The 144179-nt window shown below is 43.3% G+C and overlaps 1 protein-coding gene across 1 annotated transcript; it reads left to right on the top strand.

Moving 5' to 3' along the window:
- The first annotated feature begins 20641 nt into the window (after positions 1–20641).
- On the top strand, positions 20642–107774 carry LOC126470264 (alpha-1B adrenergic receptor-like). Its single transcript, XM_050098041.1, has 2 exons — positions 20642–20924; positions 107533–107774. The coding sequence occupies exons 1-2, from the start codon at positions 20642–20644 to the stop codon at positions 107772–107774; spliced, it is 525 nt and encodes a 174-aa protein (XP_049953998.1).
- The last annotated feature ends 36405 nt before the right edge of the window (positions 107775–144179 follow it).

The raw sequence follows: 144179 nt of genomic DNA on the forward strand, positions 1-144179 counted from the left end.
TCCCTTAACGTCATTGACCTCATTCAGTGCTCATTAGACTGGTGATTCTGTTTAGTACGTTTGCAGTTCTTCTTCATTTCCATTGAGGATAGCGATCTAATCAGTGAATCTTATCATTGACAGTCTTTCATCTTTTATTAACACTTTTGAACCTTTCTTTTCTTTCAGTCATTCCTTCTTCGATGTAAATACTGAACAGTATAGGAGAAAGACTGTGTCCCTGTCTTACGCCTTTTTTAAAACGAGAACCTCGTTTTTGATCTTCTATTGTCATTGTTCCCTCTTAGTTCTTGCAGATATTGCATATTAACCGTCCTTCCCTAAAGTTCAGACTTATTTTTCTGAGAAGTCGATATTAGAAGTGGGAACAATTTTCGTGGCATGTAATGGTACCCAAGACGCAAGTCATGGTACTGAAGGCGGCAAGCATTTTCCGTGTGATTTCAATCGATAGTTGTTAATACTCCCAGATACAGAGCAGACATTTCTTCTGTAGATGAAACGATACACCATCAATGAAGTTCGAGAACTTTAGACACGAGAAGAGCAGTCCTACGACTCTTTCCAAGGACTGAAGTAAAGCGTTTTGTAAAGAGAGATGAGTATTGTTAATGAGTAAGGACAAGATTGCCAGCATGGGGGGCTTCAAACTCGTTATGTGACGGCTACTGTACAAAACACCAACAGCTTTCCAGCAGTCAATAAGCAGATTAGTTCTGAGCTTTTTGGCGATAGTCAAATCCTGGCAGCCTTAAGCGCAGCACACATCTATTATATTTATTGTCAGAGGTGTTTTTCCAAGTCGTCTTATTTGGAATCAGAGTTGCATCACTTCTTTGTAAAGCAAAGATCCACCGGGGTCATGTTTAAAATACACTCCTTGTACGCGTGTCCTTCATGTGTATATTAGATTGTTCCGTGTGCTGTGCATCGTCTGCTCTGTGTGCTTGTAATACATGACAAAGACTATTAGAGTGAACTACGAGTTGGCCGCGCACTTATACTGGAAAAAAAGAAAAAGTGTATGGTTGCAATGCGTTTGGTGCATCGACCTTTAACGTCGCAAATTTTTTATAGGGGGCGACATATGGCAATACTACATGGCACGATATGGTGTCTGTAGCTTTCTAACGGTCATCTACGTTGTAGTTATCAGGGAGTAGGGCGTCGCCTTAATAAAGCTTGAATTAAAATGGTATGGCAGTATGAAGGACGGAATGTTACAATTATACCTTCCCGTAACTTCAACTTGAGCACAGTTATAGGAATAGCTAGAACAGTGCGAGACTGGGAGACAGTCAACCGCAGCATCTGCATCTTTTTCAGGTTACCGAGGGGATGCTAATTCGTTAGGGTCAGATGTGAGTTTCAACCCTGCTCTTCCGGAATACGTCCGTCTCAGGCAGGGTGACAGAAAGACTGTCTCAACGCAGCGGTGTATTGTTTCGAAGCTCGGAGTAATAAGGATGACAGCAGATAATCGCACGAACACCACGTCTTCGGGCGATGTGGCTGTAGACAATAAGATGTTTTAATACAAATGCAGTTCATATTGCAATAACTTATTGATTTTTGATTCCGGTACTCAGTTTCGGTCTATATGACCATCGTCAGAGCAGAGGCTCTAGATGATGTGAAGAAGTGGCTCACGGAGCACTGAGCAGTTGCGACGGGTACTAGCAGGTACTACTCAACGACTCCGTGAATCGGCTCTTCATGTTATCTGGAGCCTCTGGTCTGACGATGGTCTTACCAGAATGAAAAACAAATAACTTAGGAGAAGAGTGGAGGTGCAGCTGTGAGGACGGGCGTTGAGCCGTGCTTGGGCGGCTCAGCTGGTAGAGAGCACTTGACCGCGAAAGGCAAAGGTCCCGAGTCTGACTCTCGGTCCGACACACACTTTTTATCCGCCAGGAAGTTTCAATAAGCAAGATGTTGCCATATTTGTCTTATCGAAATTACTTACATGTTCTTTTATTTAAAATTATTGTTAATATGAATTTTAATACGATGAGCAATAGATAAACTACATCAAACACTGAACTGACTTATTAATTTTCCTTCTTTGTAGTACATAATGTGTTGATTCATTGTAGACTGAACTATGCTTTTGTTCTTTCAAGTTTTCACGTAGACAACTCATGGTGTTCATTAACTGGAATGGAACTGGGCATGATAAACGTGTTGGCAATCGTCAGTATTGTCACTGGTAGGCAACTAATATCCATAGAATGTTGAAACGAGTAGGAGTTATTCAAAAGGGCAGGGGCTCTTTCTGTCTAATATGATGTTTCCTATAATCTCTGTATTCGGCAGTCAAGCTGTTGTAAATGATATTGATCGAATTAAGTGGTGTAAAACGCTATAGGGGAAAGGTGAAATATATTCGCGTATGTCATTTTCACTTCAATTGATTGTACAGAAGTGACAGAGTTAGCCCTGTATTGGTAACAAAAGTATGTTTTCAGCCGTCCATCGTAGCTAGAAATTACGCTGGAAATTTTTAACGAACTATTAAATCAGTAATTCAGTGAGTAAGTTCGGTCTGAGATTAAGTAAGATCATAGATAAGAATCAAAAACATATTTTGCTTTCCTCCTTATGTTTTCCCCTTCTGTAGATGAAGATGTGTGTCCATGTTTTGGGCGGGAGTCCTCAATTATTCAATTATTTGCTTGACGTATTCCAATCTCTGTCTTCCTCTACAGTTTTTGCCCTCTACAGCTCCCTCTAGTACCATGGAAGTCATTCCCTCATGTCTTAGCAGATGTCCTATCATCCTGTCCCTTCTCCTTATCAGTGTTTTCCACATATTCCTTTCCTCTCCGATTCTGCGTAGAACCTCCTCATTCCTTACCTTATCAGTCCACCTAATTTTCAACATTCGTCTATAGCACCACATCTCAAATGCTTCGATTCTCTTCTGTTCCGGTTTTCCCACAGTCCATGTTTCACTACCATACAATGCTGTACTCCAGACGTACATCCTCAGAAATTTCTTCCTCAAGTTAAGGCCGGTATTTGATATTAGTAGACTTCTCTTGGCCAGAAATGCCTTTTTTGCCATAGCGAGTCTGCTTTTGATGTCCTCCTTGCTCCGTCCGTCATTGGTTATTTTACTGCCTAGGTAGCAGAATTCCTTAACTTCATTGACTTCGTGACCATCAATCCTGATGTTAAGTTTCTCGCTGTTCTCATTTCTACTACTTCTCATTACCTTCGTCTTTCTCCGATTTACTCTCAAACCATGCTGTGTACTCATTAGACTGTTCATTCCGTTCAGCAGATCATTTAATTCTTCTTCACTTTCACTCAAGATAACAATGTCATCAGCGAATCGTATCATTCATATCCTTTCACCTTGTATTTTAATTCCACTCCTGAACTTTTCTTTTATTTCCATCATTGCTTCCTCGATGTACAGATTGAAGAGTAGGGGCGAAAGGCTACAGCCTTGTCTTACACCCTTCTTAATACGAGCACTTCGTTCTTGATCGTCCACTCTTATTATTCCCTCTTGGTTGGTGTACATATTGTATATGACCCGTCTCTCCCTATAGCTTACCCCTACTTTTTTCAGAATCTCGAATAGCTTGCACCATTTTATATTGTCGAACGCTTTTCCAGGTCGACAAATCCTATGGAAGTGTCTTGATTTTTCTTTAGCCTTGCTTCCATTATTAGCCGTAACGTCGGAATTGCCTCTCTCGTCCCTTTACTTTTCCTAAAGCCAAACTGATCGTCACCTAGCGCATTCTCAATTTTCTTTTCCATTCTTCTGTATGTTATTCTTGTAAGCAGCTTCGATGCTTGAGCTGTTAAGCTGATTGTGCGATAATTCTCGCACTTGTCAGCTCTTGCCGTCTTCGGAATTGTGTGGATGATGCTTTTCCGAAAGTCATATGGTATATCGCCAGACTCATATATTCTACACACCAACGTGAATAGTCGTTTTGTTGCCACTTCCCCCAATGGTTTTAGAAATTCTGATGGAATATTATCTATCCCTTCTGCCTTATTTGACCGTAAGGCCTCCAAAGCTCTTTTAAATTCCGATTCTAATACTGGATCCCTTATCTCTTCTAAATCGACTCCTATTTCTTCTTCTATCACATCAGACAAATCTTAACCCTCATAGAGGCTTTCAATGTATTCAATGTATTTTCCTGCAGCCATTTCGTCTTAGCTTCCCTGCACTTCCTATTTATTTCATTCCTCAGCGACTTGTATTTCTGTATTCCTGATTTTCCCGGAACATGTTTGTACTTCCTCCTTTCATCAATCAACTGAAGTATTTCTTCTGTTACCCATTTTTTCTTCGCAGCTACCTTCTTTGTACCTATGTTTTCCTTCCCAACTTCTGTGATGGCCCTTTTTAGAGATGTCCATTCCTCTTCAACTGTACTGCCTACTGCGCTATTCCTTATTGCTGTATCTATAGCGTTAGAGAACTTCAAACGTATCTCGTCATTCCTTAGTACTTCCGTATCCCACTTCTTTGCGTATTGATTCTTCCTGACTAATGTCTTCAACTTCAGCCTACTCTTCATCACTACTATATTGTGATCTGAGTCTATGTCTGCTCCTGGGTACGCCTTACAATCCAGTATCTGATTTCGGAATCTCTGTCTGACCATGATGTAATCTAATTGAAATCTTCCCGTATCTCCCGGCCTTTTCAAAGTATACCTCCTCCTCTTGTGATTCTTGAACAGGGTATTCGCTATTACTAGCTGAAACTTGTTACAGAACTCAATTAGTCTCTCCCCTCTTTCATTCCTTGTCCCAAGCCCATATGCTCCTGTAACCTTTTCTTCTACTCCTTCCCCTACAAGTGCATTCCAGTCGCCCATGACTATTAGATTTTCGTCCCCCTTTACATACTGCATTACCCTTTCAATATCCTCATACACTTTCTCTATCTGTTCATCTTCAGCTTGCGACGTCGGCATGTATACCTGAACTATCGTTGTCGGTGTTGGTCTGCTGTCGATTCTGATTAGAACAACCCGGTCACTGAACTGCTCACAGTAACACACCCTCTGCCCTACCTTCCTGTTCATAACGAATCCTACACCTGTTATACCATTTTCTGCTGCTGTTGATATTACCCGATACTCATCTGACCAGAAATCCTTGTCTTCCTTCCACTTCACTTCACTGACCCCTACTATATCTAGATTGAGCCTTTGCATTTCCCTTTTCAGATTTTCTAGTTTCCCTACCACATTCAAGCTTCTGACATTCCACGCTCCGACTCGTAGAACGTTATCCTTTCGTAGATTATTCAATCTTTTTCTCATGGTAACCTCCTCCTTGGCAGTCCCCTCCCGGAACTGACATAACTGATGTTAAGTAAGACTGATTAAATGTTTGATAAGAAGGAATGAAGTAATAACATATGAGACCTCAAATACACGAACATTGTTGCGTGAGTCTTGGAAAACAATAACAGTGGATTGTAAAACGTTTCTATTATTATTTTACAAATGATACTAATCCTCTTTAAAGTTTTGTTCACAGACCTCGTCTAAGCTTCGTGGTCTGAATTATCCATGCGACGTTTAACTACCTTTTTGAGCGCTCACAAATCGTAAATTATGTTTCATAAAAGCGAGGTGTATCTTACGCGTATTTTTACATTTTTGTTATACGCTGCGCTAGGTTTCGACACGATTGCTATTAAAATATGTCATTACTAATTAGCAAGTCACGTTAAACCAACACAAAGCATAACATTGCACTTGACAGGACTTTACCTTGTTATTTCATAATTAGCAGGAAAGCTAATCCCTCTTCCCCCCCCCCCCCACCCCCCACCCCCCAACCACATCCCCCCACCAAATGGTTCAAATGGCTCTGAGCACTATGCGACTTAACTTCTGAGGTCATCAGTCGCCTAGAACTTAGAACTAATTAAACCTAACTAACCTAAGGACATCACACACAACCGTGCCCGAGGCAGGATTCGAACCTGCGATCGTAGCTGTCCCGCGGTTCCGGACTGAGCGCCTAGAAACGCTAGACCACCGCGGTCGGCTCATCCCCCCACCCCTCCCTCACCCACCCCAGCCGTAGCAAGGTTCAGGCAGTACTACTGTAATGCAACGTAATAACTTTATATGATACTCCACGATACGTTTTACAAGAGGGTTCAGTTCTACGCACTATTAATAAAATTTCCCAAAGCTCATTAACGATCAACTCCATTACGGTTTCATTCACATTGCGCTACAAATAAATGGAAATTTGGCTGCTCGATGCTATTAAATATCACCAACTGGACATATTTCATTTCACTTAGTTCACAGATAACATGCCAAGAATGTACCAACAGAAGATGATACTGGCTAAGCTTTTAATATGCATGTCTTAGGTAAACCACCATCAGCCCCTACCTTGCAAAATTCAGTCTGGTAATGTGAGATTTGTGAAGGGTACGCACGAGAAAAATATAGTGTTAGAGATCTGACTTTGGAATTCACTACTGTTTATAATTTTGATTTTACGCATCAAACATGTTTCAACTTGTCTCCACAGTCTTCTGTTCTTTAAACTAGCAGTCACTGGCGTAGTATCTATGAGGTACCTGACAGCTGCTGTCCTCAAATTTAGGATTTGAGTGTACATCATTTGCAAAGATTCTTCAGTGACTGCTTGCATCGATAAGTAACAGGAGCCCTTACATAAAGCATGCTTAATATCATAAACACGTCTGTGGTCACTACTTAGTGCCTCGCCTACACACTGAAGTGACAAAAATCATGTGATAGCGATATGGACATGTACAGATGGCGGTAGGTACAGAAGGGCAGTGCATTGGCGGAGCTGTCATGTGGACCCTGGTGATTCATGTGAAAAGATTTCCGACATGATTATGGCCGAATTAACAGATTTTAAACGCGGAATGATATAGTAGCTAGACGCATGGGACATTCCATTTCGGGAATCATTACGCAGTTCAGTATTCCGAGATCCACAGCGTCAATATGTGCCGAGAAAATCTGATTTCATGCATTACGTCACACCACGGACAACACAGTGGCCGAAGGCCTTCACTTAACGACCGACTACAGCGGCGTTTGCGTAGAGTTGTCAACCCTAAGAGAAAAGCAACGCTGGGTGAAATAACCGAAGGAACCAACGTGGGACGTACGACGAACACGTTCATTAAGACAGTGCGGTGATATTTATCGTTAATGGGCTACGGCAGCAGACGACCGACGGAGTGCTTTTGCTAGCAGCACGACATCGCTTGCAGCGTCTCTCTTACGCTCGTGGCCATATTGGTGCGGCCCTAGACGACTGAAATAACGTGGCCTGGTCAGATGAGTTCAAATTTCAGTTGGTAAGAGCTGATGGTAGGGTTCGAGTGTGGCGCAGATACAAGACCCAGGTTGTCAACAAGGCACTGTGCGAGCTTGTGGTAGCTCCATAGTGGTCTGGGGTGGGTCTACATTGAATGGTCCAACTAAGCCGATCATTGACTGGAAATGGTTAAGTTTGGCTACTTGGATGCCATCTGCAGCCATTTATGGACCTCGTGTTCCCAAACAACAATGATATTGCTGTGGATGACAATGCGCCTTGTTCTTGACTGATTTGAAGAACATTGTGGACAATTCGAGCGAATGGTTAAGCGATCCAGATCGCCCGACATGAATCCCATCGAATATTTATGGGACACAATCGTGAAGTCTAGATCCTGCACCACAAAATTTTCGGTATTATGGACGGCTGTTGAGGCAGCATGGCTCAGTAATCCTGCAGGGGACTTCCAATGAGTTGTTGAGTCCATGCCACGTCAAGCTGCTGTACTACTCCAGACAAGAGGAGATCCGCCACCATATTAGTAGGTATCCAATGACTTTTTTCACCTCATTGTGTTATAGCTGCTAGTGAAATAAATAAATAAAAGACATCTACTGCTGGAAATCTCATTTCATTTAATCGTGGTTTTGGCGTAAACATAATTAGCGTGCAAAGCGGATCAATAATTGAATAATAAAGAATCACGGGACTAAGGCAAAGAGCTAATTTCCATCGTAGAAGCACATTTTTCCTCAGATTTCTAATCAAGGCAGATTATTAAATGAATTACATGAGGGTAAACCCAATTTCAATTACTGGGGCGTCACTATAAATCTTTCGCAATTGCAGTAGTTCTGAAATATTCCACGATTCTGCTCTACTAATTATGAAAGTATAAACAGCAAAGATGTAAAAAAATTGTGCACATAATTATTGTATTCACTGCTGCGAAACCTGAAGCGTCTCCTGCGCGGTGTCGTGGTTCGTTCTTCAACTGCTCCCAATTGTTACGGTGAAACGTTCTAAAGGTGATCTAGAAGAACCTTTAAATGTATTAGTCATTTGAAACTACAGGTTTATCTTTCTCTGAAGAATTGCAGCAAACAAACAGTTTTCATATGCACTTCCTGATGAAAAGTATCCAGACACGTGTTAGTGGACATTAATATGAAGTGTCTCATCCGTCGCCTTTAAGACGGCTTGAACATTTCTGGGGACTCTTTCAATGAAGTGTCTATCTATGTGGGGATGGCTGATACAGTCGTCATCTACGAAATGTTAGTCTACTTTCCTCAGAACAAAATGCTCTAAAATGTATCCATACACCTCTGCATTTAGCGTTTTCTTAAGCATAATAAGGGGATCACACCCTAACGACAAAAAGGAGGCCTATACTGTAATATGTCCTCCATCGTTCTTCACTTTTGGCACTACAGGTTTCTCAGGCATTCGCTAAACCCAGACACTGTCATTGGATTGCCACAAGGTACAAAGTGACTGATTAGTCCAAGTCACTCGTTTCCAGACGTCCACTGTCCAGTGGTGCCGTTGTTTACACCGCCGTAATCGTCGCTTAGCAAATTCAAATGGCTCTAAGCACTATGGCACTTAACACCTGAGGTCAACAGTCCCCTAGACCCAGAAACTATTTATACTTAACTAACCTAAAGACATCACACTCATCCATGCCCCAGGCAGAATTCGAACCTGCAACCGTAGCAGGCGCGCGGTTCCGGACTGAAGCGCCCAGCCCCTCTCGGCCACAGCGGCCGCCCGTCGCTTAGCGCTGACTGCGGGAAAATGTGGGTTATGAGGAGGTGTTCGCTCACTGTTTCCATACGCACAGCTACTGTGCTAGCTGTACTGGTGGTAGCACTTTGGAATTCACTAATGTTTCCCTCCGTTCGTTTCTTGCGATTTTTTACTACCGCCCTCCGCTATGCTCTATGGCCTCTTTTCCTCAGTATACAGTATGTGGTCTCCTCATGGTGGCTTGACTGCGGTTGTTCTTCGTGTTTCCATTTCACAGTTACACCATCATTAGTCGACTTCAGCAGCTTGGAAAGTGATGAAACATCCATGATGATACTACACTCCCGGAAATTGAAATAAGAACACCGTGAATTCATTGTCCCAGGAAGGGGAAACTTTATTGACACATTCCTGGGGTCAGATACATCACATGATCACACTGACAGAACCACAGGCACATAGACACAGGCAACAGAGCATGCATAATGTCGGCACTAGTACAGTGTATATCCACCTTTCGCAGCAACGCAGGCTGCTATTCTCCCATGGAGACGATCGTAGAGATGCTGGATGTAGTCCTGTGGAACGGCTTGCCATGCCATTTCCACCTGGCGCCTCAGTTGGACCAGCGTTCGTGCTGGACGTGCAGACCGCGTGAGACGACGCTTCATCCAGTCCCAAACATGCTCAATGGGGGACAGATCCGGAGATCTTGCTGGCCAGGGTAGTTGACTTACACCTTCTAGAGCACGTTGGGTGGCACGGGATACATGCGGACGTGCATTGTCCTGTTGGAACAGCAAGTTCCCTTGCCGGTCTAGGAATGGTAGAACGATGGGTTCGATGACGGTTTGGATGTACCGTGCACTATTCAGTGTCCCCTCGACGATCACCAGTGGTGTACGGCCAGTGTAGGAGATCGCTCCCCACACCATGATGGCGGGTGTTGGCCCTGTGTGCCTCGGTCGTATGCAGTCCTGATTGTGGCGCTCACCAGCACGGCGCCAAACACGCATACGACCATCATTGGCACCAAGGCAGAAGCGACTCTCATCGCTGAAGACGACACGTCTCCATTCGTCCCTCCATTCACGCCTGTCGCGACACCACTGGAGGCGGGCTGCACGATGTTGGGGCGTGAGCGGAAGACGGCCTAACGGTGTGCGGGACCGTAGCCCAGCTTCATGGAGACGGTTGCGAATGGTCCTCGCCGATACCCCAGGAGCAACAGTGTCCCTAATTTGCTGGGAAGGGGCGGTGCGGTCCCCTACGGCACTGCGTAGGATCCTACGGTCTTGGCGTGCATCCGTGCGTCGCTGCGGTCCGGTCCCAGGTCGACGGGCACGTGCACCTTCCGCCGACCACTGGCGACAACATCGATGTACTGTGGAGACCTCACGCCCCACGTGTTGAGCAATTCGGCGGTACGTCCACCCGGCCTCCCGCATGCCCACTATACGCCCTCGCTCAAAGTCCGTCAACTGCACATACGGTTCACGTCCACGCTGTCGCGGCATGTACCAGTGTTAAAGGCTGCGATGGAGCTCCGTATGCCACGGCAAACTGGCTGACACTGACGGCGGCGGTGCACAAATGCTGCGCAGCTAGCGCCATTCGACGGCCAACACCGCGGTTCCTGGTGTGTCCGCTGTGCCGTGCGTGTGATTATTGCTTGTACAGCCCTCTCGCAGTGTCCGGAGCAAGTATGGTGGGTCTGACACACCGGTGTCATTGTGTTCTTTTTTCCATTTCCAGGAGTGTGTTACTCAAGTGATTTCCAATGACTAGTCCACGTTAGAAGTCATTGAGTTCTACTGATCGATTCACTCTGCTCTTACTGCTTCTCTGCTAAAAACACCCTCCGCCTCCTTTTATACTGACGGGTCCACTTCTCGTGCCATCCATTCGTTAATTATGCACTACATAGTAATGTCCGGATACGTTTGATCAGATAGTGAAGCTTTATTCATGCCAAGACGTGTTTGAATTTTCACCTACTACAACTCGACATTTGGCGTAATACATGTCTTCATCAATACTCTGAGCTACGCAACTGCCTCTTCTTCTATAGCTCTTGTTTTTCACATAATGCATTCTAATCCACAACTTCGCTGCTCAGCCACAACTATCATGGATAAATTAATCAATACATTTACTTTAGTGAGTGCATAACATGTGTAAATGGACTATGTACTTCTCAGCAACTGGAATTCAGAAAGACTCATCATCAGAAATTTTTAAAATCTTTGGCAGACTTTAATCGTTTGTCCTGAATGAAATTCTGAATCTCACTGTACTGTCTAATGGAGTGAAAGTAATAAGCCTAATTAACGAAAGCGTTAAGCCTTTATTCGTTATCCAGTTTCTCGAGAGAAGTAACTTGCTACCGATTCCGTTTTCCACACTCCTTACCTTGCTCTCTCCAGCAACAGGATCACAACGTTATGTTTTACTAGAATTACTATACGGTCGTAACAGTGTATTTATACTGATGGGCCGAAATAGTATTATGAGCACTGCCCAACGTGGCGTTGGAATACACCTGGTGGTGTCGCAGTCCGTGACTACCACTAGGCACTAAATGGTTGGACGTCCAAGAGTCTTCACAAAACGTGTGGTTCAGAGGCTTGTCTGATCTGTAAAGTAGGACAGATGGTGATCTCTGATACCGCTGCCGAAAGAGCACAGCACTGGTGGAAGCACAAGTCTTCCGTAGCACACCGTTCACCGTACATTGTCGAACATTGAGCTCCGCCGCAGACCACCCCTACGTGTTCACATGTTGACCCAAAATATTATCAATTACGAGTGCAGTGAGCACGAAACTATCGGGATTCGACCGCCGATCAATGGAAACGTGTCAGCTTTTCGTGTGAATAACATTGTTGCTACACTAGGTCGCCGTTGGTCTCCAGAAAGGCCGTTGTCGAGGTGAACGGCGGCTCGAAATGTGCAGCGCGCCAGGACGCGGGCTGGTATTATGCTATCGGAGACATGCTCCCGCGCTTGCATGGGACTTGTGATGGTAAACGAAGACACGTTGAGAGCTGCGAACCGCCTGCATCCCTTCATGCTTGATGTCTTCCCCGACGGCGTCATCTTTCAGCAGTACAGTTATTAGTGCCTCGGAGCCAGAAGCGTGCTACAGTCGTTTGAGAACCTCACGTTGATGTCTCGGCGACCGAATTCACCTTATGTAAATCCTACAGAATCCATCGGGTTCGCTATAGCGCGCCATCACCACGTACAGAAATCAGCGGCCCGTTGTGTACGTGAATTATATGACCTGTGCGTAGCCATCTAATGCCACGTACCTCCACAAACCTACCAACAGACTTTCGGATCCCTGATACGGAGAATCAGCGATGTGTTTCGTTCCGAAGACGGACAAAGAAGCGGTTAAGCAGGTGGTCATAATGTTTTAGCTCATCGTATTTGTTTATTACTACTTAAATTTTCGGCAACTCCTACGTGGAATCCAATGCGGGTCGTATTTTCACATTGCTACAGAAAGTAGTATACAAGAAATATTAACATTTACTTCATGATTTATAGTTTAACTGTTTTAATAGTTAGTGAAATTAATCGTAAAGAAAGCAGAAAAATTAAAAAAATGTATACATTAAATCCAAAGGGAAAACGACGAAAACACTTAAACGACCATACTACATTCGTTTGTCGTCTGCACTACCATCGCTGAAGATGGCTTACTGGGCGTTTCTAATCCTAAACAAAGGCAAACATCAGGGTTAAGAAAAACAAATTCTTCAGGGACACCTTGCGGAATTCTATGCAAGTGAATCCACGATTGCCAGAGCAGCATGCCAAATTCCTAGAACCAGATTAGCAGGAATCCCTTATTATCCCCAAATAATTACTAATCTACAACGGGTCATCACTGACTAGCGGCCACTGTCATCCACAGTCTCTGTGGAGTCAACCAATGAAACGGATCCGCCACCCCATCTCCCATCCTCGGCTGCTTTTGCTTGGACATGCACATTCGTCATCTGTAGCTTACCATTCAGTCTACCGGTTCTGCCATAGCTGCCACGTTATTGGCCAAATCTGGTCATCATCTGTGTAGGAATTAGCAATCTACCTTCGCTCCTCTCTAATTTCGCAACAACGCAAGATCGCAATGTTGTTGCTGTTGTTGTGGTCTTCAGTCCTGAGACTGGTTTGATGCAGCTCTCCATGCTACTCTATCCTGTGCAAGCTTCTTCATCTCCCAGTACTTACTGCAACCTACATCATTCTCAATCTACTTAGTTTATTCATCTCTTGGTCTCCCTCTACGATTTTTTCCCTCTACGCTGCCCTCCAATGCTACATTTGTGATCCCTTGATGCCTCAGAACATGTTCTACTACCCGGTCCCTTCTTCTTGTCGAGTTCTGCCACAAATTCCTCTTCTCCCCAATTCTATTCAATACCTCCTGATTAGTTTTGTGATCTACCGATCTAATCTTCAGCATTCTTCTGTAGCACCACATTTCGAAAGCTTCTATTCTCTTCTTGTCCAAACTATTTATCGTCCATATTTCACTTCCATACATGGCTACACTCCATACAGATATTTTCAGAAACGACTTCCTGACACTTAAATCTATACTCAATGTTAACAAATTTCTCTTCTTCAGAAATGCTTTCCTTGCCATTGCGTCTACAATTGATATTCTCTCTACTTTTACCATGATCAGTTATTTTGCTTTCCAAATACCAAAACTCCTTTACTACTTTAAGTGTCTCATTTCCTAATCTAATCCCCTCAGCATCACCCGACTTAATTCGACTACATTCCATTATCCTCGTTTTGCTTTTGTTGATGTTCATCTTATACCCTCCTTTCAAGACACTGTCCATTCCGTTCAACTGCTCTTCCAAGTCCTTTGCTGTCTCTGACAGAATTACGATGTCATCGGCGACCCTCAAAGTTTTTATTTCTTCTCCATGGATTTTAATACCTACTCCGAACTCTTCTTTTGTTTCCTTTACTGCTTGCTCAATATACAGATTCCATAGCATCGGGGAGAGGCTACAACTCTGTCTCAGTCCCTTCCCAACCACTGCTTCCCTTTCATGTCCCTCGACTCTTACAACTGCCATCTGCTTTCTGTACAAATTGTAAATAGCCTTTCGCTCCCTATATTTTACCCCTGCCACCTTTAGAATTTGAAAGAGAGTATTCCAGTCAACATTGTCAAAAGCTTTCTCTAAGTCTACAAATGCTAGAAACGTAGGTTTGCCTTTCCTTAATCTTTCTTCTAAAATAAGTCGTAGAGTCAGTATTGCAATATTCAGGCAAAAAACTGTAAGGAATCCTTTTCAGTAAGAAAAACAGTCTATGTTGCACATTACAGCAGAAGCTTTAGTTACGTGTTTGGCCCTTTTGACCATCTGTAGTATTTCTGAATGGGAAAAAAATAAGTAGAAATAGGCTTATGGTCCTGTCTAGTTTGAGAAGGTTAAATAAATGCAAAAAAAAACACTATATAAAAAATCGGAATGAAGGGGGACTTAGGTTTGGGAACTCCGTGTTGTTCATTAATCACAAATAGCTAAGATTTTGGTATGTACCTAGAATGCAAAACTGAAAAACAAAATATTTGTTTTATGTTGCCAAAAACTAGCAACGAAAAGGCAAATTCGTAGTGGAACCACATAAAAGACGATGTTTCTTAACTTCGGCGAAGGCATGCAACAGTGCTAAGATAGGGCCACACATATAATGTTGAAACATATATTTTGCAACACTAATTGTAGTAGTCGTGAATACATAACAACATTTGCAGACGCTAAGTAAGAATGGCAAGTAGGAAGCTGCCGACGCAGCGGACTGGAGTTCCGGAAGGCGGCGATTACATGTTTGGAAATACAATAAATAATAATTATATTTTTAAATACAGAGGAGAGAGCTGTTACGTGGGAACAGCCCCTTGAAAGCCTCTATGAGGGGGAGACTTCTCTCATGACACGATAGAAGAAGAAACAGCGATCGGTATAGAAGAGATAGGGGACTCGGTATTACAATCAGAATTTAAAAGAACTTTGGAAGACTTAAAATCAAATAAGGCAGAACGGATAGAGATCATTCTATCAAAATTTCTGATAGCACTGGGGAAAGTGGCAACAGAACGGCTATTCCCGTTGATCTGTAGACTATGTGAGTCTGGCGATGCACCATCCGACTTTCGGAAAAACATCAGCCAGACAATCACGAAGATTGGAAAAACTGACAAGTGTGAGAATTATCGCGCTATCAGCTTAACAGCTCTTGCATCCATGTTGCTGACAAGAATAATATACAGAAGAACGAAAAAAATTGAGGATGTGTTAGATGACGATCTGTTTGGCTTCAGGAACGATAAAGGCACCAGAGAGGCAATTCTGCAATTGCGGCTGATGATGGAAAACGCATTCAATAATGTGAAATGGCGCAAGTGTTCGAAATTCTGATAAAAACAGACGGGTAACATACAATGTGCACAAGAGCCGAGATGGAACAATAAGAGTGCAAGACCAAAAACGATGTGCTCAGATTAAAAAGGGTTTAAGACAGGAATGTAGTCTTTCGCCCTTATTGTTCAATCTATACATCAAAGAAGCAAGACAGAAATAAAAGGAAGATTCAAGAATTGAATTAAAATTCAAGGTGAAAGGATGTCAAAGATAAGATTGCCTAATGACATTGCTATCCTCAGTGAAAGTGAAGAAGAATTACAGGATCTGCTGAATGGATTGAAGAGCCTAATGACAGTCGAAAATACACTGAGAGTAAAACGAAGAAAGACGATGTAATGACAAATAGCAGAAATGACAACAACGGGAAACTTAAAATCAGAATTTGTCATCACGAAATAGATGGTTAGGATTCTGCTAGCTAGGCAGCAAAATAACCCTTGACGGAAGAGCAAGGAAGACATCAAAAGCAGACTAGTATTGGCAAAAAGGGCGTTACTGGCCAAGAGAAGTCTACTATATTAAACATAGATCTTAATTTGAGGAAGAAACTTCTGAGAGTTTGGAGAACAACATTCTATAGTAGTAAAACGCGGACTGTGGGAAAACCGGAACAGAGGAAAATTGAAGCATGTGAGATGTGGAGCTACAGAAGAATGTTGAAAACTGAATGGGCTTTAGGTAAGGAGTGAGGACCTTCTCCACAGAATCGGCGAGGAAATAAATATGTGGACAACACTGACAAGAAGAAGGGACAGGATGGTAGAAGATCTGCTGAGGCACCGGAAATAACTTCCATGTTATTAGATGGAGCTGAGCGGCTAAAAACTGTAGAGGAAGACAGAGATTACAGCCACCAAATAATTGATATATATATATATATATATATATATATATTCCTAGAGCGTCTGATTCTTAGTAATTAGTTGATATTTGGCTGTATAAGACTGTTCCACAATCTCCAGTTCCTCAAACAAAGTCGATTTTTTTTGCACTGGGATACCCAGTGCACCCGCAATTTCTATTTATTTCTTCCCATGCAGAACTTCTGAACATGCCTCGAGAAGGCGAAAGGTATAAATAAAGCTCCTGCTGTCATTTGCAACATAGAGTTCTTTTTTTTTTTTTTTTTTTTTTTTTTTTTTTTTTTTTTTTTTTTTTTTTTTACTGAAAGTATATCATGAAGGTTGCTGTAACATAGCCGTGGTATGGGAGGATTTATATGTCTAGAATATATTTGGTTCTCTTAGCCATCTTTAAACTACGATATCGTTGTTACACAAGTGGTTATTAGTTATGAGGACTAATACACTGAGCCGGCCGCGGTGGCCGTGCGGTTCTCGGCGCTGCAGTCCGGAACCGCGGGACTGCTACGGTCGCAGGTTCGAATCCTGCCTCGGGCATGGATGTGTGTGACGTCCTTAGGTTAGTTAGGTTTAAGTAGTTCTAAGTTCTAGTGGACTGATGTCCTAAGATGTTAAGTCCCATAGTGCTCAGAGCCATTTTTGACAAATACACTGATATGTGCAACTGGACGGTATTACAGCAAATGGAATATCGGCCATCAGGCCGTCAGAATGCCACAGACATGCCTTATTTCTCCTCAGGTGACCAACACCGTCGAATTATTCTGTAGGTGTCGTTAGGAACAACCAGAGTGTCAGAATTATTAGCCGTTGAAGGCTTTGCATTCAGGATACGAAACGTGATCGCCTCATAAATTTCTGAGTATTGTTTACGTGCGTGTTCGACGCCATGTGATAATAGAGGCTCCCTACCACAGCTACATTTAGCAGAATGAGCAAGTCACGGCGCTTTCACCATTTAGCAACCAGGCCGCAGTGTGTTGGTGCCGACACTAACTGTGTCGTAGTCGAAAAGGGAAATGTCAAGGTCACTGCATACGGTAACAGGGAAAATACGTACAAGTCAATCTCCACTTTTTCACCCGTTTCTACGCAGGAAGTGTCTTCCTAGGCGACCTTCCTCAAGATTGTAATAACAGTGATAGTGTTGAACAGTTATAATATTACATGGCTTTGCATTGTCTTTCGAAATGGTTCTTGGCTCCTGAAGGCATCATCGGTGAAACAGAAAGACAGCAGCGAACCAAATATAAATCCCATGTAGCCGTGGTAACTGTGAGCGTAGTAAAAAAACAACGAGCTCTGCCGTATCATTGCAGGAGTTCCCACCAGAATCTTCTTCTTAAAATACGTGACTAGTTCAGTAAGCATAAACAGAATCTGATGGAGCACCCTATGCAAAAAAGTATTTTTTTCCCAAGGCAGACACGGTAGCAAAGCTGTCATACAGACATTTCGGATCCAATTCCAGGTACTGTCAAGAATTTTTCATTGATGTGGGGGGGTGGGGGGGGGGGGAGGTGAGGGACAAGATAGCCGAAATTTCCCAGCTCCAATCTCTGTAAAAGTGCTAATGTCTGGGAGAACTGTGAGGTGACTTCATGGATTCCATACTGTATCAAAATGACGCCACTGATAGAAAATGGCACGGCGGTCGGTCGGCATCACATCCCGAGGGATGGAGTGTTAAAATTCTACCTAGTCGCGTACTGTACGTGTCAAGCTCAAATCGCTTCAGGTGCTGCAGAGATATACCCTACCGACAACCCAGTCTGTTCGGGAAGGCCGCCAGCAAGATCATCAACACACAAAGAAATTGGACTGAACACTAATGTACACTGACGTAAAAAAAGATCGCGGCAGTAAGGAGTTGTGAGGTATGAAAAAAGGTCGGTAAGCGTGTCTCCACATCTGAAAGTTGACGTCTATTCGCGTTTGGCGCCCGTCGCATAACAGTGGCGCTGGTAGCATCACTACGAGAATGAAAATCAGGTTTGTTCTAAATACACGCTGTAAGGCTCGAGAGCGTTAGTTACTTTTGAGATTAGAGGTGGTAAGTTGATGTTAGTCAAGAATGCCTTTAATTCAACAAACACGCCATTATCAATATGTCACTGAGATTTAACGAGGTCGTGTAATAGGGCTATGAGAAGCTGGATGTTCCTTCTCAGATACTGCAGAAAGACGTGGTGGAATTATAGCCACTGTACATGATTTTAGCAATGGTGGTCACAAGAAGGTACCGTTGTAAGAAGACCGGGCCCCAGTCGGCCACGTGACATTACGGAGAGGGAAGACCATCGTATTGGCGTATGGACCTGGCGTATCGTGCTGCATCTGTAGCATCAACTTGAGCAGCAGTTGGCATCATAGTGACGCAATGAAGCGTTACAAATCGGTTACCTGAAACGCAGGTCCGAGCCTGACGCCCTGTAGCATGCATTCCACTGACCTCAAATTATTGTCCTTTGGGACTCCAGTTGAGCCAAGTGAGAGCTCATTGGAGGGCAGGGTTTTTTGATGGAAGCTGGTAGTACCTTGGTCCCAGTGATGACCGCATGTTACTTAGAAAGAGGCCATTGGAGGGCCTGCAACCAGCCACACTGGAGCTATAACTGGTGTTATAGTTTGGGATGCGATTTCGTATGACAGCAGAAGCTCTCTCGACTGCTAATTTGTATGTCAGTCCGGTGATTCGATGTTTTGTGTTGCCATTCATGAACAGCATTCCAGAGGGTGCTTTCCAACAGGGTAACGTCCCCCAACATGCTCTGCGGAGTGTCGACATGTTGGCTTGGCCAGCTCGATCACCAGAGCCTCCAGTTGAGTACATATGGGACGTTACCGGACGACAACTCCAGCTTCATCCACAATCAGCATTAACCGTCCCTGTAGTGACAGACCAAGTGCAACAGCATGGAACTCCACCACAAACTGACATCCGGCACCTGTACAATACAATGCATGCACGGCTGCATTTATAAACGAAAAAGAAAAGGAAAACACAAACAGTACATATGTACGAAGTCAAAACCACTACTTACCTTAATGGTGTACGCTCCACCTCATACCGGCCTATGTTCGATGGGCCATGTCCCGCCATAAACTGCAGCTGCAAACGGTCGCTCACTTACTAGCCTGACCCGGCGAGATAGCGGGTCAGGCTAGTAAGTTGGGGTTGGATTGTTTCGGGGAAGAGACCAAACAGCGAGGTCATCGGTCTCATCGGATTAGGGAAGGACGGGGGAAGAAGTCGGCCGTGCCCTTTCAAAGGAACCATCCCGGCATTTGCCTGGAGAGATTTAAGTCTAGTAAGTTAACGACCGTTTGTAGCTGCAGTTTATGGCGGGACATGGCCCATCGAACATAGGCCGGTATGAGGTGGAGCGTACACCATTGAGGTAAGTAGTGGTTTTGATTTTGTACATATGTACTGTTTGTGTTTCCCTTTTCTTTTTCGTTTATAAATGTATAGCTGTGATGTTCTTTTAATCATTGACAAAGGTCTTCTTAGGCACTTGTGAGTTTTATTGTTGTTCTGAAGAAGGTGTAGGTATCTACGCCGAAACCAAGGTTAACACTTAACACTAGGTGCTTTTTTCGCAATGGAGGCGGGATTTTAGTTTTATAATATAATCTACCTTGCTTGTGTCCACCCCCGGTAGCTGAATGGTCAGCGCGACCGAATGTATGCCGGCACGGTTGCTCAGCGTGTTCGGTGAGAGAGCCGGTTGGCCTCTGTAGTAAAAAACTGAGTGGAAGGATCAACCACCGAACTTGAACAGGATGTCTTGCGACGTCAGCAACGACCAAACACAACGATCAATATCGAACGAAATGGAAGGTCAATCCTAAGGTCCCGGGTTCGATTCCCGGCTGGGTTGGAGATTTTCTCTGCTCAGGGACTGGGTGCTGGGTTGTCCTAATCATCATCATTTCATCTCCATAGACGCGCTGATCGTCGAAGTGGCGTCACATCGAAAGACTTGCACCCAGCGAACGGTCTACCCGACAGGAGGCCCTAGTCATACGACATTTTTTACCTCGCTTGTGATCAAAACAGGGGCCAGCAACACTGTTATTAGTAGATATCTGCTGCGGTGACCACTTCAACCATCACCTGCTGACTAAGATGGCGTAGTAAAACGCTGAAACTGGTTACCCAATGAAATGTTGAAAATTGACGGCTGAAAAGGATTTAATTTGACATCCTCTATCGAACAGCTGAGTCCCGCAATCACCACTAAAAAGATGGACATGGAGAGAGTATCAGAGTCATTCCCTATCTCCTTAAAGGTAACAGTAGTGTGGGTAGTTGGCACCTTGTATGGGGTGCAGAGCAGTGCCTCGTCTACCGTCGATGACTCCGTGTTGCAGGAGGGCGGCGAGTCGTGGCAGGAGGCTGGCCGCCGCCTCACGCTGTACGGACGCGCCGCCAAGTTCCGGCGACAGAAGAAGGCCGCCAAGACGCTCGGCATCGTCGTGGGCGGCTTCCTGCTCTGCTGGTTCCCCTTCTTCCTCATCCTGCCCATCGGTGAGTATCTAGCGCTCGAGTACCGGACACGCACGCCGGCCGAAGTGGCCGAGCGGTTCTAGGCGCTACAGTCTGGAGCTGCGCGACCGCTACGGTCTCAGGTTCGAATCCTGCCTCGGGCATGGATGTGTGTGATGTCCTTAGGCTAGTTAGGTTTAAGTAGTTCCAAGTTCTGGGGGACTGATGACCACAGCAGTTAAGTCCCATAGTGTTCAGAGCCATTTGAACCATTTGAACCGGACACGTACGATTTCGCTAGGTACTGTAAAATCGTGTCACGATACACTGATGGAAATGGAATGTGTTACACCATCAATCTCCAGTCTTCAACACATAACGGGCGTTAAATGATTACGGGGAGACGTTCATCGACCTGACCGAAAATGTCAACTTTCTGTTTATTTAATTTATTTATTTATTTACTTTAGTAGTACACATGGACAACAAGTTTCCATTGTCAACGATGAAATCACATCCGAAGAGTCCGAGAGAATGTTTGACGCGACCTTCTCTACACGTCCAATTTTCGAAGCAACACTTCAAACGGTTCAAATGGCTCTGAGCACTATGGGACTTAACATCTGAGGTCATCAGTCCCCTAGAACTTAGAACTACATAAACCTAACTAACCTAAGGACGTCACACACATCCATGCCCTAGGCAGGATTCGAACCTGCGACCGTAGCGTTCACGCGGTTACAGACTGAAGCGCCTAGAACCACTCGGCCACACAGGCTGGCAAGCAACACTTCAATAATATCGCGATGAACAACAATTCCCTGACTAACTTTGAAGAAATAAATCTCGAAGGCCGCAGCATATTCTCTTTGGTTGTAAGATCATCTCTGACTCTGTTCTGTTTTTAGAAACAGTAACAAACGAAGTGCTTTGTTTATGCCCTGAAACCAAATTTTCGTTTCCATCTGCTACAGTTAGCAGAGTTGCAACTTATGATGCAGCTCTTGTGTTTAATGATAGGGACGTAGGGAGGATGAAGGTATTGTAGAGAATGGGCTTTAACGTTGGAAAATTCACTCAAGACATCTTGAGAAAAATACATTTACAGCACCACTCTCCAGATGAGAAATCGGTTGAAGAGGTGGTTATGGAAAGAAGGCAGGAAACAAGAAACCAGAAGAGAAGCCCTGAAAGGAAGCAGAATACTGGGGCCTTCGAAAGAGGTGACATGGGAAAATAGTTAGGTTGCATTTCCTGACAATTATGATTCTTCAAAATTTATGTACCTTTCTACATCTACATCTGCATGGATACTCTGCAAATCACATTTAAATGCCTGGCAGAGGATTCATCGAACCTGCTTCACAATTCTCTTTTATTCCAATCTCGTATACCACGCCGAAAGAATGAACACCTATATCTTCCCGTACGAGCTCTGATTTCCCTAATTTTATCATGGTGATTGCTCCTCCCTATGTAGGTCGGTGACAACAAAATATTTTCGCATTCGGAGGAGAAAGTTGGTGATTGGAATTTCGTGACAAGATTCCGTTGCAACGAAAAACGCCTTTCTTTTAATGATGTCCACCCCAAATCCTGTATCATTTTTGTGACACTCTCTCCTACATCTCGCAATAATACAAAACGTGCTGCCTTTCTTTGAACTTTTTCGATGTACTCCGTCAGTCCTATCTGGTAAGGATCCCACACCGCTCAGCAGTATTTTAAAAGAGGACGGACAAGCCTAGTGTAGGCTGTCGCCTTAGTAGGTCTGTTACATTTTCTAAGTGTCCTGCCAATAAAAGACAGTCTTAGGTACCCTTCACCACAACATTTTTTCTATGTAATTCTTCCAATTTAAGTTGTTCGTAATTGTAATTCTTAGGTATTTAGTTGAATTTACGGTCTTTAGATTTGACTGATTTATCGTGTAACCAAAATTTAACGAGTTCCTTTTAGCACCCATGTGGATGACGTCACACTTTTCGTTATTTAGGGTCAACTTCCAATTTTCACACCATTCAAATATCTTTTCTAACTCGTTCTGCAATTTGTTTTCATCTTCTGATGACTTTATAGTCGATAAACTACAGCGTCATCTGCATACAACCTAATCGTTTATGTAGATAAGGAACAACAAAGGGCCTATAACACTACCTTGTGGAACGCCAAAAATCACTTCTGTTTTACTCGGTGACTTTCCGTCAATTACTACGAAATGTGACCTCTCTGACAGGAAATCACAAATCCAGTCACATAACTGAGACGATATTCCATAAGCAAGCAATTTCACTACGATCCGCTTGTGTGGTACAGTGTCAATAGCCTTCCGGGAATCCAGAAATACGGAATTGATCTGTTAATCCCTTGTCAATAGCACTCAACACTTCATGTGAATAAAGAGCTAGTTGTGTTTCACAGGAACTATGTTTTCTAAAACCATGTTGACTGTATCTCAATATATCGTTTTCTTCGAGGTAATTCATAATGTTCGAACACAATATAGTTCCAAAATCCTGCTGCATATCGACGTTAACGATATGGGCCTGTAATTTACTGGATTAATCCTAGTACCTTTCTTGAATATTGATGTGACCTGAGAAACTTTCCAGCCTTTGAATACGGATCTTTCGTCGAGCGAGTGGTTGTATATGATTGCTAAGTATGGAGGTAATGCATCAGCATACTCCGAAAGGAACCTGACTGGTACAGAGTCTGGACCAGAAGACTTGCTTTTGTTAAGTGATTTAAGTTGCTTCACTACTCCGAGGATATTTACTTCTACGTTACTCATGTTAGCAGCTAGCCGGCCGAAGTGGCCGTGCGGTTAAAGGCGCTGCAGTCTGGAACCGCAAGACCGCTACGGTCGCAGATTCGAATCCTGCCTCGGGCATGGATGTTTGTGCTGTCCTTAGGTTAGTTAGGTTTAACTAGTTCTAAGTTCTAGGGGACTAATGAGCTCAGCAGTTGAGTCCCATAGTGCTCAGAGCCATTTGAACCATTTTTTTGTTAGCAGCTGTTCTCGATTCGAATTCTGCAATATTTACTTCGTCTTCTTTTGTGAAGGCATTTTGGAAGGCTGTGTTCAGTAACATTGCTTTGGCAGCACTGTCTTTGATAGTATCTCCATTGCTATCGCGCAGAGAAGGCATTGATTGTTTTTTGCCGCTAACATACTTCACATACGACCAGAATCTGTTTCGATTTTCTGCCAGGTTTCGAGACAAAGTTTCGTTGTGGAAACTGTAATAAGCATATTGCATTGAAGTCCTTACTAAATTTCGAGCTTCTGTAAAAGGTCGCCAATCTTGGGAATTTTGCGTCTGTTTAAATTTGGCATGTTTGTTTCGTTGTTTCTGCAGCAGTGTTCTAACCCGTTTTGTGTACCAAGGAGGATCAGCTCCGTCGTTTGTTAATTTATTCGGTACAGATCTCTCAATTGCTGCCGATACTATTTCTTTGAATTTAAGCCACATCTGGTCTACATTTAGATTATTAGATTATTAATTTGGAATGAGTGGAGATTGTCTCTCGGGAAGTTTTTATGGATACCGCTTAACTCTGGCTATAGACCATGCAAGTCCCATATTGCTCAGAGCCATTTGAACCATTTTTTTTTTTAATGAGAGTTCCTTACGCCGGAAGTCTTTGGCCGCCATTGCTGATGATTTATATTCAAAATTTCAGTGTTGGCGGATATCGAACCTGGATCTCAGAACATGTTGATTGCTAGTCAGTTACGTTCCCTTTCCCCTGGACTTGTGGGACTGCATGCTTGAGACGTATATTGGAAGGATCATCAGGGGTCAGGCAAATTCTGCTGAAGAAAACCTAACATCACTGATCTAGGTTCTGTTTCAAGTGCTCAACTGCCCCTCTTGTTGGCGCATAACGCTGCTGTGACATTTGTGGTGAGGTTGCTAGGGTATAGATCAAATTTATTACATGAAGGCAGTTGCGTACTGCACAGTTGTCTCCACAAATACAGCTCACAGTTCTTTTGTAATCTTGTAGGGCTACGTGAAAGCCATAATATATTGGTAGCGGTCATCAGTTGACTGTGTTGAACTAGGGAGAACACTACAAGGCGCGTCTTTGTGTCTCTCGACAGCAGTTGAACGGTGCGAAAATTTGGCGGGAAGCTTCCCGAGCTGGCGACCCTGAATTGCTGCAGACTGGACACAGTCTAAGCTTAAAATATGTTGTCAGACCAAATACTGCGCAAAAGCCACATTACCCGGTTCAGGAGCAGAGACAAAACACGCTCTACTGGAATCCACAGGGAAAGCAGGTTTAGTTTTTCCTCCGTTTAAAAGAAGAGAGTAGTAGCGATTTCCTATGTTCGTAACATGTTGGAAAACTACACAAGTCATGGATGTGGGACGAAACATTATTTCTTCAATTTATTTTTATTCATACGTCACTATTTCCATTATAATGAGGAATGACATATTCAGCACCTGCTTTTACTGGTGTGTTAATTTGAAGCTCTTGGTGTCTGTAGCGGTTGTGTGTAAGGTACGTAATGTACTTGTTCCATTCCCTGTGAGGTGGTTGCGGTTAGCATTGTTTTCGTTTGCTGGAATATTTGTGCGAGTGTTTTAGTGCCTTAATAATTTCTTGCTATTATACGGCAAGGGAAAGGGATACGCGAAACTTAATGACCATGCGGGTACGGTGAGAAATGTGTGTCTATGACTGCCTTCTTTTATTTGTGTGTGTGTGTGGGGGGGGGGGGGGGGCGGGCGTGTAGCTTGAACGTGAGAGAGGGAGAGAGAGAGGGAGAGATAGAGAGAGAGAGAAATTGCGTGTGTTCGGGCACAAAAGGGCAGTAAATTCCTCTCTGCCTCGCAACATTCCTGTGACTTTTTCCAGTCTTTGCCCTGCACCCACAGTGCTTTGCGTCTTCCTAGCTGGCAGCGCGTAGGCCTACTACTGAGGAAACATCCTTCACTCTTGTCATCCTCTGTTGCATGTTGTTGGTTGTTTGGTTGATGTGGGGAGAGAGGCCAAACAGCGAGGTCATCAATCCCATTGGATTAGGGAAGGTTGGGGAAGGAAGTCGGCCGTGCCCTTTGAAAGGAACCGCCCCGGAATTTGCCTCAAGCGATGTAGGGAAATCACGGAAAACCTAAATCAGGATGGCCGGACGCGGGTTTGAACCATCGGCCTCCCGAATTCGAGTCCAGTGTGCTAACCACTACACCACCTCGCTCGGCCAACCACATAAGAGCGAACAAGATGTTTTGCCCGTCACAAAGTTCTGTATATGATGTGATTTAGTGTAACTAGCTTCTGTTTATGGGGACGATGCTAAGTGGATCGTGTATTGTGTCTATGGATTCTGGTTTTCTGTTTGTTGAAAGAATGACATTTTCCTTTATTTTTATTATGTTAAGAAAATTTATTTGGTCTTCTTTGACACTTGGAAAAGAAATAGAATACCAAATAAATTTCTTTGAGATAACGTAAGAAACATTTATAATCGTTGATTATGTTTGTTAAGAATGCACCGCCATAGTTTGAAAGTTATGCTAATAGAAGCTCAAATTAACTGTAATCTACATCTTCATTTCGATGTTCGTTAACACAGCTATTTGATTGTTTTGCACAGTCGTTGAAAGTATTCAAGCTTAATTCTCATTTACCTAAAATAAGTAAGACTTTACACTCCCACTTAGGCAAGGATAGCATGCAACATTCAGCCGTTCCACGTAAATTATGCTCTTGAACAGATATTCTACCATTCAGGGTGGGGTTATTGCAGCGACCACTGCGTAGATACCACAAAAAGACCTAGCAGAGAAATGTTGGGAGGAGAGAAGGAAGTTAGAATAAATGGATTAACGTCAGATTGTAGGGAGCCGTTCACCGCTTCTGGGAATGAAACCTGAAACAGGTAACGACGTCTAATACTAGCGTTTCTCGACAGACTATTCTTTTTTTTTCAAATATTAAGTCTCCCACCGAAGAACAGAGACAATTCTTCTCTAGAACTACCTTTAAAATTTGTTATCAATCGTTTCAGGAAGTTTGGGTTGGGTTTGGGTTGTTTGGGGAAGACCAGACAGCGAGGTCATCGGTCTCGTCAGATTAGGGAAGGACGGGGAAGGAAGTCGGCCGTGCCCTTTCAAAGGAACCATCCCGGCATTTGCCTGGAGCGATTTAGGGAAATCACGGAAAACCTAAATCAGGATGGCTGGAGACGGGATTGAACCGTCGTCCTCCAGAATGCGAGTCCAGTGTGCTAGCCACTGCGCCACCTCACTCGGTGGGAAGTACTGAAGTGCGTTTTCTTTACGTAAAGCATCTTCACGAGGTACAGTTTTCCGTTACGTGGAAAAAAGAAACCTAAGCAAGGTAGATTGTTAATAAATTATGAAAGCAAATACGAGATGTGGAATGTAAATAAGATAGTGACACGTATAATGTAATTATTCTATGTCCTGGGACACGGATGGGATCGACAAACTAGATAAAAAAAAGAAATTACGCGTAATAGATACAAAAAAATCACAGGTGAAAGAAAACTGAACAGTTGATCAATCCTCACATCTCAAGCCTCTGTTGGAGGGTGCAGCTCCCATCGTCCGCAGGTTACACGCTAAGCAGTTGAAAGATCGTCAAGAAAAATCTTCCGTAGACCACCAACATCTCGAAAGTTTTCCTACGGATTAGGGTGCGTTCAGGGCTGTACATCTCTAAAATATAACAAAATAGTCTGTTGGCCGTATGCGAGAACTTTCGCTCGTGTTTTCTATAGATAATGTCTCATTCCCCGGTGTAGCAGAAAATTACGGGATCTTGGATCGCTACACTGAGAAGTGAATTGGTTCGGCAGTGCGTCATAAATAAAAAAAATTAAGTGCCTTTATTTAAGCAAAAAGGTACAGTTACATTTTGATATGGATACTATCAAACTTCGTGCTGTAGCTCTTGTCCTACACAAAATTGTTATATACAATTGTCAGTACGGAATCGCATGTTTAATTGGTAGATTCAGCTGTCACCTCAGATGTTCGTAAGCAACACCGCGCTGAACACATACTTTTACATATTACCGGTTACTTCGATAAACATTCATGTGGTGACGTAGCTGCTCTAAATGTTTCTGAAGCTGTTAACGACTGGAACATAGTTCTTCTCCGCAGCCTATTAAGTAACTGCACTTCATAAGTCCTAATTGTTTCAACGTTTGTCACTTCAGCTATAGAAATAACTAATAACCTATGAATCCATGAAACATGCTTCTGGCGTGACAGCATGTAGAGTGCGCGTTTCGTTCGCCACGGCGCTAGGAGGGGGAGGGTGGCGAGCCCATCGCCCCGGCCGCCTTTGATCCCCGTTTGATAGCAGGCTGAGTGGACCATTGGCCTCCTGGAAGGACCGGAACGGGGCAAAATGCCCCCTCCCACACAGGGTTTTCAGGTCCGTAATCCAGCACTCTACCCGCTAAACCACCAGACCACCTTTCGTAATCTGCGAAAAATATGAAATTAACTATACTCATTCGTTCGGTATCAAAATATTTGAGGAAGGACCAATTGCAATCGTATGACAAGAATTAAATTTCCGGATTCAGGACGGCTACTCTTTAACAGCTCAAGGCTGAGCTACCTACAAAATTTACCTCCAAAAATCTGTTCTCTACGTCACATAAAATTTCATTTGTCTGAATGTAATAAGTAACATTTTTTTAAAGATATGTATTTCGTAATTTTTTTTAGTACAGAACTAGAAAATTTGTGCTATTTTTAACTGAGTGTCTCATTCTGGTCTTATCAAGGTTTCCACGACATATTTCTCTCTCCAAGAGAATATCTTCCTCGGATATCTACAGTTCGCTCCCCCGAGGATCTAAACAAATAACGACGCGGTTACCAGCCTCATTATCAACACCCAGCTTTCAGAGTTAGCGTTACCAATGGCGGACTTCTCCTGCCCAGGAATGCGCCTTTTGCCAATCCTAGTCTGCTTTTCATCTTCTCCTTGCTCCGTCTTTCATGAGTTATTTTGTTACCTAACGCAATTAGTAGATTTCTTTAACCTTATCTACTTCGTGATCACCAATTCTGATGTTAATTTTCTCGCTGTTCTCATTTCTACCACTTCTCATTACTTTCACCTTTCTTCGTTTTACTCTCAATCCACATTCTACACACATTAGACTGGTCATTCCATTCAACAGATCCTATAATTCTTCTTCACTTTCACTGAGGGTAGCAATGTCATCAGCAAATATTATCACTGATATCCTTTCACGTCTGCAGCTCGTGGTCTAGTGGCTAGCGTTGCTACATCTGGATCACGGGGTCCTGGGTTCGATTCCTAGTCGGGTTGGGGATTTTCTCCGGCCGGGGACTGGGTGTTCGTGTTTTTCATCATCATCGTGAGTGCGGCTCCCGCAGCCGAGCGTAGCAGACGTGCTCTCCACCGTCAGCGCGGGCCCGCTCGCCTTGTTTACTTTCTTCGGCCGACACTAATGCGACGCCGTAGCGCTACAAGACCATGGCAAACCAATGCAGAAGATGAACCTTAAAATTCTCATTTCGGAACGACTTTACCCGACCAAAGGCGCTCGAAGTCGAACGCTTTTTAAAAGAGGAAGACAAGATCCCGGCTGCCGACATTGTCGGCATTCACTTTTCGATCGTCAGTAGCACGGTCTATGTAAAATTCATAAACGAAGCTACATGCGACAAGGTGCTTCGTGAGACGAAACAAGAATTCCGCTTCTGCCACGCAGACGGAAATGTTGGCAACGTCGAGGTCGGCCATGCCGCAATGGGACTGCGGACTATACGCATATTCGAACTTCCATTTGAACTCGCTGCAGCAGACGTTGTGGCGGCGCTCCTCCCCTACGGCACGGTACACGAACGCGTGGCTGAAAAATGGACCCAATTTTAGACGTATCCAGTGCTCAATGGAGTTCGCCAAGTGCCCATTGACCTCCAACGACACGTGCCATCCTATCTACAGATATGAGGGTGCCGGGCCATAGTTATTTATGACGGCCAGCCGAAGACGCGTTCCGGATGCGGCAAGGAAGGTCACCTTCGTTCCGAATGTCTCCAGCGTCGGATCACACAATTCCCACCGACGGACGTTGCACCACCAGCGACGAAGACTATTCTCCCCGTGACTTACGCGACGGCGCTCACGACGTTCTCAACAGACACAGTCGACCGATTTAGCGGTACAGAACCTTAACGGGCAGAAACCTGGATGATCCACCGGCCTGGCCAGTAGTGGAAAATAGTACTTCGACTCTGGAGCTACCGAACGCGACAGACATTGACGACAGCAAGATGGCAGCCGGCCGAAGTGGCCGTGAGATTCTAGGCGCTGCAATCTGGAACCGCGAGACCGCTACGGTCGCAGGTTCAAATCCTGCCTCGGGCATGGATGTGTGTGATGTCCTTAGGTTAGTTAGGTTTAACTAGTTCTAAGTTCTAGGGGACTAATGACCTCAGAAGTTGAGTCCCATAGTGCTCAGAGCCATTTGAACCATATTTTTAAAAAAAAGAGGGAAAAAAAATTAAGATGGCAGTTGATTCCCTTATTGTGCCGACCGAAGCATTTGTCCCGGCGGGACGTGAGTCATTGCCGTCTCCTGTCAATGAAGGCCACGTACGGAAACAGCGATCACCGAAACGCCGAAAGGAAAGCGCCTTCGTCGGACCGTGACGGAACACGGCAGTTCACATTCGGCCGGGGAAGAACAACTGACATCTCAAGAAGCCAACCACGAGGCTGAGGCCGTTTCCACTAACTCCAACTTTGCAGAACAGACAGAGAAACATGCAGCGTTCGAATATCAGCCCATTGACATAAATAATGAGCAGCGGGAAGGCACCAGTGCAGGGAGCGAAGTCGCCCGGTCCCTTACTATCAAACATTCCGATGCTATGGAAAATGATAAGACATCCGCGCCCGCTTCGTGGGCCGAGGACGTCGTGACACAAGATCCCGATCCGTGGCCAGCTGAGGCGCCGCCGGATCGTGCAGCATAAGCAGCACAAGGAGGACCGCGTTCGGCGGTGGGTGACATCACTTCCGATGTTCGCTTCTTTCTTTCGACATGGATCACCTCGCCCAGCCAACGCGTTGCCAGACTTACTGACTGGCGACAATGAATTTCAGCATGATAAATTCTCCTGTCAAGATCCAACTTTTGAAAGAAACAATACGAGCCATGGGGGTTGTTTTTACTTTCCTACAAGAAGTGAAAACGACCGCACTCCCGAACTTTTATGGTTACGCCACATATGTGACGCCCGGTGGCCCTGCAGACACCGGAGTGGCAATATTAGTGCGTGATGGTATTGAAGTTACTGACGTCATGTATCTACCCTCTGCGCGAGGAATAGCACTTACGGCGCTCAACACCCGATTCATTAATGTTTACGCGCCGTCGGGTACCACCAGACGTCACGACTGCGCCAGATTCTACTCCACGGATGTCGCCCCCCCTTTTCCTTGGACGGTACGACAACAGCGTCTTCGCCGGCAATTTTAATTGCGTACTTCACCCCAAGGACCAAATCCCACAGTACATGCTCTGTCCGGAACTGGGTGCGATGATCCAAGAACTTCACTCGTGCGACACGTGGGAAAAAGTCCACGGTAATCGCTCTGGCCACACTCATCTTACCAGTCATTCGGCCAGCCAATTTGATCGCATATATGTGTCACAAGACCTCAACAAGGAGTGGTGACCGCCGAACAATGGCCTCAGGCCTGTTCCGATCATAGTGTCTATATCTACACTAAACATCTACGCCCCCAGCAAGTCTGGCGCAGCAATGGGATTTTGGAAGATTAACATAACTCACCTCGAGGACCTGGATTGCCGTCGGCAAGCTGAAGCAACGTGGACTGGCTGTGAACGCCGCCACCCACGATACACCTCGACCCTGGAGTGGTGGCTCCTTTGTGCCAAACCAGTAATCCGCAGGACACTTATGCAGTTTGACAAGGACGTGATTGCGTGGCATCGACAGACCCTCGATATTTTTACTAGGCAGCACTCAGGGATCTCGACGCCTTACCCCCCCCCCTTTCCCTGGAGAGACAACATGACCAAAGCAGAATCAAGGCTCACATACTATCATTGACGAAGCGCCGACTAGAAGGTGCCGTAGTCCGCTCGCGGCGGCACGACCGAACGGCTGCAGAGGAACCCACTATGCACCACGTTGTGGCGGATAAGCGCCGACAACGCCAACACTTAATCACACAACTCAGGGCACAAGACGGTCGCTTCTGTACGACCCAAGCAACCATAATAAAGCCGATGGAGAATCATTTTCGTCATATTTACCAGGAAAGAACAGTAGATAACGGGGCCACTACTGAAGTGTTGCAGCAGGTAACACGTACTGTCGACGAGGCTACTGTGAATGCACTAACAGAGGAAGTCTCACTCGAAGAAGTGGAAGACGCCGTGGACAAAAGTGCGGCCAATAAGTCTCCTGGGCCTGATGGATTCCCCATCGAATTCTAAAGGACCTTCCGTGACATCATGATGCCTCGCTGGGTTATAATGTTCCGCGAGCTCATATCTCCAGACTGTGTTGTGCCGCCAGCTTTTGTAGAAGGACTTCTCATACCGTTATACAAGCCAGGTGGAGGGCGATCAATTAACGACTATCGGCTGCTTACAATGCGGAACGGCGATTACAAGATTTTCGCCAGGGTTATGGCGGGCCGCATTAATACGACTTTGCCGATGATTCTCACCCCAGAACAGACGTCGCATGGGGAGAACCCAACATACACGTGGCCTCAATAGTGATCGCCTCTGCGTGCCGTCTGAGGGCGGCGATCGTCTCCATCGATTTCAACCGCGCCTTCTATAGAATGCACCATAACTTCCTCCTACGAGTGATGGACCGGATGGGATTCCCCCCAGGCCTCATTGATACCCTCTGGCGTCTTCGACCGCAGCCAACTCACACGTCCAGGTCAATGGAAGTACGGTAGGACCAGCACCCATTAAGGAGTCTCTACTACAGGGTTGTCCCCTTTCTACCTACCTTCATGCAATCGCACTCGAGCCACTCCTAGAGGGCCTTAACCACCGCCTATCTGGCATCACCCTGCGGGAAGTCACCTTTCGCTATAGGGCATACGCTGATGACCTGCTAATGCTGGTTCGTTCCAATGACGAAGTTCAAAGCGCACTAACCTGGATAGAGCGATACGGACAGGCTGCAGGCAGTCTTCTGAACATCAACAAGTCGGCGGCGTTGACTATTGGGCGTGGTCTCGGACCGGAAGCCCTCGCTCCCCTCCCACCACATTCGGATTTGCGATATTTGGAAATCACGTTCACGAAGGATGTACGTAAAACAGCTGCAGCAAACTACCGACGGTTACTACAGATCATAGGCGCAATGGTGCGACAGAACCTGCTCCGAGACTTGGATCAGCTACAACGTGTTGAATGCTTGAACATCTACGTGGCATCAAAACTCAACCATGTGGCACAAGTCCTAACACTACCGCTGCAGACAGGTCACCGGCTTCAGGCGGCCTTCAGTTACTACGTTTCCGCGGGTCATATATTTAAAGTACGATACGACACTCTTACCCTCCCAGTGCCCAAAGAGGGGCTGGGATTGGTCAACGTCAGGGCGAGAGCAGCTGCCCTTTACATGGGCAAAATGAGGAAATGTTGAAAAAGTCAACATACCTCTCTCACGGGTCGTTTACTACAGGTTCTGATGCCAGTTTCTAACGTCCCGCCGGTGTCGGTTGCGCACGTCGCACCACAGCTCTCCCATTTGTCGACCTTCATACTTGATTACAGCTATGTCAGCACTAACCTCCCCGCCACACGTCCACCAAAGGCGAAAGATTTTTATACCAACCTTCTGCCGGCTGTTGCCCATAACGTGGTGGAAAACAAGTACCCTACGGTTCACTGGCCAAGAGTGTGGAAAATGATACACCACAACTTTCTTTCATCCACGGTGCGTTCGAAGTGGTATCAGTTCGCCAACAAAAAATTTGCCACACGACAGCGACTTCACGCTATTGGACTGGCAGACTCACCTTATTGCCCAGATTGTCACCTCCTGGATACCGATGAACATCGTTTTACATGTGAATTGTCGTCCTGAGTTTGGCGACTAACACAGAAGGTATTGGCTCGTTACCTCCGGTTCACGCCTGATATGATTGACCCCCCCCCCCCCCATGAACCATGGACCTTGCCGTTGGTGGGGAGGCTTGCGTGCCTCAGCGATGCAGATAGCCGTACCGTAGGTGCAACCACAACGGAGGGGTATCTGTTGAGAGGCCAGACAAACGTGTGGTTCCTGAAGAGGGGCAGCAGCCTTTTCAGTAGTTGCAAGGGCAACAGTCTGGATGATTGACTGATCTGGCCTTGTAACAATAACCAAAACGGCCTTGCTGTGCTGGTACTGCGAACGGCTGAAAGCAAGGGGAAACTACAGCCGTAATTTTTCCCGAGGGCATGCAGCTTTACTGTATGATTACATGATGATGGCGTCCTCTTGGGTAAAATATTCCGGAGGTAAAATAGTCCCCCATTCGGATCTCCGGGCGGGGACTACTCAAGAGGATGTCGTTATCAGGACAAAGAAAACTGGCGTTCTACGGATCGGAGCGTGGAATGTTAGATCCCTTAATCGGGCAGGTAGGTTAGAAAATTTAAAAAGGGAAATGGATAGGTTGAAGTTAGATATAGTGGGAATTAGTGAAGTTCGGTGGCAGGAGGAACAAGACTTCTGGTCAAGTGACTACAGGGTTATAAACACAAAATCAAATAGGGGTAATGCAGGAGTAGGTTTAATAATGAATAGGAAAATAGGAATGCGGGTAATCTACTACAAACAGCATAGTGAACGCATTATTGTGGCCAAGATAGATACGAAGCCCACACCTACTACAGTAGTACAAGTTTATATGCCAACTAGCTCTGCAGATGACGAAGAAATTGAAGAAATGTATGATGAAATAAAAGAAATTATTCAGATTGTGAAGGGAGACGAAAATTTAATAGTCATGGGTGACTGGAATTCGAGTGTAGGAAAAGGGAGAGAAGGAAACATAGTAGTATGGATTGGGGGACAGAAATGAAAGAGGAAGCCGCCTGGTAGAATTTTGCACAGAGCACAACATAATCATAACTAACACTTGGTTTAAGAATCATGAAAGAAGGTTGTATACATGGAAGAACCCTGGAGATACTAAAAGGTATCAGATAGATTATATAATGGTAAGACAGAGATTTAGGAACCAGGTTTTAAATTGTAAGACATTTCCAGGGGCAGATGTGGACTCTGACCACAATCTATTGGTTATGACCTGTAGATTAAAACTGAAGAAACTGCAAAAAGGTGGGAATTTAAGGAGATGGGACCTGGATAAACTAAAAGAACCAGAGGTTGTACAGAGATTCAGGGAGAGCATAAGGGAGCAATTGACAGGAATGGGGGAAATAAATACAGTAGAAGAAGAATGGGTAGCTTTGAGGGATGAAGTAGTGAAGGCAGCAGAGGATGAAGTAGGTAAAAAGACGAGGGCTAGTAGAAATCCTTGGGTAACAGAAGAAATATTGAATTTAATTGATGAAAGGAGAAAATATAAAAATGCAGTAAGTGAAACAGGCAAAAAGGAATACAAACGTCTCAAAAATGAGATCGACAGGAAGTGCAAAATGGCTAAGCAGGGATGGCTAGAGGACAAATGTAAGGATGTAGAGGCCTATCTCACTAGGGGTAAGATAGATACCGCCTACAGGAAAATTAAAGAGACCTTTGGAGATAAGAGAACGACTTGTATGAATATCAAGAGCTCAGATGGAAACCCAGTTCTAAGCAAAGAAGGGAAAGCAGAAAGGTGGAAGGAGTATATAGAGGGTCTATACAAGGGCGATGTACTTGAGGACCATATTATGGAAGTGGAAGAGGATGTAGATGAAGATGAAATGGGAGATATGATACTGCGTGAAGAGTTTGACAGAGCACTGAAAGACCTGAGTCGAAACAAGGCCCCCGGAGTAGACAATATTCCATTGGAACTACTGACGGCCGTGGGAGAGCCAGTCCTGACAAAACTCTACCATCTGGTGAGCAAGATGTATGAAACAGGCGAAATACCCTCAGACTTCATGAAGAATATAATAATTCCAATCCCAAGGAAAGCAGGTGTTGACAGATGTGAAAATTACCGAACTATCAGTCTAATAAGTCACAGCTGCAAAATACTAACACGAATTCTTTACAGACGAATGGAAAAACTAGTAGAAGCCAACCTCGGGGAAGATCAGTTTGGATTCCGTAGAAACACTGGAACACGTGAGGCAATACTGACCTTACGACTTATCTTAGAAGAAAGATTAAGGAAAGGCAAACCTACGTTTCTTGCATTTGTAGACTTAGAGAAAGCTTTTGACAATGTTACTGGAATACTCTCTTTCAATTTCTAAAGGTGGCAGGGGTAAAATACAGGGAGCGAAAGGCTATTTACAATTTGTACAGAAGCCAGATGGCAGTTATGAGAGTCGAGGGACATGAAAGGGAAGCAGTGGTTGGGAAGGGAGTAAGACAGGGTTGTAGCCTCTCCCCGATGTTGTTCAATCTGTATATTGAGCAAGCAGTAAAGGAAACAAAAGAAAAATTCGGAGTAGGTATTAAAATTCATGGAGAAGAAATAAAAACTTTGAGGTTCGCCGATGACATTGTAATTCTGTCAGAGACAGCAAAGGACTTGGAAGAGCAGTTGAATGGAATGGATAGTGTCTTGAAAGGAGGATATAAGATGAACATCAACAAAAGCAAAACAAGGATAATGGAATGTAGTATAATTAAGTCGGGTGATGCTGAGGGAATTAGATTAGGAAATGAGGCACTTAAAGTAGTAAAGGAGTTTTGCTATTTGGGGAGCAAAATAACTGATGATGGTCGAAGTAGAGAGGATATAAAATGTAGGCTGGCAATGGCAAGGAAAGCGTTTCTGAAGAAGAGAAATTTGTTAACATCCAGTATTGATTTAAGTGTCAGGAAGTCATTTCTGAAAGTATTCGTAGGGAGTGTAGCCATGGAAGTGAAACATGGACGATAAATAGTTTGGACAAGAAGAGAATAGAAGCTTTCGAAATGTGGTGCTACAGAAGAATGCTGAAGATTAGATGGGTAGATCACATAACTAATGAGGAAGTATTGAATAGAATTGGGGAGAAGAGAAGTTTGTGGCACAACTTGACCAGAAGAAGGGATCGGTTGGTAGGACATGTTCTGAGGCATCAAAGGATCACCAATTTAGTATTGGAGGGCAGCGTGGAGGGTAAAAATCGTAGGGGGAGACCAAGAGATGAATACACTAAGCAGATTCAGAAGGATGTAGGTTGCAGTAGATACTGGGGGATGAAAAAGCTTGCACAGGATAGAGTAGCATGGAGAGCTGCATCAAACCAGTCTCAGGACTGAAGACCACAACAACAACAACAATGATTGACCCACAGACCCTACTCTGTCCAGATGAATCTTACTTTCCCGCCGCAAAATATCATGCGCTTACATGGTTCAAAGGAATTACAGTCGCCTATATCTTTAGCGACGGAGAGAAAGAGCAGCTTGATTACTGTTGGTTTCTCCAAAATGCTCACAATGCCCTCGAACGTACACCGAGATACCGTAAGTTCTTCGCAAATTATTTATGCAGCGTTTTCGTTAACCCCGCACTCAGCTGGGAGTACCAAGCTGCGGTTAATGTTCTGTGCCGCATCACACTAACGGCCGAACGTCCTGCCTTGTCAGCGATGAGGGAAGGAAGAGACAGGCTACTGCAAGGATTGCTGTTTTCCTTTTAGGCACTAGCAAAGCAGAATTACTCCGCTGCAGCTACCTTTCAAAGGCGCTGTTGGAGATGTCAGATAACGATGGCGAAGCACCACGTGGAACCAGTTACGTTTATTGAAGAACGTTTTAGCTGGAATTGCATCAGAGATTTACGTTTTTATTTTTTTGTTTGCTTTATGAATGACACTTTTGTCGTTGTAACACTGTTACTAGAATTCTCATTTGTACACGTTTCCGAAATTTAATCATGTAAAAAAAATTCATACATAAATAGAAAAAAATAAAAAAATGAGGGAATAGTTAGGGGCAACGCTTGAACAGAATTAGTTAATTTCTTTTCTCTTATGACAGAGTTAAAGTGGCGGTGCCAAGTAAGAGTTGATTTGATTTAGTTTCTTTTATTTTTGGAGATAATTAAAAAAATATAAAAGTTGAAAAAAGCGGTCAGCGCGAACAAAAAAAGATGGAAAAAGAGATGGATAGAGGAAAAAAAGTGGCTAGCGTTGCTCCGTCTGGATCACGGGGTCCCGGGTTCGATTCCCAGTCGGGTTGAGGATTTTCTCAGGCCGGGGACTGGGTGTTTGTGTTGTTTTCATCATCATCGTCATCATTCATGACAGTGTCTAAATTGAACTTAGTGAAGAAATTGAAGTGTGTGAAAAATTGGGACTTCGTATGGGCACTGATGACCGCGCAGTTGAGCGCCCAACAAAATCAAACATCGTATCCTTTCAATTTAATCCTAATCTTTAACATTTGCTTCATTTCTGTCAATACTTCTTCGACGTACAGATTAAACAGCTGGGGTCAAAGACATCAAGCTCTTAAAAATGTGGGTAAGTGTGCTAGTCCCTCTCTACAGATGTTTTTAGGCACAGTACTGTCAGCTTAACACCTTTACAACTTTATCACTGTCTACGCCTCGAAGGTGCAGTAGATGTCCCGAAAGCCCCCCTTAAATTCATTTGTCATGTCACTCCCAGCAGATATCATGAACTATGTTACACTACTGGCCATCAAAATTGCTACACCATGTAGATGACGTGCTACAGACGCGAAAATTAACCGACATGAAGAAGATGATGTGATATGCAAATGATTAGCTTTCCAGAGCATTCACACAGGGTTGGCGCCGGTGGCGACACCTACAAAGTGCTGACATGAGGAAAATTTCCAGCCAATTTCTCATACACAAACAGCAGTTGACCGGCGTTGCCTGGTGAAACGTTGTTGTGATGCCTCGTGTAAGGAGGAGAAATGCGTACCATCACGTTTCCGACTTTGATAAAGGTTGGATTGTAGCCTATCGCGATTGCGGTTTATCGTATCGCGAGATCCAATGACTGTTAGCAGAATATGGAATCGGTGGGTTCAGAAGGGTAATACGGAACGCCCTGCTGGATCCCAACGGCCTCGTATCACTAGCAATCGAGATGACAGGCATCTTATCCGCGTGGCTGCAACGGATCGTGCAGCCACGTCTCGATCACTGAGTCAACAGATGGGGACGTTTGCAAGACAACAACCATCTGCACGAACAGTTCGACGACGTTTGCAGCAACATGGACTATCAGCTCGTAGACCATGACTGGGTTTACCCTTGACGCTGCATCACAAACAGGAGCGACTGCGATTGCGTACTCAACGACGAACCTTGGTGCACGAATGGTAAAACGTCATTTTTTCGGATCAATCCAGGTTCTGTTTACAGCATCATGATGGTCGCATCCGTGTTTGGCGACATCGCGGTGAATGCACATTGGAAGCGTGTATTCGTCATAGCCATAGCCATACTGGCGTATCACACGGCCTGATGGTATGGTTACACGGCTTGGACACCTCTTGTCCGCATTGACGGCACTTTGAAAAGTGGACGTTACATTGCAGATGTGTTACGACCGGTGGCTCTACCCTTCATTCGATCCCTGCGAAACCCTACATTTCAGCAGGATAATGCACGACCACATGTTGCAGGTCCTGCACGGGCCTTTCTGGATACAGAAAATGTTCGACTGCTGCCCTGGCCAGCACTTTCTCCAGATCTCTCACCAACTGAAAACGTCTGGTCAATTTTGGCCGAGCAACTGGCTCGGCACAATACGCCAGTCACTACCCTCGATGAACTGTGGTATCGTGTTGAAGCTGCATGGACAGCTGTACCTGTACACGCCATCCAAGCTGTGTCTGACTCAATGCCCAGGCGTATCAAGGCCCTTATTACTGCCAGAGGTGGTTGTTCTGGGTACTGATTTCTCACGATCTATGCAGCCAAATTGCGTGAAAACGTAATCACATGTCAGTTCTAGTATAATATATTTGTCCAACTAATACCCGTTTATCATCTGCATTTCTTCTTGGTGTTGCAATTTTAATGGCCAGTAGTGTAAATACTTCGCATCAACGGGGCCGGGAGAGGACTCGTACTTCTTAGTACCATTAGTGATGTCGCAGACTACGTGCCTTTTCTGCAGGCGCCGAAAGCTCACACCACCCCCATAGCTGACTGGATATCCTCGCGCCGTCTGTGTCATGGGACCAGTAGAGATGGGAAGGGAAATATTCGATACATCTTAGCAGTTTCGATATCTGCACCCTTTCAACTTAACAGTACGTATGTACAGTGCCATAAACAAGGAATGAGTTTATATATCTATCTAATAGGTGACAGGTTACCTAGAAGAGAATTCCGTGATAGCCACTTCCGTTTTATCACGAATTTTCGAAAGCTGCCGGCCTCCCATTTGCTCTGGTAATTTGAGAGAACGTTTCTGTGGCGACGTCCACGGTTCATAACTACTGCCTACGTGTGCGACGCTATCCAGCACACGAGGATGCGTCCGCAAGTCTAACTCGCTCAAAGCCGAGCCTGACGGAGGGTCGAGTAGGACTCCGCGCCTCTCTGACGCCGCGTTATCAATGGCGGCCCTTTGATGTTCTGCAGAGCACCGCCGCCTCTGTTTCAGAGTAATTACTGTGCTAGCGACGACAGCACGCGCCGCCTTTGTCGGACGTCAGATCGCTCTTCACTGGTAATGGATGCCGGTCAACAAGGCAACACGTGTGTCGATTTCCCACCTAACGTCGTTTTCTGTACGCCATCAAAAGAGTGATTAACTTTAGGGCGTCTAAGCTTGACACTGAAGCCCTTTAATCGGTCGAGTGGAACTGAACGCAAAAGGTCTGTGTAAATACAGGAATCGTCTAAAACCACGACGTCATTGCTCCCTCGACTGGAAACTGGAATGGAGAGTGGAATTTGTAGCTCAAGTTGCAGTGTAGCGATGTCTGCACTTTCCCTCTACATTGCGGCCGCACTCAGTCGCTGTTAGGACGTAAGCGCTGGGTGAAGAGCTGCGCATTAGCCGACACCTGGTAGGAATGCTCGGATCGCCGGATACGCTATGGACAATACCTCGGTCGTGGCTATGACCTAGCGTGTAGTTATCCGAAGATTTTATTTTTTTCTTGGAATGACCGTGCTCGAACATTAGCTCCTGAAGTAGGCTTCATTATTTTTCTTTATCTGAACAACAGCGTAAGCGAACTGTTTTGCAGGTTCGTTTATGTCGTACGGAGAACAAGTAATATTAATTTACCTGTAGAGTACCTGAAACCAGCGACTTTCCATTATTCTGTGATAATTAGTCTTCACAATTTTTCAGGACTTTTTGTACGGTATTTTCCATTGAACAAAATTTAACATCATTTGTCATTATCAGTGTTGTCATGTTCAGTCTCAAGATTGGCTTAATATGGCTATCTACGCTACTGTGTCCTGTACAAGTCCTTTCACAATTACAGCAACCTACATCCGTTATAATCTGCTTACTGCTCTGATACCTTGGTATCCCTCTACAGTATTTACCCATTACACATCTTTCCATTACCAAACCGACGATTCAGTCATGCCTCAGGATGAGTCCTGTAAATAGGTCCCTTCTTTCACTTAAGTTGTGTAACAAATTTCTTTCTATGTTTACCTGATATGTTTATCCAGTGCAGGAGGCAATCTATAATTTTGTGTTGCAGTCTTCTTTTGAAAACGAATTTATTTGCAAAGATCGCTATGTTAACACATTTACTGGATTATTAGTTTCGAAAATATGTGTAGCCATCCGCAGATCTGTACAGAGAAAATATGCCGAGGTTACAGGCCTACATTCAAACAGTGAAAATGTCGTAGGGCATACACAACAGTTCAGTGACAAAAATCACAAACCCATACAACCAGTCAATCGTAATTACATCATACAATGCTTACACCACTCTGTCACATGAGGACTATACAATATGCTGTAAAATAACAACTCTTACAAAATTCTGCTCATATGGATGGACACAGTCCAAAGTCAGCAAATAATAATGAATACCTCCAATAAACAAAAATTTTAAATAAAAGCAGACCATAAAATAGTCGAAGCAACACAATAACGTGCCAAGTGTTGTATCACAAAATAAGTACAACTCGTACGTCACTTCTCTGTTACTTGATGTAATTACCAGTGCCCGGTTTTATGGACATGCAATTTTTATCATTGAGCTGTTATGTATGCTCTATTGCATTTTCAATTTTTTACTGCAGGCCTCTAACCTCGGCAACTTCCCTTTTTTAAATCTGAGGATGGCAGTACACATTACCGACACTAGTAACCCGGTAACTATGTTAAAACAGTGATCTTAGGATACAAAAATTGGTTTTCAAAAGAAGATTGCAATACAGACTTCTTTTTTCCCCCAGTTTAGTACCTCCTCATTAGTTGCACGATGTACCCATGTAATTTTCAACATTCATCTGTAAGGCCACATTTCAGAAGCTTTTATTCTCTTCTTGTCTGAACTGTTTATCTCCCACGTCTCGATTCCGCTCACAGCTACGCTCTAGACGTCTTCAGAATATACTTTCCCAGACTTTAATTTATACTCGTTGTTAAAAAGCTTCTATTTTTCAAAAACGATTTTCTTTCCACTGCCAGTTTTCATTTTATATCCTCCCTCTCTGCTTTGGCCATAGTTATTTTGCTGCCCAAATAGGAAAACCCATCGCCTACGTTTAGTGCCTCATTTCTTAGTCTAATTCTGTTAGCATCGCTTGATTTAATTCGACTACACTCCCTTACCCTCGCCTGCCTTACTTTTGTTGATATTCATCTTATAAACTATTTTCAAAGTACTATTTTTTCCGTCTATCTGCTCTTCCAACCATGTTGCAGTCTGTAGCAGAGTTACAATGACATCAGAAAACCACGAAGTTTTGATTTCCTTTCCCCAAATCTTAATTCTCTTTCGTAATTTCTCCTTGGTTTGATTTACTCCTTGCTCAGGGTACAGAGTGAATAACTACGGCGATAGGCTACAAACCTGTCTGAATCCCTTCTTAACTACTGCTTACCTTTCACGCCCTTCGCCTCATTACAGCAGTCTGGATATAGATTCTTCAATCTACCTTCTAAGATATGTCGTAGATTCAGTATAGGTTCGCGTATTCCCACATTGCCCCGGCACACGAAGGTATCTTTCCCGAGACTAGTTTTTACCAGTTTTCCCCCTCATATACAAGCAATTCGTGTCAGTATTTTGCAACCATGAAATATTAAACTGATGGATATTTACACCTATCATCACGTGCCTTGCTTGCAGCAGATTGTAGCAATTATTCTTCCCTAAGTCTATGGGTATTTCAACTGTCTCTTAGATCTTGCACAGCAGCTAGAATAGTTTTATCACGGCATGCTCTTCGAAGGGTGTCAATAATTCTAAGGGAATGTCGTCTTCGCCAGGAGCCTTGTTTCGACTTAGGTCTTCCAGCACTTTCTGTAATTCTCATATTTTATGCATAGTTGGCTCTGTTTGCTTGATATTTCTTTTTTTCATCAATTAAATATAATATCACCTGTCTTATCCAAGGATTTCCTCTGGTTTTGGTCTCTTTAATGCTCCTATAGGTAGCATCTATCTTTTCCCTAGCCACGCATGCTTGGATGCATGTACTGCATTTCTCGTCCAGTCATTTCTGTTTAGCCAGGGTGCATGTTCTGTCAGTCTCGTTTTTAAAATATCTGTATTCTCTTTTGCCTGCTTTATTTTTCGCAATTTAATAGTTCCTCCTTTTATCAGTTAGATTTAATATCTCGTAAGTTACCCATAAATTTCTATTGGGTCTTGTCTTTTCACCTATTTGATAATCTACTGCGTTCACTATTTCAACTTATGTTCGTTACGCTTTTGTCATTCAGTCGTTGTTTAATGCTCTTTTGAAACTCTCAACAACCTCTGGTTCTCTCAACTTACCCAGGTTGCCTCAACATCAATTTAAATTTTCGGTGAATCAGTTAAAATCATCAAATACGTTGCAGAACCATTCACATGTACATACCTTCAATGCTAAATCGTTTATTAGTTTCAAGTACACATAGATATAAATTTCGCAAGTAACAAATCAGAGCGATTGCTCTTGATTGCGACTGGAAGCTAGTGAACATTTTTTCAATATGAAATACAGTATATTATTCACGTAACTCTTTCAGTTATTTCTTCTCATTACATTTGAAATTTAATTAATACAAGGAAATCAGAGATCTACAACAGTGCACCGTGGGACGTAGTTCCGATCGCCGTCTGTTACGCATGTGACACTGAGAGTCACCTTCATAGACAGGATGAATCACAACTCCACCGACACCATTTCTGAGGTTGTTAGGGATAGTTAGAGTTATTTTGGAATAAGGGACCACAGGTCCCCGATGGCTCGTTACAGAATAACAGAATTTTGTTTGTTTCAGTTCCACTGAAAATATCTATATCGCACTGCAACAGTCGACCGCAAGCGCCGTGTATCTTTTCGGAAACACTTGTTACAACCAGTAATGTTCGATTCTCAATCCTTTCTTTTCGACTGAGTTAGTTATTCGTTAACAGTGGTACATAGCAGTACGGTACATTTACTACAGGAGAGGTTTCCTAAATACACCTCGTTTACGGATTCACTGAAAGCATTGCAACAGCGCCCCTACGACGTTATGTTGAGATGTTCTCCCATCGACACTAGTTTTGCTTAAAGACTGTCTATTGATGGTGGTAGTAGTAGGTGAACATGAGTAAATGGACAGGTGTAAATTGCAATGACAGGTGTACATTCTGCGGATTGCTGCATTATTCTGTGTTTTGTGTTGTCTTATTACTTCATCGTTGTGAAGATATTTTGCCATAAACAAACGTAGTTGGGGTGACAAATTGATAAATCGTAACTACACCGTTACTCTGTAGCGACCCACCGACGACCATAGGTCTGTTATACCAAAACGCTCAGAAAATATCCATGAACAGCCTCCAAAATTATGTTAATGGAATTCTGGTCCACCCTCTATCTGGCTGCGACATCGAAATACTGTTATCGGAATGCTGGGTGGCTCGTGTGCTAGACTTGAAACAGAAATAAGAGACATTTATTAAGTATATGTTATATGTAATATCGTAACACACAAATAAAATACACTTTAAATCACTTTGATATGTGGTACGTTACAGCTAAATGCCACCAGTGCCGCTGGGCGACCACTCCTGACGGTTAAGATAAGAGTGTGAGACGGATTCTCCAGCACTGTGGTGAATACGAAGTCAAGAATGCTATCTGAACAGGAAAATTCTTTATTATTAGTTGCTTTCCACTGCGATAATAGCGACCCAGAACCTGATTAGCAGGCAGCGAGCTACGTATACTGTGACGAGTGCTAGCGGCACCACAACAGCAGCTGGCATGATGCATGTCGGGTGTCAGCTCCACGACGCTGCAAGGCTTCACGAGTGGGCTAGTGTACCCCACACGTGGTCCGAAGTGGCTGGCAGGAACACGCAGGCACCCCAAGATAAGTCCAGACCGTTCGAAAAGTGCCTAGAGTGTCAGGCGATGCTGTTCACAGACGGTCTCGCCTCTCGAATCCAGTTCGAAGCCTGGAACCATCAAGGACGCCTCGTAGACAGCAGGTTCGCTTGAAACTTCCTGGCAGATGGAAACTGTTTGCCGGACCGATTTCGAGGCTCGGTCCGGCACGCAGTTTTAATCTGCCAGGAAGCTTCATATCAGCGCACACTCCGCTGCAGAATGAAAATTTCATTCAGCAGGTTCGCGCCACTGACCTTTGAGGCTGTAGCAGTTTAGCCACACATTCGACAGACGACTGACACGAAGACTGTGCCGGTCGTATACTCGGCGCCTGAGGAATGCTGTGCCCGCTGTGCAGGCTCAGTTGTACTAGCTGAAGCCTGGAGTGTTATAACAGTCCCGTGTTGTACACTGATGATCCAAAACATTATGACCGCCTGCTTATTAGCTTGTTTGATCGTCTTTGGAACGAAATACTTCCGTCTATCTCGATGACGGCGTTTTTGAAGACGACAGTCGATCTATTTTTTTTTTGGTCATCAGTCTACTGACTGGTTTGATGTGGCCCGCCACGAATTCCTTTCCTGTGCTAACCTCTTCATCTCAGAGTAGCACTTGCAACCTACGTCCTCAATTATTTGCTTGACGTATTCCAATCTCTGTCTTCCTCTACAGTTTTTGCCCTCTACAGCTCCCTCTAGTACCATGGAAGTCATTCCCTCATGTCTTAGCAGGTCCTATCATCCTGTCCCTTCTCCTTATCAGTGTTTTCCACATATTCCTTTATCCGCAGCTCGTGGTCGTGCGGTAGCGTTCTCGCTTCCCGCGCCCGGGTTCCCTGGTTCGATTCCCGGCGGGGTCAGGGATTTTCTCTGCCTCGTGATGACTGGGTGTTGTGTGATGTTCTTAGGTTAGTTAGGTTTACGTAGTTCTAAGTTCTAGGGGACTGATGACCATAGATGTTACGTCCCATAGTGCTCAGAGCCATTTGACCCAAATATTCCTTTACTCTCCGATTCTGCGTAGAACCTCCTCATTCCTTACCTGATCAGTCCACCTAATTTTCAACATTCGTCTATAGCACCACATCTCAAATGCTTCGATTCTCTTCTGTTCCGGTTTTCCCACAGTCCATGTTTCACTACCATACAATGCTGTACTCCAGACGTACATCCTCAGAAATTTCTTCCTCAAATTATGGCCGGTATTTGATATTAGTAGACTTCTCTTGGCCAGAAATGCCTTTTTTGCCATAGCGAGTCTGCTTTTGATGTCCTCCTTGCTCTGTGCGTCATTGGTTATTTTACTGCCTAGGTGGCAGAATTCCTTAACTTCATTGACTTCGTGACCATCAATCCTGATGTTAAGTTTCTCGCTGTTCTCATTTCTGCTACTTCTCATTAACTTCGTCTTTCTCCGATTTACTCTCAAACCATACTGTGTACTCATTAGACTGTTCATTCCGTTCAGCAGATCATTTAATTCTTCTTCACTTTCACTCAGGATAACAATGTCATCAGCGAATCGTATCATTGATATCCTTTCACCTTGTATTTTAATTCCACTCCTGAACCTTTCTTTTATTTCCATCATTGCTTCCTCGATGTACAGATTGAAGAGTAGGGACGAAAGGCTACAGCCTTGTCTTACACCCTTCTTAATAGTGGATTTAGTGTAGCATAAATGTGATTCACCCGAAGAGCCGACACGTTTCCATTAATCGACGGTCGAATACCGCTGGTCCCGTGCCGACTGCATTCTTAATTGACGTGGTGGCTGGGTCAACATGTGAACACGTAAGCGTGGTCTGCTGCGGAAGTCCATGTTCAACAACAAATGTGCTCCTAAAAATTTGTGCGTGCACCAGCATTGTGCTCTTTCGGCCGAGATACCACAGATCACCATCTGTCCTGTTTCACAGAGCAAACAAGCCACCGAACCTCACGTTTTGTGTCGAATCGTGAACGTCCAACCATTTAGTTCCTACTTCATTATCCTTCTACCTCTTTCCGTAGACGTTCACGAAAGTAGCCCGTGAACATTCGACCAGCTTCGCCGTTTTCGAGACACTCGTTCACAGGGCCCGCATAATAATAACCTGCCCTTTGTCGAAGTCGCTTATCTCCATTTGGAACCCATATCTTCACTAGAGTGATCCCCAACTCATGTCTGCTCCGCTTACATACTTTCGCTGCCGCGTCATGTGCCCACAGCGCCACCAGGGGACATCCAACATCGCGATGGACAGCGGTCACAGTGTTTTCGCTTATCAGTGTAGTTGGCTGTGGAGATGCCGCGTTATGGTGTACCATACGGCAACCCACTGCACCACTGACGGTAGGGCGTCGCGTTTCAGGTTGCTCAGGCAGAACTACAGAGGCCCCCCGTTGCAGCCGGCCAGTGTGGCCGAGCGGTTCTAGGCGCTTTAGTCTGGAATGGCGCGACCGCTACGGTCGCAGGTTCGAATACTGCTTCGGGCATGGATGTGTGTGATGTCCTTAGTTTAGTTAGGTTTAAGTAGTTCTAAGTTCTAGGGGACTGATGACTTCAGATGTTAAGTCACATAGTCCTCAGAGCCATTTGAACCATTTATTTGAACCCAGTTGCAGAATTTAACTTCAGTAGTTGGCCCGCATAACCCTCGGCTAGTTGTAAATGTCTCACTGAAACTGATGTCGCAAAAAATACGTCACTACTCAGTTTAGTCTCCTATAATCGCTTAGTCGCGAAGAAGAGCAATATGAAGGCTCCTACATCTTCTCTTACTACAAGATGCATCGAATTTATCCGAATTAGACGAGTCAGGAGCGGCTTTGGATAGACGTCTGAGGACATCATTGCGCTATTTAGCACTTCCGACTGCTGCGGCAGCGGCATAGGATAGCTACAAAAACACTTTGTAACATTGCCTTCGACGTACTGGCAGTGCGCGTTATTACATTGTCCTGTATGAATTAAGCGATAGTATTTTCTTTAGCTGGTAGTTCTCTGAAACTAAGGTTAATATGTATTGTTTACATACATATCCCCAGTTACGGATGCTAAACGGTGTTTCGGAAGTGTAGCCGGTCATCGTTCATAACCACGCACGACATTCCCTCTGAGCACCTCCCAAACATTTAACCTAATTAAGAGAGTGGAACCTGTTAACTGTAAACTGTGCGTAGCAAAATCTCTCACTAGCTATGTGAAAGCAAGGACCTCTAAATTCCGATTACCATGTCTGATCTACAATTGCTTTTGCTACCCTCTTTTTAAATATGATAATAACTGTGAAAATTACTTTTGATGTGTGTGACACCAGTTAATCTAAACTGCCTCTGATTATCTGTAAATGAATGTAATGAATTCTCAGAATGACTTTCTCCGAACTGTTGGGTTATAAAAACTGTACCCTTTTATAGAACCTATTTACTAATTTAAGTGAAGTTTTGTAAACCCAAACTGTGTCTAATATTTTCTCAAATGCTCGTTTAGAACCTACAATTATTTCTTTCCTTGCCAACGGATAACTCGACTGTTTCGTCCGGCTACACAGAAATAATGAAGTGAAGTAAATCAATGAGTGGCATTTTGTCTTTATTTAGTTCTTTTACCAAACTGTATTACTAAATTAATTTTTTGTATTTTTTATTGTAAGGCGTGATAGTGCAACTTTATACCAAAGAGATTTTCCATTTAAACAGTGAGGATCAACTTCAATCAACTATTTCGTAAATAAGTAAGAGGGTATTTTGGAATCAGACTTAAGCCTTCTTAGAACACTCGAGCTGACTTGAACTATTACTTTTTCTCAACTTATTCCATTGTCAAGCACCGTACTGATTATTTTCAACAGACTCTTTTTAATAAATCACGTAAAATTTGGTCTTTTAGTCTCATAATGAAATTTAAGATATATTTCCTTGGGGAAACTAATTAGAATACTGGACACCTGACTATTCACCCTGAATGCCAACACGTAGACATTATTAAACACAATGAAATCTTTACACAACACAATTACTCGTCCAGTGCTTGAAGAAAAATTAACTCAATGCAGTTACCTTTTGCCATGTGAGGAGTCTCTATAAAATCGTTTTTAGAAATCATTCTTTATCGTTAATCCTTAATTACATCTCCTCAAACAACAGATTCATTCTTTGGGCGGCACATCCGCCATCCCGGCTTCTCTCTCCGCCATGGCACAGCACTCTCTCTGGCGGACAACTGTTAGTGACTCCTTCGCTAGCCAGAGCTCTGCAACCTCTGGCAGCCAAAGAATATGTCATTCACGTCTCCAGGCATGCAAGATGCTGTTAGTGGCAAAAATTCCGAAAAACTGTTATTTCTCTTGATATTTACATTCACAGATACGGCGTGGGGCAAACATATGTACCAGACAGACTGTGAGTTCTCATGATATTTATAATCCTGCAACCATTTCTCCTAATATAGACATCCTTCAAGATCTTCCGGTGATAGTTATCTGACATTGTCAGAGAAGACACAGAGATCTGTTATTTCCATTAATGATGTCTTTTGTAAAATCTTTACTAGCTATGATCACAGTAGATAACTAGTTTCGACCGTTTCCGGTCATCTTCAGATCAGAACATAAAAAGCCGTGTCTAAGGTGAAACTTAATAGCTAATTGACAAAGTATCCTCTTATCTTACGGACGGCTTTTGACATTCTAATCTGAAGATGACTGGTTGAGGTCAAAGCTAGTTTTCTGTTTTCTTACACATGACTTTAGAAAAAAAAAAACATTATCGTGTGAGCCACTGATACCTGAATAACCTGTATTGTACTAATTCCGCATCACACTCTTGTTTTAATGTCATACACTGGGTCTTGATGTAGATGATAATGAATTATTAGAATTCCGACTTCGTTTGCTTTGTAACTTCATATACCTAATAAATGCAGCCATGCTTCATAAGAAAAGATCATTTCAGGAACAGTCTCCCTATCAGAGCCAGTTGCAGTTCTTAAGTCAGACAGCAGTTTCTGGATTGGCCAGTCGATGTGCGTTACTTTAATAGGCTTCAGTTGGAGTGCTTGTACAGGAGTACTACTGATACGCCAGTCTGAGGGGATAAATGCTACAACAATATTCTTGGATTTCCGGTCATGGTCGCTGCTCACTCGTTTGGTTCGTTTTGAAAATAAAACCGCCCCAGCTGTAAGTACCGGGTGGTTATAATTAAACTTTCTCTATGTAACACATAATTAAACGGAAACTAATAACTATACGAGTACCGAACTTCGTACCATTAATGTCCAGAGTATGTGGTGCATGATTTCCATGCGTCAGAGCGTCACCGTCCAGTCCCATCTATGGCCACCGTGTACCGTGTCACTCAAAGTGATTCATAGTCTCACGCACCTGACCAGTCGCAGTGCACTTGTTGACGTGTCAGCATAAACTTGGACAAAAGCAGCAGAGCATTATTGGTGAAGCTCTACTATCAAAACAACAGTAATGCTGCAGCTGCTCTTCGAGAATATCGCAGGCTGAAAGGATTACGGAAGGGTCCTCTTTCTCCACCTGCTTTGAAGAGCATCATAAAGAAGTTCGAATCAACTGGAGAATTGGGCGTCTCTCCGGGAAGAGGCCTACGACCGGTTGCATCACAGGTGGTTGGTGAAATCGCTGTTGCTATGGCAGGCAACGCTGCGTGCAATTCCCGATAGTCAGGCAGTGCGCGTGCTGTGTCACGACAGTTGAACATCCTGTGGTCGACTGTACGTATGTGGTTCGAACCATTCTCCAATTGAATCCGTACAAGACCCATATCGTACAATAGCTTGCACCACAGGACGCACAACGACGTGTTGACTTCACTCTCCATTTTCTCGCAAGGATTTAAGATGAAGAGGGCAGGCCTTGGACCGTCCTACGGGCAGAAGAAGCTCAGTTTTCTCTGACGGGTGAACACGCAGAATTGTCGATTGTGGGGATCTTCACCTCCAATCACTGTGCATGAAGTTCCTTTGTACAGTGAACGTGTCACCGTATGGTGTGGCTCCACGGCTACGTTCGTCATTGGCCCGTTCCATTTTCAGCAGGTTGGCGCTCAAGGACTAAAGACGTGCACTGTGACTGGACAACGTTATTGCGATATGATTCGCCAGCATGTTATACCCGACCTACAGGGAGAGAGACGCATTGAATTCAACACGTTTCATTCAGGATGGGGTCCCACCGCACATCACTCGTGAAGTTGACCTGCTTCTTCGAACCACATTTGGAAACGATCGAATTATCAGATGATCGTTTCCAAATGCTTGGCCGGCGCGGTCACCTGATCTCACTCCTTGTAATTTCTGCTTGTGGTGCTACCTGAAGGACAGGGTTTACCGATGGAACATTCACACACGTGCTGGTCTGAAGCGCAGCATATCAAAAGAGGTAGTCAGCATACCTACGGACATGCTTCGTTATGCTGTTCAGAATCCAATCCTGCGAATCAGACACTTCCGGACACTGATGGGAGCTAAATTAGCCGCATTTGCATCAGTAATGGTACCGGTATGTAATGGTATGATGTACCGCAGCAGCTGATTATACGTATTTCAGTTGAATTTCTTCTGCATTATTTCTCTTTCCCATGTCCCTGATATTAATGCTGCCAGGTTTGATCCTCGTGCCGTAATTAGCTTCCGTGTTATAATGTGGTAAATAGGGAAAGTTCTATTATAACCAACTGGTACTTTAGTTATGAGCGTGAACGGTTTCGCTGCATTCTAGCTGCATCACCAGGAACAATAAAAGCAAATAATGTTCTAATCAGAAAAGGGAATGGGATGACCCAGTACTCATAGTCATCCTCTTCTTCTTTCTGACGAAAAATTACTTGATTTTATTGCACCTGATGACCCAGCGAAAATGCTGCCAAACCTGTCGTGCTTATAAGTAAAGTACTTACAGCTGAAGCGGTTTTATCTGCAAAATGATACATTCTTGCAAACTACGTACTCAGTTATATTCTCGATGTGTTCCAATCTCTCACTTCCTCTAAAGTATTTACCCACTACAGCTCCCTCTAGTACCGCGGAAGCTATTCCCTGATGTCTTAACACATACCCTATCAGCACGTCCCTTCTTCTTGTCAGTGTTTTCCATATATCCCTTACTTCGATTCTGCGCAGAACCTCTTCATTCCTAACCTTATCAGTCCACATAATTTTCAACATTCGTCTGTAGCACCATATCTCAAATGTTTTGATTGTTTTCTGTTCCGGTAGTCCCACAGTCCATGTTTCACTGCAGTATAATGCTGAGCTCCAAAATACATTCTCAGAAATTTCTTCATCAAGTTAAGGCGTACGATTTATATTAGTAGACTTCACTTGGCCAGCAATTTTCTTTTTGCCAGTGCTAGTCTGCTTTTGATGTCCTCCTAGCTCCGTCCGTCATTAATTATCTTGCTATCTAGGTAGTAGAATTAATTCCTTAACGCCATCTGCTTCGTGATTATCAATCCTGATGTTAAGTTTTTCGCTGTTCTCATTTCTGCAACTTTTCGTTGCATTCGTCTCTCTTCTATTTACTCTCGATCTAAACTACTGGCAATTAAAATTGCTACACCACGAAGATGACGTGCTACAGACGCGAAATTTAACGGACAGGAAAAAAATGCTGTGATATGCAAATCATTAGCTTTTCGGAGCATTCACACAAGGTTGGCACCGGTGGCAACACCTACAATGTGCTGACATGAGGAAAATTTCCAACCGATTTCTCGTTTGCAAGTCAACTATCATCTGCACGAACAGTTCGACGTCGTTTGCAGCAGCATGGGCTATCAGCTCGGAGACCATGGCTGCGGTTACCCTTGACGCTGCATCGCAGACAGGAGCGTCTGAGATGGTGTACTCAACGACGAACCTCGGTGCACCAATGGCAAAACGTCATTTTTTCGGATGAATTCATGTTCTGTTTACAGCATCATGATGGTCGCATCCGTGTTTGCCGACATCACTGTGAACGCACATTGGAAGCGTGTATTCGTCATCGCCATACTGGCGTATCACCCGGCGTGATGGTATGGGGTGCCATTGGTTACACGTCTCGGTCACCTCTTGTTCGCATTGACGTCACTTTGAACAGTGGACGTTACGTTTCAGACGTGTTACGACCCGTGGCTCTACCCTTCATTCGATCCCTGCGAAACCCTACATTTCAGCAGGATAATGCACGACCACATGTTGCAGGTCCTGTACGGGCCTTTCTGAATACAGAAAATGTTTGACTGCTGCCCTGGCCAGCACATTCTCCAGATCTCTCTCCAATTGAAAATGTCTGGTCAATGGTGGTCGAGCAACCGGCTCGTCACAATACGCCAGTCACTACTCTTGATGATCTGTGGTATCGTGTTGAAGCTGCATGGGAAGCTGTACCTGTACACGCCATCCAAGCTCTGTTTGACTCATTGCCCAGGCGTATCAAGGCCGTTATTACGGCCAGAGGTGGTTGTTCTGGGTACTGATTTCTCAGGATCTGTGTACTAAAATTGCGTGAAAATGTAATCACATGTCAGTTGTAGTATAATGTATTTTTCCAATGAATACCCGTTTATCATCTGCATTTCTTCTTGGTGTACCAATTTTAATGGCCAGTAGTGTATATTTTCTGTTCATGAGCCAGTTCATTCCATTCAGGAGATCTTGGAATTTATTCTTCTTCACTTTTACTGAGAAATGCAATATCATCAGCGAAACGAATCATTGATGTTCTTTCACCTGGAATTTTAATTCCACTCCTGAATCTTTCTTTTATTTCCATCATTGCTTCTTCGCTGTACAGGTTGAACAGTAGGCGGTGAAAGACTTCATCCCAGTCTACACCCTTGTTACTCCGAGCACTTCGTTATCGGTCGTCCATACTTATTAGTCCCTCTTGGCTCTTGCACATATTGTATATTACCTCTCTCTTATTGTAGCTTACCCCTATTTTCCGCAGAATTTCAAGCATCCTGTACCATTTTACATTGTCAAACGCTTTTTCCAGGTCGACAAATCCTACGAACGTGTCTTGATTTTTCTTTAGTCTTGCTTCGATTATCAACCGCAATGTCAGAATAGCCTCTCTGCTGCCTTTAGGCTTCCCTGAAGCGAAACCGATCGTCATCTAACACATCCTCAATTTTCTTTTCCATTCGTCTGTATATTATTCTTGTCAGCAAGTTGGAGGCATGAGTTGTTGAGCTGAATGTGTGGTAATGCTCACGCTGGTCAGCTCTTGCAGTCTTCGGAATTGAGTGGATGATACTTCTTCGAAAGTGAGATGGTATGTCGCCAGACTCATTAATTCTACACACCAACGTGAGTAGTGGTTTTGTTGCAACTTAACCCAATGATTTTAGAAATTCTGATGTAGTATTAACAATCTCTTCTGCCGTATTTGATTTTAAGTCTTGCAAAGCTCTTTTATATTCTGATTCTAATAGTGAATCTCACATCTCTTCTAAATCGACTCCTTTTTCTACTTCTTTAACATCAGACACATCTTCCCCATCATAGAGGCATTCAGTGCATTCTTTCCACCTGTCCGCTCTCTCTTCTGCATTTAACAGTGGAATCCCCGTTGTACTCTTAATGTTGCCACTCTTGCTTTAAAATTCACCTAATGTTGTTTTGAGTTCCCTGTGTGCTGAGTCAGTCCTTCCGATAATCATTTCTTTTTCGATTTCTTCAGAGTTTTCATACTGCCATTTCGTCTTAGCTTCGCTGAGCTTACTATGTATTTCATTCCCCAGCGACTTGTATTTTCGTATTCCTGAATATCTCTGAAACTTTTGTAGTTCCTTCTTTCATCGATCAACTGAAGTATTTCTTGTGTTACGCATGGTTTCTTCGCAGTTACCTTTTTGTACATACGTTTTTCTTTACAACCTCTGTAATTGCCCGTTTTAGAGAGGTCAATTCCTCTTCAGCTGCACTTTCCACTGAGCTATTCCTTATTGCTGTACCTATAGCCTTAGAGAATTTCAAGCGTGTCTCCTTATTCCTTAGCACTTCCGTATCCCATTCCTTGGTGTATTGATTCTTCCTGTCTTGAACTTCAGCCTACTCTTCTTGGCTACTACATTGTGATCTGAGTCTACATCTGCTTCTGGATATGCCTTACAATACAGTATCTGATTTCTGAATCTCTGTCTAACCATGATAAAATATAACTGTCATCTTGCCATATCTCCCGGCCTTATTCAAGTATACCTCCTCCACTGGTGGTTCTTGAACAGAGTATTCGTTATTACTAGCTGAAATCTATTACAACTCAGTCTTTCTCCTCCCTCATTCCTAGTTGCAAGCCCATATTCTCCCGTAACTATTTCTTCTACTCCTCCCTCTACAACTACATTCCAGTCCCCCAAGACTATTAGATTTTCATCTCCCTTTATGTACCGCATTACCCGTTCAATATCATCACATGATTTCTCTAATTTTTCATCTTCAGTTTGTGACGTCAGAATGCATACCTGAACTATCGTTGTTGCTGTCGATTCTAACAAGAACAACTTCTTCACTGATCTGTTCACTGTAACACACTCTTTGTCCTACCTTTCTATTCATAACGAATCCTACTTCCGTTATACCGTTTCCTGCTGCTGTTGATATTACCCTATGCTCATCTGACCATAAATTCTTGTCTTCTTTCGATTCCACTTCTCTGACCTCTACTACATCTAGATTGAGACTTTGCATTTACCTTTTCAGATTTTCTAGCTTCCCTACCACATTCAAGCTTCTGACATTCCACGCCCCGACTCGTAGAACGTTATCCTTCCGTCGGGTATTCAATCTGTTTCTCATGGTCACCTCCCCCTTGGCAGTCCCCTTCTGGAGATCCGAATGGAGGTCTATTCCTGAATCTTTCGCCAATGGATAGATCATCACGACAATTTGTCAATTACAGGTCACACATGTCCTGTGGATTCACATTATGTCTTTAATGTAGTGGATTCCGTTGCCCTTTCGTCCTCATGCCGTTGATCATTACTGATTATTTCGTCTTTAGGAGCAGTTTCCCAACTCAAGGGCAAGAGAGTGCCCTGAACCTCTGTCCGTTCCTCAGCCTTCTCTGACAAGGCCGTTGGCAGGGTCAGGTTGACGTCTTACGCCGGAAGTCTTCGGCCGCCAATGCCACCACCACTTTTAGCCTAAATTTTGAAGAAGCCCCAAAAGAAAAACACCACTTGATGCATTTACCCCTTTCAAGAAAGACCCCAATAAGTTAAAAAAAGTAAAAAATAAAAAATAAAAACAGTATACCAGGAAGGTGCCTTTTTTATAATATTTTTTACGTTTTATGAATTTATTTATTTATTGTCTTCTTTATCATGAACGAATCCATCTCCGTCGCTCCAACCCGTAGACCACTTAGGTCTTCATGATTTTACACAGTTACCGTGTATACATGGTACACTCGTCAGTAGAATATGTACCTACTGGCGTAGTGCAGTCGAAAGACAATAACGTTCTATGCTCGACAACGATTTAAACGACACTATCGCTGTAGTGGCATATGTACGTAAACATAAAACTCATTACATGTTTCACAATACGTCTTTCCCACCGGCTGAGTTTCAAACAACCTGTGGAGAGCAATGTCTTGCATATTTTTCCATTGGGCAGTCACGAATATTGTTTACAAGAAAATCAATTCGGTCTACATATCACGAAAACGAAACTAAAAGTATATCACACGTAGCGTGGACATCCATACTAAGCTCGTAGGAAAAATTATAAATCAGCCTCATAAAAGAGCTCACTGGTCTCTTTTGAGTGCTACTAGGCGGTGTAGAACTGGTATGAGTCGATCGTATGAGCCTGACGTGTGTTGTGACAATGAAGTTGTGTCTACGCCCCAGACAGTTGTATCGAATCAACACAGTAAAGTGTGCTGAGGTGAAGACACCACAGAGTCACACACATGAGATATCGTATCTGTATTTACCATGACCATATCGTGAATGAAGTTGCCCGATTTTTTGGTGCATGGGCACTGACTGTCCAACGCGTCTACAAGGATTAGTGTACTAACACGGATCCGTATAGTATGGCGTAAGATCAATGGTCGTTAATAGAACCAAACTGACAAGAACTGGAGACGAGTGTTACGCCTAGACAATGACAATTTCGAACCAGACTAATTCCTGCTGTCATGAATTTATGTCCTCCTCAACCAGTTTCCGAACAAATGTTCCAAAGAATACTGCATGCACCTTCAGTTACTGAACGGGCGCTGAAGACCTTGCTGTCGTGCGCCCCCAAAACCCCTCTACTACTACTACTACTACTACTACTGCATGCACTACACGTTTGGAGCAGGATACCTGACAAACGGCCATTGTTGGAAGCAGCACATGAAGCTATATGTCTTCAGTGTGACAGACATCAAGAACTCTGGGCAACAGCCGACGTGTAGTGTGTTGTTACGAAACGAGGCGCTACGGTCGCAGGTTCGAATCCTGCCTCGGGCATGGATGTGTGTGATGTCCTTAGGTTAGTTAGGTTTAACTAGTTCTAAGTTCTAGGGGACTAATGACCTCAGCAGTTGAGTCCCATAGTGCTCAGAGCCATTTGAACCATTTGAACGAAACGGGGTTTTCCTTCTTTCTCATATGATGCGATGCGTCGAGTTCACAGTCGACCCAATAATTTGTTTAACCCGCTATGTGTGGAAGCTTAATTCACGCCGGAGATGGTTCTGTGATACTTTGAATGTGTTAATCACAACCATCATTTGGTATCCACAGTAATCATACAGATTACTGTGAAAATGAACCAGTACGTTTATTTCAACTTTCTCGGTGACTATCTGTAGCTATTTCTCTTATATCTTTAATACGATTTTCGTGTGGACAGTCCCTTCACCCACTACGACAACAGTCGTGTTAACAAGGTCTGAAAGTAATTGTTCCCGATAAATAATTATATCCCCCACCTTGTTTGTTGTATAACCGCAGTCATTTGTTTCACACTACGAGCTTTCGGCAATGCGCAAATTTCTCAGCTAGTTACTCATTGAGCCGTGCGTGGTTCGTGTTCCCGCCATCATGTATTTTACACCCTGTTTTTATCGTATTTCCACCTCACTACATTAATTTAAATTACTACTGTCACTGAGCTGCTGCATTGCCTGACCGTGAGCGGCGCTAGCACCGCGTATCAATATATCCCCTCTCGTAGTATCTTTGCTCGACTGCTATTATTTCCCGGTCGTTGTCTGTCGTAAGCCAGTTCGGATCGCGAGTTCGGGCTCCCAAGGAGTAGGAACGTGTCTGGAGCGCAGTCCGGACATGCCGGTCGGGGAGTTGCAATGAGGCACTAGTGCAGTCTGGTTAGAGTTGTGAGGTCTGCGTCGACATGGCTCGCGCGACCACTGCCGCCGCGCATCACTTGAGCCGGGCCACGGTCTTGGTGGATCGTCGGTCGGTCGTCCTACCGGACGACGCGTTTTGGCTCTCGCCGATTGTTCATGAGTCAGCTGTGTGTGTATGCATCGACTCCCGATTTGTCTCAGTGTGTGCTTTGTTACTGTTGCGTATCGTTCAGGTCTTCGTGCAGTGTTTGTCAGGTTGTGTGTGTAGTTGGCGTTATTTCCACTGACGACTATGTAGTCGGTATTCTGAGGGTAGTCGGTCGGTTGGTGCGGACCAGGGAGGATATCTCCGCACGGTGCAGTCGGCTGGGTCTGCTGGCTGTCCGTGCGCAGTGTCGGAGGGTGTGTGGAGCTGTCCGGTCGCTACGAGCTTCGTGGCTCACAGACCCAGGACGTCAAAGTTGAGTGGTGTTTTGAGTACACAAGCCACGTCCATTCATGTCGTGTGGTTCATTTCGGTGGTTCGCTGTTGCGGAGGTTTTCCTGTGAGCAACACCTAGTGTTTGTATTGCTGAAATTTAGCCGCTATGCAGTGGAATTAACTTTATTGGTTGACTACAATTCAAGTGCACCAGCGGAATTTTCTGCCTTGTGGCCGTTAGTGTTCTTGACACCTGCCCTGGCCACTAATGTAATTTCAGGCAGTGTCCTTTCTTCACCTATTGTCACTTCCCCAACATGGTGTGTAGTTTTGACAGCTTAATACATATACAATTGTATGTTATAATCTATCATAGCCAATTATTTAAGAAAGTCTTGGTTTTATTGTGTTTTATGTAAATCAAAGGCCTTCAGCCGCGTATAAGTAAGTTTGAATTCCTTCAAATGGATATTAGCTGACAGGTTATTGTCGTTGTGTTGTCTTTTCTTTTAGTGCCCTTTTAGCCACTTAAGGCTTATGATTATATATATATATATATATATATATATATATATATATATATATATATATATATTAATTTTGGAAAATTAATTGTGGGCCTTCAGCCGCTTGGAAACTTATTCTTAAAATTACCTTTTAAGCTTAAACATTGCGGCCTTCTGCCTTTGAAAGGTTATGGGAGTAGGTGGCGTAGGTATTAAGGTGGAGAACAGACCGGGTGTCGAGAGCAATTTGTTGGAGGTTGTGGGGGCGCTGAAACGGATGGACGTTTTGGAGGACGATGGTAATAATTCTGATGAGGAAGGGACGACTGGATGTTGGGACATTGCCAGAGGAAGTGCACTTCCTTACAGTGCGGGCAGACCGGGGCCTCTCAGCACTCTGATGTTTGATGTGCATTATAACGCAAGCACCTCTGGAAGCAGACGGATTTGGGAGGGGACCAGGAGCGCTCAACCTTATGCCAGCGCTGGAACAGGAGGGCACCTTCTTTTAGGAGAGGAGGGGACGTGCTCAGAGATGACTCGCATGAGGCTGGCGGGGCTAGTAGGATTTTAGATTCGGCGGACGGCACGCACATCCAGTTAGGGATGCGCCTGGAGCTCTGCCAACACCTCCTCCTCCGTGATCATCAGACTAAGCCAAGTAATCACGGCGGTGATGGTAGGCGGGCGACATGGGGCTTGGGGTTCGTGGTAAGAGGAAGGTGGAGGAGCTGGGGTGAGGAAGGCATTAGGGCCAAAGTGGGCAAATGGGATTGGGGAGAGGATGTCGGTATGGAGGGTGGAGTTAGGGGAGGTGATGAGGATGGAGTCCCTATGGGGGGGGGGGAGGGGGGGAGGAGAGAGAGAGAGAGATAGGGGCTCCTGGGAAGTGCAGAGTGAGGTTCCAGGCCTCCAGGAGGGACGGGTCCGGATTGGACACTAGGTATTTATGGAAAGGGGAGGGAGAAAAAATGGCTCTGAGCACTATGGGACTCAACTTCTGAGGTCACCAGTCCCCTATATCTTAGAACTACTTAAACCTACCTAACTTAGGGACATCACACACATCCATGACCAAGGCAGGATTCCAACCTGCGACCGTAGCGGTCTCGCGGCTCCAGACTGTAGCGCTTAGAACCGCACGGCCACTCCGGCCGTCGGGGACGGAGAGGAGAGGGCAGTGGAGATGGGGGCAGAACAGGAAGACGGGGAGATGTCCATGGCATCTGGGAGGGAAAGGAGGGAGAGGCTGGGATTTCTTAGGAGTTGAAGAGGCGGGGATGCCGCTGGGGCGTGCTTACGACAAATGACGTTTACGCAGCCATATGGTCTCTGTGTACGCCTGTCAGTGAAATTTATACCTGTTGACGCAGCTGATTCGAAAGATAGCAATTTTCCACAAACGTAAACGATTTAAATAACACTTCCGAGTGGGATAACGTGTTATTAACTCGCCCACTAAGACAAGCAGCTGGACTAAACTCTGTTTTATTGATGCTACGCCTTATTATACATACATCAAAAAAAAGTTTTGCATCACCTCGGTTCCGAGAGTTCCGGAACCTGTACAGAAAATTGGAATAGAGATCAACATGCTCATGGAAACCATACATTACATGTTGTACCACCACACAGTGAGACCTTCAGAGGTTGTGGTCCTGATCATCGTACACACCGCTACCTCTAATACCCAGTAGCACGTCCTCTTGCATTAGTGGATGCCCGTATTCGTCGTGGTGCACTAACCACAAGTTCATCAAGGCATTGTTGAGTGAGATTGTCCCACTCCTCAACGGTGATTCGGCTTAGATCCCTCAGAGTGGTTGGTGGGTCAAGTCGTCCACAAACAGCACTTTTCAACCTACCCCAGGCATGCTCCATTAAATTTCGGGAATGCAGCCGCATAAATTCTGCTTCTTCTTCTAATATTTCGGCTGTATATCATTCAGCCATCTTCAGAGAGAGCCGTACGACTGACGCTCCAGCGCTCGCTCCATCCTTTTAAACTCGCGGACCGCGCCACTACGCATGCGGCCACAGATGAACAAGGCGCCAGTGATGTTGATCGGCGGCAAAGACGTAACATATGCATGAGTTACGTCTGTGGCTGCGCATTCGATCCATGCTGGGAGATCGATGTATTACTGGGAGCTGAACTGTAGCGACGTCTTTGTAAGTTCAATATTGAAAGTGCCGGATTCCATGATTTGTCTAATGTGAAACCGCTGTCTCTATTAATTAAATTCTTCGCCAAGCGGATTTCAATGGCCTCTTTTACTACGGAGTCCCAGAAAGATGAAACAGAAGTCAGAATTTCGACATTTTCATATACCATAGAGTGCCCAGAATCAATACAATGCTCTGCCACAGCCGATTTACTGGATTGTAAGAGCCGAGTGTACCTGCGATGTTCCGTACACCTCTCTTGGACTGTACGATTCGTTTGTCCGATATATGAAAGGCCACATTCACATGGTAGCTTGTAAACTCCAGGTTTGCGGAGTAGCAAGTCATCTTTAACGGAACCCAGGAGTGCAGCCATCTTCGCCGGTGGACGAAAAATCACTTTTACTTTATGTTTAGTGAAGATCCGTCCTATTTTGGATGAAAGGCCTCCCACATACGGCAGGACAGCCATGGATTTAAATGTTTCATCGTCATCTTCTGCATTCCTTACGGACACCTTAGGTTTTATTTGTAGTGCCTTACGTATCTGCTGTGGAGAATACCCGTTGTCCTCAAAAACTCTCTTCAAATGTAAAAGTTCGTCTTTTTAACTACTTTCATCAGATATGACGTGTGCTCGGTGTACCAAAGTTCTTAGAACACTACTCGTCTGCGAAGGATGGTGACAGCTATTTGCATGTAAATATAAGTCCGTATGGGTCGGTTTCCGATATACTGCATGACCCAGAGTGCCATCTTCTTTACGCCGAGCCAAGACATCCAAAAATGGAAGACATCCCTCGTTTTCCACTTCCATTGTAAACTGAATTTGCCCATGGATGGAATTCAGATGGTTTAGGAAGTCCTGCAATTTGTCCTCGCCATGGGGCCACACTACAAAGGTGTCGTCAACGTACCTCCAAAAAACTGTAGGCTTCAAACTAGCAGACTCCAGGGCCTTCTCCTCGAAATCCTCCATAAATAAATTGGCCACCAAGGGTGACAAAGGACTACCCATGGCAACACCGTCAGTCTGTTCAAAAAAGTCATTATTAAATAAAAAGTATGTGGAGGTCATCACATGGTGAAACAAAGCTAAAATCTCCTTATCAAAACTTTTTCCAAAGAGATCTAAAGATTCAGAGAGAGGTACCTTAGTAAATAGCGACACTACATCAAAGCTGACTAATAGATCAGAGGTGTTCAGTTTCAAAGATTTTAATTTGCCAATGAAATCTGCAGAGTTCCTTATATTATGATCACATTTTCCAACAAGCGGCCTCAATAGTGACGCCAGGTACTTGGCGCAATCATAGTTGGGAGAACCAATATTGCTCACGATAGGACGTAGAGGAACGTCTTTCTTATGGATCTTTGGGAGTCCATAAAGCCTTGGAGGCACTGCACCACTTGGTTTCAGTCTTCGTATGACTTCCGGTGGAAATAGGGAGGCATTCAAAAGCGACGCCGTCTTCCTTACCACCTTGTTGGTGGGGTCCTTACTGATCTTCCGGTACATACTATCATTCAGTAAGCTGTATATCTTATCATGGTAGTCGTCACGTGACATTAAAACAGTGGCATTACCTTTATCAGCAGGGAGAACCACCGTTTCGGTATCTTGGCGGAGCATACGTAGTGCAGTCCTCTCTGCCACAGATATATTGCTTCTTTGTGGGCGAGCCTTCATAACAGCTCGACAAGTTTCGCGTCTTATTTCATCTGCAGAATCCGTAGAGAGTGGTCGAACAGCTTCTTCAACGGCACTGATGAATGCAGATATAGGCAAAACCTTTGGCGTCGGTGCAAAATTCAGTCCTTTGCTTAAGACCATCATCGTAGCATCGTCCAAATCTCTATCCGTCATATTAATGACGGAGCGTCGAATGATACTTTCTTGCTGTGGAGATGGCTCAAGTCGGCTGAACTTTGCAGTCTGTCTTGATGTCGCTACCTCACGAACCCAGTCTGATTTGGCCCATGTTGTACCCTCTATCCAGTTCCAAGAGTTGCTGGGTAACTCCACAGACATCTTCAGGTGCAGACGATAAAGTTCTTGAGAAACAAGATCCAGCTTCCTTCGTGTAAATCGGATCCTCTCCTTAACGATAGCAGAACCAGCTTTAAATAAAATCTTATTCATGGAAGTCGATTTTATAAAATGTACTAACCTGGCAAACTTCGGAATTATGCCATGGTCACGGCACCTCAGTAAAAAACTTAAAGAGCTCAATAATCTCGCTCTCAAATGTCGTAGCTTGTCCACTCGTCGATCACATAAAACCATCTCCTCCCCGAAGAGGTACTTGATGCGAATCTTCAGGTTTTCGCGGCGCAAAGAGTGCTCCATTAAATTTCGGGAATGCAGCCGCATAAATTCTGCTTCTTCTTCTAATATTTCGGCTGTATATCATTCAGCCATCTTCAGAGAGAGCCGTACGACTGACGCTCCAGCGCTCGCTCCATCCTTTTAAACTCGCGGACCGCGCCACTACGCATGCGGCCACAGATGAACAAGGCGCCAGTGATGTTGATCGGCGGCAAAGACGTAACATATGCATGAGTTACGTCTGTGGCTGCGCATTCGATCCATGCTGGGAGATCGATGTATTACTGGGAGCTGAACTGTAGCGACGTCTTTGTAAGTTCAATATTGAAAGTGCCGGATTCCATGATTTGTCTAATGTGAAACCGCTGTCTCTATTAATTAAATTCTTCGCCAAGCGGATTTCAATGGCCTCTTTTACTACGGAGTCCCAGAAAGATGAAACAGAAGTCAGAATTTCGACATTTTCATATACCATAGAGTGCCCAGAATCAATACAATGCTCTGCCACAGCCGATTTACTGGGTTGTAAGAGCCGAGTGTACCTGCGATGTTCCGTACACCTCTCTTGGACTGTACGATTCGTTTGTCCGATATATGAAAGGCCACATTCACATTGTATCTTGTAAACTCCAGGTTTGCGGAGTAGTAAGTCATCTTTAACGGAACCCAGGAGTGCAGCCGTCTTCGCCGGTGGACGAAAAATCACTTTTACTTTATGTTTAGTGAGGATCCGTCCTATTTTGGATGAAAGGACAACGGGTATTCTCCACAACATTGTATTGATTCTGGTCACTCTATGGTGTATGAAAATGTCGAAATTCTGACTTCTGTTTCATCTTTCTGGGACTCCGTAGTAAAAGAGGCCATTGAAATCCGCTTGGCGAAGAATTTAATTAATAGAGACAGCGGTTTCACATTAGACAAATCATGGAATCCGGCACTTTCAATATTGAACTTACAAAGACGTCGCTACAGTTCAGCTCCCAGTAATACATCGATCTCCCAGCATGGATCGAATGCGCAGCCACAGACGTAACTCATGCATATGTTACGTCTTTGCCGCCGATCAACATCACTGGCGCCTTGTTCATCTGTGGCCGCATGCGCAGTGGCGCGGTCCGCGAGTTTAAAAGGATGGAGCGAGCGCTGGAGCGTCAGTCGTACGGCTCTCTCTGAAGATGGCTGAAAGATATACAGCCGAAATATTAGAAGAAGAAGCAGAATTTATGCGGCTGCATTCCCGAAATTTAATGGAGCACTCTTTGCGCCGCGAAAACCTGTAGATTCATACCCCAGGCATGTTCGATAGGGCTCATGTCTGGAGAACAAGCTGGCCACTCTAGTCGAGCGATGTCGTTATCCTGAAGGAAGTCAGTCACAAGATGTGCACGATGGTGGCGCGAATTGTCGTTCATGAAAACTAATACCTCGCCAATATGCTGCCGACACGGTTTCACTATGGGTTAGAGGATACTCACGTATCGTACAGCCGTTACGTCGCCTTCCATGACCACCAGCGGCCCCCACATAATGCCACCCCGAAACAACAGGGAACCTCCAACTTACTGGACAGTGTGTCTAAGGAGTTCAGCCTGACCGGGTTGCCTCCAAACACGTCTCTGACGATTGTGTGGTTCAAGGCATATGCGGCACTCATCCGTGAACAGAACGTGATGCCAGTCCTGAGCAGTCCATTCGGCAAGTTGTTGGACACATCTGTACCACGCTACATGGTGTCGTGGTTGCAAAGATGGACCTCGCCATGGACGTCGGAAGTAAAGTTGGGCAGCATGCAGCACAGTTCGAGTTGTATCACGACGTCCTGTGGCTGCACGAAAAGCATTATTCAACATGGTGGCGTTGCTGTCAGGGTTTCTCACAGCCATAATCCGTAGGTAGTGTTATCCACTGCAATAGTAGCCCTTGAGCGGTCTGAGCGAGGCATCTCATCGACACTTCCTGTCTCTCTGTATCTCCATCCTGTCCGAACAATATCGCCTTGGTTCACTACGAGACGTCTGGACACTTCCCTTGTTGAGAGCCCTTCCTGACACAAAGTAACAATGCTGACGCAATCGAACCGCGGTATTGACCGCCTAGGTGTGGTTGAACTGCAGACAATACGAGCAATGTACCTCCTTCCTGATGGAATGTCTGGAACTGATCTGTTGTCGCATCCCCTCCGTCTAGTAGGTGCTGCTCATGCCTGGTTGTTTACTTCTTTTGGCGGGTTCACTGACATCTCTCAACAGTCAAAGGGACTGTGTCTGTGATACAATGTCCACAGTGAACGACTATCTTCAGGAATTCTCGGAACTGGGGTAATGCAAAACTTTTTTTGATGTGTGTAGATACACTCCTGGAAATGGAAAAAAGAACACATTGACACCGGTGTGTCAGACCCACCATACTTGCTCCGGACACTGCGAGAGGGCTGTACAAGCAATGATCACACGCACGGCACAGCGGACACACCAGGAACCGCGGTGTTGGCCGTCGAATGGCGCTAGCTGCGCAGCATTTGTGCACCGCCGCCGTCAGTGTCAGCCAGTTTGCCGTGGCATACGGAGCTCCATCGCAGTCTTTAACACTGGTAGCATGCCGCGACAGCGTGGACGTGAACCGTATGTGCAGTTGACGGACTTTGAGCGAGGCCGTATAGTGGGCATGCGGGAGGCCGGGTGGACGTACCGCCGAATTGCTCAACACGTGGGGCGTGAGGTCTCCACATTACATCGATGTTGTCGCCAGTGGTCGGCGGAAGGTGCACGTGCCCGTCGACCTGGGACCGGACCGCAGCGACGCACGGATGCACGCCAAGACCGTAGGATCCTACGCAGTGCCGTAGGGGACCGCACCGCCACTTCCCAGCAAATTAGGGACACTGTTGCTCCTGGGTTATCGGCGAGGACCATTCGCAACCGTCTCCATGAAGCTGGGCTACAGTCCCGCACACCGTTAGGCCGTCTTCCGCTCACGCCCCAACATCGTGCAGCCCGCCTCCAGTGGTGTCGCGACAGGCGTGAATGGAGGGACGAATGGAGACGTGTCGTCTTCAGCGATGAGAGTCGCTTCTGCCTTGGTGCCAATGATGGTCGTATGCGTGTTTGGCGCCGCGCAGGTGAGCGCCACAATCAGGACTCCATACGACCGAGGCACACAGGGCCAAAACCCGGCATCATGGTGTGGGGAGCGATCTCCTACACTGGCCGTACACCACTGGTGATCGTCGAGGGGACACTGAATAGTGCACGGTACATCCAAACCGTCATCGAACCCATCGTTCTACAATTCCTAGACCGGCAAGGGAACTTGCTGTTCCAACAGGACAATGCACGTCCGCATGTATCCCGTGCCACCCAACGTGCTCTAGAAGGTGTAAGTCAACTACCCTGGCCAGCAAGATCTCCGGATCTGTCCCCCATTGAGCATGTTTGGGACTGGATGAAGCGTCGTCTCACGCGGTCTGCACGTCCAGCACGAACGCTGGTCCAACTGAGGCGCCAGGTGGAAATGGCATGGCAAGCCGTTCCACAGGACTACATACAGCATCTCTACGGTCGTCTCCATGGGAGAATAGCAGCCTGCATTGCTGCGAAAGGTGGATATACACTGTACTAGTGCCGACATTGTGCATGCTCTGTTGCCTGTGTCTATGTGCCTGTGGTTCTGTCAGTGTGATCATGTGATGTATCTGACCCCAGGAATGTGTCAATAAAGTTTCCCCTTCCTGGGACAATGAATTCACGGTGTTCTTATTTCAATTTCCAGGAGTGTATATTCGTGATCCAATAATTTTATAATGCAAACTGACTTCGAAAATGAGAAAAGGAAATAGTCATAATAGAACACACTCATAAGAAACCGTGCAACGAGAAACTGGCAGACAAAGTTTGTATAACTGAACATCAAACAGTACAAAAATCACTCCTGAAAATCTATCAAGGCTACTGAGTGTAGGAGAGGTCGGCTTGTAACACACTGCAGTGAGATGGTTCCTAGGACTGTATTCACAGAAACTAGGGGTAAAAATGGCAGGAATGTGGAAATTAGTTACAGAAAATTTAAATTGATATCATATATTGAATTCAGATTAATCACAAATAGAGTAATTTCTACTTGGTGATCACAACACGGGTGCAACACGAGTCCAAATTCCAACTTTTCATCAAAGTGGTTCCATAATGATGTGCTCCGAAAGACAAACTCTGTATGTACTATACAGAACTGTTGATGACATACGTATCAGGGTTTGTGCAAGTTAGTTCGTGGAGACATGAGCACACACGAGTATACGCCCTAAACTGTAGGAAATCTGCAATACAATTACCCTGGAGCCAGCGACAAAAACCCTAATTTTCACAATTTCAAACTCTCGCAGGCAACACAGCAGTGTATTTATCGCTATTAATCTGGGAAAATTGTGTGTGAACTCATCTATTTCGCTGCTTAAACCATGGATAATAATCTGAGAGTCTACAGAATGGGCTCCACTAGATACGAGTGCTCAAGATGGCGTCACAGAAAACATGGATCACCGTTGCGTATGATAATTCAGTAAGTGACAGGAATACAGAAATGTGTAACAGCAAATTTGAATTGACATCTAATATTGGTTTCATATTAATCACGCGGGAGATACAGTACTGTGAAACATAGGTCAAAACACAAACAACCATAAAAATAGAAGTTTTCTTTACATGAATTCCAGTAACGCATTGGATGACCTAAAATGCTTCAGAGAATCGTGGAACGGAGTCCAAAACACTTTCGATTGAATAACTATGATCCAATTCCGTAACCTGCTCCCAACTTGCGCAAAACCAGCGCTCCTTTAGGGGAGGTTTACTATCTTTGACCCGAAAAAAGCATGCTCTTTGAAACTTCTTTCTCGGGATGTGTTATAGATATCAGTGTCAAATTTGGTCAAACTGTTTATTGATATTTCCTCTACAAACTGGAATTTTTTCGACCGGAAATGTCGAAGAGCAAAGGCGGAAGTGCCGTCGGAACGAAAAAAAATTTCGATGAAGACCACGTATGGTATGTCACAGGTCAGCCGGCTTGTCTGAAATCAAAATTGAGTTGACGTTAGCGAAGAATATAAGATCCTTTAGTTGCACCTTGCTTAAGGTATTTGGACCATAGGAAACAAAATGGCGGCCATTTGAAAAAAAGGTTTTTTTCCATCGATTTTTCGACTTCGTCGGCCAAGTAAAAATATTTATAGTTAATTGATCGGAATAAAAGTGGAACAACTCCTAGACAATTTAGTTAACTTCGCCGGAAAGAAAAAATCAAGCCAATCGGTTCAGTAGATTTGAAGTTACCATAACGCGAGATTAAAAAAAAAGTCATTTCGAGAAAAACGCGTTTGACGTTTTGACCACATATAAATGTAATATTATGCAACGTATGTTCAATCTGCTATTCCGGGTCCATACACTAGTCCTTCCTCTTCCTCATAGAGGGCGTTCTGCACGATCTGGGCCACCCTGCGCTGCTCCAGAGCCACTCGTACGGCCGGTGACAAGCGGTTTCGGGCGCTTGAATCCGGTGGTCGTCCGAATGCTTGGCGAAGTGCGTCGAATAGAGTCCCATGGTGACGTCCATCATTGTCATGGTCTTCAGAATTGCTGAATACCCTTCGTTAAAGCTGCACACTGCCAGGAAAGTCGCAATCTCCACAGTCTTCGCACCAGAATGCAAATGCTTGGGGGCTAACTTCCAAACACACGCGTTCAAACTTTCATTTGAATTTTGTGTGTTTCCTCCCAAGAACCGGTACACTAACTCGTCCTCCTAAAGAAAAAAAACTGGTGCGTGTAAGAGGCCGATTTCAGGCAGGTGCATTTTTTTTGTTCAACCTCGAATAAGAAACATTTCCGTTCCGTAATCGGAAAAACCGTTTCAGGGGTGGATTCTAAACACTTTTATGGATCCAAAAATGCAATTGGAAAAAATTCGATTTTTTTGAACCAAAAGATAGTAAACCTCCCCTTAAGCCTCTGTAATATCTCACATCTAACTACAAGAATACTTTCGCAATTCGTCACACATTCAGTGCGCGAAAATTTAACAACCACGCCAAGTAACTGAAACTATCCCACCTCGTGTCCAGCGGTAGCCGCCACTTCCAAACTGCAAGATCTCTCGCCTGAACAACCCGGTAACACAGTATATATTCAAACTCACTGGCCAGCATGGGCCAATAACTTTCGCTGTTCTGGCAGGCTGGAAGTGACGACAACTCGACATATACGCGTTACCACTACCGTCTACCGAAGACACTCGGTCAGAGTCTGCTCAGCATCCACTGCTGACTACAGACTGTCTTTGCGAAAAGTTTGCAAATACTGGTTTTGCGAGTTAAAGAAACTAACTGTAACAGAATTGAAAGTGCCGTTTTAACTTTCACACTACTGCTGTAGTGGCATACGTATTGTAAACATAAAAACTCAAACACTGACGTGACAAAAGTCGTGGGGTACCTCCTAATATCGTGTCGGACCTCCTCCTGCCCACCGTAGTGACGCAGCTTGACATCGCATGGACCCAACAAGTCGTTGGAATCCTCTGCGGAAATTGAACCATGCTGCCTCCTTAGCGCCGGCCGGTGTGGCCATGCGGTTAAAGGCGCTTCAGTCTGGAACCGCGTGACCGCTACGGTCGCAGGTTCGAATCCTGCCTCGGGCATGGATGTGTGTGATGTCCTTAGGTTAGTTAGGTTTAATTAGTTCTAAGTTCTAGGCGACTGATGACCTCAGAAGTTAAGTCGCATAGTGCTCAGAGCCATTTGAACCATTTTTTTTGCCTCCTTAGCCATCCACATTGCAAAATTGTTGCCGATGCAGGATTTTGTCCACGAACTGACCTCTCAATTATGGCCCATAAATGTTTGATGGGATTCATGTCGAGCGATCTGGGCCGCCAAACCATTCTCTCGAATTGTCCAGTGATCTTCAGGCCAATCACGAACAATTGTGGGCTGGCGACAAGGCGCATTATCACCCACAAAAATTCCATTGTTGTTTGGGAACATGAAGTCCATGAAAGGCTCCAAATGATGTCCAAGTAGCCGAACATAATCATCTCCAATCAATGATCGGTTCAGTTGGACAAGAAGACCCAGTTCGTTAGGTGTAAACACAGCCTACAACATTATGGAGACACCACCAACGTGCACAGTGACTTGTTAACAACTTGGGTCCATGACATCGTGGGGTCTACGCCACACTCAAACCCTACCATCAGTTCTTACCAACTTCAAATGGGACTTATCTGATCAGGCCACGATTTTTCACCTGTCTGGGGTCCAATCGATACGGTCAAGAGCTCAGGAAAGGCGCTGCGGGCCAAAGGCACTCGAGTTGGTCGTCTGCTGCGAAAGCCCATTATTGCCAAATATCGCTGCACTATCCAAAAGACGCGTCCGTCGTACGTCCCACATTGATTTATACGTTTATTTTACGCAGTGTTGCTTGTCCGATAACACTGATAAATCTACGCAAATTCCGTTGCGCACGGTAGTTAAGTGCAGGCCATCGGCCACTGCGTTGTCCGTGGTGAGAGATAATACCTGAAATCTGGTATCCTCGGCGCACTCTTGGCACAGTGGATCTCGGAATACTGAATTCCGAAACTATTTCCGAAGTGGAATGCCCCATGTGTCCAGCTCAAACAACTATCCAGCGTTCAAAGTCTGTTATTTCCCGTCGTGCGGCCATAATCACTTATGAAACAATTTCACGTGAATCCCCTGATTACAAATGTCAGAGCTCCGCCAGTGTATTGCCCTTTTATACTTCGTGTACGCAATGCTACCACCATCTGTATATGCACACATCATTATCCAATGACTTTCGTCACATCAGTGTATCTTGCACAGAACACTGCTTTCCACGAGTTGAAAGTCCAGACGACCCTTGGAGAGCATCTTTTCCCTCTGGCTACCAGTGACTTGTGTGCGACTGCGTTATTTTTATTTAACAAGATCGCCGATGGATGTTGCTAATAAACTAAAACTAATTCCACCGATAACTGTATTTGTACATTCATTCACGAGGAAGGTAGATTAAATGTTGCATTTCAACAATCTGTCAACGACCAAGGCCATTAGAAACGAAGTATAAGCTCACATTGGGTAAGAATGGAGAAAGGCCCTTTCAAAGTAATCACCCAGACATTTTCTAGGAAGAGATTTTAAGCAAGCGTCAGGAAAGTTCTGAATCTGTATTGTTGGACACCAATTTAAACCCCGCTCCTCCAGAATGCAAGTCCATGGCCTAGACCTCACTCGGTCGTTTGCATCTGACCGTCCTGGAGAGTAGGCGAATAAATTCCAGAGAGTAGTTACCTGCGCTTTGTATCGAGAGAACTGATTTAACACACTTAGTGAATCTGTCGTTCCGCTCTCCAAAATTACAGGAGAACGGAAGTTAGTAGCATGTCCAAGCAGTTTTCGTTGCCTGCCGTCACCCCGTACGCCACACAGTGGCAGGCAGAAACTCGCAAACAGAGCAGCAGTGTGGTTCACGCTCTAATTAACCGTGCAGTTTAAACTTGCACTTCCCGTGTCACCCGTTTATTCGTGTATCGCTGCTATACTACGCGCAACTGTTTTATGTTTGTATGCAGCGGAACAGAGAGTTTGCCGTTAAACAGCGTAGCGAGTTTGATGACACGGATGAGGGAAACTAATGGACTGCATCTCTACAAAGCAATGGCTCCTACCTCCGATGTTACAGTTTTTGTTTCTACAGTAGTGGGTGGTTTTGTAGTGGATATCATGACAAACGCCACTTGTTTTCTTTTCATGTTCATAAAATACCAGTCTTCGTTTTCTGATTACGCTTCATTTTTGCTTCGGAATGTTTCCCAGATCGGCTTTCCTGTTAACAATTAGTTTCGTTCGCGTGCAGAGCTTCACGTTTGCTCACCGTTTTGAAATGTCTGGCCTTTGTACCTGCGGACATCTGTTCTGAGAACATATATATTTCTCTTTTGCAATGTAGTTCCTCCAGTGGTCTATGTTTTCTTACTGGTCGTTTAATGTCCTTTCATATTAGTTTATGTGGAAAGCTATTTTCAAATGATGATATGAATCTGTCACAGAATGATTAAATTATATGCCTGCATTTGGTTCATTGCAAACTTTAGCCCGTAGCCTAGGTCATCTCTTGCAATCTGTTCTCAAAAACATTAGCTCTGGAGCCATTTACTATTGTAAGCGATTTGCAACGTGCAGTACGAGTGACGTAAGGCACTAGCTTCTTTATCCCAACTAACCGTGCATCATGATCAGAGAGAGCATTTGGTACTGGGTATGTGATTGCTCTCCCGTTCTGAGCTTCATCAAAGAAAACATTATCATTTAGGGTTTAGTGTTTTTATCCACTTGTGTTGGAAAGTTAAATACTGTGATCAAATTGTAAGATCGAAATCAATTTTTCAGATAATTTTTCCTATCAGAATCCTTTAGAAAACGTACACTGACATCACCGCAGTCTGTTAACTGCTTGCTACTTTCTGACAGATAGCATTATATGGACTCCAAATTCCTTATAAAAAAAGTTCAAAATTTCCTTGTGGGGATCTAGACACAGTGAAATAAAAGATAATTATTTTTCAGTATTACTTGACACTTCTGTGTGCTAATCACTACATACTCTACATGGCTCAGTGTTTTTGAACTTTCGTTTTGTAGTAATATATGCAACAACTCCTCCTTTTGCCATGTTAGTTCTACATTAGTAATATGTTATAGTGTAATCTTTTCAATGTAATTTGTCTAACCCAGCGGTTATGTTGTGCTCACGTAGGCGCAGGATGTTTACCTTTACAGATCTCTATCAGTTTTCCAAACAGACAAGTAGCTCTTATACCTTATTACTCAATCCTCTAATACTCTGATGAGCGAGGCTAACTTTGCCTTTTTGTGCATTCTTAGGCATTTTGTGGTGCTCTTCTGTTATTTTAACTTCCTCCAGAAAAGGTGCCTGAATCCTGATTCTAACCTAAAAAGGGTAGCCCTCTGTCATCTGTAACCATAGGGAGCTGGGGAGAAAATACATTTGTGACAGAACTGGACTTGAGCAACCAAGGAATGAAGGCACGAGGAAACGTCTTTTGTGGAGGAGATACATATGGAGGAAGGAGTGAGATGAAACTGTAGAGCGAGAATCCGGGTTAAGTACTGAAAGCATGCTGAAATAAATGGAGATTCTAGTAATTATGAAGAAACGAAGAGGCTTCTCCTAGATAGATTACCATGAAGGGCTATATATAAGACCACCACTACAATTTCTTGTACAGATTGCTCAGCTCCCTTACTCCACCACAAGTACGTACTCAAAAATAGCTAACTATATCATTAATGAGGACAGCAGAGGCACAGGTTTGGCAAGGACAGGTAAGTATGCCACTCAGCATTTGCCGTAAGAGATTTGGGAATACTGCAGAAATCCTAAATCTGAACCCCGATCCTCTCAAAAGCAATATCTGTACCCCAGATTGCTAGGTGATCATCCAATACACATGTATACACATGTATCCTGAACAAAATTCTCGTGATGTCCTTAGGTTAGCTAGGTTTAAGTAGTTCTAAGTTCTAGGGGACTGATGACCATAGATGTTAAGTCCCATAGTGCTCAGAGCCATTTGAACCATTTGAACCAACACAATTCGACGAGTTAGAGGGAAATGTTAATCAGAATAGTTCTAGAATTCAGAACTCACATATTTTATTTTATTTTATTTACACGTCCACATCCGTAGGACAAAATTGAGGAGCAAATCTCCAAGGTCATGGAACGTGTCAGAACATGAAATAACAGATAAAATAAAATGTTAATGTATCCAAAAAAAGTCGAGCCGTAATTCTAAATAAACGCAATCAACACTACAACAAAGGAATCAGCTTAAGTTTTTAAGGAACTCCTCGACAGAGTGACCTATGAGGAAACCCTTCAGTTTCAATTTGTTAGTGCGTGGATTACTGCTATGATGTTTGAATTGTTGTGGTAGCTTATTGAAAATGAATGCAGCAGTACACTGTACACATTTCTGCACAAGAGTTAAGGAAGTGCGATCCTAACGCAGATTGGTTTTCTGCCTAGTATTGACTGAGTGAAAGCTGCTAATTCTTGGGAATAAGCTGATATTGTTAACAAGAAACGACAGTAAAGAATATATACACTACGTGATCAGAAGTATCCAGACACTCCCAAACATACGTTTTTCATATTAGGTGCATTGTGCTGCCACCTACTGCCAGGTACTCGGTATCAGAGACCTCAGGAGTCATTAAATACCGTGAGAGAGCAGAATGGGGCTCTCCAAGGAACTCACAGACTTCGAAAGTTGTCAGGTGATTGGATGTCACTTGTGTCATACGTCTTTACGCGAGATTTCCGCATTCCTAAACATCCCTAGGTTCACTGTTTCCGATATGATAGTGAGGTGGAAACGTGAAGGAACAGGTACAGGACAAAAGCGTACAGGCCGACCTCTTCTGTTGAGTGACAGAGACCGCCGACAGTTGAAGAAGGTCGGAATGTGTAATAGGCAGACGTCTATCCAGACCATCACACAGGATTCAAAACTGCATCAGGATCTACTGCAAGTTCTATGACAGTTTGACAGTTGGGTAAGAGGTGAGAAAACTTGGATTTCATGGTCGAGCGGCTGCTCATAAGCCACACATCACGCCGGTAAAGCCAAACGACGCCTCGCTTGGTGTAAGGAGCACAAACATTGGACGATTGAAGAATGGAAAAACGTTGTGTGGAGCGACAAAACACGGTACACAATGTGGCGATCCGACGGCAGGCTGTGGGTATGGCGATTTCCCGGTGAACGTCATCTGCCAGCGTGTGTAGTGTCGACAGTAAAGTTCGGAATCGGTGGTGTTACGTTGTGGTCGTGTTTCTCATGGAGGGGCTTGCACCCCTTGATGTTTTGCGTGGCACTATCACTGCACAAGCCTACATTGATGTTTTAAGCACCTTCTTGCTTCCCACTGTTGGAGAGCAATTCAGGGATGGCGATTGCATCCTCCAACTCGATCGAGCACCTGTTGATAATGCACTTCCCGTGTCGGAGTGGTTACACGACAGTAACATCCCTGCAATGGGCTCGCCTGCACAGAGCCCTCACCTGAATCCTATAGAACACGTTTGGTGTATTTTGGAACGCCGACTTCGTACCAGGCCTCACCGACCGACATTGACACCTCTCCTCAGTGCAGCACTCTGTGAAGAATCAGCTGCCATTCCCCAAGAAACCTTCCAGCACCTGATTGAACTTATGCCTGCGAAAGTGCACGCTGTCATCAAGGCTAAGGTTGGGCCGTATTGAATTCCAACATTACCGATGGAGGACGCCACGAACTTGTAAGTCATTTTCAGCCAGGTGTCCGGTTCTTTTGATATCATAGTGAATATTGAGAGGCCAATGTCAGAATACCCAGACTAGTGAACAGGGGTCGAGAAGACGTTCGCGAACTTACGCCTCTTATTTCCCGAACTGCCAGTTTGTGAGCCAAAAATGTCCTTTGAGAATGGCAAGAGTTACCCCAAAATATAATACCATATGACATATGCGAATGAAAATAAGCGAGGCGTCTAATTTTCGTGTCGAACGATCACTTACTTCAGATAGTGTTCGAATAGTAAAAATGGCAGCAGTAAGTCTTTGAACAAGATCCTGAACGTGGGCTTTCCACGACAGTTTACTATCCATCTGAACACTTTCCCATTATATGTCATACAGATGATAAACAACTCTAGACTAGATTGGACGGGTTGGGTAAGGTTAGGTATTTTTTGGTGGCATATTACCAGTATTGTAGTGAAGACTGCAACACGTTACCCCATATATTGTCATGTGTTTTAGTGTTGGTACACTAAGAACTCTGACATACAGGTGCAGGCATCAGCATCTAACACACACTGAAAACGTCACTAGTCAACTAAACATGTCGTGTGATTTTATCAGAAGTGTCAGTATGCGTTATAATTTTAGGAGTCATGACCGAAAGTGATGCATGACCATCTATTAAGCATAAAGAAATCTAGAGTTCAGACCAGCATTACATTCTTCAGTGATACCTCATATAAAAGGAGATAATGAATGGCAAACTACAGTACCCTGAGGATAGCAACAATGAGTCAAAGGTAAACGTGGGGTGGAATACATAATTTTATTTGTATGTCATTTGAGAGTATACTGGGTATGGTTATGAGAACATACACATACAGTTATATATAGTTCAATGTTGTTTATAGTACTTGATTCTTTAGATATAAAAGGGCAGTACAAAATATTGTTAGAACTCAAGCAACATATCTTAACAGGGAAATGCTGTCCTTCATATATATCATCGTTTGACGGACTCTAACGTCAGGAGGGTATGCCAGTTGGTTTTTTCACTTTTGTGTAAATCAATGAATTTTTTCGTTGAAATTGGTATTTCAGCGGTTTGTATCTAACTGCAAATTGCAGTGAATGAATGACTACTACATGTAAACGTAATGATGATGTCGTGTGGCTAGGGCCTCCGGTCGGGTAGACCGTTCACCTGGTGCAGGTCTTTAGAGTTGACGGCACTTCGGCGACCTGCGCGTCGATGGGGATGAAATGATGATGATTAGGACAACACAACACCCAGTCCCTGAGCGGAGAAAATCTCCGACCCAGCCAGGAATCGAACCCGGGTCCTTAGGATTGACATTCTGTCACGCTGACCACTCAGCTACCGGGGGCGGACGATGTAAATGTAATGAACTGCATATAAGTAGTCAAAGAGATGTACTACTGTTCTTTTACGTTATTTGTGATAAATCATAGGATATTTGATGCTGGGACTTTTCTGCTTGTGTTGTAGACGTCCTGAGAGCACTTTGTTCCTCTCATCCCCCATGTGATCCACGTTTATCGCATTTTTTCCTTGTATTTCGTTTTATGGAATCATTCCACTTCATACTGCGTCAGGTGGTTACTTCCAAATATTTTACAAGTCAAAATATATATGACTCACATCTTACACGTATTTGGAAAGAGTATCATAACATTCACAATCAAAATAAAGAGTATCTAACATCAGCAATGAAAGCATTGAGGGAAGAGGACTTAGCACATGTCATCAACGTTTATCCTTAATGTTGTTGTGTGTATAGGACTAGAGTTTGTAGCACTTAGCAAAAGAATAGATGCTCACCAATTTACCTCACAAGAGAAGCATATAAGAGGGGACATATTGTAAATACTGCTCGGTAACATGAAAAATACATAGCGAAACTTATGTATAGTAATCATATCGTCTCTGTTAAAAATCAACGATTTTAGGGTGTATAATTAAAACGTAAGACAGTCATAGAATAGTTTATAAGCTTTTTTCGCTCTTGATTGTAAAGTCTGTTTTACAGGTATATAATTAAAACCATAGGCGGAAACAGCCTGATTTTGTGTGTCCTTATTATCCCCATGGAAGAAAAATTGCAGAACATGATATTCGACAGGAAATGGTTTAAAGCTGTTCAACACATTGATTCTTTTAGGCATTATCCGTCTCAACATGGAATTTTGATGCATGGTTTATCACTTTAACGAATTCTGCAATGAGGAAAAATATGTTTCCCCAGCTTTAATATGGCATTTATGTACAATTTCCATGTCATATGTTTTTGAATCTGTGTTAGCAAATATTGACTGCAATGTGACTGTCAGCCCCTTCTTTTTAGTGGAGTGTTGCTGAGTGATGCTACCTCCTGCCGTTACAAATGTTTCATTAAAACTAGTCCTCTCTGATAGATCCACCAGCAACATCCATCTTCCTGATTTTGAAATGCAGCTGGGCTATGACAAAAGCCCGTGCTCCAGCAGACCAATGGAATCTAATGCATAACACAGATTTCCGCCAAGAGATAGTCTACGCTATACTTTTTATTCCTCCTGTTTAGTTGAATATTAGTGCTTGGTACTGCCTCCCAACGTTTCAAAATGTTCCATTTAAACTACAGACTTATACGACATATACATCGCAAACCTGCGTCATCCTGATTTTGAAATGCAATTTGCTTATGAAGAATATCCAGTATTCCACCAGAGTAGTGGAACTGGGTGTTTAATCTAGATTTCCTCATGGATTATATGCAGATAGCTAAGTTGCAATGTTAACATGACAATAAATGACGAGGTGTGTGTGTGTGTGTGTGTGTGTGTGTGTGTGTGTGTGTGTGTGTGTGTGTGTAAAACACAAGTTTCATATAGTAGAGGTTGACCACTATGAATACAGACAGAACGGAAGCCGAACCATCAAGTCTTGTAGACAAGGATAAAGCTGTCATTAGAGGAACATTGTCCCATTGAATGGACACTGGGTAGCCGAGAAAGATGGGTTGCGAGGGCAAATGCGGCACTGAACGCATCAGTAGGAATTCAGATAGAATCCGAAATAGATCCGAGATAGGAGAATATCCTCCTGAGCGTCAGAGCATAAGAAATAAGAAGCAATAGGGCATCACAACTAAAGGAAACAAAAAACAAACATGAACAACTGAAGGAAAAGGCCCACGAGACAAAAAGATTTTCAGGATTAAGATGCGGGTCACAGACCTGACCGAAGGAATAATAAAGAAGCAAAAACAGCAAATGGGCTCATATTTGCCTGCAGAATTTGTGACTGTGCAGAGAGTAATAGTATTCCGAATACCACGGAATAAGAAGTTATACTGTACAGCCCCAAGGTGAAGATAGGCACAGTAATCGTCAAGGGGGAAAATATAAGGCCAACTACGTTATCACTGTATTTCCACTACCGTGTGCTCATGAGATTTTAATCAGCCTAGGAAAATCCAAATACTTCCCCACTTTAGATTGTGCATAGGATTCCCAACAGATACTGTTCAATGAGGATGACAGGAAGAAAACAATCTTCTCTATTCCAGAGGTACATTATGAGTACAAGAGATTACCAGTGGGAGTGATAGATAAATGAGCTACTTTCGACGACTGATGAAAGCAATACTAACCAGACTTCACGGACATGAGATGTTTGTATATTTAGATGATGATGACGTGTTCGGAACTATGTTAGAGTGGCATGATGCCAGACTCACAAATATTTTAATGATCCAGACTGCACAAACTAAAATTGAAGGTTGACGAGCGTGAATTCCCACAGAAGGAAGTAACTTACATAGGACAAATAATTATGACAGAAGAATTAAAACCCAACCCACAAAGAGTAACTGCAATAAAAGAATATGCAAGGCAGCTGAAGAATTTTTTAGGTAAGGTGTCATTTCACCGAAAGTGTATCGAGGACTTTAGCCATTAAGCGAAACCGTTACATGAATTACTGAAGAAGGGACCAAACTACAAGTGATCGACACACCAGGAACTGGCTTTCCAAGAATTAAAAGCGATAATTGTTGGTTCCCCGATCTTACAGTATCCTGATTCTATGAAGCAGTTCATTATCACAACAGAGGCCAGCAGGAACCAATCGGTGCCTTATACAGTCAAGGAGAATTAGGACAGGATTTACCAATACCTCTCGCGTCCAGAATGCTGAACTGACCAGTAGAAGGGTACAGTACGATTGGGCGAGAGCTCTTAGCCATATTGTGGACAGTGTAGTACTAGAACACTTATATACTTGTCGTCTATATTGATCTCAAGCCGTTGAAATGATTGCGCGTACAAGTAATCCATAGTCAAGGTTAATGAAATTCAGGGTTAAACTGGCAGAATACTCTTTTATGATTATGTACAAAAAAGGGTCGCGAAATGAATTGTCACGCATACCAGAAGACCCAGCTGCAGTCCTTAAGAACGTGGGAAAGGCTGATCAGCAAGAGCAGAACGACCAGTAACTAATAATTAGTGAAGAAGAGAACCCAGCCGGTTCAAAGGAATTTCATGATTCGCCCATAGATGGACGCTAGGGAATCAACTGCACATATGTCTTAAAAGGTATTTGTCATGGGAAGGTATGAAAAAAAGACGCAAAAGAGTACATTTGACGTTGCATGCGTTATCAGAAACAGAAAATTACGCGGAATAAGCTCAAGGTGGACTTATGCTGACCGAAATACCTGACCAAGTATTTGCTTTTTGTGGTTCGCCCGCTTCACGTAACAAAGAAAGGGAAGAGATACATCCAACACTTCACGAAACTAAATCGTGGCAGAGCCTATAACACAATAGGCACAATAGCGTGAGTCTCGTACAGTAAGTAATCACCAATTGCGGAATATCGTTAGTATTATTGACAACAAACTTCCTAAGTGATATCCAGAAGAGAGTTTGTAGTTTACTGAAGACTAAGAAGTTTCAGCCTTGTGCAAACCATTTCTAGACCAACGGAGCACGCACTGAATGCTAATAGAGTATCTGTGTCATTATGAGGGAACAAAGCAAGAAAACTGGATGTATACAACACCACACTGCACTCATGGACTTGGTTCACCCAAATCAGGCTATTTCTCGGGAAATTACGGAATATTTCCGCGAACCTACAGTGAGATCTGGTTAAAGTACGATACGACTATGATGATTACGCAACAGAACGTAAGGAGGGACTGCCCCAGATGCACCAGATGGCAAGGAGTTTTAATAAGGACTTAAGAAAAAGTATAAGTAATATTATGATTGCATGCAAAATCCAAAAGAATTTGAGGCGGGAGACAAGGTATTATTACATGACGAAAGTATGAGACGAGAGCGGTCAAAGAAGTTAAAAACCCCTGGAGAAGGGCTTTTCGTGTTGCAAGGACCCGAGGACAACATGTAGTGCTTCAACTAAGGAATGTGTTCATACCAGAGGAAACTGAGGATGCGTTAGATGACGATCGATTTGACTTTAGGAGAGATAATGGCACCAGACAGGCTATTCTGTCGTTGCAGTTGATAATGGAAGCAAAACTAAAGAAGAATCAAGACACATTCTTAGGATATGTCGACCTTGAGAAAGTGTTCCACAATGCCAAGTGGAGCAAGGTGTTCGAAACTCTGAGAACAGTTCTGAGCTATAGGGAGAGACAAGTAATATACAACATGTACAAGAACAAAGAGTCAATAATAAGAGTGGAAGGCCACGAACGAAGTGTTCAGATTAAAAAGGATGTAAGACAGGGACGTAGTCTTTCGCGCTTACTGTTCGCACTATACATCGAGGAAGCAGTGATGGAAATAAAAGAATGGTTCAAGAGTGGAATTAAAATTTAAGTTGAAGGAATATCAATGATACTTATAGCTGATGACATTGCTATTCTTAGTGAAAGTGAAGAAGAATTACAAGATCTCCTGAATGGAATGAACAGTCTAATGAGTACAGAATATGGATTGAGAGTAAATCGAAGAAATACTATCTTAATGAGAAGTAGCAGATATGAGAGGAGCGAGAAACTTAACATCAGGATTGATAGTCACAGAGTAGATGAAGTTAATTAATTCTATTACCTAGGTAGATAACCAATGACAGACAGAGCAAAGAGGACTTCAAAAGCAGACTAGCACTAGCAAAAAGAGCATTCCTGGCCAAGAGAAGTCTACTAGTATCAATCGTAGACCTTAACTTGATGAAGTAATTCCTGAGAATGTACGTTTGAGGCACGGCATTGTATGGTAGTGAAATGTGGACTGTGAGGAAAACAGGAACAGAAGAGAATCGAAGCATTTGATATGTTGTGCTATAAAAGAATGGTGATAATTAGGTGGACATAGATGGTGAGGAATGAGTAGGTTCTGCACCGAATCGGAGAGGAAAGGAATATGTGGAAAATACTGAAAAGAACAACCAAAAATATGAAAGAACATATGTTTAACCATCAGTAACTAGAGGGAGCTGTAGAGGGTAAAAACTGTAGAGTAAGACAGAGATTGGAATACATGTAGAAAGTAACTGAGGACGTAGGTTGCAAGTGCCGCCCTTAGAGGTTGGCACGGGGGTGAAATTCGTGGCGGTTGTATCAAACCAGTTAGAAGACTGAAGAATGAAAAAGAAAGAAGAAAAAGAGTGCAACTACTCGACTTGGCGTGGACTCAAGACGTCGTTGGAAATCCCCTTCAGAAATATTGTGCCATGCTGACTCTATGCCATTCATAAAGTGTTGCCGAACTAAACTTTCGATTATGTTCGATGTGATTTATTTTGGGTTGTCTATGTGGCCAAATCATTCCCCCGAATTCTACAGAACGTTCTGACGTGCAGCTTCATCATCCATAAAAATTCCGTTATTTGGGAACATGAAGTCCATAAACGGCTGCAAATGGTATCCAAGTAGTCAAACATAACGATTTCCAGTCAATTATCGATTAAGTTGGACGAGAGGATCCAGTTCATTCCGTGAAGAGACAGCCCATACCATTACGGAGACAACACCAGCTTCCTCAGTGCCTTGTTGAGAACTTGGCTTCATGGCTTCGTGGCGTCTACGCCACATCGGAAGCCTACCATCAGCTGTTACCAACTGAAACCGTGCCTCATCTGACAAGCCCACGGTTTTCCAGTCGTTTAGGGTCCAATCGATATGATCACGAGCCTAGGAGAGGTACTGCAGGTGATATAGTGCTGTTACCGAAGGCACTCACGTCTGTCGTCTGCTGCCACAGCCCATTAACGCCCTGCGCTGTACTAACGGATACATTCACCGTACGTCCCACATTGATATCTGCGATCACTTCAGGACGTGTTACTTACCTGTTAGCACTGGCAACTCTACGCAAACGCCGCTGCTCTCGATCGTTATGCAGGCTGTCGGCCACCACGTTGTCCATGGTAAGACGTAATGCCTGAAGTCCAGTATTCTCGGTACACTGTGGGTCTCAGAATATTGAATTCCGTAACGATTTTAGAAATGGCATGTCCCATGAGTCTAGCTCCAACTACCACTCCGCGTTCAATGTAAGTTAATTCCCGTCGTACGGCCATACTCACGCCGGAAACTTTGGTACATGAATAATGTGGGTACAAATGACAGCTTCGCCAATGCACTACCCTTTTATTTGTTGTATGTGCGATACTAGCGCCATGTGTTCATATGCACATCGCATGACTTTTGCCACGTCAGGGTATTATATTAATGTGACGAAGGGATTAATAACATTGACTTTCCAGTAGGCAGTTTCTTTATGTTATCTCTGGGGATGGTGTCTGAGTTCTCTGATCATCCTTTCACTACAGTGCATAGACTTTCGAATGACGAGGTTTGTTTTAAGTCATCCTTCGGATCTAGAGAGAGAAAGGGAAAGGTTGAAGGACCTTGATTTCATGCCTTTTTTAAGTCATCCTACTGGCCTAGATCAATGGGGGATGGGTGACTTGTCTTAGAACCTTATCTGAGCAAGAACCGTCACAGTTGGTGGGTGACATTTGTTCTCCCCCGTTTTTATGTCACACAAATGCCCCATAGGCATGGGTGACCTTGCAGGGGGGGGATTGCCTTAACACATGGCCGAATGTTCCACACAAAACAGTGCGAGAGGAGTGGTTGGGGTATCTGGTTACACTCTGACCTTGAATGTTGCACCTGAACCCGTATTGATGCATTAAGGTATTGGGGAACACGTTGCAGCGGCGTGAAATTCTCTGTCTTTCTACTAACACAGAAGTCACTCACCGCACTGAGTTCTTCAGAAGTATGACCTGCCCTGAAGCTGAAAAAACGTGATAAAAACTATCGACACTATACTTGTCAATAGGTGTCACTGAATTATTTAAATCTACACTAGTAGATGATGTAAATTTCATTAGGTCCCTCTATGAATAGTAGAAAAAAGAGAAACCTTTGAATTAAATATATGTTCTGTATTTGCACATTGAGTATACACGTTTTCCACCAAGTCTGTCCAGCGTGAACTCTTTGCAGTAACTGAAGCACTCCATCGAGTCCAAACGTGCAAGAATGTTCGCGAACGACATCATTCTGTCGCAAGACAGTGTCTGCCCACATGTTGCCGAGATTGTTTTGACGGCGCTGCAGAAGTTACGCTGGGAAGGGCTTATATATCCTACACACAGTCTCCATCTTTCTCCATGCGACATCCATGTTTTTGGAGCCCTGAAGAAAGATGTTTGTGGCCATCGATGCGCTTCGGACGAAGAAGTGCACGCCTGGGTACAATCATGGTTCCGTAGGCAACGTCAATTAGTTTTCCATAAAGGCATTGACGGTGTTATGCCACAATGGAATAACTGTATTAACAGTTATGGCAATTACTTTTGACATTATAAACAGCCCATTGACTTTTTTTTTTCATCTGTCTCGTTTTCATTCGACTGCTCCTTATTCATCACCTCTTTTTTACTGAAACACAGTTGTACTATACGTATTTCTAGTTGTCGTAGTTCTTTGCGAAAGATCTTCACAGCATTTCAGAGTCAAATCGCTGGCATAAGTACGCTGATTTTTAACGAATTCTCAAGAGAAAACTAGAGGGACATTGCGGAAGTGTAAATGAAGAAATGAGTTATGGAGAAAATAATCGGTGCAGATTTCAGACTCCAATAACAATGTTTACGAAATCTCTGGGAAGAGTAAATGAAAGAGATACTCAGGTTTAATTTTCTGTGTCATAAGATACATTTACGAGTATTCAGTTTAAAACGTATGTATTGAAGAACGTACTTACAAAGAAGTCTCGATTTTGAGCTTGCAATAATCTTCCAGATTCGTGCTACGTTTTGACAGACGTTACTGAATGTCTTCTAGTTTCCTTCTGTTTCTTATTCCACCTGCACAAGAGCGACAATTTCTACTTTGCGGGCACGGAAGGAAGAGCAATAAACAGAAGAATACGAACATGGATTATTCTGTTTCTTTTGCTGGTGCGCTGTGCCTTCTGCATAGGCAACACCTAGTGTACTCCAGAGAAGCGGGTAGCAGCAGCATGCTCAGTAGGCGTAATGTGGCAGCGAGCTGTTTAAATTTTCCTCGTTAGCGACTTGTCTGTCAGACGCTCCGTTTGAGAACTGACAACGTTTTGCTGCTTGTCAGAATATTGGTGAAATGTCAATGACTTTGTTGGTAACTTGACGTTCTTGATATCTGTTTTATGACCATCAACTTGGGGCAGAAATGAACTCACAACCAGAGTCGAGAAATAAATGTCAGTGCAACGAATGATTTTGAGTATTCGGTTTTCCTCAATGGAGACTTTCAGACCAATCTTTTTGAATTATTGGAGAACATTTTCCACCGAGATGAAACACATTTTCATAAGCAATATTAGTTTGTGTTGTCCTCATATTCTGTATTTACTTCGGAGAACTTACATCTATGGGCAAGTTTTCAAATTCTTTTTTGTACTAGTACAGAGCGATAATGTTAATATTACATAAAATTGTGAAGTGGTTGTTGGAGATGTCGGCGATGATTTAGATTAATAAAATGTCATAAAGTCAAGCTACTGTAGAAATTAATACACAGAGAAGAATTAATAAGTTTCTGAATAAGAGGTTAATGCTACGTATGACTCTTCGACGAAAACTTGCTTTTTTACGTTTGTCTGATGCGAGTTTCATATTTTCTTCTGTTTTGAGGAATAATAGATGAAGTATAGTTTTTGCAGCAGACACATTCGAGCTCGCACTGCATTCGCACAGCGCGTGCAAGATGAGGTCCTGATACAACCTAACACACTTACTCTGGGTTCACGTCTTAAAGCCGCTGCGGGGAATACTACTGCGTTAAAACCGGATATTTGGGTTTGAAGTAACGCTCTACAAACCGTGCCATCTGAACACACATTACACTACCACGGATTCAATCTTGCTTCGAGTCACGTCCGGGAACTTGCTACATGCTTGTAACTTTTATAACGTATCAGATAGCCATCACCTAAGTAATTCATGTTTGTATGGGGATGGAGAAGCAATATTTCTGTATTCATAGTGGAAGTCTTACGTATTTTTCTTTAACGTTATCTTCTTCAGAGGTATAGAAACAACTTAATTGAAACTTTTTTAATGTAAATATAGATGCCGTGTACTGAATGAAGAGATATGCTTGAAGTTCTTTGAGTCTATAGATACTGCAATAAGGAGCAGTTCAGTAGCAGCTCAGTTGAAGAGGAATGGACACCTCTAAAATGGGCGACCACAGAGGTTGGAAAGACAAACATAGGCACAAGGAAGGTAACTGCGAAGAAAACATGGGTAACAGAAGAAATACTTCAGTTGATCGATAAAAGAAGGAAATTCAAAAATATTCAGGGAAATTCAGGAATACAGAAGTACAAGCCTCTTAGGAATGAAATAAATAGGGAGTGCAGGGAAGCTAAGTCGAAACAAATACATGAAATATGTGAAGAAATCTAAAATGAAATGATTGCCGGACGACTCACTCAACATATAGAAAAGTCAAAACAATCTTCGGTGAAAGTAAATTCATGGGAGGGAACATTAACAGAACGATGTGATTCCAGTGTTAAATGGAGAGGAGAGAGCGGATGGGTGGACAGAGTACATTGAAGGCCTCTGTGAGGGGGAAGATTTGTCTAAAGGTGTGATAGAAGAAGAAACATGAGTCGATGTAGAAGAGATAGGGTATCGGGTATTAGAATCAAATTTTAGAGAGCTTTGGATGACTAAGGGTAGGTAACATCCCATAAGTATTTCTAAAATCATTGGGGGAAGTAGCAAGAAAATGTCTATTTACACTGGCGTGTATGATGTATGACTCTGGCATATGCCTCGGAAAGACATCATCTACACAATTCAGAATATTGCAAGACCCGACAGGTACGACAATTATGGCACAATCAGCTTAATAGTTCATGTATCCAAGTGACTAACAAGAATAATATACAGAAGAATGGAAAAGAAAATTGACGATCTGTTAGAAGAGAGTCGTTTTAGCTTTAGGAGAGGTAAAGGCTCCAGAGAACCAGTCCTGACGTTGCGATTGATAATGGGAGCAAGACTACATAAAATTCAAGACACGTTCATAGGATTTGTCGACCTGGAAAAAGCACTCGACAATACAGAGTGCAGCAAAATGATCGAAATTCTGTGAAAAATTAGGGTAAGCTATAGGGAAAGAAGAGTGATATACAATATGTACAAGAGCCAGTGGGAACAATGAGAGTGGAAAAGCAAGAACGAAGTAATCGGATTAAAAAAGATACAGGGATTTTGAGGTTGTCTTCGCCACTACTGTTCAATTTTTACATTGAAGAAGCAATGTTGGAAATAAAAGAAAGGTTCAAGAGTACAATTAAACTTCAAGGTGAAAGGATACCGGTGATACGATTCGCTGATGACATTGCTATATTCAGTGAAAGCTAAGAATAATTATAGGATCTGATGAATGGAATTAACTATCTAATGAGTACATAATATGGATTAAGAGTAAATCGAAGAAAGGCGAAAGTATCAGAAATGAGAACAATGAGTTATTTAACGTCAGGATTGGTGGTAACGCAGTAGTTGAAATTAAGGAATTCTGTTACGCAGGCAGCAATATTACTCATAATGGGCAGGGTAAGGAGGATATAAAAAAGAGGCTAGCAGTGGCAAAAAGGGCATTCCTGGCCAAGAGATGTCTGCTGGTATCAAACATAGGCCATAACTTGAGGAAGAAATTTTTGAGAGTGTTCATTTGGAACTCGCATTGTGTGAGAGTGAAACATGCGCAATGGAGAAACCTGAAAAGAAGAGAATCGAAGCATTGATGATGTGGTGCTACAGACGAATGTTGAAAAATGGGTTGACTGATAACGCAAAGACTGAGGCCATCCTCCGCAGAATCGGCGAGGAAATGAATATGTGGAAGAAGGGACAACATGCTAGGACATTTGTTAAGACATCACGAGACGACTTTCGCGTACTAAATGGAGATGTAGAGGGCAAAAACAGTAGAGAGAAATAAAGACTGGGTGGAATACATCCACCAAATAATTGGGGACGTAGATTGCAAGTGCTACTCTGAGATGAAGAGTTTGGCATAGGAGAGGAATTTGTGGCGAGTCGTGTCAAAGCAGTCAGAAAAAGTAGTGTGGCTTCGATGGCTGGGATATCCCACAGGATGGCTTCAGCCTCCTGTTGGAGCTACTGTTCCTCCTCTGGGCATACTGGCCCCTTTCTTTACGGATATGTGAGAGGCTATCATATGCGTATTTGTAGAGTGCAGGTGAGGGTAACGGATGCTTAGACAGCAGTGTGTTATGTTTGTGCTCTACGACGATTTGATAGTGAGAGAGAAGGAAGACTGTTGAACACACTGCCGACAGATCCTCTAACCCTTTCAAACAGCACCAAGGTGTCGTCGGTCTAACGTTACATGTTACATGAACTCAATTCATGAGATATTGCAATGATATTTGGAACTTAATCGAGAACATTAGGGCAAAGTCTGGTAATCAGAAACTTACTACTGCCAATCCTCCCATTGCCGGCCATATACTGGCAGTGTAGATTTCACACACCATCAGCACTCGAAACGACTTCAGGGACAGCATATTGAATATTTCTAACACTGCGTATTTTTACTCTTTCGCAGCTTATATGTTGCTGTCAACGTAATGAACATCTGAGGTGTGAGCGGACAGCGCCGTAGGAAACGCACTGCCGTGGTCAGAGATCCGGGTTCGTCTCCCAGACAGCACATTCTATGCCAATGTCCCGTTTTAAATTCCAATGACTGATTAAGTGAGGACATGTGACGTTGTTGACTGCGATACGTCCAATGGATGGGGACGTTAATGCAGGCAGCGTCTCTAGAGCTGTTCCAGAGGAGCAGACAGTGGGGTTTTACCCTCTCCACTCCCTCATACAGTACACAACGCAACGTATCACCACACTACGTACACACCCATTACAGCCACAGTCACTCAAGAGAAACACTTATCACACATGGCATGAAAAGAGGCCACTGTGTGTGAAAGAAGGGTTCAAATGGCTCTGAGCACTATGGGACTTAACATCTGAGGTTATCAGTCCCCTAGACCTTAGAACTACTTAAACCTAACTAACCTAAGGACATCACACTCATCCATGCCAGAGGCAGGATTCGAACTTGCGACCGTAGCGGTCGTGCGGTTCCAGACTGAAGTGCCTAGAACCGCTCGGCCACTGCGGCCGGCTGCGTGTGAAGGAAGCAACCCTTTGCCGGGCAGCTGGGGTAACACCTCACCAACAGTGCCATACCACTTTTTCTTTCTTTTTATTTCAGTGTTTTAATAACCCCTTAAGCAGAGGTTCATTGTTACTTCTTTCCATCAGGCCCCATACGGAACGTTATTTATTGCTGCAGTTTAGGATAAGAGCCCTTTTTCTTTAAAAAAAATAAAAAGAGCTTCTATAGGCCGTGAAATAGAGACCACCATAAATGTTTTCAGAATGAAATTTCACTCTGGAATGGAGTGTGTGATGTGAAACTCACTGGAAGATTAAAACTGCGTGCCGGACGGAGACTCGAACCCATGACCTGTGCAGACGGGTCGTGAGTCGTGCTTGGGTATCTTTGTCGGCAGAGCACTTGACCGCGAAAGGCAAACGTCCCGAGTTCGAGTCTCGCAGTTTCAAAAACGTATTGTTTGCAACATTTAGCTACTTTCCAGCTACTTCTCAAGTGCCACTCCACTTTGATTTTTGTTATAGCGTGGCATCGCTTTTCCAATACCCTCGTCATAGAAGGCAGTCGCTTGTGATTTTCATCTTCCCATAGGCTGGTCTGCAGGTCGTCGTCTGTGCCAAATTGTCCTCATAGGCTCATGTGAGCGAAGAGATGAAAATCAGAGGGAGCCAAACCGAACTGTATGCTAGTGTAATATTTCGTGCTTTTGCAGGCATCATATTCTGCTACAAGAAACTCCTTTTAGAGCAGTTTAGAAGGCAGCAGTGGCGAGATGACGCAATGCAGTGTGCGGTACCGATGGCAGATTGTTTTTTCGGTACGGGTATCTTGGGAAAGACCGCCTAAGTTAAGCTCCTTCTCCGCGCTTGGCTGCTGCATTCGAATGTTGCGCGCCAAAATGACAGTCTTCTGTTATTAATATTAGACAAGCTAACCAGCGTATTTAATTGCATGCCATGTTTAAAGCATCTCTCAACAGGGTGCTTTCATTCCATTGTATCACAAGTATTTATAACCAGCAAATATTAAACAACTGCGGAACGAAAGAGGCAGACGAAGCACTTCGGTGATCTTCGGATCACGCCTAACTTCGATTGTGGGCGAAGTGGTTCGGATCTGAGAAAATTGGAAATTTGTAGTAAGGTCTTATGGGACAAAACTGCTGAGGTCATCGGTCCCTAAGCTTACACATTACTTAAACTAACTTACGCTAAAGACGACACACACACACACACACACACACACACACACACACACACACACACACACACACACACGCCCGAGTGAGGATTCGAACTTCCGACGAGGGAGGCTTGGCTGTGAGATCAGACCTAGTTTGGCAGCTTCGGAGGATGGACATATTGTCCACCGCGGTATCAGTTAAGACTTAATTTGCAATGTATGGTTATTTGGACATATAGTTGTGAGTAGTGTGCTACTAATTACGGATATATGCAGTTCATTAATTTGTTGAAGAATAGAAAACATTTGTGACTCCAAAAGGAAAGTAATTGTACGGTTTCTCGTGTTCTGTCCATAAAAAGCGAGTGGCATCCCATATTAACAAATTGATTGGAAATTTAATCATTTCTAAAATAACAATTCCTCACAAAGAGTTTCTTACAGCCTGTTTTCTGCGCAGGAGACAACAAGTATAGAAGACTGCAGGTTGGTGAACTTCTATTAGAATTTATGTATTCCACTCAGGGCGGTGGAAGCAAACAGGAACCTCGCGTGTGCTGCAATCTTAGTGCAAATGAGATCAGCGATATGTTTTGTGTGGTAACACAGAGGAGGTATGAAAGAGAGAGATATTTTTGAGCGAAAGGGGTTTATAAGCACGTTTATATCTCCATTTCTTCCTCACTCTCTCTGTTTTCCAAGTTGCCGTAATAGGTGATCACACACTTCCCAATGAAAACGCTGCAGGAGCACTTTCGTTGCCCCTGCAGTGTGCGGCCGAGAATTGCCACGAAGAAGGGAACGTGCGAATCAGCAGTGGGCGGGAGACACTATTTTTTAGACATTTTTACCTGCTCACTGTGTGATCAGAACTGAAAAGTGACACGTGACACGACTGATGTGCATACTAAACAAATCTTGTGATACATCTGCACAAAGCTTCACCGGATTTTCTCTGTGATGTTAACTTCGTGGGCAATCGGAGGTCAAAAAAAGCCGTCGTATTAGGAGGGCCACAGTGGAGGTTGGAAATCTTCGTCTGTGAAACGTGCTCGGATTCCGCCGTTGCTGACACATGAATGCATGTATAAACGGTTTTTCTTCATAGACTGTCGACACCTCATTTTCTTGCCCATGATATTGTTGCCATTTGAGATACATGCCTCCACTGACGAAGTCACTGCAGTGCTGATACAATGAATACGAGTAAATCACTTCGTGTGTTTCCTTATGGCGTCCTTAAGTAGCGTTATTTATTAACGGTCCTGCGTATTAATGTGATAGCCGCCTGTGTTCAACGTAAACGTGTAACAACCACCCCGAGACGGCACGTGGCAGCACTAACAGCTCAGGGTACATGAAACGTGTCAGGATGGAGATGGAAACCAGTGCTGTTGTGGTCGTAATGCGTCAATGGAGTGATGTGTTTTACGTCCAGAAGAGCATAATCATTGCCTTTCAGGTCAAAGGTGGAAGCATTTCCGAAACGGCTAAGTTCATGAACCGTTCGCGTGCCTCCGTACTTATACTGTGCACCCAAAATGGCGCTATTCAAAACCAACGCCGAGGCAGCTGTGGTACACGACGGGTAAGAGATGACAGGGTTGAACGACGGCTGCGCAGATGTGCAGGGGCACTAGACGCGCAACTGTTGAGAAACAGACCCCCCAGATGAAGCGAGGGGCTACCAACAGAGCCTCCTCAACAACTATCAGCAAACGTTGGTGCGTATAGGCCTCCGCAGCAGCCACTGCTTCACGCACCCACGCTGACTGCTGTTCGTCGCCGACGACGCCTGGAATTTGCACTCCAGTATGGCAACCGAACGTCCACTGAAATGCTACAGGTGGCTCTTTCAGATGAACCACGTTTTAAGCTCGATCAGGCAGATGACGCCTATAGTTCAATTCTTTTATCTTGGCGGTTCGCGCATGCCCGCCCATATGCGGGAGATTGCTGTGTTGCCAGTTGTACGCACCAAGAGAAGCAGCGCCATAGTATAGTTCGCAAACTTACGTTTAGGGGGCAGCGCGGGGTTTATGAACTAAAGCCACCACGGCGGCATTAACCCTTTTGCTGCTACAGAGACGTACTCCCCGCATTCCGCGATGTGCGCGATTTTGTCATCATTGCACTGCTCGCCTGTGCACACTCATGGTGTTTCCACTTCTTTGACACACTTTATCATTCGATTTCACAAAAACTATTTGGCCCAAAAATTTGATTTTTACACATCTTCTTTACTGATACCTTCCCCCCATAAATGACTTAATTTTGTTTCGATGTTCAACGCAGTTATTGTGCAGTATTAGATGTAGTAAACCATTGCACGAAATTTTGAAGAGTTTGCAGAGGTAAAAGTACATAGCGTATACTTTCTGTATGGTCGATTTTAGTTGACACTAGAAATTTCAAAAAATTGCATTCAAACGAATAAAATTCATGAAGTAAGACACTTCGATGTCGTTTTTAAATAAAGAAAATATTAAGCACCAAACAAGGTCTGAACTCAGAACCTTTCGCTTAGTAGTCATAAGCTTAAACCATTACGCAATTTTTTATTTATTTTTTTAACCTCATTTTGTTCGTTATATTCGTTGTATCTGTTCAGGGTGGACGTCGAAAGACACCCATGTCAGTTCGTTGTTGATCCATTAACTCAGTTTTTTTTTTTTTTTTTATTACAGAGGGCAGCTAGCCCTCTGACCAAACACGCTGAGTTACCGTGCCGGCTGACGCTAAGGCAGCTTGTCGTTCAATATATCCCCCGGAGGACTTTAAAATATCACGCAAAATACCGACAAACACTGTTGGTATGACTATGAATTAGTCACGTTTTGTCGAAGTACAATAGTAAATAAACAATTACCGCTGTTCTTTATTGCGAAACAGCGGTTAGTGAGAATGATACAAACACCTTTCCTTGCTATCACCTGAATTAGGAGGCTTATTGGTTGTTTAATGTAGTTAATTAATAGAATATGAAGCAATTGGTATAAAAAATGCTTTTTTCCAAACTTTCTATAAAAGAAAGTCTGCTATCAAGACATTGCTTTTGTTCAATTACTTTATTTATGACTGAACGTTTCTAAAACTGAAGACACTCGTCCGTGCTCTGCACTGCAGTCGAGCTCTAGCAACGTCGTTCTCTGTTCATTGGCTGACTGCGTTTTGTGACGTCAGATGCACAGAACGAACCTAAACTCGGCCGCCGTCATAAATGACGCGCACTTTAGTTCGGCGTGAAACGCTTGACACTAATCACCCTTCACCAGTCTTACGGTATATGGATAATTTTTCTTTATGGACCGTCTGACAGTAACTAAATAAAACACAGTTTTAGTGCCATACACGTTTGGCCTTTATTTTCTGCAAGGCATCTTAAGTGGCCTAGAATATGTACATATGTTTGCTATTTAATTTACATTTTGGTCACTGTACCTATGGGTTATAAACAGTTCTGTTGGTTGGTATTTCCTATTACGTAGTAATATTTTGAACTCTACTTACAGGTTGCGTGGACGATTTCCTACATATTACGATCCTGTTGCATTTTTGGTGTTGTTGTTCTTCTTCTAAATGCCAATTTGCGGTTTTATTCCCACATTTCACACCACTATGAACTTGACACTTGTTTCAATGTAATGTTTTGGTTTGTGTTACCGACTGTTAGATATTATTGCCAAAGATCGAATGTTATTGCCGAACTTTCTAGTGTAATTATTGACGTATTTGTGTTCTGTTTGTGTATGCATTTGTGCGTGTGTGTGTGTGTGCGCGCGCGCGAGTGTGTGTGTGTGTGTGTGTGTGTGTGTGTGTGTGTGTGCGCGTGTGTGTGTGTGTGTGTGTGTGTGTGTGTGTGTGTTCAGAAGGCGAAAGAGGGAGAGTTTTATTTTTATTTTACTTTTTTCTGGTTGTGGGAGAGGGACGACTTTTTTATTTTTTTTTATCTTATAATTTCTTTTATTAAGCGTTTGTTTTCAGCTTTGGCTTTCTGAATGTGGAAGACAGGACTACAAAAGTAGAAGATGTCTTCACCAGTCTGTTGACTTACCGAAGGAGGAGAGCGTTATGGTCTGTGGAATTACCTGGGTGATCTCGTCATTCTGGAAGAGATAATGGATCGAAAAAAGTATGCATCTTGGAGTCCATGTACACCTCTATATGCAGTTTGTTTTTACTCATGACGATGCACCTACCAGCAGGACAGATCGCACTGTATGTGCGTAGTAGGAACGTCAACGAGACGAGTTTACCACATTCTCCTGGCCACCAGACTGTCCGGATTGAAACTCAAACGAGAATCTGTGGGACCACCTCGATCGGGCTGTATGCGCCATGGATTGTCAGCCGAGGAACCCGGCGCAGCTGGCCATATAACTGGAGTCGGCATGGCTGTACGCCCCTCTCGGCACCTCCCGGAACGTCACTGACTCTCTTCCTGCACGTCTCTCAGCGGTTTACACCGCAAAAGATGGTTATACAGACTTTTGACAGATGGTCACATTAATGTGACTGGGCAGTGAGTTCACCTGTAATATGGCAGACCAAGATCTACAAGTTCCAAATTAGACGTACGAAAGAAGAGAAAAGGCGGATTGCATATCACAAAACTTCCAAACAAAAATTAGAAATCATAACATTCAACAAACAAGTATCATATTCTATGGGAAAAATAGTTTTGACACGGAATTCAATATTCATAACTATACAGGATGTAATTAATTAACAGCCGAAACTGACAGAAGTGAAACTGTGCGGTAATAGAAGCTAAAACGTTCCATTTGACAGGGGACTGTAATCGAGCCGTTTGCGAGATAATACGAGCCGCCATTGATATTAGTGTCATCATAGTTAGTGCAGAGGTATTTGAAATGTTAACTTTTCGATTAAGTCCGTTCCTAATTAAGCTCATGTTTCACTTGTAGCCAATTCTTGGTGAGTATAGTAGATGCATGCAGGCACACTTTGCTGCTGATGTAAGACGATATCTAAAATGGATACATGGAGTAGTTCCCTTGCCTTGGGCTCACCCGATTTGAATTCTCTGGAATTTTTTGTCTAGGGTTCCCTCTCAAGTGAACGCTTCAAGAGCTGAAGCAACGAAGTGACCAGATTTGTCAGGATTTACTAGTTTATTTGGGAGTGTAATTCACTGCAAAGATGAGTACGGTATTGTATTGAATGATGAGGACGACATGTGGAACAAACCCTTTAACAGGAACAAGTGACCCGTAAATTATTGTAACATATCACGCACTTAAGTACTGTATTTCTTTTAAGGCTGGCCATTTCGATGGGAACTTAATCGAGAAGTTAAAATTTCAGCTAAATTTGTGCTAGGACAATATTTCGAAGCCACTGACTCGTAGCCACACATTCGCAACTATCTTCTTTGCACGCCCATTTTTACTGCCAAGTTTTTACTTCAACTATCGTACATTTCCACCTGCGTCAATTTTCACTAATTTTTATCATACCCTCTTTGTATGAATATTCGATATCCAGTTAACAGCATCGGCTTCCAAGACATCCACTTTGCGCAGTATATTCTTTTGGAGCACTGTGCTTCACTGAGTGCTCCAAGGACCACAATTACTAACAGCTCTGCGGTTTCAGAAATATCGCCCTACATCAGAGGTAGTGCCGGTTAATATTTTCAGTATTTCACTGTCATTAAACTTTGTCCGAAAGTATTATTATTATTATTATTATTATTATTATTATTATTATTCACTATCTGCCGAATAGGACCACGCGAGGTACAATCCATAAATGTCACTTTTGATGGTTGGCCTTTCTTTGTGTTTATTATAAATATTTTGTGTTAATCTGAATGCAGTTACAACTTTTGACAGTGATCTTCGTTTGCAGCTTTTTTTTTTTCTTGCGTGATTTCCCCCAAGTATTTAAACTGAGAAACCGTTTTTATTATTCCATATTTTGTATTCAAAAACATTGGTGCTTATTTGTTGCATATCATAAATTCCGTTTTTCGAACGATATTTATAGTCCTACTTTTTCCGCAACTTCTTTAAGAATTCCACATTTTTAGCTGTGTGAAAAACCCTTGTTAAAATTGCCAGATCATCTGCAAAAGCGAGACAGCCGCTATGGCCGTGCGGCTCTAGGCGCTACAGTCTGGAACCGAGCGACCGCTACGGTCGCAGGTTCGAATCCTGCCTCGGGCATGGATGTGTGCGATGTCCTTAGGTTAGTTAGGTTTAAGTAGTTCATAGTTCTAGGCGAGTGATGACCTCAGGAGTTAAGTCGCATAGTGCTCAGAGCCATTTGAACCATTTTCGCAAAGGCGAGGCAATCCACTCTAATTTACTTCTGCCTAACTTTATTGATTGGTCTTTATTTTGACTCGACTTTTGCTCTCGCCATTCTGTAACCACCTTTTCCAAAACACAGTCTTTATATCAAATGGTTCAGAAATTTCTCCCATGAATTTAGACCCAGTGTCAGTTTCATAATCAGTGTTAGAGTTTTATTATCTATCCCTTGCTCCTTTAAAATTTGGAAAAGAGATTCAAGATAAACTGAGTCGTAGGCCTTTTTAAAATCCACAAATTTACATACAATATTGTTACCAGAAATCCTTTGGGGCCTAAGGATCAGTTTCAGATTAAGAATTTGTTCCGGACAGGATCCGTTTGGGCTAAAACATGCTTGGTATTCACCAATTTTAGGTTCTAGCTGTTCATGGACTCGATCAAATATTCAATGCGAGAGAATTTTGTACGTGACCGGGAGAAGAGAGATTCCTCGGTAATTATTAACATTGGTTCCACCCCCTTTTTTATGCAATGGATGAATTAGGGCAGTTTTCCAGTCATCAGGTATTTTATCAGTTGGCTAGATTTGTCCTACTACTTGATGATCTCTTGTATACTGTTAGGGCCAGCTGTTTCTAGTAGTTCTGCAATTATACCGTCATCTCAGGATGCTTTATTGATTTAAGTCTCTTAATCTGTTTATTTACTTCGATTTTGTCAGGTTCTTTAGAGATGGGGTTGGTATGAATAGTTTGCTGTGGTTGGAATTTATTCGCTGGTTCTGGACAGTTATAGTTTTCCAAAATAATCAGCAAGTACCTTACAATTTTCCTGGTTATCAAGAGCCAAACAGCCATTTTCATTTTTGAAGCACAGACTTTGAGGTTAGTGGCCAGTTAGTTTTGTTTCGAATGTTTTATACAAGTTTCCTGTATGTTCCTTTAGAAGTATTTTTCGATTTGTAAATGTTGGGCATTTTCGTAGCTTCTTCTACTTTCTCACAGTTAGAAAGGTGTTGTACGTATTTTCCATTTTGTTACTATTCCAACTTTTTAATGCCTCATGCCTCATGCCTAGACTGCTGTTCCACAGTTCGCTTTCCACCAAGGGTGTTTTTGTTTCTTTCGAAGCGGAATGAAATTGTATGCTGTTGTGATGAACTTTTCTCTTTGGTTTTCCCAGTTGTTGGATTGGTTTTTGTCAAGTTCGCTTGTTAGAGTTGTGGATATTTTAGTAGTGTCAAATTTTGGGATAACATTCTTTCGTTTTGAAGAGTTTTAGAGATCGAAATTTTACTTTTATTCGCAAAAATAATGATCAGAATCTATATTAGCCCCTTTCCTAACTTGGACATTGAAAACTTCTTTGGTATTAGGGTATGAAATAACTACATGATCTATTTGAAATTGCCCAATAAATGTATTGGGTGCCTACCAAATGTTTGTCTAGAAGAGTTCTTTTTGAAATGTGCTGATATGATTTTAAGGTTAAAATTTTTGCACATGTCAACAAGTGTTTGGCCGTTTCGGTTTGTCCATTTATGCTCAGGAGATCCCCTCACCATTTTCTTATATTTTTTCTCTAATCTAATGGAGCATTAAAACAACCCATTACAATTTTAACATGGTCTGAGGGAATTTTCTAGATGATGTCTTCTAACGTTTTGTAAGCTTCGTTTACTTCTTCAGTTTTTTTACAGTTATCCTCATTGACTGACGTATGGGCATTAATTAAAGTGTATACCTTATTTGTGCATTTAAGAGAAATTGTCATTAGTCTATTATGAATGGGTTTTACCTCCGTTATTGAATTTAAAATATTTTTGGAGACTGCAAAAGCAACTCCCAGATGCGGTGTATTATTAGGTATTTTTTTATCCGTTTTACTTTTAAAAAGACGATAATTACCGAAATCCATGATTTTATTGTCTGTCGCTCGTGTTTCTTGAAGTGCCAAAATTTGAATCTTCTGTTCTTTTAATTGTCTCCCAAATTATGAAGCTCACCAGATTGCAACAGTGTTTGTATGTTAAGTGTTACAAAAAACGTATTTGTTTTGGTTTTAAGTTGGCCAGAAGACTCAGAAATTCTCTGTTGAATCATACTGCATACTTCGTCGCCGCTAATTCAGAGTCCATCACTACCGACGTAATATGGCACATTCATACAGACAAACCACCATCAAGATCACTTTTCAACCATATCATGCCCGGCCGCGTGCTTTTGAAGTGGAACGTTTTCTACGTGATGACGTTCAAATTGATCCTTAGGATATCATTGGTATCCATCTCTCTATCACGAGCAGTGTTGTCTGCGTCAGGTTAGTAACGGACGAGGTGTGCAACAGAATCGTGCTTCCGCATGCGAACGATCTTACATTCAAGCATTCTGATGACCATATTGGGGCAGTGTCTATCGGTCCCTCGGGGCTTGGGCTCCGTACGATACGAGTCTTCGAATTCCAGTTCGAAGTACCAACGGACGTAGTCACCGCGACTTTCCAGCCTTACGGCAAAGTGGTCAGCCACATGGCCGAAAAATGGACCACCTTTACAATGTATCCTGTTCTTAACGGCGTACGACAGATAAAAACTGAACTGACAAAACTTGTACCATCCTATCTTGTCATCGAGAGATGTAGGGCGATTATTATTTATGACGCACAGCCACACACTTGCTCCGGTTGTGGCCAAAAAGGACACGTGAGGTCGGATTGTCTCCGACGACGGTTTGCTCAAATCCCGGCAGGTGAATCTAAGGCTCCTTCTATGGTAGCGACCTTTCCTCTCAATTATGCCGGGGTTACACGAGCAGCCACCTATACCGATACCGACCACATTCGTCCCATAGCCACCCCCGACAGCGAGGACACAATTGATTCTGCAGTACCTGAACCAGCCACTACATCGGCGTACCCTCCCACCCTCCTGAGGACTATCAACGACGGAGCTTGCAAGAAAGCACGGATGACTGGATGGCCATTGACCCACGAGTTGTACCGACAGCGGCTTTTCTTCCATACACCGAAACAGCTGAAGAGATCCTCCCACATTCGGATACTGAAACAGACGTCCGTAAACAGCGTTCCCCACGGAAACATAAGAGACGGCGGCGTGCTCCATCGGACGAGTGCTTGCAGGGAACATCTGACAAGGACTGTGGACAATCCGACGACGGTACTGGCGGTGCAGAGGCCGCAGTAACATCCCATCCACCCAGATCGCCATGGTGACGGCTTCAGCCCCCCCGACCCCACAGAGCAGCAGGATCACATGCAGACAGCCGCTGCGGATTGCCAGCCAGTCACCAACAGCCACCAGCAGCCGATGGTATTTCATGGCGACTGAGCAGACGACAGTGAGGAAAACTCCATGCCCATCGTGTCAGACGACACTCGAGGGAATTTACCCCACCAGTGTTGATCCTTTTCCACCATCAGTGGCAGCGATGAGACACCCTGACATCACGTGCACACACTCCTTACAAGGGTGTTGAGTGCCAACACGGGTGCTTTGGACAGACTTCAAACTTATCGTATTGCGACTTTAACCATCAACACTATACGGACGCGCGCTAAGTTATCCTTGATTCAGGATAGGTTGAATTCTGCTTCCATCGATATAGCCCTTCTAGAGTAGGTGTGCGTCGACGACTTTCCAGCATTTACGGTTATGACGCATGCGTCTCTCCAGATTCCCCCACAGGCAGCGTCGTCTGTGTACTTCTTCGGGAAGGGATAGTGGCGGACGATATCCTCTTTCTGCCTGGTGCAAGAGGAATGGCACTCGTAGTACTGGGTGTCCGCCTTATCAACATCTACGCACCTTCCGGGACGGAGAAACGTCGCGAACGTTCGCGATTCTTTGCGGAAGATGTCGTCCCGCTCTTCCAAGGCCACCACGACCATCTGATATTTAGAGGTGACTAAAATTGCGTACTGGCACCCAGAGACCAAATCGCATGACATGATCCGTGCCCGGAACTCGAGACACTAATCCGAGACCTGCAGATGGTGGACACTTGGGAACATCTTCACAGCTACCGACCTGGATTTACACACTTCACGAGTCACTCTTCCAGTCGCATCGACCGGGTTTATGTCTCACATTTTCTTGCCTCTGGGACATAGGATGCGGAGCTATGGCCTACAGCTTTCTCGGACCACTCTGCCTCCATCTGTGCCATCACCCCACGGCGACAGCAAGTGTGGAGAAACCGCAGCCCATGGATATTAAACGTCGCTCACCTGTCTTACCCGGATTGCCGCCAAGTCGTTGAGGATACCTGGCATATCCCGTGACGATCCGCGGTGGTTGAACTGCGCCAAACCGGCACTGAGGCGAACGTTGATAACTTACAGTCGCGACCACGCTTCTTGGCATAGACATAAAGTCGATTTTTACTTCAGAGTACTGCGAGATTGCGATGCTATGGCGCCGTCTCCGAAACGACAAACGGCGGTCCACCGTGCTAAGGCTCAGATCATCGCTAATGTGCGACGCCACCTACAGGGGGGAGGGGGGGGGGGGGGAGGGTGATAATTCGTTCGAGAACGCAGGAGAGGATAGCGAGCGGAACGCCCGTCTATGTTCCACGTACTTCGTGAACGTAAACGACGCCAAAGACCGTCGCATACTTCATCGACACGGAGGACGATCGTCGCCTCACCACACGGCAAGACATAAGCTCAGCGTTCTACGATCATTATTCCAAAGTCTTTTCAGCTCAGACTCCCTGATCCGACAACACTGGAGGACGTCTCTCAGACGATCTACGGCAATGGAAGCGGCATTGATGGACGAAATCATGGAAGAAGAAGTGATCGACGCCTTTAGAAGAGAAGCTGTAAAGAAGTCTCCGGGTCCTGATGGCCTCCCCTTGGAATTTTACCGGACTTTTCAATATTTAATAGCCACCCGATGAACGGACATCTGTCGCGAACTACTATCCCCAGAAGCGCCGTTCTCTGCGGCCCTTGTAGAAGAGATGATTATTCCTATTCACAAACCGTCCGGATGCAGGACTACCGCCCGCTGACGCTATTGAACTGCGACTTTAAGATATTTTCTCGACTGTTGGGCTCGCGGATACACCAGGCCTTACAACAAGTCATCTCACCCGATCAAACGTCATTAGGAGGCGACAATAATATTCAAACAGCACTCAGCGAATTTCGTGACTTGATCTCACTGGCGAGGGCATGTCGTCTGGAGGGTGCACTGGCAGCAATCGATTTCAGTCAAGCTTTCGATCGCATGGACGTCAATGATTTGGAAGCCATTTGTCAGTGTCGTCATGCGACTACTCCGTGGCGCGAGATCCAAGGTGATCGTCAACGGCCGCCCCGCGCAGCCTCTCACCATTTCTCTATCGATACGCCAAGGCTGCTCTCTGTCCACTTTACTTTACGCTGTGACCATGGAACCACTCCTATGCGGCCAGCGCCAACGACTGACGGGTATGATGCTACGAGGCCACACTTTCCGATGTAAAGCATACGCTGACGACCTGGTGATTTTCATCCGCGACGGCAACGACACCTCCAGTGCATTGGACAGCTACATATAGCATGGTCACTGGTACTCGTATGAACGTCGCAAAATCAGTGGCGATGAACATCAGAGTCGGACTGCCCGAGGACAGCGTCACCCCCTTACAGCTTGGAGATACTTTAAATGTCTCGACTTTGATTTCACAGACAATATACGACGAACCGCTGCTCACGATTTTCGACGACTTTTCGGACTTGAATAGCCAACAACCGCCTACGAGCGCTGGACGTCGTCCAACGGACCCAGTATGTCAGCACACATTTAGCGTCACGCATTCCGCACATCGCCTAGATATTACCTATACCCGTGATCTTAGCTCGCCGTGTGCTGGCGGCTTTGCTTTTCAAGATCACATATGAGACTCTCGTCCTTCCCCCGAATCGTGACGGCTTGGGCTTCATCACGCTAGTCCTGACAGCCTGACGAGTTTGTTATTAGAAGAACTAGCGCCGATCTCCCTCTCGCCACCTGTGCCAATACACAACGTCCCCTCGTCACTCTTCTACATCGATGTCTTTTAACTCGAACTCAGTTACATTCGACTTGCCTTACCAGCGACTCGACTGGCGACGGCAAGGACGGTTTATCGTGTCCTGCAGCGTGGACGACCGGATAACATCGTGGAGAGGGAGCACCCGAGTGTCAACTGGCGAGCAGTGTGGAAGACAATTCACCACGTAACGCTGGACACCGCCGTCACGGCGATGTGGTATATCACTGTCAACGGTGAGCAGGTGACCAGATCAAGGCTACATGCGATCCATATGGTGGACTCACCCAAGTGCACGAGCTGTGGCGTTCAAGACAGCAATGAACACCGTCTTAGCTGTGTCGAGTCTACGGCAGTGTGGCACTTAGTGAAGCAAATGTGAGCGTATTTCCTTCGAGTGACACCGAATCATATCGAACCCAAGACTATATTATTCCCGGATGAAACGTAGTACCGACTCACGAAAACTAATGCCGTGACGTGGCTTCGTGGACATGCAGTTTCAAGACGGGACTAAATACGCTTTAGACTTTTGGAACTATTTGCAGGAACGACATTGCAAGATCCTCTGCAACCCAAAGCATCGACAATATTTTTCCAATTATTTTTGGAGTGCGTTCCACGACGCTCCACGCAGCTGGATCATCACGGGTAAGAGAAGCTAAAATTACAAGACGATGATAGAACAATACACGGTACAAAGTGGGATCTACCTTGTTCGTTGCGAGAATTCATACCTGGATCATAAAGCAGATGGAGAGGTTCGTCGTGACTCTTCGCACTGTGTACCAGTATTTGCCCCCTTTCCTCTTTTTGTCCTCAGTGCGAAAGGTTCTTCAAAGTTTTGTTTCCCATCCTGTGTAAGACGTAGTGCCGGTTAATGGTGTTACGGACTCCAACCTTAGGTTTTACTTAATGGCTTTCTTAGCCTCACACTTTGCTCTCTTTCTTTTTGCCCCTTGCTCTAAATATAAGTATGCTTCCAGTTATGTGCGTCCCCAATTCGGAGCAACGAGTGTACTTACAGCCTAAAAAAATTCAAAACAATAAAACTATTGCACCCTTTGTTCCCATAAATGGGATGGAGGAGACATTGCGGCGAAGCCTCGGGTTCTCGGGTTGCGACCTCTGCCCACCTTACCTCCGCCATCCCACGACCTGATCCATTTTCCATAAAAAAAATGAGACTGTTAAAAAGAAGGTGGTCATGGTATTAGACTCCCAAGGCAAACGAGCTGTGTTCAACCCTACATCGAGGCATTTTTTTTTTATTTTTATTTTTCCGCTGTGCGTTGTATTCAAACTAGTGCCTGTATCGTGTATCTGTGTCTATATTGTGTACCTGTATCCGTTTGCTACAGCGAAGTGTGAGACCTATAATGACAGTTGATTATGTACAATTACTCTGTTAGAAGCCGAAAGGAAGTGGCTTTCGATTGCGAACCGCAAATGATTGAAGACGAGGCGACAAGTCATCCGAATCCTCCACCGGATAACACGTCCGGTGTGTCATACACGGCATTAGTGACAGTACGTTTGGCATATGATAGGAGTCTCTTACTGACACATCTAATTTGTACGTTTGGTAAAGTGTGTGAGACACGCCTCCTTGCACGATTTAGGTGTTCGTATGAATGTGAATGTGATCACTCCAAAGGAAATTATGAAAACAAATTAGCGCAACAGTTCCACGATCATGCAGTTTCTCTGTGCTCTGTCAAAACATATGTTTTTAACGTTTTTAAAGTTTGGTTCCGTTCTGGAAGTTTTGACTCCTGAATTCCTTTTTTGTAACATAGTTCACATCCTATTATTTGTTATTTTGATTTCTGTGAGACGTCTATATGGTATATCGCCTGCTCTCACTATTCATCACTTTTACTTGCGACGGCAACGTATTCTTACCCCATGGTTCATGTTCTGTAACCAATGTATAGTATGAAAACCGCAAGACTACAGAAAGAGAACAAACACTTCAATGACCGGACGGACAATTCACAAAAATTCGCACGAAGTAGTTTTGGGCATGGCTCGTCCGTTTGACAGTCCAACACCGTTGCCACATAACTACGACGCCGTGGCTGTTCTGCTTCCTAAATACAGCAGTTGTTAAGCTTGGACTTTTCAGTCTTATTATTTTGCTGTATTTTTCATAGTTCAGTACACCTTATTCCTGTCTTCATGCTTGATCTGTATTCCGTTTTGACAGTTTACATAAGATAAGAATTGGGACTGCCGCGGAGTTTGCAGGCGAGCCGGCCTTGAGTTATATAAGCGAGCGATAAGCGCTTCGCGCCATTCCCGCTGCTGCTGTCGCACACGCAACCGCATTGAACGCTGCCAACATGCCGTATAGAAGGCGTTGGAGACGTCGCTCAAGACAGACAGTATATAAGACTATTGAAGACGTTGAAATGTCAACAGCCGCCGCTGACAAGAAGAAGAATACAATCAAATCTGTTGCTGCACACTCAATGCTAGATGGACCGTCTGTGTTTTGTGGTTGCAGACTGAATTGCAGCATTGATTTGAATGACACATTTTCACATGGTAATGGCTGGTTAACAGTAGCAATTGTACGTGGTGGTACAGGTGTGTCAAACGTGTCGGGACTGGAAAGCTTCGTCGACACCTTACCACTAAATCTGACTGGGATTCTAAGGGCAGCTTCCCTTGTTAGGTCTGGCGGAGCGATGTCTGTAATACCGAGGTGTTTCTGCGAATTTCGGTCTTCCAATTATAATGTACTTTGACTCACTCGGATGTACTGTACATGTTGGTGCGTCTGCTCCTACACCATTATCGTTCACAGTACTGCGGAGCTGAGTACACTACGAATTGTGCAGCGGTGCATGGGAACTATGTTCTGCACTCCAAGGCGGTTCCTGCCAATTATGTGATATCATATTTATAATTTTTAGTTTTTGTCCACTGGGCTGCAAATGATTTTTCAGGGCCGGCCCTGATGGCCGAGCGGTTCTAGGCGCGTCAGTCTGGAACCGCGCGACCGCTAATGTCGCAGGTTCGAATCCTGCCTGGGGCATGGATATGTGTGATGTTCTTAGCTTAGTTAGGTTTAAGTAGTTCTAAGTTCTATGGGACTGATGACTTCAGATATTAAGTCCCGTAGTGCTAAGAGCCATTTTGATTTTTCGGGTGTCAGTGAAAGGTGAAGAGTCAAGGCAAGGCATTTTGGATAATTTCAGTAGTGTATTTGTTTACTGAAAAATGAAACACTCAGCTCCCTGAAACTTTCTGGCAGATTACAACTGTATGTCGGACTGGGACTCGAATTGGGTACCATTCCTATCGCGAGCAAAGGGACTGAGATATCCAGGAACTATTCACAACCTTCCCTCACAGCTTTACTTCCGCCAGTAATTCTCAGCTACCTTCCCGACTTCACCGAACTAGATTTCCAAGTGAAAAGCAAAGGTTACGGTTGGAATACAGTTTCAATCTGCCAGAAACTTTCACATCAGCACGCACACCGCTGAAAAGTAAACATGCATTCCGGGTTAGCTTTGCGTCTGATAGATGGTTGCTGAGGTAGAACGCACACACATACACCGTACGACGTATAATGAAAATGTCTGGTCTGGTGTGTTTGCTAGACGCGTCGTGCTCGTCGTGCGACCTGTCCGGCGCGCCGTTCACGTTCGCCTTCTGGTTGGGCTACTTCAACAGCTGCATCAACCCGTTCATCTACGCGTGCTCGTCGCGCGAGCTGCGGCGCGCCTTCCGCGCCACCCTCTGCTGCGCCTGCCGCGGGAGGCGGGCCGCCGCCGCCGGTGGCGCCACTGGCACTGGTGGCGCCTCCAGAAACCATGACGATAAGCTGCGGCGTTCCCCGTGACGTGACGTCACCGCCCTGCCAGCGCGTCGCGTCACCTCGCCACGTCGGAGGAACTATTCGTGGAAGGTTACAGTCCGACTTTCGTCACTCTTAAGTGCATCTGTCTAGGACCTTAATACCCCAATAAATTTATACTTGAAAGAAATATCTAAATTCATCTTTTGTAGCCACTAATGACGTGCTAAGTACATAACGTAAAATCTAAAATCTGCTGTACCTCTCGGGTATAACTGGCTATGTCACATATTTGCAACAACAGGCACTTGCGAAAGTGTACGCTTGCAACACGCCATTAAAATATACAGGGTGTTTCCAAACTTCCAGGAAACATGCCTCACACACAAATAAAGAAAAGATGTTATGTGGACATGTGTCCGGAAACGCTTAATTTCCTTGTTAGAGCTCATTTTAGTTTCTTCCACCTACGCTCAATGGAGCACGTTATCATGATTTCATACGGGATACTCTACCTGTGCTGTTAGAACATGTGCCTTTACAAGTACGATAAAACATGTGGTTCATGCACGATGGTGCTCCTGCACATTTCAGTCGAAGTGTTCGTACGCTTCTCAACAACAGATTCGGTGACCGATGGCTTGGTAGAGGCGGCCCAATTCCATGGCCTTCACGCTCTCCTGACCTCAACCCTCTTGACTTTCATTTATGGGGGCATTTGAAAGCTCTTGTCTACGCAACCCCGGTACCAAATGTAGAGACTCTTCGTGCTCGTATTGTGGACGGCTGTGATACAATACGCCATTCTCCAGGGCTGCATCAGCGCATCAGGGACTCCATGCGATGGAGGATGGATGCATGTATCCTCGCTAACGGAGGACATTTTGAACATTTCCTGTAACAAAATGTTTGAAGTCACGCTGGTACGTGCTGTTGCTGTGTGTTTCCATTCCATGATCAATGTGATTTGAAGAGAAGTAATAAAATGAGCTCTAACAAGGAAAGTAAGCGTTTCCGGACACATGTCCATATAACGTATTTTCTTTCTTTGTGTGTGAGGAATGTTTCCTGAAAGATTGGCCGTACCTTTTTGTAACACCCTGTATGTGATATGGTATATATGATATAGTGACAAGATTTTCATGACTAAAAATGAAATAAATAGATGGCGGCATACATTTTAAACACATTGCCGGAAAAAGTTACTACATCTGGAAAGACAACGTCGATTATTGTCCAATGACGGAATAGGCCTCCTGGAGGACGGTAGACGTACTGATAATGGTTCCAACGTCGTCCGCCAACAGACAGCATAATTAGACTGTAGGAAATACTTCATCCAGCCACAAGTTTAGTTGAAATGTTTTTATTGCACCAATAGTAGTTTCAGGCCTGACCCCATCGCCAGACGGTAGCGTTGGCTTCCACGAAAATGTATTCATTGTAAGACAGAGGTTTCATTTTGTTTTATGATCCACACTGATTAATGCGGGGAACGAAATATGGAATATATAAGAAAATCAAACTTCTGTCTTATAACGCGTAAAGGAGGGCTATTCAGGACGACACAAATGTAAAACTTGCAAAGAAGTCAATGGAACAATCTGAAGATGGGCTTAGGTCCGAAATTACACTACTGGCCATTAAAATTGCTACACCACGAAGATGACGTGCTACAGGCGCGAAAATTAACGGACAGGAAGAAGATGCTGTGATATGCAAATGATTAGCTTTTCAGAGCATTCACACAAGGTTGGCGCCGGTGGCGACACCTACAACGTGCTGACATGAGGAAAGTTTCCAACCGATTTCTCAAACACAAACAGCAGTTGACCGGCGTATCCAGGTGAAACGTTCTTGTGAAGCCTCGTGTAAGGAGGAGAAATGCGCACCATCACGTTTCCGACTGTGATAAACATCGGATTGTAGCCTATCGCAATTGCGGTTTATTGAATCGCGGCATTGCTGCTCGCGTTGGTCGAGATCCAATGACTGTTAGCAGAATATGGAATCGGTGGGTTCAGGAGGGTAATACGGAACGCCGTGCTGGTTCCCAACGGCCTCGTATCACTAGTAGTCGAGATGACAGGCAGCTTATCCGCATGGCTGTAACGGATCGTGCAGCCACGTCTCGATCCCTGAGTCAACAGATGGGGACGTTTGCAAGACAACAACTATCTGCACGAACAGTTCGACGACGTTTGCAGCAGCATGGACTATTAGCTCGGAGACCATGACTGCGGTTACCCTTGACGCTGCATCACAGACAGGAGCGCCTGCGATGGTGTACTCAACGACGAACCTGGGTGCACGAATGGCAAAACGACATTTTTTCGGATGAATCAAGGTTCTGTTTACAGCATCATGATGGTCGGATTCGTGTTTGGCGACATCGCGGTAAACGCACATTGGAAGCGTGTATTCGTCATCGCCATACTGCCTATCACCCGGCGTGATGTTATGGGGTGCCATTGGTTACACGTCTTGGTCACCTCTTGTTCGCATTGACGGCACTTTGAACAGTGGACGTTACATTTCAGATGTGTTACGACCCGTGGCTCTACCCTTCATTCGATCCCTCTGAAACCCTACATTTCAGCAGGATAACGCACGACCGCATGTTGCAGGTCCTGTACAGACCTTTCTGGATACAGAAAGTGTTCGACTGCTGTCCTGGCCAGCACATTTTCCAGGTCTCTCACCAACTGAAAACGTCTGGTCAATCGTGGCCGAGCTACTGGCTCGTCACAATACGCCAGTCACTACTGTTGATGAACTGTGGTATCGTGTTGAAGCTGGATGGGCAGCTGTACCTGTACACGCCATCCAAGCTCTGTTTGACAATGCCCAGGCGTATCAACGCCGTTATTACGGCCAGACGTGGTTGCTCTGGGTACTGACTTCTCAGGATCTATGCACCAAAATTGCGAGAAAATGTAATCTCATGTCAGTTCTAGCATAATATATTTGTCCAATGAATACCCGTTTATCATCTGCATTTTTTCTTGGTGTAGCAATTTTAACGGCCTATAGTGTACAATGATGCAATAAATCATTTGAAAAAGGCTCTTGGTTGGTTTCAATGTTTCCTCGAGTGCAATTTACGAAAACAGCTGCGGTCTCTTCCAACTAGATGGATGAAATATGATAGTGTAGTGGCAGAGCTACCAGAGCGACATCTGTGCCTACCTTTTAATAGAGAATGCTCACAGTCAGAAAGCTAAGTGTGGTGGACACGTGTGAAAGAAGCAGACAACCGTGCCACGAAGACGCACTCATGGTTCCTACTGTCAACTGACCGCGTTTGAAAGAGCTCAAATTAAGTTCTTCCGAGTGGCGGGATGGTCCTTTCGGAGAATAGTCACACAAATTGGACGTGCTGCGTCGGTTGTGCAACGATGCTGGTATCACTGGTCACGTGATCATTTTCACACTCGTAGGCGAGTTTCTGGACGTCCATGCAGCACAGGCGCCCCCCAGGATCGACGTATTGTAACGACAGCAGTGGCAGATCGTACAGCTACCACAGTTCGGAAAAGAAGGCTTGTGATCTCAAATGTGTCAACATGCAACTGTTGCGAACCGGGAACCTCCAGACCTTAGGCCGTCTTCCACTCAAGCCACAGCACCGATGTGCATGGCTCGACCGGTGCCGTCACACGATCACTTGGAAGACTGGATGGCGCGCCGTGGTCTGCAGCGATGGAAACAGATTCTGCCTGCATGCGAGAAATAGTTGTTTGTGCGTACAATGTAGACCTGGTGAGCACTGTTTCAGAGAGCGCATTCTTCCAAGACATACTGGCCCCATAACAAGCCTAATGGTGTGGGATGTGTTAAGCTTCAGTTCTCGTTGACTTTTGGGGTTTCTGCAGGGGACACTAATCAGTGCTCGGTACGTGGAGAATCTTGTTGGATCTGTCTTTGTACTGTTCTTGCAACAGGAAGGTGGTGTGTTGTTCCAACAGGACAATGCTCGCTCACACACTGCCTGTGGAACTCAACCTGCTCTTATAGCCATGTAGTAGCTTCCATGGCCAGCACGATCTCCGGACTTCTCTCCAATATACCACGTGTGGAATATGGTGGGAGGAGATGTGACTCGTACAACTCATCAACCAACAACTCTTAAAGAACTACGTGAACAGATCGGGCAGGCTTGATTTAACATATCCCAGGACAGTATTCAGCATTGATCGACTGGATGCCAGAGTTGGTGTCTGCATTGTCGCCTGTGGAGGTCACGTCACATACTAGTATCTAATACGGGTGTTTGAGCAGGCAGCTTGTGCTGTTGATGTACAGGGTGGTGCATTGATAGTGACCGGGCCAAATATCTCACGAAATAAGCGTCAAACGAAGAAACTACAAAGAACGAAGCTTGTCTAGCTTGAAGGGGGAAACCAGATGGCGCTATGGTTGGCCCGCTAGATGGCGCTGCCCTAGGTCAAACAGATATCAACTGCGTTTTTTAAAACAGGAACCCCCATATTTTATTACATATTCATGTAGTACGTAAAGAAATATGAATGTTTTAGTTGGACCACTTTTTTCGCTTTGTGATAGATGGCGCTGTAATAGTCACAAACGTATAAGTGCGTGGTATCACGTAACATTCCGCCAGTGCGGACGGTATTTGCTTCGTGATACATTACACGTGTTAAAATGGAACGTTTGCCAATCGCGGAAAACGTCGATATCGTGTTGATGTATGGCTATTGTGATCAAAATGCACAACGAGCGTGTGCTGTGTATGCTGCTCGGTATCCTGGACGACGTCATCCAAGTGTCCGGACTGTTCGCCGGATAGTTACGTTATTTAAGGAAACAGGAAGTGTTCAGCCACATGTGAAACGTCAACCTCGACCTGCAGCAATTGATGATGCCCAAGTAGGTGTTTTAGCTCCTGTCGCGGCTAATCCCCACGTCAGTTGCAGACAAATTGCGCTAGAATCGGGAATCTCAAAAACGTTGGTGTTGAGAATGCTACATCAACATCGAATTCACCCGTACCATATTTCTATGCACCAAGAATTGCATGGCGACGACTTTGAAAGTCGTGTACAGTTCTGCCACTGGGCCCAAGAGAAATTATGGGACGATGACAGATTTCTTGCACGCGTTCTATTTAGCGACGAAGCGTCATTCACCAACAGTGGTAACGTAAACCGGCATAATATGCACCATTGGGCAACGGAAAATCCACGCTGGCTGTGACAAGTGGAACATCAGCGACCTTGGCGGGTTAATGTATGTTGCGGCATTATGGGAGGAAGGATAATTGGTCTAAATTTGAAGCGGTGTTGAATAGCATGTTTCATGACAGGTGGATTGGTCGTCGAAGCACCATACCATGGCCCGCACGTTCACCGGATCTGACGTCCACGGATTTCTTTCTGTGGGGAAAGTTGAAGGATATTTGCTATCGTGATCCACCGACAACGCCTGACAACATCCGTCAGCGCAGTTTCAATGCATGTGCGAACATTACTGAAGGCGAACTACTCACTTTTGAGAGGAATGTCGTTACACGTATTGCCAAATGCATTGAGGTTGACGGACATCATTTTGAGCATTTATTGCATTAATGTGGTATTTACAGCATGCGTTCTCAATAACGGTAAGTTCACAAATGTACATGTATCACGTTGGAACAACCGAAATAAAATGTTCAAACATACCTACGTTCCGTATTTTAGTTTAAAAAAACCTACCTGTTCCCAACTGTTCGTCTAAAATTGTGAGCATGTGTTTGTCACTATTACAGCGCCATCTACCACAAAGCGAAAAAAGTGGTCCAACTAAAACATTCATGTTTATTTACGTACTAGACGAATATGTAATGAAAAATGGAGGTTCTTATTTTAAAAAAAGGCAGTTGATATCCTTTTGACCTATGGCAGCGAAATCTAGCGGGCCCACCATAGCGCCATCTGATTTCCCCCTTCAAGCTAGACAAGTTTCGTTCTTTGTAATTTTTTCGTTTCACGCTTATTTCGTGAGATATTTGGCCCGGTCACGATCAATGGACCACCCTCTATAAGTACAATCATTACATGTACTCCATATGTGGTGTTGCAACAATTAATCTTGAGTGAATTGGAAACCCCTAAAAGGGTGTACAATTTTTTTCCAACAGTGTAATTATACAGGGTGTTACAAAAAATGTACGGCCAAACTTTCAGGAAACATTCCTCACACACAAATAAAGAAAAGATGTTATGTGGACATGTGTCCGGAAACACTTAATTTCCATGTTAGAGCTCATTTTAGTTTCGTCAGTATGTACTGTACTTCCTCGATTCACCGCCAGTTGGTCCAATTGAAGGAAGGTAATGTTGACTTCGGTGCTCGTGTTGACATGTGACTCATTGCTCTACAGTACTAGCATCAAGCACATCACGGCTATTGCTCCAGTCAAAACAATGTTGACTTCGGATGTTCATATCAATTATTTGGAATAAATTAAAATACATATACACGTAAATAATGAACACAATTGGTCTCTGAAGCAAATCAGCGGAAATATTTACTTTATCGTCACTTGATTTAATCTCTTGTATGCGGCCACAGAGGTACACAAACGCGTTCATCACGAACGTGGTTTTGCAGTCAGTGCAATGTTTACAAATGCAGAGTTGGCAGATGCCCATTTGAATGTATGGATTAGCATACGGCAATAGCCGTGGCGCGGTACGTTTGTATCGCGACAGATTTCCAGAATGAAGGTGTCCCGACAGGAAGACGTTCGAAGCAATTGATCAGCGTCTTAGGGAGCACGGAACATTCTAGCCTATGACTCGCGACTGGGGAAGACCTAGAACGACGAGGACACCTGCGGTGGACGAGGCAATTCTTCGTGCAGTTGACGATAACCCTAATGTCAGCGTCAGAGAAGTTGCTGCTGTACAAGGTGACGTTGACCACGTCACTGTATGGAGAGTGCTACGGGAGAACCAGTTGTTTCCGTACCATGTACAGCGTGTGCAGGCACTATCAGCAGCTGATTGGCCTCCACGGGTACACTTCTGCGAATGGTTGATCCAACAATGTGTCAATCCTCATTTCAGTGCAAATGTTCTCTTTGCGGATGAGGCTTCATTCCAACGTGATCGAATTGTAAATTTTCGCAATCAACATGTGTGGGATGACGAGAATCCGCACGCAATTGTGCAATCACGTCATCAACACAGATTTTCTGTGAACGTTTGGGCAGGCATTGTTGGTGATGTCTTGATTGGGCCCCATGTTCTTCCACCTACGCTCAATGGAGCACGTTATCATGGTTTCATACGGGATACTCTACCTGTACTGTTAGAACATGTGCCTTTACAAGTACGATAAAACATGTGGTTCATGCACGATGGAGCTCCTGCACATTTCAATCGAAGTGTTCGTACGCTTCTCAACAACAGATTCGGTGACCGATGGCTTGGTAGAGGCGGCCCAATTCCATGGCCTTCACGCTCTCCTGACCTCAACCCTCTTGACTTTCATTTATGGGGGCATTTGGAAGCTCTTGTCTACGCAACCCCGGTACCAAATGTAGAGACTCTTCGTGCTCGTATTGTGGAAGGCTGTGATACAATACGCCATTCTCCAGGGCTGCATCAGCGCATCAGGGATTCCATGCGACGGAGGGTGGATGCATGTAGCCTCGCTAACGCAGGACATTTTGAACATTTCCTGTAACAAAGTGTTTGAAGTCACGCTGGTACGTTCTGTTGCTGTGTGTTCCCATTCCATGATTAATGTGATTTGAAGAGAAGTAATAAAATGAGCTCTAACATGGAAAGTAAGCGTTTCCGGAGACATGTCCACATAACATATTTTCTTTCTTTGTGTGTGAGGACTGTTTCCTGAAAGTTTGACCGTACCTTTTTGTAACACCCTGTATGTGTAGTACAACTTAGTGTTTGTCGTGAAATTCTGAGAAACAGTTTATTCTCTTGTGTAGACACAGATGAACGTTACACTTACTACACATTAATGCTGTCTGTCCATTACAGTGTGGTATTTTTTAACATTTCCTTGTGTCTGTAAGCTGAGGCCAATGACTTACTGCATCAGTTCGGGTAGACTTAACTGGAACTGGTTTTTCGAAGGCTGATGCTTCTTCCATTGTACTTCTGCTTCTGCACTGGCTGCAGGCCTATCTCTCCTATTGTTTGTCATGTCGTCTCCTTGCTTAGGTTATGGCTCTGCTACTCTGAATGTGAATTCTAATAGATCATTTTATTTATTACCGGGAATTTTGGAACTGCTATATCCCCATTCCGGGTGTGGTGAACTAGATTTGAAATCTAGATTTTCATTTCCTGAACCATACAACTCGGCGGTTCATAGCTAATAAAATGAAGCTTCAGAGTATTCACAGTTCATTACAATTCCCATACCGCAATGAAAATTAAATATAACCAGTCAAAACAATGTTGACGTCGGATGTTCATATCAATTATTTGGAATAAATTAAAATACATATACACGTAAATAATGAACACAATTGATCTCTGAAGCAAATCAGCGGAAATATTTACTTTATCGTCACTTGATTTAATCTCTTGTATGCGGCCACAGAGGTACACAAAAGCGTAATGATTATATTTTTTACACAAACAACGTTTTGAGTTCATTTGCGAGTAGCTTATTATATCAAATGTCATTTACGTCACCTCACATGTGGTGTATAACGAACAAATAGTTTTCAGAACTAAACTTACCTTTGCGTCTAGCTGTAATTGTCCAAAAAATGACTATAGCTTCTTGCGCGTGTGCCGTAAACAAAGGCGCAAACATGAAGTCGTTCCAGAAGTACAAAAAGCACTCAGGAGACGAAATCACATGTCTGAGGCGTTGGCAGCTTCCTATGGATTCTGCATTAGCACTCAGGAATAATTAACATTCCATTTATTAGCGTCGCTGTCGTATCATGCGAATACGTGACGCATAGCATCAAAGGTCGAAGCATGCAAAAAGGCGCACTCGTATTTCACTCATCAAAATTACTCCCCAACACACGAGGCACGAGGGGTAGGGTCTTACTTATCAACTCTAAAATCATCCAAGCATGACTATGAATCGTGGTGTTTGTCCTTCTCCTCATATTCATGCTCCAATGCGAAACATATATACCAATGATGACTGACTTTGTGAACACATTGTTTATAGTTGTCTGCATTCTGGCTGGTAAAGAAAAATTCCACCATGGAAGTCACCTAGTTATTTTTCCGTAAGGTACGCTACAAGGTCCGGTCCTTTGGACCCCTATATTTAAATCGAGATTTAAGGCGCAAAACATCTGAAAATTTTAGTTATATAGCATTTATGTTTCGAATAAATTAAGAGTTGTTTAAATACTCTACGTTGATTTTGTTGCACTAATTAAAGCCTGAATCATTTTATTTTTTATCGCACAAAATCTCATTATTTTTGCTATTTTTTAAATAGTGCACACAAACGAAATGGAGAGAACTGAATTTCGCATTCTGAGAAATTACTGTTTGTCTTTGGCAAGTAAATTTTACATAGAACTAAATTATAGGAAAAATATAATCTTCTGACTGGACAAGTTTTATTTAGTCCAGACTGCGTGAAATACATACGTGGACATTCCATGTGATCCGTATTAAAAACTTCTCCAACTAGATGATTATATTTTTCATAATAAGAAATCGCTCTCCTGTCGACAATGTCAGGCAACCATAAATTGTAGGGTTTACACTTGCACAAAAGTTGCATTCGATAGGCACAGAAAATAAATCTGCAAAATTGACATTCCATGCTGGGATCTACATTTTTCTTTACCCTCGCTCAGAACTTATTAGATTTTTAAGTAATAACTTCACGTATTTTATTGGAGAAACACAGAAGTCACCATCACCACTGTCCGGAGATTCTCCCTGTAAATGGTTCTCTTGTTCGCTGCCAGCTGTGATCACTTAGTATTTTGAAATTGTCGTATTTTTTGTGTATTTCTTAATCCGTATCTCTGACATCGTCCTCCTTGAACCGACTAATAATTTCATGAAACTTGGGGTCGATGAAACTGACATATTCCTGCGAACAAATTTTGTACTGTGCTGAGGAAAACAGGTAGGTAGTTCACGTGGCGCAGGCTTGGAAAGCCAAAGACGTGTCAGCAACAAAGAAATAAACAAACAAAACGATAATGCAATGGCTCATAAAACTTTGTAGGATTTGCGATTTAACGATGGAAGCTTGCAGGGGTGTACAAAAGTACTCTGCCAGACATAGCCTTGTACAGCGAGCTCGAAAATTGTGACCCGGTTTAAGAGACCATACAAGCTGAGTTAAGGGCTGCAGATGCCTGCCACGGAATGGTTTTAGTTTCTTCATGCGACTGAAGAGGAAACGGTTAGTGGGTGCCACGTCATCGGATTACCTGGTGTGAGACAAAACTGGATAGCTCAAAGAGAGTGCAATTGTGATTGTGACATGTGCAGAATCAGCTGAGGCGCCATCGTGGAGCAGAAACCCACTCCCTTGGACAGCTTCCCGCGTCGCTTCGTTTTGACTTCGTCGGGAGATTTCGGTAGCATGTTTCCTAATGCTTTGTCCCTTACGAGCGTTCCAAGGCAGTCCGAAAAACCACTCAAACCAACTGCGGTTGGGTCTTTTTTTTTTTTTTTTTGGCTGTGGTGAATCTATTATTTGCTGTGCTCCATCCTTTGGAGGTTATGGTTAAATCATGGCACCATCCATGGCGATCAGGCGACTAAAGAAATCTGGATTAGCCCCACACAGCTGCAAAATTCCCACTGATGCCTCGGTTCGACTGGTGTGATCAGTCTCCTGCCCCAGCTTGCGGCAATCTTTGTCATGTCTGCAACGTCTTGCAATAAGTTTGAAACCTGAGACGTGACTGATTTTCACTTTTTCCAATATCGCGTCCATTGTGACACGCCAGTCTTTGAGCTATGGAGCCCCTACTTTCCATTCGATGCCCGGTTCTTCACAGACACTCGTTTGATCACATTGGGTCCGTCTGCGGCTGCTAACTACTCTTTCATATCAAGGTGCATTGTTTCTATGCACTTCCACCAGCATGAATTGTTACAACGTTGTTCCCCTTCAAATACAGAAACGAATTACCACACAACACTACATTTTATTTCTTAAATGAACACACCACACAGCGCTACACTTTATTAACGGGCTCCATCATCTTATTTTGATCACTCTAGCGTCGTTACAGGGTACTGCGGTGTGGGAACGTCAATGTATGTGTACCATGGCTATGGTCATACACTTACAAGCAGACAAAAATCAGTTGTGTGACTTCATTTTTTCGAAATAATAATTAAAAATTTGTGACTGCACCTGATAAAGTTATTTGTCTTCGAAATAAATTGCGTGTTTGATAAGTCATTTGAACCAAACACTTAAAGATGTAGTAGATGTTTCACAAGGCTGTCGCAAAATGCAGGATGACGTACACGCCGATACAGTCAAAAAAGTATTTTTATTCGATCTTAGAAATTGACAAAGAGGGTGGGAAAACTTCTAGCGTACTCATCGAGATTGCTACAGGAAAAAAAGCACAAACTGAGGCGGAGAAATATGTTCAAGCTGTTGTGTTATACAACGAAGAACTATGTTGAAACATTGGAAATAATCGACATAGGTCCCTCAGCCCAAGCTTAGAACTGAATGACCAAAGTTCTTCTACTCACCTGTTCTAAATACAGACATTACTCATAATCCGATCCATGCCATATTGTAAATTCCCTTCGAACTCATGTGACCCGTTTTCCTTTGATTCAGTTACTGTAATTGGTCTTGTTCTAAAAATGTTTACTTTGTGTAATCACAGCTGCTTCATGTGGTGTCACCGCCAGACACCACACTTGCTAGGTGGTAGCCTTTAAATCGGCCGCGGTCCGTTAGTATACGTCGGACCCGCGTGTCGCCACTATCAGAGATTGCAGACCGAGCGCCGCCACACGGCAGGTCTAGAGAGACTTCCTAGCACTCGCCCCCGTTGTACAACCGACTTTGCTAGCGATGGTTCACTGACAAATTACGCTCTCATTTGCCGAGACGATAGTTAGCATAGCCTTCAGCTACGTCATTTGCTACGACCTAGCAAGGCGCCATGTTCAGTTACTATTGATATTGTAAATACTGTACAGACAAGAGCTACGTTCAACATTAATGGATTAAAGTTAAGTATTCCACCATCTGCGTCCGTTTTTCTAAGTTCTAATTTCCTTGTCCTGTTCCAGACCTCCCGCCAGCCTGCGTGAGCTTAAACGCGTGCCTTTCGGCTTCCTCTATGCATACGGGTTGGCTCCCCTGCCAGCCCACAACACTTCACATACCTGACTTCACATACCTGCTTAATCTCACTAGTATATCTTATCCGTTCGTAATTTACGACCTATTAAAGACAAGATTATTTTGTTAAGCAACATCATTGGAACTTGTACCAAAGTTTACTGTTCAGTTTATTTCCTTCTAGGAGCGACTGTTGTAATTTCTATATGGTTAATTAGTTAATGTGTCACATATTTTATCATAGTTTAATAATTTTACATCGCATTTACACTGAAATAATCCCTCCCGTATTATTCCTTAACCTAACGTAATATTTTCATTTCTGAAAATGGAGATACTCTGTAGTTGCACTAATTTACAATCTTCGAACCACCAAAATTTCGTTGCAGCACATACTTATCTTTTGTAACTCATGATGAGATAAAAAGCAAAATCCGGTTTGTGAAATCGATAATAAGTATTGTATAAGATTACACACGTGATGTGTGTTTTCATTCAGAGTACCTTTAGAATTTGTCTGCTGTGATTGAAGATCATTTCAGAAGACCAAAATGGTGATGATAAGACTGGTATTCGAACACCGTTTGTTCGGAATGTGTCTTAAGTTCTGCGGAACTTCATTGTGTCCCTTTTCACTCAGTCGACACACATTTAAATTCAGATTTTTTTAATGTCTTACGTTGGATGTGTCTAATACTGACCATTCTTTTACAGTAAGCCCCATGCTGACGAATGTTAATTCAATCATTGCTCCCTCTCCCTGATATTTCGGCCGTTACGTTCAAAGTATATAGAAGCGTAACGAAACAAAATTTTATAAAACTTTGTAAGTTTTCCTATAAAACAACAGTTGTTAAATTCATCGAATATCTTTGACTGGAAGGAATACCCCCATTATTTCACTGAAATCATCGAACTTATACTGAGCACGTCAGTATCTTCTCTTATGATATCAACAAAGTGTAAGAATATCGCTGCCGGCCGCGGTGGTCTCGCGGTTCTAGGCGCGCAGTCTGGAACCGTGCGACTGCTACGGTCGCAGGTTCGAACTACTCGGGCATGGATGTGTGTGATGTCCTTAGGTTAGTTAGGTTTAAGTAGTTCTAAGTTCTAGAGGACTGATGACCACAGCTGTTAAGTCCCATAGTGCTCAGAGCCATTTTAAGAATATCGCTGTTGCATCACGCCTCAAATTTAATTTCATCCTTCAGACTCATATGGTACAGATTTCAAACCTTGACCAATACTCAATTGCAAATCATACAAGGAATATGTCTCCCCTGTCAGTGCACTACTTAACCAGAATTCTCCCGATGTTCCATGAATTTTGTTCCCCCTCTCCGTGCCGCTCTATCCGCATCGACTCAATCTGTAAACAAAACTTTTGGTGTTTCCGACTATTTTTTTTAGTGATAGTACAGATCAATAAACAGTTCGTGACATTATCCGTTTTCTTTGGAATCTATTCTATATTTTGTCTATTCTTTCACGTATCCTGCTTTCCAGGTCAGTTTTTTACCGTTTCGAATCCTCCTCACATTTTAATACATCACTCATTTTCAGACATTTTACTTCCAATAAAATTCTCCCCAATGTATGACAGCGCTGGCGTCTAAAATAATGCAGTACCGACAGTCTTCATCAGTTTACCGTGTGCCACTAATTAAGAACGCATTTCATTCTCTTTATATAGCTAATGAGAGACGTTTGTTCGTATGGTACTGAAACGGTCAGATAAGAGTGAAATTCTGCTTGTTTTATTATAGAACAAGTTTGTACTTGATGTTATGAATAATTCTACTGATATGGCTATTAAAGTTACGCGTGTTCGTTCAATCAGAAAACTGGAATACCGTGCCATCATGAAAATTATGTTGTTACCTTACGTTTTCAATAGTTATAATAGTCACGATGGAATTTTGACGTAGTAATAGGTCTGAAGACATTAATCACACGAAAGACCTCAAAAGGTCTACAACCGTGGTGAAGACAAGGAGAAAGTATACAATTTCGTACCGAGCGTTCTGCAACTGAAGATGTACGAAACAGTCAACGCTATATAGACATACAAGAAAATGATAGACTGTAACACAACGAATGAACAATATGAAAGGCTTATGCCAGATGGGTGGCGCGTTTGCTGAACGATGGCATATGGCATGAACGGAAACGAATTTTGTGAGTAACGTTAAAAAAAGTCAATCCAGTATGAGTGCCCCACTTCACCAGACACGAAACAGCAATCCAGCTACTCAGATGAGGATGGTGGACTTGCGGTAATGACCATCAAATCGATTTCATCTGTGAGAAAGGTTCAAGTCAGTAGCTTCATGGATGAAAAAAGAGTCTTCCTATCTATTACTTTGCTAAAGGTGAAACCTTAGTTGTCCAATATCATACAAGATTTTGGAGTAACTCGATGGTAAAATACGGTAGTCAAACCTGGACTGCAAAAGAACAAAGAAACTTGATCATAAAATTGCACTTGGCCATAACATGTTTTGACAACGGTATGTCGGCGGTATCTGAAATAAAGTCTTTCAAGATCCATCCTATTCGCTAGATTTCGTGCACACTGACTTGTCGATAAGAAACTATTTAAAAATGTCACGGAAACTGTGTGGATGTGTTTCAGACTTTCGAGAATCTCAGTTCAAGAACGGTATCTACACACTGGAGAAATGTTTAACAAAGTGCACTGAGCTATTAGGGAATCAAATGGAAAAATGTGCCTTTTTTAATTAAAATAAGTCTCTTACTGCCACAACGAAAATAACTCACATAACCCTGTCACTTAAGGGTTTTCTTGTTCCGTTGCGATGCATTTCCTCCTGGGCTCATGTCATGATAGTATGTCGGGGCCAGCTTGTTGTTTTGTATTTACTTACCAGTGGCTAATGGCTGCCCTGATATAGCACTGGTGGCGCCTAATACGTGTGTGCGTGCTGCGGTTCGGTCGCTATGTTTACAGTCGCATGAGTGGCTGAAATTCTAAACTTTTCCCTAGTGCGCTTTTTACTCCATAGTAGTTCAACCCAGCCGCAAAAGGCTATGCGCACTCAAATGTACATTTCAACAGTATATTTAAAGGAAGTGGGAGTTAAGTAAACTATACGAGGAAAGTTTCCAGAATGAGATTTTCACTCTGCAGCGGGAGTGTGCCCTGATATGAAACTTCCTGGCAGATTAAAACTGTGTGCCGGACCGAGACTCGAACTCGGGACCTTTGCCTTTCGCGGGCAGGTGCTCTACCATTTTTTTTTTTTTTCCGAGGATCGAAGGATCGGGAAGAGAACGTAGCGGGTTCGTCTATGTTGTTTTATTTATTTAATTTTTATAACATATTTAATATTTTATTTTTATTTTGTATTGTATTTATGGATTTATTTTTGTTTCATTACAAAAAAAAAAGATCCTACAACTGCCGTAGCCGAGCTTCCGAGTCGTCTTCTCGTCTGTTGGGAGGGGTTCCCTCCTATCCAGTCTGTAGAGGATCAATATGCTCCAGGATTCTTCTTCATTTTCATCGTCTCATACCCGGAACGCCCCAGTGAGCAGGAGGATCCACAAATAATGAACCAAAATAATTTGCGAAACGGGTTCTGTACTACGGGGGGCGGTTGAAAGCTGCACGTGTCGTCATCAGTAGGGACCAAAAATCGAGTGTGCCCTTGTCAGCATCGGAAAATACGTAGCAAAGGACCATCTGAGCTACCCAAGCACGACTCACGCCCCGTCCTCACAGCTTTATGAGGAAAAACAGAAAACTTCCCATGCTTTAAGTAAAAGTGATCTTTCCTGAGGTGTATGCACGCTTCGATCGATAGTTTCTCAGCACACAGATTATTAGAATTTTCAGTACATTTATACAACTATAAAAACTTCTATTTATTGTGTAACCTGCTGCAAGATATGGAAAATACTTTTGTACAGTTGTCATAACATTTTAACTGGTTCAAAGGCTTTTCCTGCATAAACCTATTTAGATGTGTCTTTAAAGGAAGCAATAAGATGTCGCATCTGGTTAACATCTTCAAACACCTCATTTTTTTGACAGCGTCAAAGAAAACGTTGTCTTTAATTGATGATCCTGGAATATCTGTGTGAAATTTCTCAAAGTTTTCATCTATGGAAACAGATTTTGGCTCTCTAAATGAGTATCAAAGATTTTCGCTGCCCATTTGTTCTTGAAAGTGAAAGAGATAACAGCTAAACCATCAACAATCATGGATGAATTAATGTTTGAGATACGTCGTCCAAAGGAATATTTTTATTATTAATCTGCACTTGATTGATGTTGTTGCACAACATGTACAAATATAAAAAATCCAAATCCCAATGTTACAGCACCGGGGTGAGATATTCCTCCCTGCCGTTGTGTGGTACGTGTTGCATATATTACAACTTCAGCTTGTCATGAATACAGTTTTTAAACTGAAAGTAAGTCGAAACTGCTCCAAGGAAGTATAAGAGGATCTCTAGCGCTCTAAGTATGAGTTAACTACTTCTGAGATGGGATCAGCAACATTATGAAACTGTTCGCCGACTATGATGTTGTCCACAGGAACTATCGTCACTGGATCACCTCAAAGAGAACCAATAAGATGAGGACAGTTTTCCACTTAATGGAATGGATGGCGACTCCCTTTAAACGTGAATACATAGATGGTAATTGCTGTAACAAAGAGAAAGAACCTGACAGCTTCCGGCATTTCATGTCGTATACGTATTTAGGGATAATTTTCTATTATTCCTTACGTGGTTTTTATAACGTGTAATAGGGGTAGCATCAAGAGGACAGGTTCTTTGATGGCGTTATTTACACTAATCCTCGAGGTTCATTTTAGCAGGCTACTTTGGTACATTAAATCCTAAATCAGAGGTGCGCTGCGAGGATCGTAATAGGACAGAATAGTCTATACGAAAGCTTAACAAAAATTCTCGGGAGCTTTAAATAAGAATCTATGAAAGAAGTACAACATGCACCTGTATGCGAAAGAGACTGTGTGATAATCATCGTACTCGTGTATCTCGCATAGGGATAACGAGAAAATACCTTAGGGAAGGTTCAGATATATAAAAAGGTCATTTTCCCTCACTCTATATATAGATGTATTTATAATAATTATAAATGTTATTTATTTTTGAAGTAATATAATGACTAACGAAACATTCCCGGTGTGTTATCACAGAAGACTCTGCCACAAGATGCAGCCATGCGCCACAACGGAACGACCGGCCTGCCACCTGCAGGAGCCTCGTTACTTCCAGCAGCCGAAGGCGACTTCGCCAGAGTGTTACGCTGCGTCCATCATGTCTACAGCTTGCGACGTCGGGGCTCGTTACGAATATGACTCTCACTAAAGGAGAAGACTGAAACAAAATATCTGTTACAATGCTTCTTACACTGAAGTAGTACAAAGGTTACCGTTTCTGACATCTGTTCTGTAATTGGCAAATACCATACACCTTTCAAACAGAAAGCAAAGTCCTTTAAAGTGTACGGTTCATTTTCATAGAATACCAAACGAGGAAGTTTTACGTTCTCAGTTTCTGCTCATTTCAGGCAGTGAAGTATTAACTACACGTAATTGACTTTCACCATTAATTTAATATCATTTACGAACTAACAAAGCAAAAGAACGGTAAGAAAATATTTTGAGCCTAAGGAGCATCTAAATAGTTCAGTGTTCACAGCTGGAAGTACGCGCCATTTATGAAGCCAACCATATCAGTGTATCACCTAATACGCTTTGAAACTATGTCAGCTGTTCTGCACTCCTTTTAATGTTAATTTCTTTCATTGAGAACAATTTCTCTAAGATTTCGTCTTTACATTCCAATAGTAAGCTTACATACAAAAAACTTTACGATTAATGAAACTGAATACGTGAGACGTAAGATTCTTTTCTCTGCAGATACGCTTGAAAGGAGTTGGTGATCTGGCATAAATTTGAATACCTTCATACAGGCTGTTTTTTTACGATATGTGTATGTCTCAATGTACTGAAATAAGTACTTCCTATTATCTAGTGGTTTTTCACGTAGTTCTAGATGTGTCTGTCTATTATTTTTGCACTGTGTGAAACTGCTACTGTTTTCAACAGCCAAAGCAAATTTGCTTTTTCATGTTTAGCCAGAAGAAGTAGGAATTTATGGCCATTATCTAGAGCTCAGATTAGAAATGTTTCGGTATGACTCACCATCGTCGTCGAGATGAACTTTTCTATCGTCCTCTGATTTTCAGGACTCAGTTGTTCCCAGACTCGGCTGCCCGTAATGACGCCTATCAGTTGACTAAATGGCAGAGGTTGTTGTCCGTCTCTGATGATCCATCTATTTTCTAAATGATTTCTGTAACATTCTATCGCATTTCATCTCTTAAACAGGTAAAACTGCGTACAAAATTAGTGTGAATCTTCCGTACCCCATTTCCAGTTATCAAGATTTAATTGCAAAGTTACGACTTTAATTTGCCACAGTAACGTAAAATTATCATCGATTAGACATATTTAAATTTAAATGTGGAGCGAGTAAGGTAATGTTGTTCTGAGACACATGCACTGACGCACTGTTACCTCAGCAGACCTCCTGTCAGTATTCTGATACCGGGAGCCGACTTGTGGAAACAGCCACTAATAGCGACATTGTTACATGTACATATAATTTTTATCGAATACATTCAGGATTATTTTCTGTCAGAGGTTAGTTTTGCATATTCACACACATAGTTGTGGTAACAGTGTTGGTACTCTTTCAGGCGCGTGATTTACATCATACACACATTCTTTCCAAAAACATACAACAACCATAACGAAGCATAAGAACTAAACGAATCAAAAACCCGGCTCACCATCAGGGATACCTATCATATACTAAGTCTGTTCTGCATAAAAATACTTGAAAAAATAATTGTCGCTAGATGTTAGCATCTCTGACGAGTAATAAAGCTAGAGTCATTTCCTGGCAAACTGAGAACCAAATGTGCGTCTCCTTGGACCCTAAAATGTATACTATTTCCTGCCCACTGTATTTCCATCTGTTAATTCTTCCATCTCTCTTTTGTTACTACATAAATCACGATAGATGAATTCAGACTTATTCCTGCATGTTCGGGGGAATCACTCAATTTTTTCACTTATTTTTGCGTTCACTTCAGTGTATTATCTGATGAATTCAGTCGCAAAACTATAAAAAAATTGATTTTAATTTTTACCTTTTTGAAATCAAATCTATGTCACAATCCGCAGGCTGAATCTGTGATCGTTTCTTTTAACTGACAGTAAAGAAGAAACCGTAACTCACCGTTTTTCATTTTTTTAGTACATCACCTTACAGAGGGCAGTTGGGTCATTTAATTGATGAATATAGGCGAAAAATTTAATAATGATCTCATAAAATCTAATCAAATATGCGACGATGATTTGAACCTTTCCATGTACTAGCACATGTTCATCGAGGAGACGTAGTAATTGATTACCCTGATCTATATCCATGATTAGAAACGTTTATTTTAGCGATCATCTAACTGTGAAATCGTTGGCAGTCGTGGCGTAGCATACCTAATGCGTCTGCAGAAGATTTTGTCGAACACGAATGTACTGCAGTTTCTAAAGAGATAGTTCAGATCTCAAAAATCCATAATGACAGTATTTCCTGGTAATTTCTTTAATATGACAAAAATAGAAACTGTTGAACTTAAAATAAGAAATATTACCCGAAAAAGGAAGAAATATTGATGAAGGAGTTACGATGAATAACAAAAATCAAAAGAGTTACTTTTACTTTCCATTTGGTATCATTTCAGTTGTATTTCCAAAATAAATCAAACTCATTTATTCCATAAGGAAGTGGGAGCGCGAACATCAGTTTCTTTACTCTACTACTGTTACAGTCTAATAACTAATGGAACCTTCGTATTCTCAGCAATTGACGGTGACTCATCGTGTCAGTCTTTCTATCATGTGAGTACATTCCCATAAAAATCAAAAAATTCAATTCAAATACTTAACAATGTGGAGCATGTTCTGTTGGACATCTTAAAAATAAGTTTAGAGATACCTTCTTCCATTACTTAAGATACTATAAAAATACAAACATCTTTTTGTTGTTGTTGTTGTTGTTGTTGTTGTTGTGGTCTTCAGTCCTGAGACTTGTTTGATGCAGCTCTCAATGCTACTCTATCCTGTGCAAGCTTCTTCATCCCCCAGTACCTGCTGCAACCTACATCCTTCTGAATCTGCTTGGTGTATTCATCTCTTGGACTCCCTCTACGATTTTTACCCTCCACGCTAACCTCCAATACTAAATTGGTTATCCCTTGATGCCTTAGAACGTGTCCTAATAAACCGATCCCTTCTTCTAGTCAGGTTGTGCCACAAACTTCTCTTCTTCCCAATCCTGTTCAATACCTCCACATTAGTTATGTGATCTACCCATCTAATCTTCATCATTATTCTCTAACACCACATTTCGAAAGCTTCTATTCTCTTCTTGTCTAAACTATTTATCGTCCACGTTTCACTTCTATACATGGCTACACTCCATACAAATACTTTCAAAAACGACTTCCTGACACTTAAATCTATATTCGGTGTTAACAAATTTTTCTTCTTCAGAAACGCTTTCCTTGCCATTGCCAGTCTACATTTTATTTCCTCTCTACTTCGACCATTATCAGTTATTTTGATCCCCAAATAGCAAAACTCCTTTACTACTTTAAGTCTCTCATTTCCTAATCTAATTTCCTCAGGATCACCCGACTTAATTCGACTACATTCCATTATCCTCGTTTTGCTATTGTTGATGTTCATCTTATATGCTCCTTTCAAGACACTATCCATTCCGTTCAACTGCTCTTCCAAGTCCTTTGCTGTCTCTGACAGAACTACAATGTCATCGGCGAACCTCAAAGTTTTTACTTCTTCTCCATGGATTTTAATACCTACTCCGAATTTTTCTTTTGTTTCCTTCACTGCTTGCTCAATATACAGATTGAATAACATCGGGGAGAGGCTACAACCCTGTCTCGCTCGCTTCCCAACCACTGCTTACCTTTCATGTCCCTCGACTCTTATAACTGCCATCTGGTTTCTGCACAAACGGTAAATAGCCTTTCGCCCCCTGTATTTTACCTCTGCCACCTTCAGAATTTGAAAGAGCGTATTCCAGTCAACATTGTCAAAAGCTTTCTCTAAGTCTACAAATGCTAGAAACGTAGGTTTGCCTTTCCTTAATCTAGCTTCTAAGATAAGTCGTAGGGTCAGTATTGCCTCACGTATTCCAATATTTCTACGGAATCCAAACTGATCTTCCCCGAGGTTGGCTTCTACTAGTTTTTCCATTCGTCTGTAAAGAATTCGCGTTGGTATTTTGCAGCCGTGACTTATTAAACTGATAGTTCGGTAATTTTCACATTTGTCAACACCTGCTTTCTTTGGGATTGGAATTATTATATTCTTCTTGCAGTCTGACGATATTTCACCTGTCTCATACATCTTGCTCACCAGATGGTAGAGTTTTGTCAGGACTGGCTCTCCCAAGGCTGTCAGTAGTTCTAATGGAATGTTGTCTACTCCCGAGGCCTTGTTTCGACTCAGGTCTTTCAGTGCTTTGTCAAACTCTTCACACAGTATCATATCTTCCATTTCATCTTCATCTACATCCTTTTACATTTCCAAAATATTGTCCTCAAGTACATCGCCCTTGTATAGACCCTCTATATACTCCTTAGACCTTTCTGCTTTCCCTTCTTTGCTTAGAACTGGGTTTCCATCTGAGCTCTTGATATTCAGAGAAGTGCTTCTCTTTTCTCCAAAGGTCTCTTTAATTTTCTTGTAGGCCGTATCTATCTTACCCCTAGTGAGATAAGCCTCTACATCCTTACATTTGCCCTCTAGCCATCCTTGCTTAGCCATTTAGCACTTCCTGTCGACCTCATTTTTGAAACGTTTATATTCCTTTTTGCCTGCTTCATTTACTGCATTTTTATATGTTCTCCTTTCATCTATTCAATATTTATCCTGATACCCAAGGATTTCTACTAGCCCTCATCTTTTTACCTACTTGATCCTCTGCTGCTTACACTACTTCATCCCTCAAAGCTACCCATTCTTCTTCTACTGTGTATCTTTCCCCCATTCCTGTCAATTTTTCCCTTATGTTCTCCCTGAAACTCTGTACAACCTCTGGTTTAGTCAGTTTATCCAGGTCCCATCTCCTTAAATTCCCACCTTTCTGCAGTTTCTTCAGTTTTAATTTACAGTTCATAACCAATAGATTGTGGTCAGTCCACATCTGCCCCTGGAAATGTCTTACAATTTAAAACCTGGCTCCTAAATCTCTGTCTTACCATTACATAATCTATCTGGAACCTGTCAGTATCTCCAGGCTTCTTCCATGTCTACAACTTTCTTTTATGATTCTTGTGCCAAGTGTTAGTTATGATTAAGTTGTGCGCTGTGCAAAATTCTACCAGGCGGCTTCCTCTTTCATATCTTACCCCCAATCCATATTCACCTGCTACGTTTCCTTCTCTCCTTTTTCCTACTGTCGAATTCCAGTCACCCATGACTATTAAATTTTCGTCTCCCTTCACCAGCTGAATAATTTCTTTTATTTCATCATACATTTCTTCAATTTCTTCGTCATCTGCAGAGCTAGTTGACATATAAACTTGCACTATGTAGTAGGCGTGGGCTTCGTGTCTATCTTGGCCACAATAATACATTCACTATGTTTTCGGTCGTAGCTTACAGGTGTTCCTGTTTTTTATTCATTATCAAACCTACTCCTGCATTACTCCTATTTGATTTTGTATTTATAACCCTGTATTCGCCTGACCAAAAGTCTTGTTCCTCCTGCCACCGAACTTCACTAATTCCCACTATATCTAACTTTAAACTATCCATTTCTCTTTTTAAATTTTCTAAGCTCACTGCCCGATTAAGGGATCTGACATTCCACGCTCCGATCCGTAGAAAGCCAGTTTTCTTTCTCCTGATAACAACGTCCTCTTGAGTAGTACCCGCCCGGAGATCCGAATGGGGGACTATTTTACCTCCGGAATATTTTACCCAAGAGGGTGTCATCATCATTTAACCATACAGTAAAGCAGTATGCCCTCGGGAAAAATTACGGCCGTAGTTTCCCCTTGCTTTCAGCCGTTCGCAGTACCAGCACAGCAAGGCCGTTTTGGTTAGTGTTACAAGGCCAGGTTAGTCAATCATCCAGTCTGTTGCCCCTGCAACTACTGAAAAGGCTGCTGCCCCTATTCAGGAACCACAGGTTTGTCTGGCGTCCCAACAGATACCCCTGCGTTGTGGTTTTCACCTATGGTACGGCTATCTGTGTCGCTGAGGCACGCAAGCCTCCCCACCAACGTCAAGGTCCATAGTTCACAGGGGGAAATATTTTTTTAATGGTTGGATAGTGTGAACAAGTTGAAAATTGTCGTTCTTCATTTTCAGTTAAACTCCTTCTCTAGCTTGTATAACCATGAAAATCATCTGTTCACCCATTTGCCCTTTTTACGTCTTATTTTCATCACCGAGCGAGGTGGCGGAGTCGTTAGAACACTGGAGTCGCATTCGGGAGGACGATGGTTCAAACTCGCGTCCAGCTATCCTGATTTAAGTTTCCCGTGATTTACCTAAATCGCTTCAGGCAAATGCTCTGCTGGTTCCTTTGAAAGAGCACGGCCGACTACCTATCCTTCCCTAATCCGATGAGACAGATGACCTCGCTCTTTGGTCCCCTCCTCCAGATCAACTAAACCAGTTATTTTCAAGCTTGATTGAAGAAAAAAGGGAATTTCTACATATGAATTCTGTTATCTTTAAAAATTACAAGGACTCTGTAATTACTTAATTTTCTAAGCTAATAAAGTGAAGAATTTTCATACAATAGTTATACATTTTACTTTTTCTTTATCACAAAACAAGTAAGGTGTCCAACTACTATTGACGTCTGAATATTGCCCTTAAGGAGATATTTATATCACAGGACTTCGAGATAAAGTGATATCAGCAGATGCTAAAATTTTCTACAGTTCATGGCTTTGCCTCGCACACATAAATGAAAAAAGTTGTCTATTATAAAATCCTTAAATTGTTGTGTAGACTAAAAGATTTTTCAGTTTCGTCACCTGTTATCTGTTCTATTAGTTCTGTTCTATTAATTCACTAGCTCCGTCCTCTTTCCTTCACGTGTAGTGTCTGTGCCGTGGCAAAGCCAGTTGAAACATGTAAATTTCTCTTCAGAGAGTGAACTCATGTTGCTCTCCTAGCATCTATTTTACCTATAGTTAAATGTTTTCACTTTATTTATTCTTTCCATTTCAAGTATGTTCTCTGCACACTTCAGATTCTTAGAGATTATCATTACCATGATATTATTTGTGTCTTATTAATTTGTGAAATAAATGTCTGTGTTAAATAAACTTGTTTTTAATTATTCCCGGTCCCTCCTTCTGTAGACTTTAAAAAAGGCTTTTTAATGGTATCAAGTTTCGATCGATTATGGAAACAATTCAAAGACAGGTAACAACAATTTTGTGGAACGAATTCGTTATTTTCACATATGGGAGCCGGTGTGCACTCCGTGTGCATACCGGAGGGAGTCATTCCGGATGTGGAAAGGGTGCTTCCGGATGCCATGGAGAGTGCAGGGTGCAGCCAACTGCAGGTGGTGGCTCATGTCGGGACTAATGTGTGTCGCTTTGGATCAGAGGAGATTCTCTCTGGTTTTGGGCGGCTAGCAGAAATGGTAAAGACTGCCAGTCTTGCTTGCGAGATTAAGGCGGAGTTCACCATCTGCAGCATCGTCGATAGAACCGACTGTGGTCCTTTGGTGCAGAGGTGAGTGGAGGTCTGAATCAGAGGCTCAGGCGGTTCTGTGAACTTCTAGGCTGCAGATTCCTTGACTTGCGCCGTCGGGTGGTGGGTTTTCAGGTTCCGCTAAATAGGTCAGGAGTCCACTACACGTAGGAAGCGTCTACACGGGTAGCGGGGTCTGCGTGGAAGGAAATGGGCGGTTTTTTAGGTTAGAGGGTCTCAGGAAACCACAGAAACGGCGTCCATCTAAAAGGAGGTAGGTAAAACACATTAAGGTAGTTTTAGAAACTGTGGGTATTATAGTTGTAGGTACAGAAAGCTGGCTGAAGTCAGAAATAAGTTCAGTCGAATTTTTTTCAAATGATATAACAGTGTTCAGAAGGTATAGATTAAAGACAGTTGGTGGTGTATTTATAGCTGTTAGAAGTAGTTTACCTTATAGTGAAATTGAAGTAGATAGTGCTTGCGAAATAGTATGGGTAGAGGTTATACATGACAATAGGACTAAACTATTAATTGGATCGTTTCACCGACCTCCCGAGTCAGACGATATAGTTGCTGAACAGTTCAAAGAAAACGTGAGTCTCATTTTAAATAAATACCCCGCTCATCGAATTATCGTCGGTGATGACTTCAATCTACCCTCGATATGCTGGAAAAAATATACGTTTAAAGCCGGCGGAAAGCATAAAACGTCATCCGAAATTGTACTGAATGTTTTTTCAGAACATTATTTTGAACAATTAGTTCATGAGCCCAGTCGAAGCGTAAATGGTTGCGGAAGCATACTTGACCTCTTAGCAACAAATAATCCTGGACAAATAGGGAGCATCGTGACGAATACAGGGATTAGAACCCACAAGGCAGTTGCTGCTAGGCTGAATACCGTAACACCTACAATCATCAAAAAGAAACGCAAAGTATCACTATTTAAAAAAGCTGATAAAAATGCTCTTAACGGCTTTTTAAGAAACGGTATTCACTCCTTCCGCTCTGATCATCTAAGTGTAGTAAAGTTGTGGAATGATTTCAAACAGATGCTATCGACAGAAAATGAGAGATATATACCACAAATATTAAAAACTGACACAAAACGGGTCAGACCGCTGTTGCAGAAGCAGCGAAAAAAGCATACCAAATTTAAAAGAACACAAAATCCCCAAGACTGACAATGTTTTACAAAAGTTCGAAATATAGAGAGAACTTCAGTGCGAGATGATTTTAATAATTTCCGCAACGAAACTGTCTCGGAATCTCGCAGAAAACCCAAAGAGTTCCTGGTCATATATAAATCACACTTGTGGCAAGACGCAATCAATACTTTCATTGCGCAATAACAACGGTGAAGTCACTGATGTCAGTGTCACTAAAGCAGAGTTAGTAAACACGGTTTCCCGAATCTGCTTCACCAAATCAGACGAAGGAAATATTCCTGAATTCCAATCAAGAACTACCACTATGATGATAAACATACAAGCAGATATCCTCGGTGTAACAAAGCAGCTTAAATCGCTTAATAAAGCCAAGGCTTCCGGTCCAGATTGTATACCAGTCAGGTTCCTTTCAGAGTATGCTGATATAATACCTCCATATTTAGCAATTATATGTGTATACAACCGCTCGCTCACAGAAAGATCCGTACCTAAAGACTGGAAAATTGCTCAAGTCACTCCAATACAAAAAAATGTAAGTAGGAGTAATCCGTTGAATTACAGGCCCATATCACTAACGTCGATTTGCCTTAGGGGTTTTGGAACATGTACTGTATTCGAACATTACGAAGTACCTCGAAGAAAATGATTTATTGACACATAGTACAGATTCAGAAAACATCGTTCTTGTCAAACACAACTAGCTCTTTATACTCATGTAGTAATGAGTGCTATCGACAAGGAATGTCAAATTGATTCCACATTTTGAGGTTTACAGAAGGCTTTCACACACCTTTCCTCACAAGCGTCCTGTAACCAAACTGTGTGCTTACGGAATATCGTCTCAGTTTTGCGACTGAATTAATGATTTCCTGTCAGAAAGGTCACAGTTCGTAGTAAAAACATTAGATGGAAAGTGATCGAGTACAACAGAATTAATATCCGGCCTTCCCCAAGCAAGTGTTATAGGCCCTCTATTGTTCCTGATGTATATTAACGACATAGGAGGCAATCTGATTAGCCGTCTTAGTTTGTTTGCAGATGATGCTGTAATTTACCGTCTTGTAAAGTCATCAGATGACCACAACTAATTGCAAAATGATTTAGACAATGTGGCCCGAAAAGTGGCAGTTGACCCTAAATAAAGAGAAGTGTGAAGTTATTTACACGAGTACTAAAAGAAAACCGCTAAATTTCGATTACGCGATAAGTCACACAAATCTGAAGGCTGTTAATTAACTAAATACTTAGGGATTATAATTACAGATAACCTGAATTGGAACGATCAAATAGCTAATGTTGTGGGTAGAGCAAACCAAAGACAGGGGTTCATTGGCAGAACACTTATAAGATGAACAGGTCTAGTAAAGAGACTGCTTACACCCCACTTGTCCGCCTTATTCTGGAGTATTGCTGTGCGATGTGGGATCCGCATCAGGTGGGACTGACGGATGATATCGAAAAAGTACAAAGAATTGGAGTGACAATCATTAAAACAAAGGCGTTTTTCGTAGCGACAGAATCTTCTCATGAAACTTCCATCACCAGTTTTCTCCTCCAATTGCGAAAACATTCTGTTGGTACCCACCTACATAGGGAGAAGTAATCATCACGATAAAATAAGAGAAATCAGGCCTCGCACGGAAAAATTTAAGTGCTCGTTTTTCCCGCTTGAGGGTGGTTCATTGAACCCTCTGCCAGGCATTATATTGTGAACAGCAGAGTAATCACGTAGATGTAGATGAACTAGTTGTAGGCCTTGTGCCGTATTCTGGATGCGAGTAACTTTCTTACACAACTACACAAATTTCCCTTACTATGAAAATGCTGTTTCTCTAAAGCAATACAGTTTATACATTGCCTTTTGTAGGGTATTGACTCATGACAAGCTGTTACACCTTGAAAATAGTATGGCATAACGTGTACTTTTCAACAAACACTGTTCCTGCAACAAAACAAGTTGGAGACATGGAAAAAAAACAACTTCAGAGTGGAATGATTCAGATGTTTACAGATCACGTAAAAAGCAGTGCTCAGATTTTTCAGTTTTAGTAATGTTATAGGGATTTCAACTTTTGTAAGCCTTTGACTACCTATTTCAGTATGTATTGACTGTTTTAAGCTCTGCTGTTCATATTACATAAACGCACAGGCACTGACAGAATTCGCGACATCCCTCGCCTTTTCATCACACGGAGCTGCACAGGTTTACTGTCATTGCAGCGTAACACGCAAGAAGACGATATGTTACCAACATACAATAACAGGTTTTTACAGGTGTGAGTCAGGGCATTGTCAGTTTTAGATAATGTGGAAGAACGTATTGCTGCTGATTAATTTATCTCTTGTTTATCAGTTGTGGTCGCTAAACTAACAAAAAACACTGTAAAGTGTTCAGAGTCCATACAAACGAATTACAGCTGATCGAGATATCATCATACAAAAGTCTTCTTTGGTCAAAGGTTTGAGTAGAGCGAAAACAAGAGCCCCTATAAATTACATAATGGATTTTTGTCCAAACTTTTACAGCCAAACGAAGAGTGGGAAATGGACGAACGAGACGTTAATTTGACCAGCATAGCTTGAAAGTGACCGGGGTAATTAATAAAATTAATTAGAATTTGAGGGAAAATTTTAGTCCGAAACGTCCGAAACATTGGTTCATCTATCCCAGATGACAGAACGCTGTGAAGGTCCGTTACCTGGGCTAGAGTGAAGACAAGAGCTACGTATGAGACGTTCTCAAAACTGCTTGTCGGGCAAAAGTAACCACCCTCTGTTCTAGCGCGTAATTAACAGGGAAGAAAAGCGGAGGTAGATCTCGTAAGCTGTGGTTGGCAATCTACCTAGGAGAAGGTACTTTGATGTAAGACCCAGTCCCCCAGTGTGGCGGTTGTGCAATGTGCTGCTTACGCAATCATATAAAATGAAAGCGCAACTCGTAATTCTCGAATAATCTAGATAGTTCTCGAACATTTCCGACTGTGTGGCAGAAGCGGAATCCTTGCTTCATCTCTCAAAGAACTCTGCCGCATGTAGCGCCGTTAATGACTTTCACGTGGATCGTGTTACTCACAATTGACGACAGTCACGAGGCGTTAGAAAAATCCTGCAGTCCTCTCTGAAGAGTGCATGCCAAATGGTCTTTATCCATGTTCTTCACGAGTTAAAGTGCTGGGGGTTTGTCATATTGTTCGTAGTGGTCGCCTAGAGGACGAGTTGGTCGTGTGGGAGTCCGCAGAGTTGCGTCCTTTTCGGTGTATGGTAGGCCTACGAACCATAATTCGTAGTTATCGGTCATCATCTGGTGTTACTGGTCGCATACGACCACTACAACTCAGGTTTTCACCGCTCTGAGTTTCGTACTAGGAGCTGGATGTTCGAATGACGTGACTGTGCTGTGCGCCAAGCTGTGAGGCGACTTCTCGTGCTGATTATTCTTCTTGCCGGAAAATGACCGTCCGCGTGCGCTCGGTCTAAGTTTGAAATGAAACTACGAGGCGTGTTTACAGATTGATAACAGTACTCAGCGCTCACTCGTCTCGTTCAGAATTTTCCTCCTCATTGCAACCAAATCCCGAACGGAACGAATTGTTCCATATGTTTCAATATGTTTTAATTCTGTCATTTGTTTTCCCTTGCAACCCAAACAAAAAATAACTAATGCTCTGTGATGCAAAGTAATTCCTTCTGAATACGTGTTGAATGAGTGGGTTTTATTTGTTAACGTAAAAATGCCCGCTCTAAATGACAGCTCAAAAGAAACACGGAGTCTTAACATCGTAAAAAAAATCTATCTCATGGGTTTATCAGGCACAGATCATTTTACGGTATAAATACTGAAGTGCGACGGGATGAATTAAATTTTACACTCATTTCCAAAATTATAGAAGAAATTTTTGTTTTGTTTTTGAGGCAAAAGATATTCACTGGTAACAGTGGCGAAAAGATCGATGGTTGCTTAAAGAATGCGAAAGAATTTGTTCATATTACAAATAAATCCTAGGCATCCCTGCCCACTTTCTCGATTTGATGATGATGATGTTTGGTTCCTGGGCCGCTCTACTGCGCAGTCATCAACGCCTGTATGAAGTTCCAATTTTTGCGCATTCCATTTTCTTTTCGCAATCCAATCTAGGCATTCTCACAAATGATGATGATGATGATGATTAAATGATGAGGACAACACAAACACCCAGTCCCCGGGCAGAGACAAATCCCCAACCCGGTAAGGGATTCGAACCCGGGTCCCCGTGATCCAATTTTTGCACATTCCATTTTCTTTTCGCAATCCAATCTAGGCATTCTCACAAATGATGATGATGATGATGATGATGATGATTAAATGATGAGGACAACACAAACACCCAGTCCCCGGGCAGAGACAAATCCCCAACCCGGTAAGGGATTCGAACCCGGGTCCCCGTGATCCAGAGGCGGCAATGCTAACCCTCTTTCTCGATTTACTTCGTGTGACTGAACTTAAGGAAAAAACAACATGACACAACAGTCGTTTAATGTCGAAGTTTCCTTGTGACGTAACAATTATCAGAGAAATTATTGAGTAGTATTACATTTTGCGTTGGTCGATGCTATCTACTACATCTACATCATGTGATTCAATATATGGCATCCACCAGGAAGTTTGTTCGCACTCACGCACTATTGCGTATTGCGCTGCCCATTAAAACAATTCTGACGCATTCGGGAGGACGACGGTTCAATCCCGCGTCCGGCCATCCTGATTTAGGTTTTCCGTGATTTTCCTAAATCACTCCAGGCAAATGCCGGGATGGTTCCTCTGAAAGGGCACGGCCGACTTCCTTCCCTCAACCGATGAGACCGATGACCACGCTGTCTGGTCTCCTTCCCCAAACAACCAACCACCAACCAACCAACAATTCTGAATCACCACTGCTCGCTTGGCGAAGGGATACCAACGTACAGTACCACCGAGTTACTGTAATTGTGTGATACAATTCTATATTCTGTGATACAGAAGTTGGGTCTGAAGTAACTCAGTGCTCACTCAAATTTATTTGTGGAGTAGAAAAAAAATGGTTCAAATGGCTCTAAGCACTATGGGACTTAACATCTGAGGTCATCAGTCCCCGAGACTTAGAACTACTTAAACCTGACTAACCTAAGGACATCACACACATCCATGCCCGAGGCAGGATTCGAACCTGCCACCGTAGCAGCAGCACGGTTCCGGAACGAAGCGCCTAGAACCGCTCGGCCACAGAGTCCGGCGGTGGAGTAAAGAGGAACAGAAAAAAAGAAAAAAGTATGAAACATTCTCAGTGCATTTAGAGGATACTAAGGTAGAATAAGACTGTCCAAAACATGATAGAAATTAATACATAGGCGAACGAGTAAGACTCAAAATAATGAAAAAACACTATCTCCAAAAAGCGTTTCCGGCATTATGGAACCATGTAATATAAACAACAAACAGATTCTGCCTCAAAGTCAACGGCGCCCATTTCCAGAATCTTCTGTAATTAACTATGATAACTTATTTCCTGAAAGATCCCCGGAACAGTTTTATTTTGATCACCCCATACATTAGTAAAAATAAAACCTGGAGCTCTCCTTTTAACACCCCACCACAACACTAACACAGATAATTTCTTCGCTGAAGCAGCCGCTTAGCCGTCACTTCAGTAGCTTATCTCCGTAGCAATATTCATCATATCACATAATAATTGATTAATATGTCAAGAAAAGGAAAGAGTTTGTTTTGTTCAAATACACCAACCTGGAACAATATATCCATTTTTGTAGAATGACAGATACGATTTCTACAGGTTTGGTAAATATGTATTAGTCTGACTTTGACTACCATTTACAAACGCAAATGTGTTATTCACTGTGGCAGATTTATTACTGTTGCAATGTAGTACAAAGACGCCCATATGATACCTTCCAGATAACCTGCCTGACTGTTAAGTAAATATAATATCACCTACATTTGTTTATGCTAGGGGAAAACGTAAAACTTGCTCAGTAATATCCTAGAGAGTAAAACGAGAACTGACGATTCTGACCGCACACAATCGCTGCGAAGTCCTGTAGAGTACAAAATCTGTCATATATGTCGTCTTATTGTAAGTATTTAGCTAGAGTCCAATTCAAGTAGAGAAAAAACTTAACCAACTGCACTAATAGAACTTTTAAGTTTTTGGTCACTCAGTGAAAAAGGATAGCTTCCCAAGTAATGTCGTAGTTTCCCCTCAGTAACAACAAAAATGAACATTGACCTAAAAATTTAAAACAATATTTAATGCCTTTAACTTCGATATTACAGTTAATGGGCAATTTGAGAACGAATACTCAAACTTAATGCGATATATTGTAGCTTGCGTATCTATTACATCTATTTTGTTGAACATTATCTACTTTCATCGTAGTGAAGATACAATCAACTGACTGAGTGATGAATTCTTCTCTGATAACCCGAGAAGAATTCATCATTAGAATACGCCAAGAAAGACTGCAATCGCATATGTGACTAGTTCCAACTTGCAAATTAAAACCGGATGACACTGTGTTCAAAGCACGCTAATTCTGGAGACAGAAATACCGGTTTCCTGTTATGAAATGTATGGGATGCGAGAGGCATATAGTTTTAAGAATCACCATACTGGGATAGGAATATAAGGGAAAATTTGTTTAGAAGATATTTTCGGAGTAGTTTTTTGCTGGCGTGACCGATTGCGGACGTATGGTACAGTGCCGAGTGGAAGGTCTCAGTCCAAGGCTCAGACAATTCTGCTACCGTACAGTCCGCAGGAGCCTTTATTTGCGTTACTGGATGGAGAGATGACGGATCCGCTCAATTCTCTGTCTTCTATCGCGGCTGTCTCTGGTTATATTTTGATGTCTCTGGCGGAGAGGGGATATAAGGGCGGCGACCCGGCGCCCAGCAGAAAACAGTCATCAGGATCGCCTGAAGATGGCAAGAATCGGCTTGCTGGAATATCGAGCCTTCTGGACGACTCCACCTGGCTAAATACCCGAGAAATATTAAAAAAAGAAAAAGATCAAACCTGTGAATAGTCCCTCCAAGTACATCACCTGAGTAGACACTTCAAGTTCCCTTACGTCTACAGTATTTGTAATATCAACAATAACTGCCATGAGAGAAATTGAAGGAAGGCAATATCGTCAGGTTACAGATTTCACAACGCATTCGTTACTCCCAAACACTTAGTAAGTGGCAATAAAAAATATTGTAGGGGCTAATTACTGCAATTGGTATGTATATTGGACCTTACGAAAAGCCTAAATTTTATAAACTTTTAGTGTAGGTGTAGGTGGTCTGCAGTGTAGAATCTAACATTTCCATCTAAAGAACCCGATACTAACTTGAGAGGTGCAAACTTAGCAATTTTTTCGGTTTTCTCCGTACTACGACAAAAAGAACTTCGACCTTCCATGCAGAGCGTTATTTGTGTGCAACTTTCACTGCTTAAACGTATTTTTACACTACATTTTTTTAAAGTGAAACTATAAAAATAAGCAGCCTTTCATACAGCAGGTTCATTATCATCCTATCAGTATCTTCAATTGCCAGCTTAATCACAATACTGTTTGCTGCCATTTCAGTCTTCAGCATTCAGAGGAAGTTTCCTTTGCTGATGTCCTTACATTAAAAGTTTTCTTGTGAGACGGTAACGACTGTTGTTGCGTGGAAGTGAATTTTATTGACGAGTACAGTAAAGCACGACGAGATTGTTTTGCTGATTTGGTAAAAAATGTCACTATGATACTGTACCGCATCGTTATTTAAAGGTAAAGATGTAATCATTTTTCTGAGAGTCAATTGGTAGCAGATATGATAAGCTTCGCAGAAAATTCAAGTATCAGATGTATTGAAAAAATTGAAGTACAACTTAATAGGGGACGATCGTGTGTCGCCTCTTCTTTGTTCCATCTCTCGAATGGACGTGCAAGAGAAAGAGATTATGTATTTAATTTAATAATATAGTGGATAATTACAAATGCTATTTGTTTCATTCTTTTGTACTGTCCCTGTGATTTTTTCTACTACAAATGAGGCATATGTATGTTCCAGCTAATTAAACCGTTGAAAGTGGACGGCTTGGTGACGTGATGACATCACGCCATCAGCTCGTTGTCGAATGTACATTAATACAGTCTCATTTTCTTTTTGCGAAATCCAAATATGAAAGTCGTTGTCATGGAAATCATTACTACCATTGCAATTTACTATTTTCATAATCCTACAGCACCAAACTTTTCCGTTCTCCAACGACGATTTCTGCTTCTGACTTTCATCAGAACAGGAAATTTCAGGTAATACTTTCTTTAGTCGCCGGCCGTGGTGGCCGACCGGTTCTAGGCGCTACAGTCTGGAACCGCGCGACCGCTCCGGTCGCAGGTTCGAATCCTGCCTCGGGCATGGATGTATGTGATGTCCTTAGGTTAGTTAGGTTTAAGTACTTCTAAGTTCTAGGTTACTGATGACCTCAGAAGTTAAGTCCCATAGTGCTCAGAGCCAGTCAACTTTCTTTAGTCAACACAGCAGTATTTCAGTTTTAATATTAAGACAAATAATGTATGATATCACATCATTATTATACTACTGCAGTCATTGTGATGTATCCGACCTCAAAACGAACAATTAACATTCAAAAATTTCACTTTATTTATTTTATTATCTTTAAGGTATACATTACAATACCTGTTAAAATCTGCTCCTGATGATTTTTTTATATATTGGTCTTAATGCACTGACTGAAACCTGACTGTTTTAGTTGCACTCCTTACAAATTTCGGTATAAGGCATTCTCAATCAATTACTACGTATTTGAATATACAAAAGTTTACGGCTTCTTGAATCGGAGTGAATTTTACATGGAATGCTGACTTTCTGCCCTTGCGCACACAGTCTTCAGTAAAGAGACGCATTGGAAAGAATGAAAGCTCAGATCTGAATAATTCTCTCAGGTCATGGAAAGACTGCGTGGCAATGCAAACATTGGAAGACAATAAGAGGATCGACTGCGGTTTTTTTTTTTTCTGCAGTCTTCAGGACACTTGATACTGTCGTTAGAGGACAAAAACTAATATTTCATTTCAGATTCAGATTATCAGTATTTTCTTCCAGCATTTTCTTCGTACAGTCGATGCCAATTCCTTGAACTAAATAATTCAGCTCTTCGAGTTCAACTGTTTGTGTGCTAAGTGACACTATCTCCTTAGTCTTCACGAACTGTGGATGTTAAGAAAACTACGCACGTGGATTTCCAATATCAAGATTATCCCTCATTGCATGGAGAGGCATCTTATCTACAAGTTGTTCAAATGTTTCTGAATATACATAAGTGAAATTCTCTATTTGTTCTCAGGAGTATTGGTACCACGCAGTAACAAAAGTCCTTCGAGACAGCACATTATCCGTTATGCTCCGACCATATGTTAGCTATCTATAACCTTTCATCGGCGTCATTAGGACCTGCTCTATGAACATGTGCATTCAGACCCCCGACCAAAATTTTTCAGTACGTCGAATAGAGAACTAGCCTTCCGACATCAACATGTGAAATTTCTTATGATCTTTTTTAACTTTTACTGATCATGTGCTGTAAGTAACGATATGCACGGTTAGCATGGTTTAAATGATCTGCTGCGTGGAAGTAAGGAATCACTCGTTTAACACATTTGCCGTGCAGGTTCCAAGCGCCATTCGCTCAACTAGAACGCTATATTACTAAAACCTCGCCTTTTTACATACTTGATCCTCTGCTGCCTTCACTATTTGACCTCTCAGAGGTAACCATTCTCCTTATACTATTTTCGTTCCCCTTGTTCCTGTCAGTCGTTCCCTAATTTTCCCTCCGAAACAATCTACAACCTCTGATTCTTCCAGTTATCCAGGTCTCATTTCCTTAAATTCCTACCTTTTTGCAGTTTCTTCAGTTTTAACCTACAGTTCATAACTAACAAATTGTGTTCGGAGTCCACATCTGCTCCTGGAAATGTCTTACAATTTAAAACATGGTTCCTAAATCTCTATCTTACCATTATATAATTTGTCTGAAACCTTTCGGTGTCTCCAACTCTCTTCCACGTATACAGCCTTCTGTCATGCCTCTGAAACCAAGTGCAAGCTATGATTAAGTTATGCTCTGTGCAAAATT

Source organism: Schistocerca serialis, chromosome 1 (assembly GCF_023864345.2).
Source record: "Schistocerca serialis cubense isolate TAMUIC-IGC-003099 chromosome 1, iqSchSeri2.2, whole genome shotgun sequence".
Lineage (NCBI taxonomy): Eukaryota > Metazoa > Arthropoda > Insecta > Orthoptera > Acrididae > Schistocerca > Schistocerca serialis.

Coding starts and splice junctions, on each gene's coding strand:
- LOC126470264 (XM_050098041.1), top strand. CDS start 20,642: ATGGACATGGAGAGAGTATCAGAGTCATTCCCTATCTCCTTAAAGGTA. Junction 20,925..107,532: donor CTTCCTCATCCTGCCCATCG/GTGAGTATCTAG, acceptor TGTGTTTGCTAG/ACGCGTCGTGCTCGTCGTGC.